The sequence below is a fragment of the Hyla sarda genome, chromosome 6 (genome assembly GCF_029499605.1).
Source record: "Hyla sarda isolate aHylSar1 chromosome 6, aHylSar1.hap1, whole genome shotgun sequence".
Classification (NCBI taxonomy): Eukaryota; Metazoa; Chordata; class Amphibia; order Anura; family Hylidae; genus Hyla; species Hyla sarda.
The window spans coordinates 57332211-57476389 of NC_079194.1; the positions used below are offsets into that span (position 1 = coordinate 57332211).

Consider the following 144179-nt stretch of genomic DNA (forward strand, 5'->3'; position numbering starts at 1 on the left):
TTGTTACACGCACTAGCAGCTCCATACAGAACACCACTGACTTTCTTAACAAACTGAGTGAGATTACAAACTTGCCTGCCAACTCCATATTGGTAACAATGGATGTAGAATCTCTATACAGTAACATCCCACACAGAGATGGAATTGAGGCCTGCTCACTGTTCCTCTCCTCCCAAACCCACAACCAGAAATACAGCCCTCAGATCATCACCAAACTTATAGAATTCATTCTCACACACAACTACTTCAGCTTCAACAGTGAAATCTACCTACAGATGATGGGAACTGCTATGGGGACCAGGATGGCACCACAATATGCCAATCTGTTCATGGCTGACCTTGAAGAGCGATTCCTGAATACCCAAATTCACAAACCCTACAGATACTACAGATACATTGAAGATATTTTCATTGTTTGGACTTAAGGAGAGGATAAAACAATTTCATGATGCCTTCAAGACATTTAATATATCCATCAAACTCAAAATGGACTTCTCTACAGAAAGTGTAAACTTTCTGGACACCACTGTAACTATAAACAAGGACACAATATAGACATCTGTATACAGAAAATCCACAGACCGATCCAGCTATCTACACAATTCAAGTTCCCATCCGTCCCACACCAAGAAAGGCATCATATACAGCCAAGCCATCAGGTACCACCGCATCTGCTCCAACCCTGATGACAGAGACAAATATCTACAAATGCTAGCTGAGAAATTTAAACAAAAAGGTTACAAACCAAGGACCATCCATAAGAAAATCCACTCTGCTCTTCAAACACCACGTGAACACCTGCTGAAATACAGAGAGAAACAAACCTCATCACGCATACCACTGGTAACCACATACAATCCCACCCTTGAGAAAATACGCAAAATCATCAAGGACCTGCAGCCAATACTAGCAGAAGATGAGGTGTTAAAGCAAATCTTTCCTGAACCACCCATCTTGGCCTTCAGACAACCACCCAACTTAAAACAAAAGCTGGTCAATAGGAAACTACCCACAGAATAAAAATTTTGTAATAAAATTGTCCTTTCTCCTCTGTCCAGTGTATTCACCGTTCTCACCTCTGCTCTCCAGCCCCCCTCATACTTATCTTTAGTCTATCGTCATATAGCTATACAATTTATGGCCCAACTTAATGTCCCTTCTCCATATATGTTGTAATAATAAAAAAGGTATTACAAGATACTGCAACTACCGATGATTTAGCTTTTTGCATCACTGGACTAATACGGCTACTCCTAACTACTCACTCTCTCTCTCTCTCTCTCTCTCTCTCTCTCTCTCTCTATGCACATAGGATATGTAATTTAACCCTTACCCACCCCCATTTGCTAGAATCAGGGTTTTTATTTAAAGTCCTATGCAAGTCTATGGGAAATATATGTTATTGCATAACTACCAAACAGCTGGAGATATTTCGATAATACTCAGTCACATGTTACTTATATGTCCACTAAAGCAAAACAACCCAAAAACATATGATGACTAAGGCCGCTGAGTGCGGCTGAAACGCGTCACCTTGTCATCACCCACTGTTACTGCTGAATAAAAACCGTATTGCTTGACATCCTGCGCTGGACAATTCCATTTCTTTCCATGATTACATGGACTGAGGTCCGGTCCTGTCCGTGAGCGGGAGGGGCGACCGAGTGAGCTGTGCCGCACTTGTTGCACCTATCTAACCCAAAAACATAATTGAACCTCTACCATATTTCACTGTAGGTACTGTCTTCTTTTCTTTGTAGGCCTCATTCCATTTTCGGTATACAGTAGAATGATGTATTTTACCAAAAAGCTCTATCTTGGTCTGTCCACAAGATGTTTTCCCAGAAGGATTTTGGCTTACTCAAGTTCATTTTGGCAAAATGTAGTCTTGCTTTTTTATGTCTCTGTGTCAGCAGTGGGGTCCTCCTGGGTCTCCTGCCTTAGCATTTCATTTTATTTAAATGTAGACGGATAGTTTGCGCCGACACTGATGCTACCTGAGCCTGCAGGACAACTTGAATATCTTTGGAACTTGTTTGGGGCTGCTTATCCACCATCTGGACTATCCTGCGTTGACACCTTTCCTCAATTTTTCTCTTCCGTCCAAGCCCAGGGAGATTAGCTACAGTGCCATGGGTTGCAAACTTCTCAATAATGTTGCACACTGTGTACAAAGGCAAATCTAGATCTCTGGAGATGGACTTGTAACCTTGAGATTGTTGACATTTTTCCACAATTTTGGTTATCAAGTCCTCAGACAGTTTTCTTCTTTTCTCCTCCTCTTTCTGTTGTCCATGCTTAGTGTGGCACACACAGACAAACAATGCAAAAACTAATTGAACTTCTCTCCTTTTTTATCTGCTTTCAGGTGTGATTTTTATATTGCCCACACCTGTTACTTGCCCCAGAGTTTAAAGGAGCATCACATGCTTGAAACAATCTTAATTTTCCACAATTTTGAAAGGGTGACAATAATTTTGTCCAGACCATTTTTGGAGTTTGATGTGACATTATGTCCAATTAGCTTTATTTCCTCCCTTTTTTCGTTTAGTTCCAATACACACAAAGGGGAAAAAACATGTGTATTGCAAAACATGTGTTACTGCAATCCTTTTCTGTGAGAAAAACTTAATTGTCTAGAAAAATTTCAGGGGTGCCAATATTTACGGCCATGACTGTATAGGACTACTGGTACCTTCCTCCACAAGCTCCACTCTGCATCTCCTGGTGAATGTGTCAGTCCAGCTGGCGGGCCACACCCTTCCCGCATTCCATGCCCCTTCTTGCAAAGACACGCTCACCCTTTAAGCCACACCCCTTTTGTTTTCAGCTTACAAATAACTTACATACCACAATGCAGCCCCACCTGAGGACGGGATATGAGGATTAGATATGGGGCTGGGATATGTGGATTAGATATGAGGATGGGATATGAGGGCGGGATATGAGTTCAGGAAATAAGGGCCGGGATATGAGGTTGGGATATGGGGACGGGAAATGGGGACGGGATATGGGATATGGGATACAAGGATAAGGTAGGAAAAACCAGGTACTCAGCTAGTATGTAATATATAGCACCAATAGCGTTCATAGGAATATTTGGCTGCATAACAATATACAATATATATCGTGTATTATTATGCAACCAAATATTCCTATGAATGAATATTGTTATGCTTATTGTCACCTACAACTTTCACTTTAATTACTATTATTATGTGTATTAATTGTCTATTCAGTTGTTATTCTCTTCCAGTGAATCAATAGTAACCATTATGTCTACCTAATACATGATATGATCATGCATCTCTCCTCGATGCAGAATACCCGCACAATAGCGTATATACCCAAAAAACAATGTTCTAAGTATTTGCGCAGCACTATAACCCTGTAACCAATGAGGTTTAATAGGTCCGTGAATTCTTCTAAGTGCTGGTGCAGTTGTCATCGCGCAGCACGTCATGCTGAGTTATCAACCTACCGGTATCTTTGTTATAATAGAGAGATCTGGTTTGACAGAATGCGGACATTTTGATAGGAGTATCTGAATGTCAATAATCTGAATGGGATGTGTATCGGATGAAGGATTGTGTATCCAATCTGAATGGAGCACTTCCTATCTCATGATGTCATCAAGGGAGGTTTTAAAACCCCTGGTTTGGCGTTTTGATCCTCAGTGCCCTGTGTCCTCTTGACAAACATACGTTCAGTAGCGGAACATGTTGAGGGGGGCTGAGAATAGATTTTAAGAAAGTGCTTACTCTGTCCATGCGGTCAGGGACGCCATCAGGGGGGTACAACCCATACACTTGTATAGGGCCCAGAACTTCAGGGGGGCCCAGCCATCCCTGGACCTTTTTTTTTTATAGTCAGTGAGTGGGCCCGCATCCACTCCTGACTGATAACTTACAGTCATCATAGGTCACAAACGCTGGCGCTGCAACGACAATGCTGTTTCTGCACATAGGATACCTCCGAGGCCAGCCTGTCTCTATAAATTTGCAGTACCCGGCGGGAGGTAGTAGTTACTCCCGCACGGGCGCTGCGCATTGATACAGCCGCCGCCTCATAGTAGCACTGTGGCGGAGGCTGAGCAGAGGAGAGTCTATATGTCTGCTGCTTGCTGAGAAAGTCAGGTGCGCCGCCCGCAGCTCTGCTCCACTGGCTCTGGCAGTAAGGTGACTAGGTGAGTGGTGGGGTAGCAGTCCTGAATAAGCGCAGCACCGACACCATAATAAATGTATATAAAAATATATGATCATTTGGGGCTGGGGGGGCCTGGAGGCGAGCAGTCGCATAGTGCAGCAGGTGGCACTGGCAGCTCAGCTGAGCTGTGGCCTGCTCCCAGTGCCTGGGCAAAAGATTTGATGAGGACCCGGAGGCATTCAGCCTCAGGAATAAACTAATGGGGGAAACAATTTGCAGCAAAAAATGGTTTTTGGGGGGCATGTCACATTTAGGAAGCCCCTATAGTGTCAGAACAGCAGACAACCCCCACATGGCATACCATTTTGGAAACTACACCCCTCAAGGCACGTAACAAGGGGTCCAGTGAGCTTTAACACCCCAAAATAATAATTTTTCACTAAAATGCAGTTTTTTCTCCAAATTTTACATTTTTACAAGGCATAATAGGAGAAAATTACCTCCAAAATTTGTAATCCCATCTCTTCTGAGTATGTAAACACCCCATGTTAGGATGTAAAATGCTCTGTGGGCGAACTACAATGCTTAGAAGAGAAGGAGTAACATTTGACTTTTTGAAAGCAAATTTTGCTGAAAGGGTTTTTGGGGGGGCATGTCGCATTTAGGAAGCCCCTATGGTGCCAGAAAAGCAAAAAAAAAAACAAAAAAAACACATGGCATACTATTTTGGAAACTACACCCATCAAGGAACATAACAAGGGGTACAGTGAGCCTTAACAGCTCACAGGTGTTTGATTACTTTTTGTTAAAGTTTTTGTTAAATTTTTCACTAAAATGCTGGTTTTTCCCCAAATTTCACATTTTTCCAAGGCATAATAGGAGAAAATTATCTCCAAAATTTGTAATCCCATGTGTGGATGTCAAGTGCTCTGCTGGCGCACTACAATGCTCAGAAGAGAAGGAGCGCCATTGAGCGAATGGAAAGAGAATTTGTTTTGAATGGAAGTGAGGGGCCATGTGCGTTTACAAAGCTACCCGTGGTGCCAGCACAATGGACCCCCCACATGTGACCCCATTTTGGAAATGACTCCCCTCACATAATTTAATAAGGGGTGCAGTGAGCATTTACACCCCACTGGCGTTTGACAGATCTTTGGAACAGTGGGCTGAGCAAATGAAAAATTACATTTTTCTTTTTCACGGACCACTGTTCCAAAAATCTGTCAGACACCTGTGGGGTGTAAATGATCACTGTACCCCTTATCACATTACGTGAGGGATGTAGTTTCCAAAATGGGGTCACATGTGGGGAGGGTCCATTGTTCTGGCACTATGGGGGCTTTGTAAACACACGTGGCCTTCAATTCCGGACACATTTTCTCTTCAAAAGCCCAATGGCGCTCCTTCTCTTCTGAGCATTGTAGTTCACCCGCAGAGCACTTTACATCCACCAGTGGCATAGCTATAGAGGTCGCAAAGGTCACCATTGCAACCGGGCCCCTTAGCACAGGGGTCCCGGGCCTGAAGGGGAGGCTTGTCGCCACGGACACTGCAGCAGCGGCGCTGCCAGTACCAGGCCCAGCGCTATCCTCAAACCCCCCGCCCCTCCCCTCCCCTGCCCTGCCGAGGTCCCGGGCCTGAAGGGGAGGCTTATGGCAGCGGCGCTGGCAGTACTAGGCCCGGCACTAGCCTCAAACCCCCCTTCTACCACAACTCCTAAAATGTTGCTGAGATTTACACCCCCCTCCTCCCCTCTCCGTATGCAGCACAGGCACTGCAGACATGCTCCTAATGCCTGCAGCAACGGCCTAGCAGTGAGCGCAGAGGAGGGACCGGATCCTCAGCAGGTCTCCTCGCTGAACATCATGGCGGCCGCAGGAGTGAGGAGGGGTTAATTTAATTTTGGGTCTGGAGGAGCGGCGGGGGGCTTAATTTGGGGTCCGGAGGAGCGGCAGGGGTTGCCAGGTGGTCGGGTTGCTGGGGCTTAATTTTGAGTCCGGAGGGGGGGGGGGGTTAATATCGGGTCCGGAGGGGCAGGTTATATTTGGGGTCCAGAGGCAGCGTGTGTATGTATGATGTGTGTGTATGTACTGTATGTATGGTGTATGTATGATGTGTGTATGTACTGTATGCATGGTGTGTGTATGATGTGTGTATGTACTGTATGTATGGTGTGTGTATGATGTGTGTATGTACTGTATGTATGGTGTATGTATGATGTGTGTGTATGTAATGTATGTATGATGTATGAATGATGTGTGTGTATGTACTGTATGTAAGATGTATGAATGATTTGCGTGTATGTACTGTACAAATGATGTATGATTGATGTAAGTGTATGTACTGATGATAGATTTGTGTAAGCAAGATGTATGTACAATGTTTGGAGATGTGTGTAAGCTAGAAGGGTGTATGTATGATGTGTGGAGATATATTATGCAGGGAGATCTGGAGGCGGCAGGTGTATGTATGATATGGGTTTATGTATAATGTATGTGTGTGCATGATATGAGTGTATATGTACCGTGTTTCTCCGAAAATAGGACCAGAACTTATATTACTTTTAGCCACAAAAAACACTCTAGGGCCTATTTTCAGGGTAGGGCTTATTTATTTACTTATTTATTTACAGTACGGTATGCACATTAAACAACATGGCGGTTCCACGGTATTTACACCCCCCCCCCATTATTATCATGTGATGGGCGCAGCTCTGAAGCCCAATGTCCCTCCCCCCCCCCCCCGGTTTATCAGCCCAGCACCCCACATCGGGGTAATAATCGTTTGTCACCCGCAAGCGCAGCTTCTCTCCCCCCAAATAATGATTGGCTGCTGCGCTGTATCTATTCCTGTTCCCGGGCTGCAAATAGGGTATTACAAAACAAACTTTATCTTACCGTACCTTCGTCCTCCGTTCCCCCGTTGCTAAGGCACCGGCCTCATGGTCCCTCCGCGGTTATCGTTGCTTCCTGGTGTTGGGACGTCACAGAGCCTTCAGCCTATCACCGGCCGTAGCGATGTCCCGCCTTGGCCGATGATAGGCTGAGCCGACTGTCATGTAAGAAGCAGGCCGGCTTCTTACATCACAGTTGGCTCAGCCTATCATCGGCAGAGACGGGACATCGCTGCGGCTGGTGATAGGCTGAAGGATCTGTGACGTCCCAACACCAGGAAGCAGCGATAACAGCGGAGGACAGTGAGGCCGGTTCCTTAGCAACGGGGGAACGGAGGACGAAGGTAAGTTTAAGTTTGTTTTTTAATATTTGCAGCCCGGGCATTGTCTAGGTCAGTGGTCTTCAACCTGCGGACCTGCAGCTGTTGCAAAACTACAACTCCCGCAGTTGCAATTGCAGGGGAAATACGGTATTTCGGGGAAGTACGGTATGTATTATGCATGTGTGTTAGTGTGTGTGTGTGTGTGTGTGAGGGGGGGGGGGGGGGGGTGGCGGAGGCACCGGGCATGTTTTTGTATTATCTGTGTATGTTTGATAGATGTGTTTAAGCTAGATGTGTGCGTGTATGTGTGGGTATTTATGATGTGTGTATGTATTATAGATGTGTGTAAGCTAGATGGATGTATCTATGATGTGTGGATGTATGATGTATGTGTATGTATGATGGATGTGTATATGATAGATGTACATATGAATGATAGGTGTGTGTATGTATGATAGATGGGTGTATGATGTGTATATGTATCATACATCTATCATACATACATCTATCATACATGCAAATATCATAACCATACATCTGCCATACATACACCAGTCTCATACACATCTGTTATACATAAATACATATACTGTTCATCAATGTGGGGGAACAGGAGGGGATTGGGTATGGGTCAGACTTTGGGGTCTGGAGAGTTTGGCAGGGGAGCCTAGAGCAGAATTCTGGGGTCTGGGGAGGGCGCAGAGGAGCCTGGAGAGGACTTAGTGGTCTAGGGAGGGGGGAAGAGAAGCACGTAGGAGGACTTATGGGTCTGGGGGGAAAGGGGGGTTGGAACAGAGGAGCCAGAAGGACGACAGAGGGGTCCGGAGGAGGACAGGTGTGATTCAGCTAAACTGAGAAGAAACAGTGTGTAACAGTATTAGTATTATTATTATGGAGGGATTGTTATATTTGGAAAGTAGTGTGTGGCAGGGTTATAAAAAGAGGGTACAGCTTATAGCATGGTTATTTTTGAGGGTTTATATTCAGGGGCTCAGTGTGTGGAAGTATTATGTTCAGGGGTACAGTGGTGGCAGTATGACGTTCATGGGCACCGTGTGGCAGTATTATATTCAGAGGGTAAGGTGTGTGGTAGTATTATATTCAGAAGGTAGGGTGTGTGGTAGTATTACATTCAGAGAGTACATTGTGTGGCAGGATTATATTCAGGGAGTACAGTGTGTGGCAGGATTGTATTCAAAGGGAACGGTATGTGGCAGTATTATATTCAGAGAGCACAGTGTGTGGCAGGATTATATTCAGGGGTAATAGTAGGTGGAAATATTATATTCAGGGGGAACAGGAGGTGGCAATTTTATATTCAGGGGCAACAGTAGGTGGCAGTATTATATTCAGGGGGTACAGGGGGTGGCAGTATTATATGCAGGAGGTAAAGTGTATGGTAGTTTTATATTCAGGGGATACAGTGTGTGGCAGTATTATATTCAGGGGGTACAGTAGGTGGCAGTATTATATTCAGGGGGTACAGTAGGTGGCAGTATTATATTCTGTGGGTACCGTAGATGGCAGTATTATATTCAGGGGGTGCAGTGGGTGCCAGTATTATATTCAAGGGGTACAGTTGATGGTAGTTTTATATTCAGGGGATAAAGTGTGTGGCAGTATTATATTCAGGGGGTACAGTATTTAGCAATAATAATGATTATTGTCTTCGTACAGAGGTTAAGGATCTACTGACAAAGTGAGAACCAATGATGTCTGGGCGTCAGACTCTGCAGAGAAGATGGAGCTGGAAGAAGTCCAGACATCTGGACCAGATGAAGAAGATAAGAAAAGACAACAGAGAAGATGTCACTCAGGTCACAGATATCATTGTGTATTCTCCTGACTGTCCCATCAGAGCTGTAGTCACTTGTTAGTTCTACAGTGATGATAGGTGATGCTGTAACCTAATCTGTGGCTCTCCATCTGTTGCAAAACTACAACTACAATAATGCCTGAGGCTCTCCGGGCCCTGTGGTTTCTAGCTACGCCCCTGACATCCACATATGGAGTATGTTCTTACTCAGAAGAAATGGGGCTACAAATTTTGGGGGTCTTTCTTCCTATTTTCCGTTGTGAAAATAAAAAAATGAGGGTAACAGCAGCCTTTTGGTGTATTTGAGGACTAAATCAGGGATTGCATAGGGGTGGACATAGGAGTATTCTACGCCAGTGATTCCCAAAGAGGGTGCCTCCAGCTGTTGCTAAACTCCCAGCATGCCTGGACAGTCAGTGGCCATCCGGAAATGCTGGGAGTTGTTGTTTTGCAACAGCTGGAGGCTCTGTATTGGAAACACTGCCATACAATATGTTTTTCATTTTTATTGGGGGGGGGGGGGGGGGGGACAGTGTAAGTATGTAGTGTTTTTCCTTTATTATGTGTTAGTGTAGTGTTTTTTGGGTACATTCGCACTGGCAGGTTACAGTGAGTTTCCCGCTAAGAGTTTGCACTGCGGCGAAAAACTTGCTGCAGCTCAAACTTCAAGCAGGAAACTTACTGTAAACTCGCCTGTGTGAATGTACCCTGTACATTCACATGGGGGGCAAACCGCCATCTGTTTCAAAACTACAACTCCCAGCATCTACTGACAGACAGTTGTAGTTTTGCAACATCTGGAGGGCTACAGTTTAGAGACCACTGTATAGTGGTCTCAAACTGTAGCCCTCCAGATTTTGCTAGGCAACTCACTGGCTTACGTAGGATCCAGGGAGCCGCATCGCCATCCTCTGCTGCCACCGATCCCCGTCGCTGATCCTCGCCTCCGCCGCGGTAAGTGGACTTCGGCGCCGGTTCCTGTCGGTTTCCCCGTTCTGCCCCACCTATTTTGTTTTAAATCAACTGGTTTGTAAATTACTTCTATTAAACAATCTTAATCCTGCCAGTACTTATTAGCTGCTGAATACTACAGGGGAAACTCTTTTCTTTTTGAAACACAGAGCTCTCTGCTGACATCAGTGAAGGAGTTTAAGCATGCATGGGATAAGCATAAGGCTATCCTTCATATAAGATAGGGCCAGGGACTATTGATAGGATTCAGATTATTGGGCAGACTAAATGGGCCAAATATTTCTTATCTGCTGACACATTCTATGTTTCTATCACAAGCACAGTGCTCTCTGCTGACATCTCTGTCCATTCTAAGAACTGTCCAGAGCAGGAGAAAATCCCCATAGCAAACATATGTTGCTCTGGACATTTCCTAAAATGTCAGCAGAGAGCACTGTGCTCGTGATGTCAGCAGAGAGCTCTGCGTTTCAAAAAGAAAATAATTTCTTCTGTAGTATTCAGCAGCTAATAAGTACTGGAAGGATTAAGATTTTTTTTAGAAGTAATATACAAATCTATTTCGCTTTCTGAAACCTTTTAAACAAAAAGTTTTCCACCGGAGTACCCCTTTAACCCCTTAAGGACTGAGCGATTTCACGTTTTTGCATTTTAGTTTTTTCCTCCTTGCCTTTAAAAAATCATAACCCTTTCAATTTTGCACCTAAACATCTGTATTATGGCTTATTTTTGGCACCACCAATTCTACTTTACAGTGACATTAGTCATTTTACTGAAAAATCCACGGCAAAACGGCAAAAAAATTAATTGTGCGACAAACTTGAAGAAAAAATGCCATTTTGTAAATTTTGGGGGCTTCCGTTTCTATGCAGTACGTTTTTCGATAAAACTGACACCTTATATTTATTCTGTAGGTTCATACGGTTAAAATGATACCCTATTTGTATAAGTTTGATTTTGTATTACTTCAGAAAAAAATCATAAATACATGCAGGAGAATGTATACGTTTAAAATTGTCATTTTCTGAGCCCTATAATTTTTTATTTTTCTGTGTTCAGAGCGCTATGAGGGCTATTTTTTTGCGCAGTGATCTGAAGTTTTTAGCGGTACCATTTTTGTTCTGATCAGACTTTATGATCACTTTTTATTCACTTTTTTGTGGTATAAAAAGTGATCAAAAATTTTTTTTGCGCGTACACCATTGAACGTGCGGTTTTAAAAGCAGAATATTTTTATAATTCTGACATTTCCGCACGCGGTGATACCACATATGTTTATTTTTATTTTTATTTACACTGTTTTATTTTGTTACTAGGAAATGCCGGGTTAACTTTTTTTTTTACACTTTTTTTTTTTTTGCGAGCTCATAGCTCTTATAGGGACCTATGAGCTTGCAATGGCTGATTGCATACACAGATTGTTGCCTTGGCAACAAACTGTGTAATCGGCGGTTGATTGCTCAAGCCTGTAACTAAGGCATGGAGCAATCAATCAGAGCCGGGATGCCAATGGAAGAAGGTAGGGACCTTCTTCTCTCCGGGTAGCTGATCGGGGCATCGCAATTTTATCATGATGACCCCGATCAGCCCGACTGAGCAGCCGGGAAGCATTTACTTTCACTTTCGATGCGGCGCTCAGCTTTGAGCGCCGCATCGGAAGGGTTAATAGCGCGTGGCCGAACGATCGCGGCCGCGCGCTATTAGCCGCGGGTCCCGGCTGTGAATATGCACCGCCAGGACCCTGCGTTATAGACAGGGACCGGACTTAGGACATACTCATACGTCCTATGTCCTTAAGGGGTGTCAGGAACCGGACTGGAAGCGGGTAGTGGATCCTCTGTGTTAGTGAGGTGATGGCGTGGGCTGTACCAGGGGACCGCTTCTAAGAAGTTACTGGTGTTCACCAGAGCCCGCCGCAAGGCTGGATGGACTTGCTGCGGCGGTAACTCCCAGGTCGTATCCCCCGATACGGATGTATTTGGCGGCAAGCCAGACTTTGTTACCAGGGAAAAAGATAGGAGGAATTCTTCTCTTTTTGACAGCATGTGTCTTCATGTGAGATGAGGCCAGTAGGAGCGATTTATGGGTCTCTTTCCAGATGGAGGAGAAGTCTTGAGTCAATTTGTCCACGGCAGGGACTCCAGAAGAAGTGGGAATGGGGAGGGGGGGGGGAAGAGGATGACGGCCGTACACCACAAAAATGGAGATTTGGAGGAAGATTTAGAATTTTTGAACTTGTACGAGAATTCAGCCCAGACAAAATGTCGAAGGTAGTCACCAAGGATCTGGTTTACTCTTTCCACTTGTCCATTGGATTGTGGATGATAGGAGGAAGAGAAATTTTATTTGATTTTTATTTGACTACAAAATGCTCTCCAAAATTTTGAAGCAAATTGAACCCCTCTATCAGACACAATATGCGTGGGAAGTCCGTGGAGACAAAAAATGTGGAGAAAAAATTGTTTAGCCAATTGAGGTGCAGAAGGAAAACCTTGAAGCGGGACAAAATGAGCCATTTTGGAAAAACGATCCACGACCACCCGAATGACAGTGTTGCCATGAGATACGGGAAGGTCAGTGATAAAGTCCATACCTATATGGGACCAGCTTCTGGCGTGGAGTTTTGTCACGTGCGCACACTGTACAGGCCCGTACGAAATCTGTCACATCTTTCTCCAGAGAGGGCCACCAATAATGTCTGGTAATTAACTGTATGGACTTTTTGATTCCAGCATGACCAGCCAGGTGGGAGGAATGACCCCATTTGAGAGTTTGGAGGCGAAGACGTGGAGGGACATACGTTTTTTCTGGAGGAATTGGCACTAGAGAAGCAGGAGCAGAGGTGATCAGACATTCTGGAGGTATGACGTGTTGAGGAAAGGCTTCAGATTCTGAGACATAGGTGGAACTTGATAGAGCATCTGCCCTGATATTTTTGTCCGCAGGGCGAAAATGAATCTGAAAATTGAAACGGGCAAAAAACAATGACCATCTAGCCTGGCGAGGATTTAACCGCTGGGCGGACTGGAGATAGGACAAGTTTTTATGGTCCGTGTAGATGATGATGGGATGAAGGGACCCTTCCAGAAGATGCCTCCATTCTTCGAGTGCCAACTTGATGGCCAATAATTCACGGTCTCCTATGGAATAGTTCTTTTCAGGAGGGGAAAAAGTTTTGAAGAAAAATCCGCAAGTGAAATTTTTTCCTTTAGCGTTTTTTTTTGTAGAAGAACAGCTCCGGCTCCAACTGAGGAGGCATCAACCTCAAGGAAGAAAGGTTTGAGAGGATCAGGCCTGGACAAGACTGGTGCAGAGGCAAAGGTGGCTTTGAGATGATTAAAGGCCTCCTCCGCCTGCGGTGGCCAGGATTTCGGATTAGCATTCTTCTTGGTTAATGCTACAATAGGAGCAACAATGGTGGAGAAGTGGGGAATGAATTGTCGGTTATAATTAGCAAATGCAAGAAATCGTGGGATAGCTCGTAGACCATTGGGGCGTGGCCAATCCATAACCGCAGATAGCTTGTCAGGGTCCATTTGAAGGCCTTGGCCGGACACTATGTAACCCAGGAAGGGTAGACTGCTGCGTTCGAAGAGAAATTTCTCAATCTTGGCATAAAGATGATTTTCGCGTAGGCGCTGAAGCACTTGCCGAACATGGAGGCGGTGTTCTTCTAGGTTGGGAGAAAAAATGAGGATGTTATACAGATAGACTACCACACAGGAATACAGCATGTCCCGAAAGATCTCATTGACAAAGTCCTGAAACACTGCAGGGGCGTTGCAAAGTCCAAAGGGCATGACAAGGTATTCAAAGTGACTATCTCTAGTATTGAAGGCGGTTTTCCATTCATCACCTTGTCGAATACGGATGAGGTTATATGCACCCCTTAGACCTAGTTTGGTGAAGATTTTTGCCCCACGCAGTCGGTCAAAGAGTTCGGAGATCAGAGGCAAAGGATAGCGATTTTTTACTGTGATTTTATTAAGACCGTGGTAATCTATACAAGGGCGTAGAGATTCGTCTTTTTTGGAAATAAAGAAGAATCCGGCTCCGGCTGGAGAGGAAGATTTTCGGATAAAGCCTCTTTTTAGGTTTTCCTGAATGTATTCAGACATGGCTTGCATTTCAGGAGCAGAGAGTGGGTATATCCTTCCACGGGGCGGAGTGGTACCAGGGAGCAAGTCGATAGGACAGTCATAGGGTCTGTGTGGTGGTAAGACCTCTGCTTGCTGTTTACAAAAAAACTTCTGAGTAGTCCTGATAGGCCTTAGGAAGACCAGACAATGGAGAAGCGATGGAGACTTGATTGATAGGAACCGACTTAAGACATTGCTTGTGGCAGGAAAGTCCCCAACTCTTAACGTCCCCAGTGGCCCAGTTGAGGATAGGTGCGTGACGCTGGAGCCAGGGCAAGCCAAGAAGAATTTCTGAAGTACAGTTGGGCAATACGAAAAATTAAATTTTTTCAAGATGGTGAACTCCAATGTTCATGAGAAGGGTTCCGTGCGGTAACGCACGGTGCAGACCAGTCTCTCTCCATTCCCCGAGGCAATGTAGAGAGATTTGACGAGACGAGTAACAGGAATATTGTACCTGTTGATGAGTGAGGCTTCAATGAAATTTCCTGCTGACCCAGAGTCCAGAAAGGCCTCAGCAGGGAAGGAAGACTTAGTGGGCAAGGAAATCCGTACTGAAATAGTAAGACGTGCAGAGGAAGAGTTCACACCTAGCATCGCCTCACCCACGTTCACTAGGTGCATGCATTCTCCCTGATGCGGAGCACAAAGAGGACAGTCCTTTAAGAAATGCTCAGAGCTCGCACATTACAAGCACAGGTTCTCGTTCCTACGGTGAGTCCTCTCTTGTTGGGTCAGACGAGACCGGTCCACTTGCATGGCCTCCTCGGCCGAAGGCACAGTAAAAGGTTGCAATGGATGCTGGAAGAGAGGAGGCAGGCGCGGATTACGCCTGGTGTGAACCAGATCCTTTTCCTGGCAAAGCTCCTGGCGTCTTTCAATGTAGCGCATATCAATGCGGGTAGCCAAGTGGATGAGTTCAGTCAGGGAGGAGGGTGTCTCTCGTGCGGCCAGACAATCCTTGATGTGGCTGGATAAACCTTTCTTGAAGGTCGCACAGAGAGCCTCATTATTCCAGGCCAACTCAGAGGCCAGAGAACGGAACTGTACGGCATATTCGCCCACTGTAGAGTCTCCTTGGACGAGGTTCAGCAAGGCAGTTTCAGCGGAAGAGGCACGGGCAGGTTCCTCAAAGACACTGTGTACCTCGACTGAATGGTAGCAGTGGAAGGATCGTTGCAGTCCCAAAGCGGTGTGGCCCAGGACAAGGCCTTTCCAGATAGCAGACTGACCACGAATGCCACCTTAGACCGTTCTGTGGGAAAGTGGTAAGACATGATCTCCAGATGCAGCGAACACTGGGTCAGGAATCCACGGCAGAGCTTAGAATCCCCATTAAACTTGTCAGGTAGAGATAGGCGGACTCTGGACGTGGAAGCGGCAGCTCGTTATGGAGGAGATGCTGGAGCTGGCGGAGGAGATAGAAGCTGCTGAAACATAGTTGGACGATCTGCTGGGACTGCTGGGCGATCACGGTGGTGACGCGAGGCTTGGCAGTGGTACCTCAGCGGGATCCATGGCCGGATCTACTGTCAGGAACCTGACTGGAAGCGGGTAGTGGATCCTCTGTGTTAGTGAGGTGATGGCGTGGGCCGTACCAGGGGACCGGTTCTAAGAAGTTACTGGTTTTCACCAGAGACCGCCGCAAGGCGGGATGGACTTGCTGTGGCGGTAACTCCCAGGTCATATCCCCCGATAGCTTGGGAACACACAGAACGCTTTCTCAGGGCACTAGGGCAACAAGATCCGGCAAGGACAGGAAGGGGGAGTGGGTTTAAATACTTTTCACAGTTATTAGAACAGATTGGGCCAGGCACCAATTAATGGTGCACTGGCCCTTTAAATCTGAGAGACCCGGCGTGCGCGCCCTAGAGAGCGGGACCCCACGCGCCGAAGCTGAGCAGACAGAGGACGGGGCAGGTAATCAGAACGGGATGCGACCCGTGGGCACGTCCCGCCGCGTGGATCGCATCCCTGTCGGAGGAATCGGAGCAGTGCTCCCGGTCAGCAAGTCTGCAGGGAAGAGATGAACGCCGCGAGCGCTCCGGAGGAGGAGAGGGACCCGGAGTGCTCGGCGTTACAAGGGGTTAATTATCTTTTATAAAAATAATTTTTACACTTTTTTATTTTTATTTATTTAAAAAACATGCAATCTTCTGATTGCATACACTGATCAATGCTATGCTATTGCGCTCTGCTATTCTAGCCTGCTGCACAGGCATGGAGCAGTAGAATCGCCGATCAGACAACGGAGAGGCAGGTGAGGACCCTCCCGTTGTCTGCTATATGGGAATTGTATGTAGTTTGTGTTAGTGTTAGTGTAAGGTCCTGCTCAAAAGAGTCTACCTTGTCGTGGTGGCAGGCTTCAAATTCTACTAATGAGGGTCTGTCTCACTTTTTACTGTCTTTGTAGTACTAAGAAGAAATAAAAAAAAAATTGGGTGTGGGTCGTAGGGGAGGTCTAGGGGTCTGGGGCCTATGGGCGGAGCTGGAGCGGGCAACTGCGCAGGGGAGGGGGGGGCAGGCCTTTAGCTGTGTAAGGAGCCCCAAAATTCCTGATGGCAGCCCTGCATGCGGTGATCATTGATTGATATATATATAGCTCAAGGAGGTCAGTGTGGCTCCTACTATATAAATGGTATAATAACTGGAGTAAAGCACTACATTTTGAAAGTTTTTCTTTTTTGTGATGTATTAATAAAGATAATGGGGGGACATTTATCAATGTTTGCTTATGTATTCCTTTTTTTTTTAAATGTTCTTACAATTTTTTTTGCTTATGTGCGACCTATTTATCAACTGGTTTTATCCTGTTGATAAATTTCTTTCACGTAAGCAATTATTATTATTATTATTTTTGCTTTGGTAGGGGCTTTTTCTGCTCCATGTCTGAGCTGGAGTAAATTTAGTAGGTTTTCTTATGCAAAAAAGTTGCACAAAAAAATAGAGTAATCACTTTTTTGTGACAATTTTAAGCAAAAAAAAAAAAAGCAACTAAATGCTTTGATAAATGTCCCCCAATAAGTTTTGTATAAATGAGAAATAGGTTTTTTTTGGATCTCCCTTTGGTGGTCTATTAGTTGGAAATTTGATATTACCCTCCATATATCGGTCTTTATCGATATAGAGGGGCATTTACTAATCTTTTACTATGTAGTCTGGTTTTTACCCTGTTTTTTTCTACTTCATTTTTGACTATGTGCGACAAATTTACTAAATTGTTGCACGGCATTAATAAATTTGGCACACATAGGCAAAAGTGGGAAATTTACTTCATGTAGTAGAAAAAATAGTCTGTTCCTTTTTCCTGCTGTCTGAATAGGTTTGGCTGCTGGTTTCCTTCTGGATCTTTTGTTTTTGAGTTTTTTTTTTAGCTTTTTCACCACATCTAAATAATTCAATAACTACAGTGGTCCCTCAAGTTACAATATTAATTGGTTCCAGGAAAACCATTGTAAGTTGAAACCATTGTATGTTGAGACCATAACTCTATGGAAACGTGGTAATTGGTTCTAAAGGCACCAAAATGTCATCCAAAATAGGAAAAAGTGACAAAGAAAAATAAGTAGATAACTAATATAGATAAAGCAAATCCTTACATATAAAAGTAATAAAGATCTGCTGGGAGCTGTAAATCACTGTCTATGTCAGTGTTTCCCAAGCAGGGAGCCTCCAGCTGTTGCAAAACTATAACTCCCAGCATGCCTGGACAGCCAAAGGCTGTCCGGGCATGCTGGGAGTTGTAGTTTTGCAAAAGATGGAGCCACCCTGCTTGGCAAACACTGGTCTATGTAGAGGACAGGAGCTTCTTCAGGGGTCCTGTACAGTACAGGCAATGTCCCAAACAAGTAATGGAGTCGCCCTCACCTGGTGTCCAAAAGAGCAGCTAACCCTGATACAGGTAAAGTGTACAGAACATGTAATACCAGACACCAGTCAGTGCATACACTTCAGTAATACAGGGGTTTTACCAGTGAATACCCATTTTGATTGGTTGGTTCTTCCAGCCATTGACACGTTTTACAGATCTGGACTGTCTGTAGCATTGTATGTTGAGTCTGGTTTCAACTTACGATGGTCCAGAAAAGACCATTGTATGTTGAAACTATTGTATGTTGAGGCCATTGTAAGTTGAGGGATCACTGTAAATTGTAGTCATGGCTCAGAAGTGGTAAACGGCGTTTAGTGTGTGTGTGTGTGTGTTTATTACATTTTTTTAACACAGTTTTTTTCTCCCTAAATGTACTTACACTTTTTTTTTTTTTTTGGTTACTTCTTCTACAGATCTGTGTATCCTGTGGACTCCTTCGGATTCGGTGGACTACTTCGATGACCAGCGTTTTTCTTTGCTTGATGTTAATAAAATGGTTAACGAGGGCTTGTGGGGGAGTGTTTTTTGTAATAAATTTTTTTTAAAACCTGTTGTGTTTTATTTTTATTTTACTTTACTAGACAGGCTTAGTAGTGGAAGCTGTCTTATAGACTGAGTCCATTACTAAGCCGGGCTTAGCGTTAGCCACAAAAACAGCTAGCGCTAACCCCCAATTATTACCCCGGTACCCAACACCACAGGGGTGCCGGGAAGAGCCGGTACCAACAGGCCCGGAGCGTCAAAAATGGCGCTCCTGGGCCTAGGCGGTAACAGGCTGGCGTTATTTAGGTTGGGGAGGGCCAGTAACAATGGTCCTCGCCCACCCTCGTAACGTCAGGCTGTTACTGTTTGGTTGGTATTTGGTTGAGAATAAAAATAGGGGGACCCTATGCGTTTTTTTAATATATTTAATTATTTATTTAAAAAAAAAAAACGCATAGGGTCCCCCCTATTTTCATTCTCAGCCAAATACCAACCAAACAGTAACAGCCTGACGTTCCCAGGGTGGGCGAGGACCATTGTTACTGGCCCTCCCCAGCCTAAATAACGCCAGCCTGTTACCGCCTAGGCCCAGGAGCGCCATTTTTGACGCTCCAGGCCTGTTGGTACCGGCTCTTCCCGGCACCCCTGTGGCGTTGGGTACCGGGGTAATAATAGGGGGTTAGCGCTAGCTGTTTTTGTGGCTAGCGCTAAGCCCAGGTTAGTAATGGACTCTGTCTATAAGACAGCTTCCACTACTAAGCCTGTCTAGTAAAGTAAGAAAAAAACACAACAGGTTTTAAAAATTTTTTATTACAAAAAACACTCCCCCACAAGCCCTCGTTAACCATTTTATTAAAATCAAACAAAGAAAAACGCTGGTCATCGAAGTAGTCCACCGAATCCGAAGGAGTCCACAGGATAAACGGATCTGAAATGAGAAGAAAACAAAAAAATGGGTTAGTACATTTATTATCACCTGCTCACACATCTCCCGCCCCGCATGACAACAACTGCCAGCATGCCCTTACAGTAAGGACATGCTGGGAGTTGTAGTTGTGTGGTGCAGGAGATGTGTGGGCAAGTGACAAGCTTGTCCCCTGCCCCCAGCTGCAGGACTACAACTCCCAGCATGCCCTTACAGTAAGGTGGGGCGGAGGCCGGGCACAGTGTTTCCCAACCTGGGACTTGTAGTTTTGCAACATCTGGAGGCACCCTGGTTGGGAAACACTGTTTTAGGCCAGTGTTTCCCAACCAGGGTGCCTCCAGATGTTGCAAAACTACAAGCCCCAGCATGCCTGGACAGTCAAAGGCTGTCTAGGCATGCTGGGAGTTGTAGTTTTGCAACATCTGGAGGCAACCTGGCTGGGTAACACTGGCCTAAACCAGTGTTTCACAACCAGGGTGCCTCCAGATGTTGCAAAACTACAAGCCCCAGCATGCCTGGACAGTCAAAGGCTGTCTAGGCATGCTGGGAGTTGTAGTTTTGCAACATCTGGAGGCAACCTGGCTGGGAAACACTGGCCTAAAACAGTGTTTCCCAACCAGGGTGCCTCCAGATGTTGCAAAACTACAAGCCCCAGCATGCCTGGACAGTCAAAGGCTGTCCAGGCATGCTGGGAGTTGTAGTCTTGCAACATCTGGAGGCACCCTGGTTGGGAAACACTGGCCTAAAACAGTGTTTCCCAACCAGGGTGACTGTTTTAGGCCAGTGTTTCCCAACTGTTTTAGGCCAGTGTTTCCCAACCAGGGTGCCTCCAGCTGTTGCTAAACTACAACTCCCAGCATGCCTGGACAGCCAAAGGCTGTCCAGGCATGCTGGGAGTTGTAGTCTTGCAACAACTGGAGGCACCCTGGTTGGGAAGCCTGCGCAACTTACCGGCTTCCGCAGGATCCAGCGCTGCACGACACTGCCGCGCGACACTGCCGCGCGACGATCTCCGACAGCAATCGTCGCTGGAGCCTCGGAAGGGTAAGTGAACTTCTTCGCCGGTCCCCTTCAGCTGTTTAGTTTTGCAACAGCTGGAGGACTACAGTTTACAGACCACAAACCAGTGGTCTGCAAACTGTGGCCCTCCAGCTGTTGCAAAACTACAACTCCCAGCATGCCTGGACAGCCAATGGCTGTCCAGGCATGCTGGGAGTTGTAGTCTTGCAACATCTGGAGGCACCCTGGTTGGGAAACACTGTTTTAGGCCAGTGTTTCCCAACAAGGGTGCCTCCAGCTGTTGCAAAACTACAACTCCCAGCATGCCCGGACAGCCAAAGGGTGTCCAGGCATGCTGGGAGTTGTAGTCTTGCAACATCTGGAGGCACCCTGGTTGGGAAACACTGTTTTAGGCCAGTGTTTCCCAACAAGGGTGCCTCCAGCTGTTGCAAAACTACAACTCCCAGCATGCCCGGACAGCCAAAGGGTGTCCAGGCATGCTGGGAGTTGTAGTCTTGCAACATCTGGAGGCACCCTGGTTGGGAAACACTGTTTTAGGCCAGTGTTTCCCAACAAGGGTGCCTCCAGCTGTTGCAAAACTACAACTCCCAGCATGCCCGGACAGCCAAAGGGTGTCCAGGCATGCTGGGAGTTGTAGTCTTGCAACATCTGGAGGCACCCTGGTTGGGAAACACTGTTTTAGGCCAGTGTTTCCCAACAAGGGTGCCTCCAGCTGTTGCAAAACTACAACTCCCAGCATGCCCGGACAGCCAAAGGGTGTCCAGGCATGCTGGGAGTTGTAGTCTTGCAACATTTGGAGGCACCCTGGTTGGGAAGCTTGCGCAACTTACCGGCTTCCGTAGGATCCAGCGCTGCACGACACTGCCGCGCGACAGTGCCGCGCGACGATCTCCGTCAGCGATCGTCGCTGGAGCCTCGGAAGGGTAAGTGAACTTCTTCGCCGGTCCCCTTCAGCTGTTTAGTTTTGCAACAGCTGGAGGACTACAGTTTACAGACCACACACCAGTGGTCTGCAAACTGTGGCCCTCCAGCTGTTGCAAAACTACAACACCCAGCATGCCCTGACAGCCAAAGCCTATGGCTCTCAGGGCAGGAGCCCGGGCTGACATTACAGTGCAGCCACCCGGGCTCCTCATACGGTCTCCCCGCTACCCTCCTTGTCTCCCGCCCGGGCTCCTCATACGGTCTCCCCGCTACCCCCCTTGTCTCCCGCCCGGGCTCCTCATATGGCCTCCCCGCTACCCCCCCCCCCCCTCCCCTTGTCTCCCGCCCGCGCCGCTCAGCTCCCGCTGCTACAAGACTACAACTCCCAGCATGTCTTCACTGTAAGGGCATGCTGGGACTTGTAGTCTTGCAACAGCAGACAGATGGGAGTTGTGTGGCGCTGGCAGGTGAGGGGGGGGATATAAATCACTGCAGTGTCCCGGTAGCGCAGTGAGGGTAGCGGGGAGAAAGTATGTCGGAGCCCGGGCGGCAGCAGCTTTTCCTGCTCCATGTTGGAGCTGGAGTAAATTTAGTCAATTTTTATGGCCGTTGCGACAGTTTATTGCGCAACTGCGACTGTCTCAGTTAATAAATTCCTGACCACTGCAAGTAAAAACTGAAAACTTGCGTAAATTAAGCGGGAATTTTTTTTTTGACTTTCTAGCTCTTGCTAGGGAAAGTCGCACAATTTATAGGGTAGGCGCAATTGCGACAATTTTGCGCCAAAAATAGTCAGAAAAAAATGACTAAACCCCTTAGTAAATGCCCCCCATAGTTGTCACTCTTGTGGTAGCAACCTTGTTTCATCCCTGCAGGTGAAAATGAGGGGAATATTTAGACTCCAATAAGAGGCCCAGCAGGTTCACACCCATTAGGGCGTTAGGCTAAGTTTCCACTTGGGTTTTTTCTGGCAGTTTTTAGATCAGATTTCAAGATCTGCCACTGCAGTTTTTGAGCCAAAGTCAGAAGTGGATCCATAAGGGAGAAGAAGTGTAAGTTATTCCCTTCTATGTCCTATTCCTTTTGAATACACGTATGGCTTTGGCTCAAAAACTGTAATGGCAGTATTCCAAAAACTGCCAGAAAAAAAAACCAAGTGGAAACGTATCCTTACACAGGACTTATCCTCCAGCACTGAACCAACCAGTCAAGACAGGGAGGGACAGGGAAAGAGGAATCATGCAAGCTGCAGCTCAGCACCATCCTATGCCACTTGAGCCTGGAGCACTATGTAAAGCTGACAGATTAAAGGGGTACTACTACTATCTAAAGGATAGGAGATAAGTTGCCTGATCACGCAGGATCCCGCCGCTGGGGACCCCCTGCGATCTTGCACGCAGCACCCCGCTCTCATCAGGCCCCGGAGCGAACATCTGCTGTCTCGTCCCCTGCCATAGACTTGCATTGACGGGCGGAGTGTGACATCACACGGGGGCGGAGCTGTGAGATCACGATCACTGGCCCCGTCATCAGACCCGGAGCGGATGTTCGACCTAGGGCCTGATGAGAGCGGGGTGCTGCGTGCGGTAGTACCCCTTTAACTCTAAAATTTTAATATATTTGCAATAAAGCACAACTGTTTTCTTCTACCAAGGAGATGTGAGGTTTTAACTTTTTTATTTTCTGAAACTTCTATATGGCAGGCCTGAAGATACATTTCATTAAACCGTTTAATCTTCAATAGTCGCATCTAACACCAATTCCTTGCTACTTTGCTTTTTACTTTTTGTCACAAAGTTACTTGCTACATAATATTGTAAGGACAAATCCCTTTTATGCCTTCTTTATTTTGTGCTATGTTACAAAAAGTTTGTTAGATCTGCATATATCTGATTTGTCAGTGCTTACACAGTGTAATGTGAGATGATATTTCTGTGTGCTGTCACTTTAAGGGAAATGAGGAATGCAGTGGCAGGCGTGTCCAGGGATTGTTGCTTTGTTTGCTCTATACAATAGAAGCTTTTTTATACTTTTCTTTCATACAGAGAGATCTGCTATACATATAAACATAGCAGGTTATGTGACTTAACACCTGTGGGTTCTGTCAGACATAGTAGAAAAGATGGTTGAGTTTCTCTCCTTGTTTTCCAATGTATTTTTATTGCTCATTTCTTTCATCGCTTTCCTTTTCCTCTTGGACTTTATGAAGAGCAGGAAGAATGGATCACAGTTTCCACCAGGTCCTAAAGGCATTCCCTTTCTTGGTAATATTCTGCAGGTCGACTTCAGAAATCCAACAGCAACATTGCACCAGGTGCGGTATGTGTACAGTGCATGTGTTATACCTGACCATAGTTCTGTGCATGCAGGGTTAAACATAATTTTGTGTGTCATAAGAAATGGTTAATTGTCCTTTGGCTGTCCTGGCATGCTGGGAGTTGTAGTTTTGCAACAGTTGGAGGCACCCTGGTTGGGAAACACTGCCATAGTTACGTAGTAAACAACATGCATACAAAGGGTCACTTGTGCATAATATATATATATATATATATATATATATATATATATATAAAATCATACAAAAAATCCTAATCTATGGGGGAGATTTATCAAAACCTGTCCAGAGGAAAAGTTGCTGAGTTGCCCATAGCAACCAATCAGATCGCTTCTTTCATTTACACAAAAAAAAAAAAAAAAAAAAAAAAAAAAAGCTTCTGAAAAATGAAAGAAGCGATCTGATTGGTTGCTATGGAAAACTCAGCAACTTTTCCTCTGGACGGGTTTTGATAAATCTCCCCCAATAAGTTTAATGAATATAAACACATTTTATGTATGTTTACACAGAAACGTCCTCTGTATACGATTTATATGTTATGTACAAGTGCTCCTTTGTATGCTCGTTATTTACTAAATAACTATGGTAACGAATTGAGGGGTGGAGTTACATCTGAACCATCAAGGGAAGGGGATGGGGGGTTATAGTAGCTTGCACTTGGCACTTTGCTTTTTAAAATGTATCACGTAAAATGTATCACGTTTCTTTTCTGATAGACGGCGTCTTCTTTCCTTTTCTTCTCAGTCCGGATCAGACCGCCATGTCAATCTCTTGACAATTGCAGGACAAACATGTTAGACATGTTAAGCTGGGTTCCCATCACGTTTTCTCCCATATGGGAGCGCATACGGCAGGGGAGAGCTAAAACCTCGTGCTCCCCTATGCCTTTCTATGCACTCCCGTATGTAATTTATTTCAATGAGCCGATCGCAGTGAAACGTTCGGTCCGGTCGGCTCATTTTTGCCACATATGCGCTTTTACAACCGGACCTAAAACCGTGGTCGACCATGGTTTTAGGTGCGGGGGAAAAGTGCATACAGGGCAACAATTAGCCGACCGGACTGAACGTTTTACTGCGGTCGGCTCATTGAAATGAATTACATACGGGAACGCAAGTTTTTAGCTCTCCCCTGCCGTATGCGCTCCTGTATGGGGGAAAACGTAATGGGAACCCAGCCTTAGACTGCATTTTTCCAGTGCCATCCCCACCTCTACACAATCTTACCATCTAGAGACTCACAAACTATAATAATGCCCTCCTTGGTGTCCTGCACAGTAAAAGGGCAAGTAGGTAGGTGTCACGATTCGGCAGGCTGGAGGTGGATCCTCTGTGCCAGAGAGGGATTGGCGTGGACCGTGTCAGTGGACCGGTTCTAAGTTGCTACTGGTATTCACCAGAGCCCGCCGCAAAGCGGGATGGTCTTGCAGCGGCGGTAGCAACCAGGTCGTATCCACTGGCAACGGCTCAACTTCTCTGACTGCTGAGATAAGCGCGGTACAAGGGAGTAGACAAGAGCAAGGTCAGACGTAGCAGAAGGTCGGGACAGGCGGCAAGGTTCGTAGTCAATGGTGGAATAGCAGGAGGTCTGGAACACAGTATGGGTAACACAGTAAAGCTTTCTCAAGGCACAAGGCAACAAGATCTGGCAAGGGAGTGCAGGGGAAGTGAGGTATAAGTAGGACAAGGAACAGGTGCAAGCTAATCAGGGTGATTGGGCCAGGCACCATCATTGGTGCACTGGCCCTTTAAAACTCAGAGCGCTGGCGCGCGCGCGCCCTAGAGAGCGGAGCCGCCCGGGCCAGAGCATGACAGCCAGGGACCGGGACAGGTAAGTGACCTGGGGTGCGATTCGCGGGCAGGCGCGTCCCGCTATGCGAATCGCATCCCCGCCGGCCATATCAGTGCAGCGCTCCCGGTCAGCGGGTCTGACCGGGGCGCTGCAGGGAGAGAAACGCCGCGAGCGCTTCGGGGAGGAGCAGGGACCCGGAGCGCTCGGCGTAACAGTACCCCCCCCCCCCCCTTAGGTCTCCCCCTCTTTTTGTCGGGATGTCGCTCCACAGAGGACGCGGACATCGGGAGCGATTGTAGAGTCTCCTTCTGGGGGACAGTGAAGTCCTGGGTTTTAACATGAATGGCAGACCGGACAGAAGGAGTGGGAATGGGGAGGGGGGGCAGAGGGTGAGACTTGGCACGGGGCAGAGTGTCACCAGGACGGGGACTATGAGGGGGCACGGCACAGTCCTGACAGGCCTTGGGGAGACAAGGCACAGGAGGAGACACTGAGGACCGACAGACGGGGCTGGGAGCAGACGTGAGGCACTCTTTGTGGCAAGCAGGACCCCAATTCTTGATCTCCCCGGTGGTCCAGTCAAGGGTGGGAGAATGGTGCTGGAGCCATGGCAGACCGAGGAGGATTTCAGAGGTACAGCCGGGCAAAACCAAAAATTCAATTTCCTCGAGATGTGGTCCAATGTTCATAAGCAGGGGCACTGTGCGATAACGCACAGTGCAGTGCAGCTTGACCCCGTTGACCGAAGAAATATAGAGCGGCTTGATGAGACGGGTCACCGGGATGCAGTACGTATCAAGCAAAGAGGCCAGAATAAAATTTCCAGAAGAACCAGAGTCCAAGACGGCCACAGCAGAGAAGGAGGAGTTGGCAGAAGGAGAAATCCGTACGGGCACAGAGAGAGATGGAGAAGCAGACTCCGTACCCAGAGACGCCAGGCCCACATGAGCAGGTTGCGTGCGTGCATTTTCCAGACGTGGAGGACGAATAGGGCAATTCACCAAGAAATGTTCGGTACTAGCGCAGTACAGACATAGATTTTTATCCCTACGGCGAGACCTCTCTTCAATAATCAGGCGAGACCGATCTACTTGCATAGGCTCCTCGGCGGGAGGCACAGGGATAGATTGCAAGGGATACCGAGAGAGAGGTGCCCAGGGATTAAGGTCTTTTTCCTGGCGGAGTTCCTGGTGTCTTTCCGAAAAACGCATGTCAATGCAGGTGGCCAAATGGATAAGTTCATGCAGGTTGGCAGGAATCTCTCGTGCGGCCAGCACATCTTTGATGTTACTGGATAGGCCTTTTTTAAAGGTCGCGCAGAGAGCCTCGTTGTTCCAAGATAATTCGGAAGCGAGAGTACGAAATCGGATGGCGTACTCGCCTACTGAAGAATTACCCTGGACCAGGTTCAGCAGGGCAGTCTCGGCAGAAGAAGCTCGGGCTGGTTCCTCGAAGACACTGCGAACCTCAGAGAAGAAGGAGTGTACAGAGGCGGTGACAGGGTCATCGCAGTCCCAGAGCGGTGTGGCCCAAGACAAAGCCTTCCCAGACAGGAGACTGACCACGAAAGCCACCTTCGACCGTTCTGTAGGAAATTGGTCCGACAACATCTCCAAATGAAGGGAACATTGTGACAGAAAACCACGGCAGAGTCTAGAGTCCCCATCAAATTTGTCCGGCAGGGACAAGCGGAGGTTAGGAGCGGCCACTCGCTGCGGAGGAGGTGCAGGAGCTGTTGGAGGAGATGGTAGCTGCTGTTGCAGATGCTGTAGCTGAGACTGAAGTTGCTGTACCATGGTGGACACTTCCGACAGCTGGTGACTTAGATGGGCGATCTGTCGGGATTGCTGGGCGACCACCGTGGTGAGGTCAGAGACAACTGGCAGGGGAACCTCAGCGGAATCCATGGCCGGATCTACTGTCAAGATTCGGCAGGCTGGAGGTGGATCCTCTGTGCCAGAGAGGGATTGGCGTGGACCGTGTCAGTGGACCGGTTCTAAGTTGCTACTGGTATTCACCAGAGCCCGCCGCAAAGCGGGATGGTCTTGCAGTGGCGGTAGCAACCAGGTCGTATCCACTGGCAACGGCTCAACCTCTCTGACTGCTGAGATAAGCGCGGTACAAGGGAGTAGACAAGAGCAAGGTCAGATGTAGCAGAAGGTCGGGACAGGCGGCAAGGTTCGTAGTCAATGGTGGAATAGCAGGAGGTCTGGAACACAGTATGGGTAACACAGTAAAGCTTTCTCAAGGCACAAGGCAACAAGATCCGGCAAGGGAGTGCAGGGGAAGTGAGGTATAAGTAGGGCAAGGAACAGGTGCAAGCTAATCAGGGTGATTGGGCCAGGCACCATCATTGGTGCACTGGCCCTTTAAATCTCAGAGCGCTGGCGCGCGCGCGCCCTAGAGAGCGGAGCCGCGCGCGCCAGAGCATGACAGCCGGGGACCGGGACAGGTAAGTGACCTGGGGTGCGATTCGCGAGCGGGCGCGTCCCGCTATGCGAATCGCATCCCCGCCGGCCATGTCAGTGCAGCGCTCCCGGTCAGCGGGTCTGACCGGGGCGCTGCAGGGAGAGAAACGCCGCGAGCGCTTCGGGGAGGAGCAGGGACCCGGAGCGCTCGGCGTAACAGTAGGTAGCCAGGTAGGTAGGTAACTACGTAGGCCAGATATGTAGGTAAGTGACTAGTCAGGTTGTAGGTAAGTAACAAGATATGTAGTTAGGTAGTTAGGCAGCCAGGTATGTAGGTAGCAGGATAGCCAGGTATGGAGGTAAGTAGTAAGGCCTCCTGGTATAAAGTTAGGTAGCCAGGTAGTTAGTCAAGTAGGTAGCCAGCACCCCCCTCCACCCAATGGCTGATCCTAGTCTCAGGAGGGGCACTATCATAGTAACATAGTTCATAAGGTTGAAAAAAGACCAGAGTCCATCACGTTCAACCTATTTCCCTACTGAGTCCCTACTGAGTTAATCCAGAGGAAGGCAAAAAACCCTCATACTAGAGGTAAAAAAAATTCCTTCCCGACTCCAAATATGAATAATCAGAATAAATCCCTGGATCAACGTTCTGTCCCTATAAATCTAATGTACATAATCAACAATGTTCTTACTCTCAAAAAATGCATCCAGACCCCTTTTGAATTCTTTTACAGAGTTCACCATGACCACCTCCTCCGGGAGAGAATTCCACAGTCTCACTGCTCTTACAGTAAAGAACCCCCATCTATGCTGGTGTAGAAACCTTCTTTCCTCTAAACGTAGAGGATGCCCCCTTGTTATAGATACAGTCCTGGGTATAAATAGACCATGGGAGAGATCTCTGTACGGTCCTCTGATACATTTATACATAGTTATTAGGTCTCCCCTAAACCTTCTTTTTTCAAAACAAAATAACCGTACTTCTGATAATCTTTCTGGGTACTGTAGTCCTCCCATTCCCCGTATTACCCTGGTTGCCTGTCTTTGATCCCTCTCCAGCTCCACTATATCTTTCTTGTACACTGGTGCCCAGTACTGTACACAGAATTCTATGTGTGGTCTGGCTAGTGATTTGTACAGCCGTAGAATTATTTCCTTGTCATGGGCATCTATGCCCCTATTGATGCCCCCCATGATTTTATTTGCCTTGGCAGCAGCTGCACGACACTGGTCACTACAGCTAAATTTACTGTTAACTAAAACTCCCAAGTCCTTTTCTACGTCAGTCGGCCCTAGTGTGCTCCCATTTAATACATAATCCCAGGCCGGATTTTTCCTCCCCATGTGCATTACCTTACATATCAAAGTTTTTTAAAAAATTTTTTTTTTGGGGGGGGGGGCAGCTATTTGGGGAATTTACCTACAGGGGACATGACTACCTACTAGGAGCCACAACCTCCAGATAGGTAGTGTTCTCAGGAGGTTGTGGCTTCTAGTAGGTAGTCATGTCCCCTGTAGGTAAATTCCCCAGATAGCTACCCCCTGCATGCAACCCCCTATGTAGTTAGCCTTCCTATTAGTTTGGTAGTTTGTCCCCATATTAGCTACGCAGGAACATAGCAGATAATCCCCTACATTATCTAGGCAGCAGAAGTCCCCCACATTCAGTAGACAACAGTTCCCCTACATTAGGTATAGGCAGCAGCAGTGTTCCCCCACATTAGCTATAGGCAGCAGTGTTCCCAACAGTAGGTATAGGTGGCAGCAGTGTTCTCCCACAGTAGGTATAGGTGGCAATAGGGTTCCCTGCCAGTAGGTATAAGTGGCAGCAGAGTTCCTCCACAGTAGGTATAGGCAGCAGAGTTCCCCCACTGTAGGTATAGGTGGCAGCAGAGTTCTCCCACAGTAGCTATAGGCAGCAGCAGAGTTCCCCCACAGTAGCTATAGGCGGGAGCAGAGTTTCCCCACAGTAGGTATAGGTGGCAGCAGAGTTTCCCCACAGTAGGTAGAGGCGGCAGCAGAGTTCCCCCCAGTCGGTATGGGCAGTATAATTCCCCCACAGTAGGTACAGGCAGCAGAATCCGGGACCAGGTGAAAGTGTAAGTTTAGCTTGCAAGCCACACCCCTGCTACAGGCTACCCCCTAGCCATGCCCCATTCTATTTCCGTATTGTATGACAAATGAGGGCCAGATATAAGGATGGGATAAGAGGACAACAATGTCTATTTAGCTTTTTCTCTCCCACAGGGTTTAGGTAACAAGACAGGGCAACACTCGAATAATATACAATATATCCCATATTATCAGTGTCTGTAAATATAATAGTAGAATAGTAGTATAATAGTAGTAATACAGTACTGGCAATGGTCCAAAGTGCAGATCGATTCCCCTGCTGTCGTCTCTCTTTGTGCTCTATGGGGTTATCCACGCTACAGCCGCTGTCAAGCAAACTTCTGGCTGATGTGACATATGAGGGAATGTATTAATAGTATGGGGTTCACTTTTCTCATCTTGTTTTGTTTGCTACTCAGTTAAACGCCTCACATTTATTAATGTGTCTCATGTTAGGCATACACGCCACTCAACGTACAACATTCACATCCCTGACTGTATAATCCCGCTCATCACATGATTTGTTTTGCCACAGATTCCCTTTAACCCCTTAAGGACCCAGAAAATTTTTATTGTAGGATCCGGCCATTTTTTGCACATCTGACCACTGTCACTTTAAGCATTAATAACTCTGGGATGCTTTTACCTTTCAATCTGATTCCGAGATTGGTTTTTTCGTGACATATTCTACTTTATGTTAGTGGTAAAATTTTGTCGACACTTGCATAATTTCTTCGTGAAAAATTCCAAAATTTGATGAAAAAATTTAAAATTTTGCATTTTTTTTTTACTTTGAAGCTCTCTGCTTATAAGGAAAATTAATAATACAAATAAATTATATATTGATTCACATATACAATATGTCTACTTTATGTTTGCATCGTAAAGTTGACATATTTTTACTTTTGGACATCAGATGGCTTCAAATTATAGCAGCAATTTCTCACAAAATTTTCTAAATCGAAATTTTTCAGGGACCAGTTCAGTTTTGAAGTGGATTTGAAGAGCCTTCATATTAGAAATACACCATAAATTACCCCATTATAAAAACTGCACCCCTCAAAGTATTCAAAGTGACATTCAAAAGGTTTGTTAACCCTTTAGGTGTATCACAGGAATAGCAGCAAATTGAAGGAGAAAATTCAAAATCTTAATTTTTTACACTCGCATGTTCTTGTAGACCCAATTTTTGAACTTTTACAAGGGGTAAAAGGAGAGAAAGTTTCCTACAATGTGTAACCCAATTTCTCTCGAGTAGGGAAATACCTCATATGTGTATGTCAAGTGTTCGGTAGGTGCACAAGTGGGCTCAGAAGGGAAGGAGCGACAGTGGGATTTTGGAGAGTGAGTTTTTCTGAAATGGTTTTTGAGGGGCATGTCACATTTAAGAAGCCCCTATGGTGCTAGAACAGCAAAAAAAAAAAAAAAACACCTGGCTTACTATTTTGGAAACTACACCCCTCAAGGAATGTAACAAGGGGTACAGTGAGCCTTAACACTCCACTGGTGTTTGACAACTTTTCATTAAATTTGGATGTGTAAATGATTTTTTTTTTCAGAACAGTGGACCCCCCCCCCCACATGTGACCCCATTTTGGAAACTACACCCCTCACAAAATGTTATAAGGGGTGCTGTGAGTATTTACACCCCACTGGGATTTGACAGATCTTTGGAACAATGGGCTGTGCAAATGAAAAATTCCATTTTTCATTTTCACAGACCAATGTTCCAAAAATCTGTGAGACACCTGTGGGGTGTAAATGCTCACTGTACCCCTTATTACATTACGTGAGGGTGTAGTTTCCAAAATGGGGTCACATGTGGGGGGTACCATTGTTCTGGCACTATGGGGGCTTTGTAAAAACACATGGCCTTCAATTCCGGCCAAATTTTCTCTTCAAAAGCCCAATGGCACTCCTTCTCTTCTGAGCATTGTAGTGTACCCACAGAGCACTTTACATCCACATATGGTGTATTTATATACTCATAAGAAATGGGGTTGCAAATTTTGAGTGGCCTTTTTCCTTTTTTCCCTTGAGAAAATGAAAAATTTAGGGTAACACCATCATTTTAGTGAAATTTTTTTATTTTTTTTCCATCCAACTTTGAAGAATTTTCATTAAACACCGGTGGGGTGTTAAGGCTCACTGTACTTCTTGTTCCGTTCCGTTAGGGGTGTAGTTCCAAAATGGGGTCACAGGTGGATATTTCTTTTTTTGCGTTTATGTCAGAACCGCTGTAAAATCAGCCACCCCTGTGCAAATCACCAATTTAGGCCTCAAATGTACATGTGCGCTCTCACCTCTGAGCCTTGTTGTGGGTCCGCAGAGCATTTAACGCCTACATATGAGGTATTTCCGTACTCAGGAGAAATTGCATTACAAATTTTGGGGGTCTTTTTTTCCTTTTGAAAATAAAAAGCATGGGGCAACACCAGCATGTTAGTGTAACATTTTTATCTTTTTTACACTAACATGCTGGTGCAGCCCCCAACTTTTCCTTTTCATAAGAGGTAAAAGGAGAAAAAGCCCCCCAAAATTTGTTGCGCAATTTCACCCGAGTACGGAAATACCCCATATGTGGCCTTTAAATGTTTCCTTGAAATACAACAGGGCTCTGAAGTGAGAGAGCGCCATGCGCATTTTAGGACTAAATTAGGGATTGCATAGGGGTAGACATAGGGGTATTCTACTCCAGTGATTCCCAAACAGGGTGCCTCCAGCTGTTGCTAAACTCCCAGCATGCCTGGACAGTCAGTGGCTGTCTGGAAAAGCTGGGAGTTGTTGTTTTGCAACAGCTGGAGGCTCCGTTTTGGAGACTCTGCCGTACAATGCGTTTTTCATTTTTATTGGGGGGGGGGCAGTGTAAGGGGCTGTATATGTAGTGATTTACCCTTTTTTATGTGTTTGTGTAGTGTAGTGTAGTGTTTTTAGGGTACATTCACACTGGCAGGTTACGGTGAGTTCCCGCTAGGAGTTTGCGCTGCGGCAAAAAACTTGCCGCAGCTCAAGCTTCAATCAGGAAACTTACTGTAAACTCGTCCGTGTGAATGTACCCTGTACATTCTCATGAGGGGGAAAACCTCCAGCTGTTTCAAAACTACAACTCCCAGCATGTACTGACAGACCATGCATGCTGGGAGTTGTAGTTTTGCAACAGCTGGAGGCACACTAGTTGGAAAACCTTCAGTTAGGTTCTGTTACCAAACTCAGTATTTTCCAACCAGTGTGCCTCCAGCTGGAGGTACACAACTACAACTCCCAGCATGCCAAGACAGCTGTTTGCTGTTTGGGCATGCTGGGATTTACAGTTTTGCAACATCTGGAGGGCAACAGTTTAGAGATCACTGTGCAGTGGTCTCTAAATTGTAGACCTCCAGCTGTTGCAAAACTACAAATCCCGGCATGCCCAAACAGCTGTCTGGGCATGCTGGGAGTTGTAGTTTTGCAACAGCTGGAGGGCTACAGTTTAGAGACGACCACTATATAGTGGTCTCAGACTGTAGCCCTCCAGATGTTGCTAGGCAACTCACCAGCTTCCGTAGGATCCAGGGAGCCAGCCGCACGATATTGACGCCCGCCGATATATGCAGCCGATCACCGCCCGTAGCTTCTGCCGATGGGTAAGTGGACTCCGGCGCCGGTCCCTGTCGGTTACCCCATTCTGTCCTGCCTATTGTGGGTGGACAGTACGGGGAAACCGAAAGCTAACGCCCCCGCCCTATATTTTTTTCAAAAAGCAAAAATATGTCCATTTTAAGATGCCAACATAAAGAAGACATATTGTATTTGTGAATAAAAGTTTAATTTATTGGGAATATACATTTTCCTTACAATTAGAGAGCTTCAAAGTTAGAAAAATGCTAAATTTTCGAAATTTTCATGAAATTTCGGGATTTTTCACCAAAAAAGGATGCAAGTAACGCCGGAAATTTACCACCAAAATAAAGTAGAATATGTCATGAAAAAAACTATCTCAGAATCAAAATATTCGGTAAAAGCATTTTCAAGTTATTAATTCGTAAAGCGACAGTAGTCACAATTGCGAAAAAGGGCTCAGTCCTTAAGATGAAAAAGGGCTGCGTCCTTAAGGGGTTAATTACCAGGGTGTCAGGACGTACCCATACGCCTTGGGTCCTGAACAGGTTAAGGTACTCACTTCAGAGCCTCTAGCCTAATTTTTTCTGAAACAATCCTTTGCAGCAATCCTAAAGTTTAGTTGATCTCATGGTGGTATATCTTAGGAGTCAAAAATTAGTTACCATAGTTATATATTTATAACTATGGTAACTAATTGAGGGGTAGATAACTTGAAAGAAGAGATCGCAGACGGCACTCACGGAAACAGCAAGAAGTTTTATTCGGGATCGCTGGTCCACGCAACAAGAACGCCAGGTAAGTCGACCGGTTTCGCGCTACGCAGAGCGCTTACACGTGACCTGAGTGAGGTCACGTGTAAGCGCTCTGCGTAGCGCGAAACCGGTCGACTTACCTGGCGTTCTTGTTGCGTGGACCAGCGATCCCGAATAAAACTTCTTGCTGTTTCCGTGAGTGCCGTCTGCGATCTCTTCTTTCAAGTTATCTACGCTTATGCCTATGGCGGACTGAGCACCGGATTTGTGGCATCTGGACCTGACGGTGCAGTGATCCAGTATACTCCAGCAGTATCGTGAGTGCAGCAGTGCCAACATTTTTCCTTCTCCATGTGTTCGATAATTGAGGGGTAGAGTTACTGGAGTTTCATCTGAATAATTGAGGGAAGGGAAGGTGCACTCGGCAGTATTGTTCAGCCGAAAAATTGTGTTGGTGGCGATACCCATTTTATATAGCTTTCTATGTTCTTTTTCTGAGCAAAATTATTTTTCTGCCACTCCTTTCCAACAGCCGTAACTTTTTGATCTTTCGTCCAACGCCATTGAGTAAGCGCTTATTTTTTGCGGGATGAGCTGTACTTTTTATTGGTTTCATTGCAATACGTGCTACCTTTTGATCTTTTTTTATTCCGCTATTTGTACCAAAATTGGTGAATTTTGCGCTGCTTTTGATGTTCACTGTGCGGGATAATTTACATTATAATTTTATAGTACACATCCTTACGGATGTGGCAATACCAATTATGTATAGGATTTGTGGTTTTGATCTTTTTTGGTGGTAATACAGGGCTTTTATTGAGAAATGGCAATTTTTTTATTTATTTTTACACTTCATACTTTTATCGAAGAACTTTTTATTTTTTACACTTTTTACAGGTTATATTATGCTGCAATACATTTGTACTGCAGCACAGTAGGACCTGATCAGCTGTACACAGCACAGCCTGTGCGATCCAGCCTATGGCTGGATCTCAAAGGCTTCCGTAGCAGGCAGACAGGAGGTCATGATCTGACCTCCTGCTGCCATAGCAACCAACGGTGACCCAGGATCGTTTAATGGCGCCGCCGTTGGTGAACGGTGGAGAGGATTGATCACGGCATCTACGGGGTTAATGCTGCCGGGACCAGCGCGGCTCCAGCAGCTGTGGCGGGACTCTGGCTGTGATTGACCAGCTGTGATTGCCTGTGGCAGTGCCGGAGATCGTTATGAAGAATGCATGCGTCGCACGAACGTGTTGGGTGCTTGGACACATGCATATGTCCTATAGCGGGAAGGGGTTAAAATATAGCAGCAATTTTCAATTTTTTTCACGAAAATTTCTAAATCTGAATTTTTCAGGGAAAAGTTCAGTTTTGAAGTAAATTTGAGGGTTTTTATGTTAGAAATCCCCCATAATATACCCTGTTATGAAAACTGAACCTGTCAAAGTATTCAAAATGACATTCAGAAAGTTTGTTATCCCTTTAGTTGTTCCACAGGAATAGCAGCAAAATGGAGGAGAAAATTCAAAAATTTTCTCCTTTTACCCCTAGTGAAAATGAAAAGTATGGGGTAGCACCAGCATGTTAGTGTAAAAAAATGTAATTTTTTTACAATAAAATGCTGGTGTAGTCCCCAACTTTTCCTTTTCATAAGGGATAAAAAGATAAAAAGACCCTCAAAATTTGTAACACAATTTCTCCCGAGTACTGAAATATCCCATATGTGGCCCTAAACTGTTGTCTTGAAATACGACCGGGCTCTGAAGTGAGGGAGCGCCATGCGCATTTGAGGCATAATTAGGGATTTGCATAGGGGCAGATCTGGATGCAAGCGCTCCAATTGTCTCCACCAAAAATACCCTATGGCAGTGATTCCCAAACAGTGCTCCTCCAGCTGTTGCAGAACTGCCAGCATGCCTGGACAATCAATGGCTGTCTGGCAATACTGGAAGTTGTTGTTTTGCAACAGCTGGAGGTTCTGTTTTGGAAACAGTGCTGTACGAGACGTTTTTAATTTTTATGGGGGTCGGGGGTGGAGGGGTAACTAGGTAAGGGTGTGTGTGTATATGTAGTTTTTTACCCTTTATTTTGTGTTCACCAAAAGAACATATTGCGGGGAAACAAAACCCTAACTCAAGGAATGTCAATATAGTAGTGTCAAAAACTAGAATTTATACCCCAAATAATGAAAACACTATTACTATGTTGTTTAGAGAAAATAGATTATTTTTATTATAAACATCATATACATTGTTAAAAAAAAATAAAGGGAACACTTAAACAACACAATGTAACTCCAAGTCAATGACACTTCTGTGAAATCACACTGTCCACTCAGGAAGCAACACCGATTGACAATCAATTTCACATGCTTTTGTTCAAATGGAACAGACAACAGGTGCAAATTATAGGCAATTAGCAAGACACCCCCAATAAAGGAGTGGTTCTGCAGGTGGTGACCAAAGACCACTTCTCAGTTCCTATGCTTCCTGGCTGATGTTTTGCCCACTTTTGAATGCTGGCGGTGCTTTCACTCTAGTGGTAGCATGAGACAGAGTCTACAAGCCGCACAAGTGGCTCAGGTAGTGCAGCTCATCCAGGATGGCACATCAATGCGAGCTGTGGCAAGAAGGTTTGCTGTGTCTGTCAGCGTAGTGTGCAGAGCATGGAGGCGCTACCAGGAAACAGGCCAGTACATCAGGAGACATGGAGAAGAATGTAGGAGGGCAACAACTCAGCAGCAGGATCGCTACCTCCGCCTTTGTGCAAGGAGGAGCAGGAGGAGCTCTGCCAGAGCCCTGCAAAATGACCTCCAGCAGGCCACAAATGTGCATGTGTCCACTCAAAGAGTCACAAACAGACTCCACGAGGGTGGTATGAGGGCCCGACATCCACAGGTGGGGGTTGTGCTTACAGCTCAACACCGTGCAGGATGTTTGGCATTTGCCAGAGAACACTAAGATTGGCAAATTTGCCACTGGCACCCTGTGCTCTTAACAGATGAAAGCAGGTTCACATTGAGCACATGTGACAGACGTGACATGTGTCTGGAGACGCCATGGAGAACGTTCTGATGCCTGCAACATCCTCCAGCATGACCGGTTTGGTGGTGGGTCAGTAATGATGTGGGGTGGTATTTCTTTGGGGGGCTGCACAGCCCTCCATGTGCTTGCCAGAAGTAGCCTGACTGCCATTAGATACCGAGATGAGATCCTCAGACCCCTTGTGAGACCATATGCGGTTGCGGTTGGCCCTGGGTTCCTCCTAATGCAAGACAATGCTAGACCTCATGTGGCTGGAGTGTGTCAGCAGCTGCAAGAGAAAGGCATTGATGCTATGGACTGGCCCTCCCGTTCCCCAGACCTGAATCCAATTGAGTTAATCTGGGACATCATGTCTCGCTCTATCCACCAACGCCACAGTGTGGTAAGGCTTCTCATGTGATTTTTACTGGGATGATTTGTGTACCTTGTTTCCCCCTCCTGTGAATTATGCTTACTTAGACTTTATTTGTTGATATGTTACAACCTTAGCATCAGGAAGTGGGTGATATCTACTTACCATGTATTGATTGCCTTGCATGGTCTGTGTTATACTACAGGGATTTATTGTGCTGTTGATGATATGTTCTTTTAAATATATAATGTTTGTAATGAAGATAATCTATTTTTTCTAAACAATATAGTGATAGTGTTTTCATTATTTGGGGTGTATACCTTTTATTTTGTGTAGTGTAGTGTTTTTAGGGTACATTCACATGAGTGAGGGTTCACAGTGAGTTAGCCGCGGGGAGTTTGAGCTGTGATGAAAAATTTGCTGCAGCTCAAACTTGAAGCAGGAAACTCGCTGTAAACCCCTGCCCGTGTAAATGTACCTGTAAGGGTCACAGCAGGTGGTGGATCCTCTGGACCTGTGTGGATGATGACGTGAGCTGTGCAAGTGAGTGGAGTTTAAGGTGCCGCTGTTTTTCAACAGAGCCCGCCACAAAGTGGGATGGTCCCGCTGCGGCAGGCGGCACCCAGGTTGCTACCCCTGGCACGACTCGTCCACACAGGTAGCTGGGATAAGCGTGGTACAGATGGACAAGGACAAGACAAATTCAGAATAGCTGAAGGTCAGGGCAGGTGGCACAGTAGCAGGTCATGGAACAAGGATCAGGTACACGGATAGACAGGAACACAGAAAACACAGTAACATTCTCTCAGGCACTAGGGCAACAAAGATCCGGCCCAGGGCAGGGGGAGATGCACACACTTATAGGGAAGGAACAGGTGAAGACATTAATTAGGGCATACTGGCCCTTTAAATTGCAGGACTCCGGCTTTCACGCATGCCCAAAGAGGCGGGGGCATGTGTGCCGGGACTGAGAACATAGAAGACCAGGGAGGTGAGTGACGGGCGCAAACCTCCAGTTGTTGCAAACCGTGCATGCTGGGAGTTGTAGTTTTGCCACAGCTGGAGGCACACTGGTGAGGAAACGGCTGTCTGGGCATGCTGAGTGTTGTAGTTTTGCAAGATCTGGAGGGCCACAGTTTAGAAAACACTGCATAGTAGTCTCCAAATTGTGGCCCTGCAGATGTTGCTAGGCAGCCACTCAACAGGGATCCCTCTGCCGCTGCATCAACAGCAGGATCACCGCCCGCCGCTGATCGCCTTCTGCCATCGGTAAGCTACCTCCACAGCCGCTCCTGTCCCAGTTCCCCCGCTCTGCCAGGACTACCACGATTGGTCTGTTGGTCTTCTTTATCTACTGGAGTCACTTTTTGCTGTTATTCGGCACAGATTACTTTCCAGCAGCTTCCGCTTTGTTTAAGGCCTAGTTGCCAGACTGAAAACTGCAAGATTTCAGGATTATTTTATGCTAAATATTGTAAAATGGAAAACTTGAAAAAAAACACCAACAATTCTGAAAAAAAATATATTCAACACCTCCTATTACTTTGGATAGGGGATGAGATGTCTAGGGGCAGAGTATCCTTTCAGACTAGGATGGAGAATTATCTTTCAGCAGAACAATGGGGGGGGGGGGGGTATTTATCAATTTTGTCTGTTGACAGTTTCTTTTTTTTTTCACTTTGGTTTTCGTGGACATGCACCAAATTTATGCAAGTTGCAAGTTGTTAGTAATTTTGGCTTAAATGTTGAAATCAGCTGTTTACAGCGCCTTTTTCACAGAACTTACCACCACAGAGGATGCGTATTTTACCCTGTAGAGCAGCCATTTCGGAGTCCCTCCTGCAGTATATCAGCAAGCGACCGGAGTTATTTTCTTTTGTGGGGTTTATAGTCACCATGTGAAATGGATTTTATTTTCAACTTGAGTATTTATTTTTTTTTTTTTTTGTTACTTTAGTGCAGTGGTCTTCAACCTGCAGACCTCCAGATGTTGCAAAACTACAATTCACAGCATGCCCGGACAGCCAACGGCTGTCCGGGCATGCTGGGAGTTGTAGTTTTGCAACATCTGGAGGTCCGCAGGTTGGAGACCACTGCTTTAGTGCTTACCTTTCCTGACCCTGTGTGGCCATGTCCAATGCTGGCTGAACGGAGGGTGAAGGTTCCGCAGAGACAACTATGTCGCAGGATAGTATTGAGCAGCCCCAAAGGCGTCGCTGCTTTCACAAAAAAAATGTTTTAATGTATTTTGACTCCTTTGCATTTTCTGACATTGCTAAGTGTGTTTTCCATGTGCAAAATTTCTTGGAGGGGATTTGCGACCAAAAAACGGGATTTGTGCCAAAATTGCGCCAAAGATCGACTGGCGCAAATTATGAATTACTGACTAAAGCTAAAACCACACACAGGACCGTGTGATTTTGAGAAAGTTGTAAAAATGACAGTGGAGAAGATGCGCCAAACTTTGGCGCAAAAAGACACTGCGCCAAAGTATTGCGCAAAAGTTACGTGAAAAAAAAACACATAAATCCTTTGATAAATACCCCCCAATGACCCTAAACATCCAGCCAGCGCTACAGTAGAACGATTTGGCTCAAAGCATGTTAATGTCCATAAATGGCCCAGTCAAAACCCAGACCTAAATCCAATAAAATCACGAGTTCTCATACGGAATAACACGATAGCTTGAGACTGTTTATTTAACTAACTAGTAAACGACCAATGCCCTCAAAATGGAACCTATACCGTTATCTGTTATCTCCCCTGTTATAGTGATGCATGGATAGTGCCTATACTGTTCTTCTTCAGTTCCATATGCAGAAGTCATGGACATCATCATACAGCCTCTGCAATGTTTGCATAGAGTTGTACTTAATGGGTACCTAAAGTTTTTAAGAACTTCTGAAATGTTATAGTAACATGTCAGATGTTTTGATCAAGGATTTTAGAGAAAACTCCCACGCTCACTAAAACAGGTAGAAAGTGATTTTTCCTCCTCTTTGCTCTGCTTGGAGCCATACACTGATTCACAGAGTCTGCATGAAGCCAAGTTTAAGGGGTATTCCAGGATTTTTTTTTATTTGACTATGCTACAGGGGCTATAAAGTTAGTGTAGTTCATAATATAATGTCTGTACCTGTGTGTTACGGTTTTCTCACAATTCTGTGATTTTCACCCAATATTTATTTTTATCAGCATACAAAATGACTGTTGTCTCAGATTTTTCCCAGGTTGCAATGTGGCCGAGACCTGACTCACTAGTTAGCTGATGACACGGAGCCTGTCTGCTTCAATGGGTGGAGGGATCGCTTGGTGGGAGAGAGATCAATCTGCAACTAACGCAACAGCTGTAGGCACCCCGAGTGAAAACCACAGGTCTTTTGAAGGGATGCAGCTCATTTATGTTTCAATGGGTGGGGTGGCTGATGTGTGGGAGGGAGGAAAATGGAATTTGTAGTAAAAAAAAAAAGAAAACTGAAACTGGGACAGCTCTCAGCTAAACACTTCTACCAACTCATTTTAGCGTTCGGTGGAGGTCTCAGCACCCGGACCCCCTATGACATGTCTCTATGACATGTTGGAGGTCTTTAAATTTCAGGTTCTCTTTAATAGGGTGACACATGTAAAGACTATGACTTCAACAGGACAGGCATCCTGCTACAAATGATAAATAGTAATAACATTGAAGCTTATAGGGGATGTCAAGCAAAAGAAACATGTTTGGTTTTTAATAGTATATTAAAACTACTTACTAATATAATGTTAATAGCTATCTGGCTTGTAGCTGTGACATTACTTCACATGCAGAGCTCCAGTCCCTGCTCCCCTGTCCCCTCCTTTCTGCTCAGGGTGAGACCATTGATGTGAAGAGGGAAGCTCATATTACTGCTCATTAGATTTTAGGACAGCAGGAAGCTTTTCTCAGTCGCAGTAGTTTCTGTCAGAACAGGCTCACTGCTATCTTATTTAAGAAAAGCTTTCTTAAAATCTAATGAGCAGTAATATGAGCTCTCCCTCTTCACATAAAGGGTCTCACTCTAAGCAGACAGGAGGGGAAGGTGGAGCAGGGACAGAAGCTCTGCATGTGAAGGGACGGTACAGCTACAAGGAAGAGAGCAGAGCTGGAGAGATGGAAAGATCTGTGAACTATGGCTTATAAAATTATATTAGTAAGTGGATTTAATATAGTTGTGACACCATTCACGGGTTGTTTATTTTGCTGGACAACCCATTTTAAACCATCAGTAAATCAGATATGTTATTAAAATGAACAAGTAGCAAATACAATCTTGTATGTAACACTAGTTCTGTGATTGTTAATATTTATTAAAATATTTAAATAACCCGTTTTTTTTTATTTCTTTAATGATTTATTTTGTTAAAAACATTAGTTTTTTTCTTCTTCTTTTAAATACATATATATCTGTTCTTTACAGCTGAGAAAAGAGTTTGGGGATGTATATAGTTTGCAGTACTTCTGGACAAAAGTGGTGGTGCTGAATGGATTTGATGTGATGAAGGAAACGCTGATCAACAGGTCGGAAGACATCGCAGATCGGCCTCGATTTCCTATCTATGAAAACATGGAATATATTGGAGATGCCAGAGGTGCTGTCAGAATAATTTCATAGAAAGTTTATTAAGCTCTTCCAAGACAGGTCAGTGGCTTGGAGTAAAACCCTAAATATATTTTAAAGAAGTGCAGTCTTAAAAGGGCAGTCTTAAAGTGTTACTGTCATGATGGTAGCCTCACATTGTCATGATAGTAGCCTCACACTGTCATGATAGTAGCCTGAGACTTGCTTCAAGACTAACGTGATCAGATGAATTTATTGAAGCCCCATGCTGAAAATCCCTTAGACTTGCATGGGACTTCTGGCAATACATCTAATTTCGTAATTTGGAAGTTTAAACCTATCCTGCCACCAGACCATCATGATAGTAGCACTTTAACGTAGAACATAGATGGACATTTATCAACGGGTTTAGTCAGGTTTTCTTAACTATAATTGTCGCAAAATTGTCACAACTGCGACTATGTGTGTTTTCGTGCGGCAATTTGCATGAAGAACAAGAAAAGCAAGAAAATTCAAACTTGCTTACGTAGTAAATTTTTCAAAATGGATTTGCTTTAGTCGGGTATTTATCAACTGCGACAGTCGCAACTGCGCAAAAAAAGTCGCAACAAGGTTAAAAATGGACAAAATTTACTCCAGCTCAAACATGGAGCAGAAAAAGCTACTACCAAAGTAAAAAAGGAAAAATTGCTTACGTGAAAGAAAATTATCAACAGGCTGAAACCAGTTGATAAATAAGTCACACATAAGCAAAAAAACATGTAAGGAAAAAATTACTTAAAAAAAAGAATACATAAGCAAACATTGATAAATGTCCCTCATAGAGTACACTTTAGTCTCTCAGGTGCACACAGTGTCAGGCTCTGGCCTGACACCCCTTTAACCTTGTACTTTTATAGTATGTTCACATACCAGGCTGAAAATTCCACCTTAAAATTTTGAAGTGGAACCGTGGAAGCCCATCAGTGTGGCAATTCTGATATGTGCTGTTCCCAGAGTAGCAGTGGTCTGCCACCACCCTGCTCTTCTCTCCTGTGGTGCTCCCACTGTATCATAGCTCAAGGACTCCAACTCTCCTCACTCCCGGCTGCTGGACTTGCTTCCAAAATATTGGGTATTAACAAAGCCCCCTAATAGGTGGAGTAGACAGTATGATTGACCAGATTTTAAAGCTGGAGCAATTTTAGACTGCCAATTCTTCCCCATTGTCTGTTATCAGTGTGAGAAGGAGATATCCTTTATCCTTTGTGGGGTGGGGGTCAGCCTGTCAGCGCCCAGACCATATGCCGCACACTGCATCAAACTGGTCTGTATGTCATCCAAGAAGATGAAGCTCAAGAAAGACTGCAGGTTTTTTATGACAAGCAGACTCTGACATCGACAGAGAGAGAGCATGAATAGTAATGAACCCGGACGGGCTCAACGGGAGAGAGATGCTGCCATAAGCTTTGCTAAAAGAACAATGCCCCATTGCTACTTTCTGTGAATTAGCGTATTTAGATTCTCCTTCATATCTCTGCATGCCACATGGAATAGGGTGATTAATACATAATTGGAAAGACAGTCACCCGCACCATAAGTCTGTATATTGAGATTAGTGACGGTGACCCTTAGAGATGTGGTAGCAGCCTTGGGGTGTAGTGTAATTGGGGTGTTGCTTCGGTATATGAGGGGTTAATTTAACCCCTGTTACTCGTGACGCCAGGGTGAGGGTCTCTTCTCTAACACCCCCCCCACAACCACCACAGTCCAGAACCAAGCCCACCCATAGAAGCTTCAAACATCTCAACATCGACACACTCTTACACTCTCTTCTACCATTCTCCACCATTAGTGTTGAGCGTGAATATTCCAATAGCGAATTTATATCGCGAATATCGTCACTTTACGATTTTGCAAATATTTAGAATATAGAGAAAAATATTCGTTCTGACGAATAGTCTTTTTTTTTTTCACAGTACACATCACAATGATGTGTATTGTGTAAATAAAGAGTGATCATTCTTCCCTGCTTCCAGATGTGGTTGAAAGAAGGTGAATATGCGAAAATTCGTGAATATCGGCACTTCCAGAGGACACTGATTCCTCCCTTCTTTTGGCTTGTGGGCCAATGAGAAGGATGCAAATACTGCTGTCAGAGGTTAGCAACATCTCTAGCAACCAATAGGAAAGTAGTTAATTGAAAGATATCGCGCATTTTGCAAATAACACCAGTCACCTCAGCCCTCTACTCAGATTTCCCCCTCCCACACACAACAGACCATGACTTATCAATAGACAGCTTGGCACGCTAATGTGACAAATAGTGATGAGCGTCAGGGGCCATATTCGAATTTTAGATATTTTGCGAATATAAGTAGGAATGTAATAGAATCACTATGTTCGTTCCCTTTTTCTCCCCATGTGAAAATTCGCAACAAAATTTGCATAGTGCGCATGTGCGGTTATATCTTTCACCTAAAAGAAGGGAGGGATCAGCGTCCTCTGGAAGTGCCGATATTCGCAAATATTAGCATATTCGCATGAACAAAATATTCACACTCCACACACAGTAAATAATATTGGAGCCTTCTTTGGACCACAAGCTGGAAGCAGGGAGGGATGATCACTTTTTTTTTTTTTTTACACAGTACAAATCATTGTTGGGATGTTTACTGTGAAGAAAAAAAACCAATATTCGTCATTACGAATATATATTGCTATATTCTAAATATTCGCAAAATCACAAAGTGCCAATATTTGCCGTAAAAATTTGCATTTTGAATATTTGCACTCCACACTAGTGACAAAACAAGTGAGGCAAGCCTCTAGGACTGCAAAGCAGTTCTAGACGAAAACCCACTTCACAAAAGACTGACTTCACAACATACCAAGATGCACTACTCACCTTCAAGTCTACACTCACTTCTCCCAAACAAGACTTCACTACTATCATATCTTTTCAGTCCCACAACTCCAGGTAACTCATAAACGCATCTCTAATCTCAGCATACAACATCACTGCATACTTTAAACACCACAAGATCAATGCCATGAGAGAAAGTGTTAACTTGCACAACCCACAATCCATATTCACACTCGTCCAGTGCTCTTCCCCAATAACTCATTTCTGCACAGTTATTGGAGACAAGCTATCCAAACTGCTTTCCACTTTGCACCTCACCACCTGTACACTTAACCCACTCCTATCCCACTTCATCAACAACTCTTCAATCTATCCCTAAACACCAGCACTTTTCCTTCATCATCTAAACAGACAACTATCACATCCATTCTCCAAAAAAACATTTCTTGGCCCATCCTTTTAATCTAGCTGCAGCCCCATCTCGCACTGCATGCGCAGCGAAATGCGTTGCATGTCTGTCAATAAACTCACTTACCTTTATCACTGTTGATGTCCTGCTCCCGGTTGAATTGAATATTCCTTAGTTTTAAAGTTCTTCTGGTAGATTGTGCAGGAAGGCTGCAGACTGGATCCCTTCCAACACTTACACACAATCCATTGTTGAGCATGTGTTTACACAGCCCAGTCTGGTAAGTGGTTTTAATCATTCCTCTTACCGCTGTATGGTGTTAACCTTCACATTCCAGCGCCTCTCTTTCCCCTTTAGGGAGTTAATCTTGTAATACCTTGGATGAATGGGAAAAAAAGAATGATTTCTGCAAATACATTAAGGCTGTGTTCACACAATACCACAACTAATCACTGCATGCATTTTGCTGTAAATAGGAAAAATCTTTGTTACATAATTAGCATAATTTACCCCGAATTTGGCCATTCATGGCAAAAATTCATGCAGTAATTAGTTGTGGTACTGAAACATGTGAACGCAGTCTTACACAGTGCCTGCAAAAAGAAGCCTTTGCCGACATTATCGAAAAAGAATGTACATCGAAGAGGATATTAACCTGTAAATAATGTACATTTCTCTTACTGGAATAAATCACATTGGTTAACACATAAATAAAAGAAAACAAGAAACAGGAAAAATTGGGAGCCTACTGTCCATTCCAATATGGGTGTGTTTACAATTTTAGTATCATAGAGGAAATAAAAACAATAAAAACATAAACTGTGTACATTTGCCCATAGCAGCCAATAACAGCTCAGATTCCAAATCTTAACAAGCTGACAGGTCTTACGTACCCACTACTATACTCCTGGACACTAGCCACACCTTAAACTGCCGAGCTTCTGACTCAAAAACTGGTCTCAGGGGTAACGTTCCACAGCGAGTGACCTTCTTTGTCATCGTGCCTCTAGCCGAGACCGTCACTTGTGTACCCCTCGTACCTGTAGGTCTTTCCGAGAACAAGGTCTTTCATAACCATCGTGCCTGTAGATGCAACAGGACTTGCATAACCATCATTAATTTATTTATTTTTTGCCGCCACCTATATGTAATAAAACTATTTCCCTGAAAGCATGTCAGTAACAAACACTATGCAGTGCATCCTACTGCAGGTGCGGCAGGTATGAAGGGAATATTCTGTTGCTCTGAAAACGTGTCAGTAACAACAGACTATGCATTGTATCCCTCTGCAGTCGTGGCAGGTATGCTGGGTATACAACCGCCTATGTGTTGTAATGTTGTTCTGCAGACGTGTTAGTAACAACAACTATGCAATGAAGCCCCCTGCAGTCATGGCAGGTTTGAGGGGTATCCAACCGCCTATATGTTGTTGCTCTGAAGACGTGTCAGTAACAACAACTGCGCAGTGTATCCCTCTGCAGACGTAGCAGGTACAAAGGATATGCAACCGCCTGTGCAGCGTGATGCTGTTGCTCTGAAGAGGTGTCAGTAACAACAGATTATGCCGTGTATCCCCCTGCAGTCGTGGCAGGTACAACGGGTATACAACCACCTATGTGTCGTAAATCTTGTCGCTCTGAAGACGTGTCAGTAACAACAACTATGCAATGTATCCCCCTGCAGTTGTGGCAGATATGAAGGGTATAGAACCACCTACATGTTGTGACAACAAGTATGCAATTTATCCCCAGCAGACGTGGTAGGTATGGCGGGTATACAACCACCTACGTAACATGATATTATCTATCTGAAAACGTTTCAGTAACATCAACTACGTAGTGCATCCCCCTGCTAACGTGGTAGGTATGGTGGGAAAAACAACCGCAATACTATGAGAGTATAAGACTGTATAAATGCCATGCACAGTAAAAATGCCCTGAACTCCTGAACCCTAACGCAGGGGCGCATGCTCAGCCCAAAATGCCAAGAGTACACGTGTAGCATGAATGCTATGAATGTATGAACAACAAAAGGATATGAACAGTGTGAATACCATGATCAGATTAACAGTATGACTAGCATTACATGAACAGTATAAATGCCATGAGTGTTTGACCAGTATAGATGCTAAGTGTGTATGAACAGTATAGATGCCACAAGCGTGTGAACAATATAGATGCCATGAGCGTAAGACAGTATGAGTGCTGTGAGCGTATGGTCAGTATAATTGCCATGAGCATAAGGACATTGCAAATGCCACAAGCGCATGGACAGTGAAAATCCCTAAGTGTATAAACACTATGGATACTATGAACATCTGAACTGCATAGTATCAAGAGTGTATGACTCATGTAACTAACATAAATGCATCAACAATATGAATGCCATGAGCGTACAAACAGTATCAATCCCCCGAGCATATGTTCACAAATACCATGAGCTTGTGAACAGCATCAATACTGTGGGCCACTAAACAGCATGAATGCCATGAGCGTATAAGAAGAATAAATGTCATGAGCGAATGAAAGTATAGATGCCATGAGCCTATGAAAAGTATAAACCACCACTAACATGCGAACAGTATATAGGCCACGAGCAATAGATGCCCTGAGAATAAGACAGTATGAGTGCCGTGATCATATGGTCAGTATAACTGCCATGAGCATAAGGACAGTATGAACGCCACAAGCGTATGGACAGTGGCATAGTATGGATACTATGAACATATGAACTGCATAGTATCATAAGCATATGTACCGCATAGTATCATGAGCGTAAGAACCGTGTAACCCACGAGCATATGATTACAAATGCCATGAGTGTGTGAACAGCATAAATACTATGGGCTAATTAACAGTATAAATGCCATGAGTGTATACGAAGAATAAATGCCATGAGCGAATGACAGTATAACTGCCTTGAGCCTATAAAAAGTACAAACCACCACAAGCGCACAAACAGTACAGAGTCCACGAGTGAATGAATAGTATGAATACTATGAGTGTATGAACAGTATGTGTTATGAACGTATGAATAGTATAAAAGGTTTACAAGGTTTAGAACTAAATTACTCTAATGGACCAAATAACTTATCTGATAATGAACATTTTGTATGTTTGTGTTAGGTGTAATAATGGCCCGATATGGAAGCTCATGGAAAGAGAATAGAAGGTTTACACTTTCAACACTTAGAGACTTTGGGATGGACAAGAGATCTCTTGAGGAAAGAGTGACAGAAGAAGCTCAGTGCCTGTGTTCTGCATTTAAAGCCCAGAAAGGTGGGTGTCAGATGTTTGTGTAAAGACTTGTTGTATAGATAAAAATACTTTTAACTCAATTCAAATCTAGCCACCTAGCTGCTATTAAGACAATGCTGTCCCTGAGGCTTTTTCATACCTGGTGGGCCTGCTCTAGGATCCAGTACCTATGATTCCAAATCTATCAAATGAACCATTACTGGTGTTCATCTTAGAAGAAACCCTTCAAATTATTTCTATCTACCAAGCATCTGCCCCATATAATACTAAGCCTCCCTTATATTATTATGTACCCATACTGCTCCATATTAAACAAGGCCCTCATATTGCCCCATATACTGCCCCTCCATATAGTAGTAGGCCCTCATCTTGCTCTATGAATTATTATGCCCCACACGGCTTAATATAGTTGTTAGGCCCCCTATCTTATTAGGCCCTCACACTTACACATATAACAGTTAGGCCTATAAAAACAAACAAAAAAATCACTATCCTGTCCATTGGTTCCCGAAAGGCACCTCCTCTCAGAGCTTCCTGTGCAGACATCATCATTCAGAGACAGTGCCCCCACTGGAAGCTACTGTCTGAGTTGACAAATCCCCTGACCGGGCTTCCGCATCCCATCCATCCCCTTGGCAGTGTTGTACCCTGCCTCCATAGTAGATACAATAGCATGAAAATAAATATTAACATTGATTAACATTAACATAAATTATCTAATTCTTTATCTCAATAAGTGATTTTATTAAAACACGTAGAGACATATCGCTACCAGACATGAGCGAATTTGTAAGAATTCTCTTTGCTGACAGGTGACTTTTCTATTATAGACTCATATGTCACGCATAAAATACAGTACCATGGAGGTTGGACTATGTATCTGTAGTAAAGCACTATGGCATCAATTGTTTTACAGTATATTCTTTAAAAATTGTTCCATAATACTAAGTATGCCCACAGGCTAAAGAAACTCAAAGGGGTACTTTGCCCCTAGACACCATATCCCCTATCCTTTCCCCTTCCAAAGGATAGGGGATAACATATCTGATCGAGGGGACCGGCCTCTCGGAACCCCTGAGATCTCAGGTCCGGCACACAGGTAATCCTCTGCACAGAACGTACTCCGCTCCATGCCGGATTACAAGCGACCACAGCTGTCACGCATCCTCCCATAGACATTAATGGAGTGGGGCGTGATGACCATGGCTGCCCGAAGCCAAAGCACAGCTGGCATCCGGGTAGCTGGGCCAGAGATCATGGGATGTCCAGTCACTGGGGCCCCCGCGATCAAACATCTTATCTCCTAACCTTTGTATAGGGGATAAGATGTCTAGGGATGGAGTACCCCATTAAGCAAATTCACTCATCTTAAATCACCTAACAACTAAATCCAATTTGACAGGCAGGAGCAAATCAGTGCAGGTCTACAGAATAAAATCTTCTACAAACTGCCTGAATAAACTTCACACCAAAAAAATGCTGCTTAAAAAAATGCCCTCTCTGTTATGAATTTCATATATCCCTTTTGACTCTCAGCTATAATCAGGTGAAATAAAATACTAGTACAAACATTTTTTCTTGAAAACTCCTTTGGTTGGTTTCACCCATAGCACTTTTTTGGGAAAAATAAACTACGGCATCTGATGCCATTTCTGACCCAAAGCCAGAATTGGATCTAGTAAGATGGAAAAAAAAGTCCTTTTCTATTTTCCATTACTTTTGAATACACTATTAGCTTCTGTATAAAACATTAAAACTACAAAGGTGTTTTATTAAAAGACACTCTGTGTAACCCCCCCCCACCCTATAAAAATCTGCGAACTTATAGTTCCCAGTACTTTTAACAAATAGTCATCAGTATGATATTACAATACTATAAAAACCTTTTTACATAAATGTCATTCAGATATTTATTTATTCATTCATTCACTCATCTGCATTATTATTGAGTTTTCTGCAGATCAATTCAACCCACATTTCCTTATAAACAATGCTGTTGCCAATGTAATCTGCTCCATTGCATTCGGAGATCGGTTTGACTATGATGATGTAAAATTTCGAAGGCTTTTACATCTCCTTGAGGAGGCCTTTAAGGCTGAATTTGGACTCTTGGCCCAGGTACGTTAAGGGTATTCCAGGATTTTTTTAATTTGATTTATGGTGGTCCCATAATTCTTCTGTGATTTTTGCCCCAATGTTTATTTATAACAGCATACAAAATTTGTGTCGTCTCAGGTATTCCCAGGTTGTAGTGCAGCTCGAGACATTACATCACTAGTCAGGTGATCAGAGGGAGCCTGTCTTTGCTTCAATGGGTGGAGTGATTGCTGGGTGAGAGATCATTTTGCAAGAATTTGCAACAGCTGGAGGCACCCTGGTCAGAAAACACTGGTCTATTGCATTGAAGGGAGCACAGGTGTACTTTAATGGGTGGGGTGGCTGATGTGTTGGAAGAAGAAAAATGACCTCACACTTGAACATATGGAACTATGGGATTTGTAGTTTGAGAGAATGAACTCCAACAGGAAATTGCCAATTCACAAAAATATAGCAACAGCATTAATCTCAAACTTTATAGCCATTTAACCCCAAGACAAGCGCAGATCCTTCCTAAGCATGTCCATTACTGTCTGGCAGGTACGTACTAGAATCACCTTATGGTGGATAACCCCTTTAAAAGCTGCATAGCAATATGATACTGATATCCATTCACTGTAAAACAACATGACGTAATCATATATATCATATATTGTTATTACAACTTACAAGAAATAAACAGGTGGTGTTTAGAGGACAGATAATTCTCTTTGTATGTTGTCATTGGATATAATGTATAATGTATTGTATAGTGCATAATGTATATTCTGCCAGCAATGATATGTACTGTGCATATATCCCTTAATAATCCTTCTTTTCATGCACTCTCTCTAGATAACACCCTAATTGTTTTTATAACATCTTTGTACTTTATTTTTATCTACTGTCAGCATTCATGGAGGCTGCTCATTACTTACCAAGTGCCTTATCTGGTGTATGCACTCCATATAATAGTACAAGATGGCATCTCTAAGTGCCTTATGGTGATTTACTAGCATCTATGCAGTGCGCAGATATGAAAGTGTTCTGCTAGAGCAAATCTCAAAAAGAAATAGACAATCCGCATGGCTGCAGTCCACACTGACTAATGTTAGGTGCACATTAACTCTCTACGCCTACTATCAAGCCATAAATCATCTCTATATGCACTGCTCAAAAAAATAAAGGGAACACTAAGATAACACATCCTAGATCTGAATGAATGAACTAATCGTATGAATTACTTTAATCTTTATAGTTGAATGTGCTGACAACAAAATCACACAAAAATTATCAATGGAAATCAAATTTATCAACCCATGGAGGTCTGCATATGGAGTCACACTCACAATCAAAGGGGAAACCCCACTACAGGCTGATCCAACTTTGATGTAATGACCTTAAAACAAGTTACAATGTGGCTCAGTAGTGTGTGTGGCCTCCACGTGCCTGTATGAACTCCCTACAACCCCTGGGCATGCTCCTGAGGAGGTGGCGGATGGTCTCCTGAGGGATGTCCTCCCAGACCTGGACTAAAGCATTCACCAACTCCTGGACAGTCTGTGGTGCAACGTGGCGTTAGTGGATGGAACAAGGCATTATGTCCCAGATGTGCTCAATTGGATTCAGGTCTGGGGAATGGGCGGGCCAGTCCATAATACCAATGCTTTCCTCTTGCAGGGACTGCTGACACACTACAGCCACATGAGGTCTAGCATTGTCTTGCATTAGGAGGAACCCAGGGCCAACCGCACCAGCATATGGTCTCACAAGGGGTCTGAGGATTTCAACTCGGTACCTAATGGCAGTCAGGCTACCTGCGGGCCCCAAAGAAATGCCAGCCCACACGATTACTGACCCACCACCAAACCGGTCATGCTGGAGGATGTTGCTGGCAGCAGAACGTTCTCCACGGCATCTCCAGACTCTGTCACGTCTGTCACATGTGCTCAGTGTGAACCTGCTTTCATCTGTGAAGAGCACAGGGTGCCAGTGGCGAATTTGCCAATCTCGGTGTTCTTGGGAAAATGCCAAACATCCTGCACAGTGTTGGGCTGTAAGCACAACCCCCCACCTGTGGACATCAGGCCCTCATACCACCCTCAAGGAGTCTGTTTCTGACTGTTTGAGTGGACACATGCACATTTGTGGCCTGCTGGAGGTCATTTTGCAGGGCTCTGGCAGTGCTCCTCCTGCTCCTCCTTGCACAAAGGCGGAGGTAGCGATCCTGCTGCTGGGTTGTTGCCCTCCTACGGCCTCCTCCGCATCTCCCTTTGTACTGGCCGGTCTCCTGGTAGCGTCTCCATGCTCTGGACACTATGCTGACAGACACAGCAAACCTTCTTGCCACAGCTCGCATTGATGTGCCATCCTGGATAAGCTGCACAAAAACATCAGCCATAAAGCATAGGAACTGAGAAGTAGTCTGTGGTCACCACATGCAGAACCACTCTTTTACCTATAATTCCCACCTGTTGTCTGTTCCATTTGCACAACAACATGTGAAATTGATTGTCAATCAGTGTTGCTTCCTGAGTGGACAGTGTAAGTGTTCGCTTTATTTTTTTGAGCAGTGTATATACCGTATTTATCGGGGTATACCACGCACCGGCCTATAACACGCACCCTCATTTTACCAAGGATATTTGGGTAAAAAAAGTTTTTTACCAAAATATCCATGGTAAAATGAGGGTGCGTGTGTGCGCGTGTATACCCCGATACACCCCCAGGAAAGGCAGGGGGAGAGAGGCCGTCGTTGCCCGCTTCTCTCCCCCTGCCTTTCCTGGGGTCTAGAGCCCTGCTGCCGGCCCTTCTCTCCCCCTGGCTATCGGCGCCGCTGCCCGTTCTGTCCCCCTTACTATCGGTGCCGGCGCCCCACTGCCGGCGCCGATAGCCAGGGGGAGAGAAGTGGCGCCGACAGCCAGGGGGAGAGAAGGGGCAGCGGCACCCATTGCCAATTATAATTATGCCACCGGGGATGGGGGGAGGCAACGGGGCAGCGGCGCCGGCAATGGGTGCCGCTGACCCTTCTCTCCCCCTGGCTATCGGCGCCGGCACCGATAGTCAGGGGGACAGAACGGGCAGCGGCGCCGATAGCTAGGGGGAGAGAAGGGCCGGCAGCAGAGCTATAGACCCCAGGAAAGGCAGGGGGAGAGAATCGGGCAGCGACGGCCTCTCTCCCCCTGCCTTTCCTGGGAGTGTATCGGCGTATAACACGCACATAGACTTCAGGCTAAAATTTTTAGCCTAAAAAGTGCGTGTTATACGCCGATAAATACGGTAAATGTGTACATGTTCCTGCATAACTTCCAAACGACTAAAGATATTTTCATGACTCTTGGTAAACATGTTACTAAAATGCCAACTAAAAACATAGGATAGGTAAATTAACCTTTACCCACCTCCATTTGTGAATGTAGTTTTTTTTTTTTTTTCAGAATCCCATACAAGTCTATGGGAAATATGTGTTACCGCATAACTTCCAAACAGCTGGAGATATTTCGATAATACTTGGTCACGTTATTTATAAGTCCACTAAAAATATAGGATAGTTAATTTAACCCTAACCTACCCTCATTTGCGAGGGTCAGGGTTTTTGTTTAAAGTCCCGTGCAAGTCTATGGGAAATGTAAGTTCCAGCATAACTTCCGTACGGCTGGAGATATTTCGATAATACTTAGTACACATATTACTTGTATGTCAAATAAAAATATTAGATAGTTAAATTAACCCTAACCTATTCCCTTACGTAAAGGATGGGGTTTTTGTTTCAAGTCCCATACAAGTATATGGGACTTCCAGTACCTTACTACACAGCTCCGCTCTGCATCTCCTGGTGAGTGCGTGGGTCCCGCTTGAAAGCCACACCCTCCCCACATGCCACTCCCATTGCACAAAGTCATGCCCACCACTTAAGCCACACCCCTTTTCTGCCCTTTTGTGCATCTGTCTGGCTGGCAAATCACACCCGCTCCCACAAAGCCATGCCCCCTTTTATTTTCGGCTTACAATATCTTCATCACAACTCAGCTCCATCTGAGGACGGGATATGAGTATGGCATATGAGGATGATACATGAGGACAGGATATGGGGACAGGATATAATGACAGGATGAAAGCTTGGGATATGAGTACGGCATATGAGGATGATACATGAGGACAGGATATGAGGATGGGATATAAGGACAGGATATGAGGTCAATATATGAGGTCAGGATATGAGGTTGGGATAAAAGGACGGATAAGAGGTTGGGATATGAGGTCGGGACATGAGGATGGGATGTGAGGTGGGGATGTGAAGTCGGGATGTGAGGACAAGATATGAGGTGGGAATATGAGGACGAGATATGAGGTTGGGATGTGAGGACGGTATATGAGGAGGAAAACTTCCTCCTTTGTTGCTTTTCCTCCCCCCACAAGGATTTGGTAGCAAAAAACGGGAAACGCCGGGTACTCGGCTAGTCCATAAATGAAGAATACTGTTTAAAATCAAACAAGTGTTGGCACCTTCTGGGGATCTAACACATACTGATTCAGACTAGAGATAAGCAAACAGTTTTTTTTCACGAAAAAAATTTGACCCAAAATTTTCAAAATGTTTGGAATTCTATGAATCTGCGCATTTTTAGATTTTTTTCTGGGAGAAATGCTCCCAGTGGTGGCTGCAGTAGACATACATTACAGCACATGGCAATTCTGCTGATGATAAATCACCCAATCTCAGGTATTGGCCAGCTGGAATAATGCTTTGCAGTCACATTTATCTTTCTTTCATCCAATCATGAGGGACAATAAGGGTGAGTGAAAGCCTCTCATTAATGACATACCGTCATGGAAAATGTATAAGAATAGAAGCTATTTTCAGACAAAGAGAGGTTGAGAGCTCTTAGACATCGTACAGGTATCAACATAACAGTTTTATCTCCCTAAGAAGTCATAAGGGACTGAATAGATTTGTCCTTATTTATAAATGTATATTTAAGAATTCATTGTAATATCATGCAATTCTTGATTTTGCTTTTTAGATCCTAAATGAAATTCCTGTTCTAGTGAACGTCCCCTGGCTCCTCAATCGTGTGATGCAGCCAGGGCGTGAAGTTCTTGAATTAGTAAAGGAAATAGTTTCAGAGCATCAGAAGACTTGGAATCCAAACAACATTCGTGATTTTATTGATGCCTACCTGGTGGAGATGGAAAAAGTAAGAAGCCTTTTATATTCTTATATCATAAGGTATGGACATGCAGAAAGTGTTAAAAATTGTGCTCTGAAATCAAAAATAATATATGAAGGACGTGTATCATGGCACGAGTGCTATGATATTGTAATGTGGTACTCAAGGGGAGGATATGAGTGGTAGTCAGGCTTAGCTGGGGAAAGTAGTTTCTTGGTATATATGGTAATGTTAGGTAGCAGGGTGGTCTGCCTAACCTGATAGTTCTTTTGTCAAATATGTTTTACCCATAATGTCAAGTGAAGAAATAAGAAATCTAAAGACTTTTGTAGCTTGCAAACAGTGTAAAACTTTACTGAATGTTCTATGCAAATCCGTCCAAAATACAGTCTCTGTGTCACAGAGATGTAGGTAACAGGTATTAAGCAGACGAGTGAAAATGTGGTCATTATCATATTAGCAGTTGCTGCAATAGCAAATATACTTCCTAAAAAGTCTATAGTGGTCTGATAGCAGCCAGTACTCGCCGGATATGAGGCAAGCTCAGCTCCTAAGCACACTTCATATTCCCTGACTACATCTGCACCGTATATATATATATAGATATAGAGAGGAAAAAAGGAAGCAGCTGCAGCACACCGGAGTATCCAAAATTGGAAAAAGGTGTTTTATTCCAGCGGGTGAAGGAAGTGACCAATAGTATGGTGGATCCCTTAGTCACGGGACCCGGCCTCCCAAGTCTTGCGTGATCCACTCCGGTCACATGACCGGGGCCACCGTGTACAAGGGATCCCCCCTTAGTGATGATATAGACGGCGGGCTCGGAGTGTCAAGCGGGCATACGTCATCAGGACACGTGATCGGGACCGCCGGACCCTGGTGTAATAGAGATGGTGCTAGTTTCTGCGCGCAAGCGCAGAGTTGTAAAATGAAGGGGGCGAACCCTTGTACACGGTGGCCCCGGTCACATGACCAGAGTGGATCACGCGAGACTTGGGAGGTCAGGTCCCGTGACTAAGGGATCCACCATACTATCGGTCACTTCCTTCACCCGCCCACATACACGGAAGTAATGCTCTCTCTTTATACTACAGGAGCCCGACATGGCGTGGGCTTTGTTTACTATATATATATATAGAAATAGCCATAGACTGGGAATTGCACTTAAAAAGTTCTTTATCTCCAAATTCATCCATGTACAAAACAGTAAAGAGATATACAGAACATAATCACCCGGTGCTCAATAGACTGCTCAGAGATAATTCCACTCGCTGTCTTCAGAACCTTCCATCCCAGACTTGCTGCTTGCTGGACGGTGTGTTCCTGGCCATGTGGACGCTAATTCTGAGGGGGGGTGAAAATGCTCGCTGGCATGCGAGCTGCTGGACGTTTCAGGAGTCTCCTCCCTTTCTCAACATGTCCCTTTCTCAACTAACACAGGCTGGCCAGCCCTGACGCCGTGGTTCTTCCCCGCCCTGTAAATTAATTATGCATTATTATCAGCTGCTATAATTATGTATATTTGTTGATTTTAATAATTTTGTACTGCAAAGGGACATTTTATCCACCTATGTAACACATTGTCACTTTGTAACACTGTTAAGATTTGTTCTATTTTCACTATGAAATGTAATATATCTTTTAGATTCTATATATTTGTATTAATTACTTTGTAATTGAATTGATGCTTGTATCACATGTTTATGTCTATTTAAACAACTGTTATTGACTTGCACTATGGCTTGAGAAAGGTGGTGTGAGACCACAGAAACGTTGTCTTATGTTTTAGCTGGAATAAAACATATTTTTTTTTAATTTTGGATACTTCGGTGTGCTGCAGCTGCTTCCATTTTTCCTCTGCGCATTTTGGACCCAGGACTGGGGTCCCTGAGTTTTCCTGCACCCACAGATTAGTTTTGCTTGAGAGTGCTGCTTCACTTCTTTATATATATATATATATATATATATATACATATACTGTTTTTGGTATGGTATTTTTTTAACTGGTGCAAGAAAGTTAAAAAGATTTTTAAATTACTTACGGTAATCCTTCCAATACTTATCAACTGCTATATGCTCCACAGGAAGTTCTTTTCTTTTTGAATTTATTTTCTGTCTGAACCAGTGCTCTCTGCTGACACCTCTGTCCTGTCATGAACTGTGCAGAGAAGGAGGAAATTCCCATAGCAAACCTATCCTGCTCTTGACAGTTCCTGACCCGGACAGAGGTGTCAGCAGAGAGCACTGTGGTCAGACAGAAAAGAAATTCAAAAGTAAAGGAACTTCCTCTGGAGCATACACCAGCTAAGTACTGGAAGGATCAAGATTTTTAAATATAAGTAACTTACAAATCTGTTTAACTTTCTGGCACCAGTGGATAAAAAAAAAATGTTTTCCACCAGAGTACCCCTTTAAAGGATTTATTATCTGCATGAAATTAATTATACTTCCGAAATAACAGGGAGATGGAAGGAGAGTGTTGGGAGAAATCTTTTTTCTCCTTCTCCCAGATAACCTCCTGTACATTCTCCTGCTATATTTAGTACCACATTTCTAATGCTCATTTCTCCTAGGTGAAGGACGATAGTTCCAGTAATATTAATGAGAGAAACCTGCTTGTGACAACATTTGATCTCTTTAGTGCTGGGACAGAAACTACAAGTACCACCCTGAGGTGGGCTCTGTTGTATATGATCCTCTACCCAGATGTCCAATGTGAGTAACAACACATTACATTTTACATTTATAAACTTTGAATACTTTGCCACTTAAAAGTCAGGCCAAAGTTATTTTGAATAAGCCAGAGAAGAATAATAATTTAAATATGGTAATTTAAAGGTTATAGACACCTTTACACAGATTATTTTATATTATTGTCATTTGTCTTCCTGAATAAAAAACTTTAAGGGAGTCTACCTCCAGTTTGGACGATATTAACCCCTTAAGGACCAATACAAATAAACCTGTACGCCCCTGAAAGACCAGGCCTGTTTTTTCAAATCGGGGATGTCTGTCTTTATTAGAGAATAACTCTGGTAACGTTTTGCCAATCACGATAATTCTGACATTGTTTTTTTGTCACAAGTTGTCCTTCATGTACATAGTAAAAGTAAGCCGATATCATTTGTAGTTTTTTTTTATAATGCAAAAAATCATGACATTTTTACAAAAAATTAAGATTTTTTGCTATTTTAACACTAATAGGTTGCATATATTTATACATACTGACCAAATAGTTTATGAAACTTATACTTTCAGATGTCTACTTTATTTTGACGTCATTTTTTTTGTTTTTAATTAACATTTTAAATTAGTAGCCTAACATTAGAAGCCTAACAATTTCACTTGAAATTTAGAAAATTTTGAAAATTTGAAAAGTACATATTTTTTTGTGTGCTATGCAAGGTTTGCAGAAATTAAAAGGTAGTAGAACATAGGAACACCCCCCCAAATGACCCCATTTTAAAAACTAGACCCCTTAAGGTATTCGCTAGGGGGTACAGTGAGTATTTTAACACCATAGTTTTTTGGCAGGAATTATTACAAAGTCAGTGTTAAAAATTCGAAATTTGCAATTTTTCACAAATGCATCATTTGGGGGGCATATTTTTTGTACATCACTTCTGATATTGAAAGAAATGCACCCTATATTTTATTTAGCTGCTTGTCCCATGTTCGGAAATACCCCCGCTTTAACCATATATGGTTCCTTGGCCGCGTGGTAGGACTCAGAAGGAGAGGAGCGCCATTTGGCTTTCAGGGCAGAACAGTACCCTCACCCCCACAAGTGACCCCATTTATATACCGCACCCCTACAAGTTATTGGCTGGACCAGGGACCTCTCTGATTAGTCCTTGGTCGGCTGGCAGTATAACGCTTCTGTCTGTGACAGTTAAGGCTCCTGATGGCTATATCCGCCATGTTGTGGGAATAAGCACCCGCTCATGGCGAATATATCCATCACTGTTGCGGCTGGGTAGCTCAGTGTGTCCGCTCATGACTGCTGGCGGGAAATTCGCCGCTATGAGTGGACACACAAAGCTACCCAGCCGCAGCAGGGAGCTCATTACCGTGACTGCTGCATAATGTGTAGGATCACATGGTGGACATCCGCAACATATTACATGCTGCGGATGTCCGCCAATGCGATCCTACACATTATGCATTTTTTTTAATTAGATTCATTTAATAAATGTATTTTTAATATATATATATATATATATATATATATATATATATATATATATATATTTATTTATTTTTTACACTTTTATTACATTTTTATTTATTTTTACACTTTTATTTATTTATTTATTTTTACACATTTTAATGCTTTCGGATACTTAGTATTCCAAAGCATTGCAGTTATATGCTGCCTGCCAGTTTTCACTAGCAGGCAGCATATTAGGACGTGCCTCTGGCACGTCCTTTCAGGCAATACCCAGGGCAGACCTGGGGGTCTTTGTAGGACCCCCGGCTGCCCAGGTATGCAGCAGCACCCCGCGATCGCGCTGCGGGGTGCTGCAGAGGAGACAGAGGGAGCCCCCTCCCTCTGTCAGAACTCCTTACAGCGCGTGGTCACTTCTGACCGTGGCTGTAAGGGTTAAACTGCCGGGAGTGAAGTGAACTTCACTCCCGGCAGTGCGGCAGGTCCCGGCCAGCCGCGGACGCACACAGCACCCCGCGATCGCGATGCGGGGTGCTGCAGGAGTGACAGAGGGAGCTCCCTCCCTCTGTCATAACACTTACAGCCCGCGGTCACTTCCGACCGCGGCTGTAAGGGTTAAAACTGCCGGGACCGAAGTTTACTTGGGTCCTGGCAGTGCAGCAGGGTCCCGGCTGTGTGATACAGCCGAGTCCCTGCCGCGATCTCGTGGGTGCACTGGGCAGCACCCACGAGAATAATGGACGAGTATAGACGTCCAGGTGCGGGAACGGCCACCAACCTGGACGTCTATACTCGTCCGTGGTCGTTATCGGGTTAAAGGAGTACTCCAGTGAAAAAATTGGTGCCAAAAAGTTTAACAGATTTGTAAATGACTTCTATTAAAACATCTTAACCCTTCCAGTACTTATCAGCTGCTGATATGGACAGAGGTGTCAGCAAAGAGCACTGTGGTCAGACAGAAAATACATTTAAAAAGAAAATAACTTCCCGTGGAGCATACAGCAGCTGTTAAGTACTGGAAGGGTTAATATTTGTTTTAATATAACCTTTCCAGTACTTATCAGCTGTTATATACTACAGAAAAAGTTATTTTCTTTTTGAATTTCTTTCCAGTCTGACTCCAGTGCTCTCTGCTGACACCTCTGTCCATTTCAGGAACTATCCAGAGTAGGAGCAAATCCCCATAGCAAACCTCTCCTGCTCTGGACAGTTCCTGACATGGGCAGAGGTGTCAGCAGAGAGCACTGTGGACAGACAGAAATTATATTTAACCCCTTAAGGACGCAGGACGTAAATGTACGTCCTGGTGAAGTGGTACTTAACGCACCAGGACGTACATTTACGTCCTGTGCATAACAGCGGGCATCAGAGCGATGCCCGTGTCATGCGCGGCTGATCCCGGCTGCTGATCGCAGCCAGGGACCCGCCGGCAATGGCCGCCGCCCGCGATCTCGCGGGCGTCCGCCATTAACCCCTCAGGTGCTGGGATCAATACAGATCCCGGCATCTGCGGCAGTGCGCGATTTGAATGAATGATCGGATCGCCCGCAGCGCTGCTGCGGGGATCCGATCATTCATAACGCCGCACGGAGGTCCCCTCTCCTTCCTCCGTCCGGCTCCCGGCGTCTCCTGCTCTGGTCTGTGATCGAGCAGACCAGAGCAGAAGATGACCGATAATACTGATCTGTTCTATGACCTATACATAGAACAGATCAGTATTAGCAATCATGGTATTGCTATGAATAGTCCCCTATGGGGACTATTCAAGTGTAAAAAAAAATGTAAAAAAATGTAAAAGTAAAAAAAAAGTGAAAAATCCTCTCCCCCAATAAAAAAGTAAAACGTCCGTTTTTTCCTATTTTACCCCCAAAAAGCGTAAAAAACATTTTTTATAGACATATTTGGTATCGCCGCGTGCGTAAATGTCCGAAATATTAAAATAAAATGTTAATGATCCCGTACGGTGAACGGCGTGAACGGAAAAAAAAAAAGTCCAAAATTCCTACTTTTTTAATACATTTTATTAAAAAAAATTATAAAAATGTATTAAAAGTTTTTTATATGTAAATGTAGTATCGAAAAAAAGTACAGATCATGGCGCAAAAAATGAGCCCCCATACCGCCGCTTATACGGAAAAATAAAAAAGTTAGAGGTCATCAAAATAAAGGGATTATAAACGTACTAATTTGGTTAAAAAGTTTGTGATTTTTTTTAAGAGCAACAATAATATAAAAGTATATAATAATGGGTATCATTTTAATCTTATTGACCCTCAGAATAAATAACACATGTCATTTTTACCATAAATTGTACGACGTGAAAACGAAACCTTCCAAAATTAGCAAAATTGCGTTTTTCGTTTAAATTTCCCCACAAAAATAGTGTTTTTTGGTTGCGCCATACATTTTATGATATAATGAGTGATGTCATTACAAAGGACAACTGGTCACGCAAGAAACAAGCCCTCATACTAGTCTGTGGATGAAAATATAAAAGAGTTATGATTTTGAGAAGGCGAGGAGGAAAAAATGAAAACGTAAAAATTAAATCCTTAAGGCCAAAATGGGCTGAGTCCTTAAGGGGTTAAAGGAGTACTCCGGTGGAAAACTTTTTTTTTTATCAACTGGTGCTAGAAAGTTAAACATATTTGTAAATGACTTCTATTAGAAAATCTTAATCCTTTCAGTACTTATTAGCTGCTGAATACTACAGTGGAAATTGCTACAGATCAGCTCTCTGCTGACATCATGACCACAGTGCTCTCTGCTGACATCTCTGTCCATTTTAAGAACTGTCCAGAGTAGGAGAAAATCCCCATAGAAAATATATGCTGCTCTGGACAGTTCCTAAAATGGACAGAGATGTCAGCAGAGAGCACTGTGGTCATGATGTCAGCAGAGAGCACTGTGTTTCAAAAAGAAAATAATGTCCTCTGTACTGTAGTATTCAGCAGCTAATAAGTACCCGAAGGATTAACATTTTTTGATAGAAGTAATTTACAAGTCTGTTTAACTTTTTGGCACCAGTTGATTAAAAAAAATAAAGTTTTCCACCAGAGTACCCATTTAAAAAGAAAAAACTTCCTCTGGAAAATACAGAAGCTGATAAGTACTGGAAGGATTAAGATTTCTAAATAGAAGTAATTTACAAATCTGTTTAAATTTCTGGCAGCAGTTGATTTTAAAAAATAATTGTTTTTCACTGGAGTACCCATTTAAACCACTGAGCATTAATGTGTACCGAACCCTGCCTTTAGTATCTTGATTCGCTGCATTGTTCTCTGGAAATACATATTTGTATTCAATATACAAATGAGCCTTTATAGCAATGCCTGATGATGAAGGCTGAGCCACCCCTCATCTATGACATAATGAAGAGGCTGATGTAAAAGCTACACTTGCGCAGTAACATGACACAACTGAAGATTTTGCACTGGCTCAGTCTAAGCGCCGGCTAGAGGAGGAGATTGGAAGGGTCCTAGTGGCCATACTGTTGCACCTAGTGGCAAAGTAAAAAACACACACAAAAAAACAACAGATTTGATCAGTGGTATACAACTACTAAACCTCAAACATGAAAAAAAAAAAAAAAAAAAATTTGGTTATGACCTTCCCCTAAAACTATATATTTTTTTCCACCAGTAATAAAATTAATGGAATTTCCTATGGTGCAGGAATGTATATATATCAATGACTACGTTCCCAACTGAAATAGTACAAATTAAATGTATCTTCAGTATGTTTGTTGTAACACACTGCTGGGATCACTCTAAAGAACACTTTAAAGTGTACCTGTCGTTTGCAAAACCTTTTTACATAATGTAGATAATAACATAGAAGGTATATTTGTAATATACATTTGTTAAAATTTTTTTTATTTTGGGTGAAAAAATGCTATTCCTGCAGCTATTGCTTGTGTCTCTCTGTGCAGAGGCAAAATACATGAAGTAAGGCAGGACAAGAAGGGCTCTCTACAGGCTCCTGGCTTGTCAATCAGCCTGCTGTGTAAGCCGGGGACATGTCATAGAGCCTCTGTGCACAGAGCCCTGCTTGTCCTCAATGTACAGAGCCCTGCTTGTCTTCAGTGTAGAGAGCCCTGCTTGTCCTCAGTGTACAGAGCCCTGCTTATCCTCTGGTTTAGGCAGCAGGGTCCCTCACAGTAGGTGTAGGCAGCAGTGTTTTTCCTCCTCCCCCTCAGTAGGTTTAGACAGCAGAGTTTTCCCCCCCTCCCCCCCCAGTAGGTGCAGTAGGTGTAGGCAGCAGAGATCCCCCCCCCCCCAGTAGGTGTAGGCAGCAGAGCTCCCCCTCCCCAATAGGTGTAGGCAGCAAAGTTCCCAATCCCCCCAGTAGGTGTAGGCAGCAGAGTTCCCCCCAGTAGATCAAGGCAGCAGAGTCCCCCCCCCCCCCAAGTAGGTGTAGGCAGCAGAGTTTTGGAATGGGGGGGATAAGATGTCAATGGCTGGAATGCCCCTTTAACTTTGTTTGAAATATTAAAATGTAATTCTTGTTTGAAGTCCGAGAGCATAAAATAGTTATCAGGTTACCAATGTAGCAGATGTACTGCATAAATTGAATGAGTGTGACAGTTAATTCTACTACATCTGCATGATCGGCAATGAGTTTGGCTAATTCCCAAAAAAATTTAATCTACAAAAGAAAAAATCAGTTAAATAGAAAATATCTATGTAAATGTAGGAATGTCTTCACGTCTTATTATGTCTCTATATATAGTACACTTGCAGTAAAGTATTGTATGTATAAGCATTTATGTAGTAATGAATAGTGTCATTCAGCCAAAGTACAAAAAGAAATTGATGAAGTAATTGGAAGAGAGCGGACACCGACAATGGGGGATGTGCTACAAATGCCATATACTTATGCTGTGATCCATGAAGTACAACGATGTGGAGATATTGCTCCCTTGGGTTTGCCTCATATGACTTACAGAGACATAGAAGTAAAAGGTTACATTATACCAAAGGTAAAAACTATGGAATTTGTCTTGTATTATCATACCTCTAAGGGGAAATCTGATGTCCACACGGATGACTTTGTCATTTTTTACATTATTTCTATTAACAGGATGAACAATAAACCATTCTGCTAATAAAAATATGGGAAATACTTGTCCTTCCCCAATGTACAAAATTTGTACTACAATGATAAAGGTTAAAGGGGTATTCCAGGCAAAACCTTTTTTATATATATATATATATATCTCAACTGGCTCCGGAAAGTTAAACAGATTTGTAAATTACTTCCAATAGTTATTAGCTCCTGAAGTTTTCTGTCTAACTGCACAATGATGATGTCACGTCCCGGGAGCTGTGCATGATGGGAGAATATCCCCATAGGAACTGCACAGCTCTTATGAGTCATCAGAGAGCAGTTAGACAGAAAACAACAATTCAACTTCAGAAGCTAATAACTATTGGAAGGATTAAGATGTTTTAATAGAAGTAATTTACAAATCTGTTTAACTTTACAGAGCCAGTTGATATATATAAAAAAGTTTTGGCCTGGAATACCCCTTTAAATAATAGTCCAGTAGTTATACATACAAATGTTGTATGTGTCTGTTAACAGCCGCTGTAACTATTAACTATAGAAAATCCTGCCCATGCCACCGAGCCCTAGAAAAATATGAAATGCCATTCAGTAAACTTCTACAGCTTTACATCGGGAACCGGTTAGTTTTTCTATTTTGTTTTATGGTCACAATTGTTCTTTATAGTTTTATTTTTTATTCTTTATTTTTTAAAGGGCACGACTGTCATCACCAACCTGTCCTCTGTGCTCAAGGATCAGCGAGTATGGGAGAAACCTTTCCAGTTTTACCCAAAGCACTTCCTGGATGAGAACGGAAAGTTTGTAAAACGAGAAGCATTTATGCCATTTTCTGCAGGTGAGCCTGAAAAGTCTTATTGCTGTTAACTATCATACTTTATACACAAGGGGTCATGAACTCATTTGGGCAATGAATGCAGGGGTGTCGTTTAAAAAAATTTAGTCTTTTAGGGGGTGATTCTTACGTTTCTTCATCATAATGCCTCTGCAAACGTGAAATTGTGCCTGCAAAATAACCTAAGAAAAAGGTTTTGTCTAAATTCATGAGATTCTCCATCCTGTGTGTAAGGTAGCACACAAGGGTGACATATGAAACATTTCGAAAAGCTGAAGAATTCGGATAATACATGTTGAATACAATTATTCTGTTAATACTTACTGCTATGTTACAGAAAAAATGAATTAAAATAAAACATTTGCAAAAAAATTACAATTTTAAAATGTTACCTTAGCTTTGCTTTAATTTTAATTTAAGAGTTAATACACGCAAACGGTTCAGTTGTTAAAATAGGGTGATTTCTGTGGGTTTCTAGCATACAGGCCTCTCAAACACACTTCAATGGTCCCTAAAACATCTGATTTTGATGTCTTCAGGACATAGGGCGTATGGATACGCCCTGCATTCCGAGTCCATAAGGACCGAGGGCGTATCCACCGCTAGCCGTTCAGCAGGCATATCGCCCAGGGGGGTCATCATGGCCCCCCATGTCGGCGATCGCAGCACATCGCTTATCAATTCAGATGAGCGATGTGCTGCGATTCCATTCCCCGCCGCTCACCGGGCGGGGATCGGAGCCAGATGTCTGCTGATTTCAATCAGCAGACATCCCGGCAGTGTGTCGGAGGAGGGCCGGAGGACCTCCTATACCGGCGATCGCTGCAGGACGCCGGTAACTACTTACCTGCGTTCTCCAGCGGTTCCGCGTCATCATGGTCATGTGTGACCCTGTGACCCGGATATAGATAGTGACTGGTGGTGTAGTATACACCACCAATCACCATCCGTGCTGTACTGGGGGCTGGCATTGTGGCCACCCCCCTCAGTACAGTTGTGATTGGGTGGTCAAAGTGGCCACACCAATCAAATAGTAATGGGAGGGGATGGTGGGGGCTAGGAGCATGTTGCTCTGTTCTGCCCGCCATTTCACAGAGATCTGGCGAGCAGGACAGAGCCCCGTGCTGCCCACCATCCCCTCACTGTAAAAAAAAGTGCCCCTTGCCCCCTTTCTGTGGCTCCTTGTCTGTAGGGTTAAAAAAAAAAAGTTTTTCGCCGTACCTCAGTGGGTGTCCGTGGGTCTGTAGCACCTTTAGCTGCGTGACCCCGGCCCTGCTGGGTCGCTGCGGTCTGCCGACAGCCGTTTTTTTGGGGTGCGGGTCTTTTTTTTTTTTCCCCTAAGCGTATGTGCGGACCCTCTTAGTTATAAAAGAGCGGTCCGCCACCATTTTTTAAAGCCCACCCGCTGCTGATCAGTCCCATAGTACTGATCAGCGTTTTTTTTTGTAATGCCGGCGCTTTTTTTCGGGTTTTCTAGCGCTTTTTTGCACCCATAGGCGGTCCGTGACACCAGTAGCAGGCGTGTACTGTGTGGCCGGACCTTACCTGTGTGTGCGTTGTGCCTCACCGCTGTCAGTGATTTATCACTGATCAGCGTTTTTTTTTGTGGTAAAGACACTTTTTTCGGTTAACGCATATTTTTTTTTGCACCCATAGGCGGTCCGTGCCACCAGTAGCAGGCTTGTACTGTGTGGACGGACCGTACCTGTGTGTGCAGCCTGTCCCACTGCTGTCAGTGATTTATCACTGATCAGCGTTTTTTTTGGGGGGTTCAGACGGGTGCATTTTTTTGGGGTTAAGCGTTTTTTTTATTTTATTTTTTGGTTTTTTTGTGTGGGGGTCTGTGTACAAGCCACCAGCCACTGTTCTGGGCTGAGTGGCCGGACCCCCCACTGACTTCTGCGCCCCCTGCCGCCACAAGCGCTAATCAGTGCGCACACCACTGATTAGATAAACGCTTTTTTTTTGGCGCAGGGCTATTTTGCGCTAGAAGTCCCTTTTTTTTTTAAAGTCCCCTTTTTATTTTTTTTCTGTTAGGGCGGGTTAGTTTAGTTAGGTTAGGGCGGGTTAGGGAGGTAGTATCGCACCACACCACACACAGCACATATACCAATAAAGTCCCCCCCCCCCACACATACACACACACACGTATCCCCATTAGAGTAGGGAAATGGCCTGCAGAGCGTTTTTGGCGGAGGAGGCATATGCCATAATTGCCTCCGACACCGAGAGCGGCTCAGAGGACGATGAAGACCCCACTTTCCTTATTTCATCGTCCTCCTCATCATCTAGTTCTGAGACGCCGCCGTGTGGTGCCGCAAACCTCCTCTGTCCTTGACCCTGTGCCCCATGCTAGTATGAGTCCCCCTGGCGCTCATACTATTGAAGCCCCCCTGCCAAGGTCACTGGTACCCCGTACTGGAGAACTTGTCTGGGCTGAGCCAGCGGACCACGAGCATGTGATTCCTGAGTTTGTTGGCGACTCAGGAATCAAGATTAACATTGCCGGGTTCACTGAAAAGGACTTTTTCGGTCATTTTTTCAGTGACGACTTTGTTAATCTAATGGTTACACAGACGAATCTGTATGCCCAACAGTTCGTCGCCGCTAACCCGGGCTCACTTTTAGCTAGACCCGGCGGCTGGACTCCAGTCGATGCAGCCGAAATGAGGACCTTTTGGGGCCTTGCGCTGCATATGGGTCTAGTTAAAAAAAAACAGTGTTAGGCAATATTGGAGTGGGGACGTCTTTTACCAGACACCCCTCTACAGTATGGCCATGGCACGTTCCCGCTTCGAGACCATTCGGAGATGTTTGCATTATGCTGATAATGCGGCATGTCCCCCCCGAACTGATCCCGCGTATGACCGCCTGTAGAAAATCAGGCCGGTCATCAATCACTTCGGGGCCAGATTTTGGGAGGCCTATGTCCCTGGAAGGGAGGTCGCTATTGATAAGTCTCTCATCAGCTTTAAGGGGAGACTCAGCTTCCGGCAATACATCTCTACCAAGCGGGCGCGGTATGGCGTGAAGATGTATAAACTTTGCAAGAGTACCTCCGGGTACACTTGCAAGTTTATGGTGCATGAGGGACGAGATTCCCACATTGAACCCCCAGATTGTTCCCCCACTCTGGGTGTTAGCGGGAAAATTGTTTGGGGCCTTTTGCACCCATTGCTAGATAAAGGTTACCACCTTTACGTGGATAACTTTTATACTAGTATCCCTCTCTTCCCATCTCTCGCTGCCAGAACCACGGTCGCTTGTGGGACAGTCCGGAAGAATCAAAGAGGCCTTCCTTCCTATCCCCTGCAGACTCCTATCCCCCGGGGTGAGTCCCGTGCCTTTTCCCATGAGAACCTGTTGTTGGTCCGGTATAAGGACAAGAGGGATGTCCTTATGCTCACCACTATTCATGGGAATGGCAGCACCCCTGTCCCTGTGCGAGGTACCGTGGGACCGGTCCTCAAGCCCAATTGTATTCTGGACTACAATCGGTATATGGGGGGAGTTGATCTTTCTGATCAAGTCCTCAAGCCATATAATGCCATGCAGAACACAAAGGTATAGTACAAAAAAGTTGCGGTCTACATGGTACAGGTTGCCATGTACAACTCTTTTGTACTGTACAAGTACGCTGGCAACACAGGGACATACCTGGAGTTCCAAGAGGAAGTTCTAAAGGCCCTCATCTATGGTTACCGCCAAAGAGCGTGTCAGAGCACCTCTGGAACTTCAGGTCCCCGGCCAACACTTTCCAGGTGTGATCCCCCATACTGGAAAGAAGGGACGATCTCAGAAGAAATGCAGAGTGTGTCGCAAGAGGGGGATTCGGAAGGACACCACCACTCAATGCGACACTTGCCCAGATAATCCGGGCCTCTGCATAGGCCACTTCAGGGAGTATCACACTTCCATGGAGTGCAAAATTTTCCATCCTTTGCCCTAATTTTCATTCCCCAAAATTTGACTCCAATGTACCAGTCCAGCGTACATTGTCTTCCAAATTTTATACCAAACCCCCCTACAAAAAAAAAAAAACCCCCAAAAAAAACAAAACATTTTTCCCAATACCCCCAATATCTTTTTTATTTCTTCCCCCTAAAAAATGGGTCATGGGACACAGAGTCAACAGCATTGGAGGTTTGCAGTTGCCTCAAATGCGCAACGCTCTCTCTCCCCACCTGAGCGGGGTGCGCATTTGAGGTAACAGAATAGGGACGGACCCTCACATCCCCTTCCCAGAATGATGATTCAGAGTATAGGGTTTGGGGCGGGCATCAGTTTTACTTTTGGCTGTACTCTGGGTCATCATTCTGGGAAAATAATTGGCATATCAGTACTAAAATTGCAATTTTCTTTCCCCCCCATAGTACACTTCATCCATTCCTGGAAAATAAATGAAGGGAACACCCGTCTATTCCAAATCTCCACTTCACCCTATACACCTTCCCTAGGGGGTGTAGTTTGTAATAGGTTCACATGTGGGTGCTTCTTTCTTGTATTTTCCTCCGAATGTATGTCACTGTTAGGTCCGTAACAAACATCCGCCTCAAATGCGGAGTTCTCGCTGAGCTCTGTCGTATTTCCAGGCGACAATTCGGAGTCACATGTTAGTTGTTCCCAGAAAGATGAAGCAGAGCATAGGTTGAAAATTGCAATTTTCAAAAGCTATCCTTCATCCATTCCTGGAAAATAAATTTAGGAAACACCCGTGCATTCAAAATGTCCTTAGGGTGGGTACTTTCTGTAATGGTGTCACATGTGGGTGTTTCATTTTTGTATTTTCCTCGGAATGTATGTAACCGTCAGCTATGTAACCGTAACCTATATGCCATAGGCCACAAATACAAACTGACCTCTATGACTTCTGAGCCTTGTTGTGCGCCCGCCCAACACGTTACCCCATATGTGGATGTATTTTCATAGTCAGGGGAAAAAGCCCTCCAAAATTTGAAACCCAATTCCTCATATTACCCCTTGTGAAAATGTTAAAAATTGGGTAACCCCAGCATTTTATTGTAAAAAATAAAATTTTTCAAATTATGGCCCACTTTCATTCATTGAGGGGTGTAGTTTCTAAAATGGTGTCACATGTGTTTATTTTTTTTTTTTTTTTTTTGCTGTTGGGGGCTTTATAAATGCACATGACCCCTGACTTCAATTTCAACAAAATTTTCACTCCTTCTATTCTTAGCATTGCAGTGCGTCCACAGAGCGATTTACATCCACATATGGGGTATTTTTTTTCTCAGACAAAATTGTTCTACAAATTTTGGAGGCCTTTTGCCCTTTTATCCAATGTGAAAATGAAACATTTGGGGTAACACTATCAATATAGTGCAAAAAAAAAATCCAATTTTTCACTTTTATGGCCCACTGTTCAAAAAATCTGAGGTGTGTAAGTACTCACTGTAACACTGTTACGTTCCCCGAGGGGTCTAGTTTCCAAAATGTAATGCCATGTGTTTTTTTTTTTTTCGCTGTCCTGGCACCATAGGGGCTTCCTAAATGCGGCATGCCCCCAGAGCAAAATTTGCTTCCAAAAAGCCAAAATGTGACTCCTTCTCTTCTGAGACCTGTAGTGCACCAGCAGAGCCCTTTTCACCTCCATATGGAGTGTTTTCTCAATCGGGAGAAATTGGGCTTCAAATTTTGGGGGGTATTTTCTGCTTTAACCCTTTGTAAAAATGTAAAATTTTTGGGAAACCAAGCATTTTAGGTAAAATTATTATTATTATTTTTTACATATGCAAAAGTCGTGAAACCCCTGTGAGGTATTAAGATTCACTTTACCCCTTGTTACATTCCAGAAGGGGTCTAGTTTCCAAAATGGTATGCCATGTGTTTTTTTTTTTTTTTGCTGTCCTGGCACCATAGGGGCTTCCTAAATGCAGCATGCCCCGAGAGCAAAATTTGCTTCCAAAAAGCCAAAATGTGACTCCTTCTCTTCTGAGACCTGTAGTGCGCCAGCAGAGCCCTTTTCACCCCCATATGGGATGTTTTCTGAATCGAGAGAAATTGGGCTTCAAATTTTGGGGGGTATTTTCTGCTTTAACCCTTTTTAAAAATGTAAAATTTTGGGGAAATCAAGCATTTTAGGTAAAATTATTATTCTTTTTTTTTACATATGCAAAAGTCGTGAAACCCCTGTGGGGTATTAAGGTTCATTTTACCCCTTGTTACGTTCCCCTAGGGGTCTAGTTTCCAAAATATAATGCCATGTGGTTTTTTTTTTTTGCTGTCCTGCCACGATAGGGGCTTCCTAAATGTGGCATGCCCCCAGAGCAAAATTTGCTTCCAAAACGCCAAATGTGACTACTTCTCTTCTGATACCTGTAGTGCGCCAGCAGAGCACTTTTCACCCCCATATGGGGTGTTTTCTGAATCGGGAGAAATTGGGCTTCAAATTTTGGGGGGTATTTTCTGCTTGAACCCTTTGTAAAAATGTAACATTTTTGAGAAACCAAGCATTTTAGGTAAAAATATATATATTTTTTTTACATATGCAAAAGTCGTGAAACCCCTTTGGTATATTTAGGTTCACTTTACCCCTTGTTACGTTCCCCAAAGGGTCTAGTTTCCAAAATAGTATGCCTTGTGCTTTTTTTTTGCTGTCCTGGCACCATAGGGGCTTCCTAAATGCGGCATGCCCCCAGAGCAAAATTTGCTTCCAAAAAGCCAAATGTGACTCCTTCTCTTCTGAGACCTGTAGTGCACCAGCAGAGCACTTTTCACCCCCATATGGGGTGTTTTCTAAATCGGGAGAAATTTGGCTTCAAATTTTGGGGGGTATTTTCTGCTATTATCTTTTTTAAAAATGGTACATTTAGATTTTTTTTTTTTTACATTTGCAAAAGTCATGAAACCCCTGTGGGGTATTAAGGTTCACTTTACCCCTTGTTACATTCCTCAAGGGGTCTAGTTTCCAAAATAGTATGCGTTGTGTTTTTTTTTTTCTGTTTTGACACCCTAGGGGCTTCCTAAAGGTGACATGCCCCCCAAAAACCATTTCAGAAAAATTTTCTCTCCAAAATCCCCTTGTCGCTCCTTCCCTTCTGAGCCCTCTACTGCGCCTGCCGAAGACTTTACATAGACATATGAGGTATGCGCTTACTCAAGAGAAATTGGGCTACAAATACAAGTAAAAATTTTCTCCTTTTACCCCTTGCAAAAATTCAAAAATTGGGTCTACAAGAACATGCGAGTGTAAAAAATGAAGATTTTGAATTTTCTCCTTCACTTTGCTGCTATTCCTGTGAAACACCTAAAGGGTTAAAACACTGACTGAATGTCATTTTGAATACTTTGGGGGGTGTAGTTTTTATAATGGGGTAATTTGTGGGGTATTTCTAATATGAAGACCCTTCAAATCCACTTCAAACCTGAACTGGTCCCTGAAAAATAGTTTGTGTTTGAAAATTTTGTGGAAAATTGCTGCTGAACTTTGAAGCCCTCTGATGTCTTCCAAAAGTAAAAACTCATCAATTTTATGATACAAACATAAAGTGGACATATTGTATATGTGAATAATAAAAAAAAATTGGAATAACCATTTTCCTTACAAGCAGAGAGCTTCAAAGTTTGAAAAATGCTAAATTTTCAATTTTTTCATGAAATTTTGGGATTTTTCACCAAGAAAGGATGCAAGTTACAACAAAATGTTACCACTATGTTAAAGTATAATATGTCACGAAAAAACATTCTCGGAATCAGAATGATAACTAAAAGCATTCCAGAGTTATTAATGTTTAAAGTGACAGTGGTCAGATGTTTAAAAAACGCTGTTGTATTTATCCCCCGCCGAGCAACGCTTCCTTCCGTACATGCGCATTGAGTTGCACATGTCGGGAGCGCAGCGCTGTCCATGTGCGGCGTGGTGCGCATGCGCACAGCGGTAGTTTATGTAAGTGACTGGGAGCATGTGTTTGTGCATGCGTGCCCGTGTTAGTTGTAAATAAAGGAGCGTGTGTTGCGCTGGGTGACACGGTGGAGACGGGTGTGTTCTCCTGTCAGTGATATCAGACAGAGGGCCCACTCTATGGCTTTGATTGGTCAGGGGGGCGGTGGGAGAACTAGATAGGAATGGTGGTTATATCATGGTATTGGAGGAAATAAGGGCAAGGTGGGGAGGAAGGGGAAGAGGGGGATTAGAGGGAATAGTGGGGAGGGGGAAGGAAAAGTAGAGGGATGGACATAGATGAGTAATGGATGGTTGATGGATTTAGAGGTATCGTAAATCCTTTATATCAAATTGTGAATGATACATTGTTGTGGATGGAATGTGAATGAATAGGGGAGAGGAGTGGAAGATGGTGGTCTGGAGGGGCAAATGGGAATAATGGATGAAATTAAATAAAAGTGCATACACTACTCTCTTGTACATATCTCCAACATGATTCCTTTACTGGTTTCGGATTTACTACGGATCATAAACTAATAATTGTCCGTTCCACCATCCTGTTAAATTTATTTTATTTAATTTCATCCATTATTCCCATTTTCCCCTCCAGACCAACAATATATCATTTACAATTTGATATAAAGGATTTACGATACTTCTAAATCCATCAACCATCCATTACTCCTCTATGTCCATCCCTCTACTTTTCCTTTCCCCCCCTTCCCACTATTCCCTCTAATCCCGCTCTTCCCCTTCCTCCCCACCTTGCCCTTATTTCCGCCAATACCATGACATAACCACCATTCCTATCTAGTTCTCCCACCGCCCCCCCAACCAATGAAAGCCATGGAGTGGGCCCCCTGTCTGATATCACTGACAGAACACACCCGCGCTCCTTTATTTACAACTAACACGGGCACGTATGCGCAAACACATGCTCCCCATCACTTAAATAAACTATAGCTGTGCGCATGCGCTCCCGACATGTGCAACTCAATGCGCATGTAAGGAAGGAAGCATTGCTTGGGGGGGGATAAATACAACAGCACGCTGATCCCTCCACATGCCGCCAGCTACACAGGAATCCTCACACAGGACGCCACAATAGTAAGTGCAACTCCTCGATATTTTTATATCCAATTTTTTACTTGCCTGCCGATATCACTATGGGAGGCTGAAACGATGGTGGTATCCACATATGAGACACATAGTTTCTCCAGATAATATGAAGTATTATACTTATTATGGTCATCTTGGGCGATTCCTTCACTGCCCACATAGCGTACTCTCCTGCCCCTAGAAATATTTCAGCTAATGGTCAAAATGTCATTCCTTTCTACTGACACCGGAACTCCCTGTGTCAGTCTCCTCCCCTTACACTCTATTATATTTTTAACATTTAAATGTAGAAACCTCCATATGGGTTCTTTTGTGTTTAAACAAACAACAAAAAACGTGGTCTCAAATGGCTGGAGGTGCTCAACCCCAAATGCAGTTGTGCATTTATACTGGGGGAGCAGATCCTGCCCTTGTAGTCCGTTGCTAAGGGCGATCCCCAGCATAAAATGCATACAATGGAGGATGCCTGCAGCGGACTAAAAGTGCCACAATGGAATCCTACACCAGATAAACGGTGTGGATGTGTAACAATTAGAATACAATACAGGAATATGGGTGCACTACTGTGGTAGATGTATACAATGACATTGGCTATCCCTCAACACTGATGTTAAAATTGAGACATTCGCCAGTGTATCCTTATATGAAGGACACACCAGAGCCCGCACACCAACGCCAAGGTTTCTCAAGATGGTGCGAGACCTAACGCTAATCCTACCTGTGCTTGATAAGCAAAACAGGGGCCAGTGGGCAATTATGGCAGCATTCGGTCGACTCACAACTTCCTCCCAGATACCCTCCAGCGTGACTGAGCACACATGCAATGGGAGGAGGGAGGCAAGCTGCAAGCCCCACCTGAGTTGGCTAATATGGGTGCCTGGCCTCACAGGTGCTACCTTAATGCTGCCTTGAAGGTATTCAAGGCGCATTAATTTTGGAGTTTACACACCTCCAAGTATAAAATTTAAACAAACAACAAAAAACGTGTTTACCTCACCTGTTTACCTATTGGCATATCGACTATAATTTTCAGTAGCGCTTGGGAGACAGAACCCCCGTATTTTCTGTACTTCCTTCCCTATATATCTCTTTCCGTTACCCAGCCCTGGGTAAAACGGACAAGGGGGTACCAAGCAGCAAACTGTAATAGTCCACCCCACACCAATCCAGAGCTGCGCCATTAAAAAGCTGCAATACTCTTAGAGGTCAGTATGACTGCATAGGTGGGGTGGTCGGTCCTCTATATCTCTCTTCTTTCAACCAAGAAGTAAAAAGGCTACTACGCCAGAGAGCGCCCCACAATTTTCTTCGTTTTTTCCTCCCTCTTTAGGTTTTAAAAATGGGGCTTCCTACTCCGGTGGAAAACAAAAAATTGTAATCACCTGGCGGCAGAAAGTTAAACAGATTTGTAAATTACTTCTACTTAAAAATCGTAATCTTTCCTGCACTTATCAGCTGCTGTATGCTCCAGAGGAAGTTGTGTAGTTATTTTCTGTCTGACCACAGTGATAATGAACTGTTTCCTTGTTGATATGGTGCATAGTGCTTAGCCCAGCATGAAACAACTTTTGACATGTCAATCAGACATCACACACGACTAGTGCATGAGCTTTCAAGTGTGGCTGATTGTACCGATGTTACTATTACTATCCTCACCTAGTGTTAACCAATAGTGTGTGACTTTAGTGTATGATCATTGTCCAGTGAGCGTCACGTGGCACTGGAATTGTAACCTTATCTTCTATTTGGGTTTTTGTTTTTCTACTTATACCTATTAAAGGTTACATTTTAATAAAACAGAATTGTCTATCTTCTTGTGACCACTGAGGTATTGGTCCCTTTGCTCTGCTTTGGTAGAATTGTTGTGTAAATTTAATTAGGTCCTGCCAGTTGTCTAAAGCTCTATTGGGGGAATTAATCAAAACCTGTGCAGAGGAAAAGTTGACCAGTTGCCCATATCAACCAATCAGATTGCTTCTTTTATTTTTCAAAGACCTTGTTAGAAATGAAAGAAGCAATATGATTGGTTACTATGGGCAACTTTTTTTGTAAATTCCCCCATATGTCTTGAATGCTAACTTCATATCCCTGTAATTTATATAGCTCACACAGATTCCACAGTGCTGTAAACTGAAATTGACCCCTATCCCCATTGGGGCTCACAATCTAAATTCACCTATCAGTATGTTTTGAAGTGTGGTCGGAGTAAAGCCACGCAAACATGGGGAGAAGATATAAACTTGTTGCAGATGGTTTCTTGGTGTGATTCGAACCTAGGACCCCGACACTGTACCACAACAGTGCTAACAACTGAGCCACTGTGCTGCCCTTGCATTGCCTTTGAGGTGCAAAATAGAGCCCTAATAACACAAGTTTTTGAATATTCCCCTCAATATGTTTTCTCTTGTAGGTCGGAGGTCTTGCTTGGGAGAACAACTTGCCAGAATGGAACTCTTCCTGTTTTTTACTATGTTATTACAGCAACTTACATTTGAGATACCAAATGACCAACCTCGTCCAAGAGAAGATCCTCTGTATGCGTTAACTTTAAGTCCACATCCCTACAATATTGGCGTTGTACCTAGGGAATAACATTTCAAACATAGGGAGATCTGAACCTGCTGCTTTAGTTCTCTGTAGACATAAAATGGAATGTCATATACCTCATATACAGTATATAATTCTAGAAATCATTGCTGGTTATCAAGAGTTATTTACAGAAGACTCATCATTCTTATAATAAAGTAATAAAGCCTATCTGCAGAATTAAACCTACAGTAAACGTTTATAACCTTATGTAATGAAAAAGTATAATGAGTTATTCAACAATAGGCAATAAATTATAATAACGTGTTTGTTAGCAGCACTGTTTTAAAATACTGTATATGTAGTTATATAGCCATGTTGGGCATGCATGTGGTGTTGCTAAGATATCCATGAGCTCTTGGATCTTGTAATGGATACACAGCAATGCTTCTCTACTTGTCAGAAGAGATTCTGGGCAAGTGCAATGACATTCTTCTCCTCTGACAAGCAGAGATGAAGCTGCACTGGTGCTGTCATGCAACGCACTTAAAATATATTATTTGTTTGTTAGTTATTATTCCTTTTGACTGAGCACTTGAACCCAACTTATTATACAAAATCTTCCTGTTAAGGTCTTATCACTGGTGTACACTAGATTCTGGTGTGCTGAGGACAAGGCTTAGAACAGAATTGAAAACATCTGGTATATATCATCCTCTTAGGCCCAGTTGAGACTACGTTGCTAGAACCGTGCGGACTGCATTGTTGTTCCCATAGATGACAATGCATTTCTGAACAGATCCTCCACCCTTGGGATCTCCAGCATGAATTCTGGCTGGAGATTTTGTGTGGTCAAGCCAGTCTTAGTTTATTTAGAGGGCAGTGTAATGGATAGAGCACAATTTATACAGCCAATTAACTATTTTATTATCAGTTTGGGGGCAAGATGACAGTATTGCTATATGTGACATTTGGTAGAGGAATCGGAAATTAGACTAGACTTGAAAATATTGATAGAGATAGGAAGCATAATTTGACACGGTGCAGCATCCAACTCAGTCTAGATAATGTATACTTCAGAAAAATAAATAAATCTATTTGAAACCTTTTTTATTGTTTATTTGCATTCAGATGACTTAATATACAGTATGTATGGTTGTATTTTATAATATAACACGCATTGTGGAATAACTACTTTAATTAAAGGGGTATTCCGGGCAAAAACATCTTATCCCTATCCAAAGTATAGGGGATAAGATGTCTGATCGCGGGGGGCCTGCCACTGGGACCCCCGCGATCTCCCTGCAGCAGCCCGCATTCTATGCGTAGCTGCATCTGCAGTTTTGGAAACCGCCGGGCTTCCGAGATGGGGATGTGATGTCACGCCACGCCCCCTCCATTAATTTCATTCAATTAATCGTCCCCGCCCGGAGGCTTCCGAAACTGCAGATGCAGCTACGCATAGAATGCGGGCTGCTGCAGGGAGATCGTGGGTGGGTCTCAGCGGTGGGCCCCCCGGGATCAGACATCTTATCCCCTATCTTTTGGATAGGGGATAAGATGTTTTTGCCCGGAATACCACTTAAAATCTAGTAGGTGGTCTTATTCAAAGATTGACAATCATTTCCGTGTGAGCAAGGCTGGAATAAAGGGGTATTCCTGCAACAAAATCCATATCCTTTATTCACAGGATAGGGGATAAGTGTAAGATCATGGGGTCTGGACTCTGGACTCTCCACAGCCTTTGGCTGTCTGGGAATGATGGGAGTTGTGGTGAAGCAACTGCTGGAGGTTCGCTGTTGCTTTACTACAACTTAAATCCTTCCCAGACCGCCAAAGGGTGGCCTCCAGCTAGAGGATAGACCCATACTTATCAACCTTCTTCTTGGCACTGGGCTAATCTCCTGTAGCTCCGCCTCTAAAATCATCATCATTAAAAGGAGGGGCTACAGAGAAAGAGCACCGGGCTAAGAAAAAGGTTGGTAAGTAGATCTCCTTCTGTATACAGTATACAGAAAAGGCTGTTTACCGTATATACCCCCCCAAAAAAGTAGGTTAGCGCTCTGCAGCACTAACTAACTCTTTCCTTGTTGAGCTGGCGCATAGTGGTCATCGAAGCAAGAAACAAATTGTGACGTGTCAATCAGACATGTACCACTATATTGCTAACTGATTGGTTGTTTCACAACACACGACTAGTGTATGCGCTTTTAAGTGTGACTTCTTGTCTTTTACTATCCTCATCTAGTGTTAACCAATAGTGTGTGACTTTAGTGTATGATTATTGTCCAGTGAGCATCACATAGCACTGGAATTGTAACCTTACGATCCATTTGGGTTTTTGTTTTTCTGCTAATACCTTAAAGGTTACATTTTAATAACACAGCAGTTTTTATCTTCTGGTGACCACTGAGGTGTTGGTCCCTTTGCTCTGCTTTGGTAGAATCCTTGTGAATAAATTTCATTAGGACCTGCCAGTAGTCTAAATCTCTATTGGGGGAATTTATCAAAACCTGTGCTGAGTAAAAGTTGACCAGTTGCCCATAGCAACCAATCAGATTGCTTCTTTTATTTTTTAGAGGCCTTGTTGAAAATGAAAGCAATCTGATTGGTTACTATGGGCAACTTTTTTTGTAAATCCCCCCCTAATTCCTGAGGTTTGAATGCTAACTTAACTTAATCCTAACTCTTTATATTGCTCACTCAAATTCCACAGTGCTGTACACTGAAATTAACCCCTGTCCCCATTGGGGCTCACAATCTAAAGTCACCTATCAGTATGTTTTGAAGTGTGGTAGGAGTAAACCCACACAAACATGGGGAGAAGATACAAACTTGTTGCAGATGTTGTCCTTGGTGGGATTTGAACCTAGGACCCCGACACTGTACAAAAACAGTGCTAACCACTGAGCCACTGTGCTTCCCTTTCATCCCTTCAATAAAAGTGTTGTAGCTAGGATATAACCTTTCTAAAGATCTGAATTGATATAACTAGGGATGAGCGAATCGAATCTGATGAATCTGAATTCGTTACAAATGTCAGGAAAAATTCGATTTGCAACGAATGCGAATATCGCTGCGATTCGATTGCGCAAATTGTTTCATTAGTGCAGTCCAGGCTCCAGGGCATATACAATTGCGGATCCACATGTGAGGACATGGGGAAAGGAATCCATGGAAGGTGGGAAAAAGGGTAGGTGGGATGACCCTTAATCACATGCAGCATGTAGCCTATCAGCAGCTAGTCACCCCTGTGATGTCACAGCCCTATATAATCGACAGCCATCTTGCGGCCAGTCACTTCAGCCTTTTATTGGAGAGAGAGAGAGAGAGAGAGAGAGGGACAGACCGCAGTGTGTTGCACAGAAAGCATTTTTACACCAGCAATTCACCTCCCAGTCACATCAGCATTCTGTTGCAGAGAGAGAGGGACAGAGAGCAGTGGATTGCACAGAAAAGATTTTTTACAGCAGCGATTCACCTCAAGCCCAAATCCAGCCTAGAAGCACTGATAGGGAAGGGAGTGAGATTGAGAGAGAGAGTGCAATTTTGGGTGTAGTACACAGCGACTGTGTGGTGCAGCACTGGTGTGTACAACAACTGAAAAGCTAATAGTAGCCAGACAGTTAGGGTGAGCAGAGCACTAAAAGCACATTGTCCTTTATTAAGTGTAACCTGGTGTACCATTTTGTTCCTGTTAAAGTTACAAGAGCCTAGATACTGTGAAAGGCCATCCAAAAGTACACACCTGCTGGTGTTGTAGACAAATAATATTTTATTATTTGTTTCTCCGGTCTCTGCCACGCGCCAGGCAGAGATCGGAAGTGGATCCCTGCTGAAATCCTTCAGCAGGGATCCAGGGCAAACGCCGAGGGGGGCCATGTCGGCCCCCCATGTCGGCGATTGCCGCAAATGGCCGGCGAAATCGCACCAGCAATTTGCGGCGATACCGGGCTGATCGGGTCTCTGGGACCTGACCGCCCGGTAATTTTGCATGATCCCGGTTGTCCCAGACAGCCAGGACCATGCTGGAGTATAGGAGCGAGGTGGCAGTCTATCCCCTGCGATCCGTCGGTTAGCTAATCGACCAATCACGGGCGGAGGGGGCAGTTACTTCCTCCTGTCCTGCCCGGCCCCTGGAAGTCCGGAGAGAACGGGAGGAAGACCGGAGGACGCGGCGGGTGACGGGGGAGTGCTGGGGCCCGGCCCCGGTACTTACCTTGTCCCTGAAGACCCGGATCCCGGCAACGAAGACGGCGGCGGCGACAGGTGAGTTCTTCTTCAGTCGTGGTCGGGCCCTTTACAGCAATGCACGTCGCCGTAAAGCGACATGCATTGCTGTAATAGGACCCTGTATACTACAACTCCCAGCATGCCCAGACAGCCCCTGGCATCTGGGCATGCTGGGAGTTGCAATTTTGCAACATCTGGAGGTCCACAGTTTAGAGACCACTGTGCCCTTCCAGATGTTGCAAAACTACACATCCTCAGCATGCCCTTACTGTCGAGGCATGCTGGGAGTTGTAGTTCTGTAACATCTGGCCCTTCAGATGTTGCAGAAATACAACTCCCAGCATGCCTGGACAGTTTTGGCATACTGGGAGTTGTAGTTTTGCAACATCTGGAGGGCTACAGCTTGGACACCACTAAACAGTGGTCCCCAAACTGTTCTCCTCCAGCTGTTGCGTAACCACTACTCCCAATATGCCCTTCGGCTGTCTGGGCATGCTGGGAGTTGTGGTTTTGCAACAACTGGAGGCACACTGGTTGGGAAACATTGTCTGTTTCCTAACTCAGTGTTTCCCAACTCGAGTGCCTCCAGTTGTTGCAAAACTATAACTACCAGCATGCACTGATAGACCGTGCATGCTGGGAGTTGTAGTTTTGCAACAGCTGGAGGTCCCGTCCCCCCCTGTGAATGTACAGGGTACATTCACATGGACAGGGGGCTTACAGTGAGTATCAGGCTGCAAGTTTGAGATGCAGCAAATTTTGCGCAGCAGCTCAAACTCGCAGCGGGAAACTCGCTGTAATCCCCCGCCCGTGTGACTGTACCCTAAAAACACTACACTACACTAACACAAAATAAAATTAAAAGCAAAAAACATTACATATACACATACCCCTACACAGCCCCCCTCCCCTCCCCAATAAAAATGAAAAACGTCTGGTACGCCACTGTTTCCAAAATGGAGCCTCCAGCTGTTGCAAAACAACAACTCCCAGTATTGCCGGACAGCCGTTGACTGTCCAAGCATGCTGGGAGTTTTGCAACAGCTGGAGGCACCCTGTTTGGGAATCCAAACAAAATACCCCTATGTCCACCCCTATACAAATCCCTAATTCAGGCCTCAAATGCACATGGCGCTCTCACTTTAGAGCCCTGTCGTATTTCAAGGCAACAGTTTAGGGCCACGTATTGGGTATCGCCGTACTCAGGAGAAATTGCCTTACAAATTTTGGGGGGCTTTTTCTCCTTTCACCCTTTATGAAAAGGTGAAGTTGAGGTCTACATCAGCATGTTAGTGTAAAAAAATAAAAAATTTACACTAGCATGCTGGTGTTGCCCTGTACTTTTCATTTTGATAAGAGGTAAAAGGGAAAAAAGCCCCACAAAATTTGTAATGCAATTTCTCCTGAGTACGGAGATACCCCATATGTGGGCGCAAAGTGCTCTGCGGGCACACAACAAGGCCCAGAAGGGAGAGTGCACGATGTACATTTGAGGTGACTTGCACAGGGGTGGCTGATTGTTACAGCGGTTTTGACAAACGCAAAAAAAAAAAAAAAAAAACATATGTGACCCCATTTCAGAAACTACACCCCTCACGGAATGTAAAGAGGGGTGCAGTGTGAATTTACACCCATTTGGTGTCTGACAGATCTTTGGAACAGTGGGCTCTACAAAATTTTTTAGTTTGCACAGCCCACTGTTCCAAAGATCTGACAGACACCAGTGGGGGATAAATGCTCACTGTACCCCTTGTTACATTCCTCAAGGGGTCTAGTTTCCAAAATGGCATGCCATGTGGGGGTTATATTGCTGTCCTGGCACCATAGGGGCTTCCTAAATGCGACATGTCCCCCCCATTTCAGCAAAGTTTGCAAATGTGACTCCTTCTCTTCTGAGCATTGTGGCGCCCCTGCAGTGCACTTGACGTCCACTTATGGGGTACCTCCATACTCAGAAGAGATGGGGTTACAAATTTTGGGGGGTCTTTTCTGCTATTATTCCTTGCAAAAATTTGAAATTTGGGGGAAACACACATTTTAGTGAAAAAATTTTTTTTCTACAAATGCCAAAGTCGTAAAACCCCTGTGGGGTATTAAGGTTCACTTTACCCCTTGTTTCGTTCCCCAAGGGGTCTAGTTTCCAAAATGTGATGCCATGTTTTTTGTTTTTTTTTGCTGTCCTGGCACCATAGGGGCTTCCTAAATGCGGCATGCCCCCAGAGCAAAATTTGCTTCCAAAAAGCCTAAATGTGACTCCTTCTCTTCTGAGACCTGTAGTGCGCCAGCAGAGCACTTTTCACCCCCATATGGGGTGTTTTCTGAATCGGCAGAAATTGGGCAGAAATTTAAATAGACATATGAGGTATGTGCTTACTCGAGAGAAATTGAGCTACAAATATAAGTAAACATTTTCTCCTTTTACCCCTTGTAAAAATAAAAAAAATTGGGTCTACAAGAACATGTGAGTGTAAAAAAATGAAGATTGTGAATTTTCTCCTTCACTTTGCTGCTATTCCTGTGAAACACTTAAAGGGTTAAAACGCTGACTGAATGTAATTGTGAATACTTTGGGGGTTCAGTTTTGATAATGGGGTCATTTGTGGGGTATTTCTAATATAAAGACCCTTCAAATCCACTTCAAACCTGAACTGGTCCCTGAAAAATAGTTTGAGTTTGAAAATTTTGAGAAAAATTGGAAATTTGCTGCTGAACTTTGAAGCCCTCTGGTGTCTTCCAAAAGTAAAAACACGTCAATTTTATGATGCAAACATAAAGTAGACATATTGTATTTGTGATCCCAAATTTTTTTTATTTTGAATATCCATTTTTCTTACAAGCAGAGAGCTTCAAAGTTAGAAAAAAAAATTTCATCAAATTTTGGGATTTTTCACCATGAAAGGATGCAAGTTGCCACAAAATTTTACCACTATGTTAAAGTAGAATATGTCACGAAAAAACTATCTCGGAATCAGAATGATAACTTAAAGCATTCCAGAGTTATTAATGTTTAAAGTGACAGTGGTCAGATGTTCAAAAAACGCTCTGGTCCTAAGGTGTAAAATGGCCTGGTCCTTAAGCGGTTTAACATAATGGAGTGCATTTTCCTCCCCTCATACGTGCATACCACACATGTACATCTAAGTGGTGTACTATTTTGTTCCTGTTAAAGTCTTAAGGGTCTAGATACTGTGAAAGGCGAGCCAAAAGTACACACCCGCCGCTGTTGTAGACAAATACTTTTTTAAGCGTACTGGAGCGCATTGTCCTACCCTCATAAGTGCATACCACATACATACATCTGAGTGGTGTACCATTTTGTTCCTGTTAAAGTCTTAAGGGCCTAGATACTGTGAAAGGCCAGCCAAAAGTACACACCTGCTGGTGTTGTAGACAAATACTGTTTAAAGCGTAGTGGAGTGCATTGTCCTCCCCTCATAAGTGCATACCACATATGTACATCTAAGTGGTGTACTATTTTGTTCCTGTTCAAGTCTTAAGGGCCTAGATACTGTGAAAGGTCAACCAAAAGTACACACCGACCCAAAAGTACACACCTGCTGGTGTTGTAGATAAATACTTTTTTAAGCATACTGGAGAGCATTGTACTCCCCTCATAAGTGCATACCACATACGTACATCTGAGTGGTTTACCATTTTGTTCCTGTTAAAGTCTTAAGGGCCTAGATACTGTACAAGGCCATCCAAAAGTACACACCTGCTGGTGTTGTAGACAAATACTATTTTAAGCGTAGGGGAGCGTATTGTAATCCCCTCATATACGTACTATGTTAGGCAGAGAAGTGCCAGGATGTGCACAGAGGAGTGGCAGAGGTCTAAATTCATCAGACAGAGGTCGCAGCAGACTAGGGGCAAGTGGCAGCAGGAGTTGCAGCTAGAGGCCTGAGCTCCCGGTATCAGCTAGCGGTCATGTCTCGACCAGCAACCCATCTGCCGTCATTGATTGGTTTACACGGTCATTTACTTCATCAAAAGTGACATCTGACACCCCCAGTCAACAGTCGGTGGGTTCCTCAGACACAACCCTCGGTTGGCATGGCCCGGGAGCAGTCCCTGTCCTCCCATTGCTTCTGTACTATGCTGTTCCCTTCCCCACAGAAGTATCTTATGCGGTGGGTTCAGCTCCACTATTTAGTAAGGACGATTTACTAGAGAACAGTCAGCAGCTACTGCCCAGCCAAGAAGTGGAGGAGACATCTGCCACTTCCTCCGCTAGGCAGGCAAGTAGTGTTGAGGAAAGTGGCATAGGAGGTGGTGTTGCGAGCATTCAGGCTCCTGAAGCAGACACTTTTGAGGAACCTAAGAAGGACATCAGTGACTTGCCGACACAACTTGATGATGATGCCGATCGCACTTGGGAGCCAGGTGCAGAAGAGGCTTCATCATCATCATCTGGAAAGGAGGGTTGCAGGTTGCACGTGAGGCAGCAGCTGAGCCAGCAAGGTGGTAGCACAGTTGGCAGTCAGCATGGTGACAGAAGTGGAAAGTCTGGAGCAAAACGTGCTCGAGGTAGAACACCTGCTTTGTGGCAGCCAACCTTCCCGGGAGGTAGTGGAACAGGGTTTCCTGAAGTTGGTGGCAGTAGCAGTCAATCAGTGCGGACTGTTGGTGGGAAAATCAGCTACTTGGCAGTGTGGCAGTTTTTCATCAAGCATACGGAGGATATTAACCTGGCCACATGCAAGATGTGTCGGCAGAAGGTGAAGCGTGGCCAGCTTCCTTATGTTGGCACCACGGCCTTGCTTCAACATATGCAGCGTCACCATAAAATGGCCTGGGAGAACCGTGGCTATGATGTGGTGGTCCAGCCTGCTGCATCACCCAGTGACATGCCGCTCCCTGTTTCAGCCAACAAAAGCTCCACCACCTCAGCCGAAGGGAGCTGTGTTTCCTACCCATCTTCTGTCGCTCCAGAGGCTCCTGCTCCTCCTACTTAGAGTCAATCATTCCGCCAGCAATCCATTGGCAAAGCCATGTCCAAGAGACAACAGTATGCGCCCACTCATCCAGCAGCACAGAAGCTGAATGGGATCCTGTCCAAGTTGCTGGTGCTGCAGTCCCTCCCTTTTCAAGTGGTGGACTCTGCACCTTTCAGAGAACTGATGGCTTGTACCGAGCCAAGGTGGAGAGTCCCAAGCCATAATTTCTTTGCGAAGAAGGCAGTACCAGTCCTGCACAATTTTGTGGAACAGAAGGTGGGCCTGTCGGTGTGTACCAAAGTGCACGGCAGTGCCAACGTGTGGAGCTGTAACTACGGTCAGGGACAATACATGTCCTTTACAGCCCACTGGGTTAATGTGGTTCCTGCACAGCCACAACAGCAACTTGGACAGGTCACGTCGCTTCCTCCTCCATGCTCCCAGGCCATTGGTCCTGCAACAGTGTGCGACTCCGCCTCCTCATTCTCCGTGTCCTCAGCCTCCACTGTAAAGACAAGTCTCAGTGGCCCTTCAGCATACCATGTGTGCAGGGCATGGCGGTGTCACGCTGTTCTTCACATGGTTTGCCTTGGCGAACGGAGTCACAAAGGGGAAGAACTGCTAAAAGTCATTCGGAGCATGGCTTACTCCATGAAAACTGGAAATGGGAACCATGGTGACTGACAACGGGAAGAACACCTTGCATTCACTGCAACCGGAAAGGCTGAGCCATGCACCCTGCATGGCGCACGTGTTCAATATGGTCGTGAAGCAGTTCATGAAGTGTTTCCCCCATTTGCAAGACATCCTAACAATGGGAAGGAAACTGTGCATGCACTTCAGCCACTAGAACACTGCAAAGCACACCCTCCTTGAGCTGCAGCGTCAGAACGGTATTCTCCAACATATCTCCATCTGATTAGTGACGTTGCCACACGTTGGAATTCCAACCTCCATATGTTGGACCGACTGTAGAAAAGCCATCACCGATCCAAGCGGATAGGGGTACTTGACTGTGTAACTTCAATGTGAACCAGTGGCAGCTTATACGTGACACCTGCACCTGCACCTGCACAGGTCCTTTGAGGAAGCCACATTATCAGTAAGTCACCAAGATTACGGGATGAATGACGTCATTTCACTGCTTTATTTCTTTCAACACATGTTGGAAACGATGGCTGGTCAGGGCAATGGAGACGTGGCGCCTACATCTCACGGCCAGATGAGCCCTGTGGAGGCTGAACTGGAGGAGGGGGAGCACAGTATAGGTTTTGCAAAAAGGGGCAGTTTTTCTAGTTATTTGACAGGAGAGGAGGAGCAGGAGCAGCCAGAGGAGCTAGAGGGTTATAAGGAAGGCGTGACAGAGGACCCAGACACACCATGGCAGTAAGCAGTGGAGATGGAGGCGGGTAAGCCTCTGAGTCACTTGCATTGAATTGTTACCATTTGGCTGCAGGATGACTTCTGGATCTCCCCCTTATTGGACCCTCGCTTCCACCACAAAATAGGTGCCTTTTTTATACCCAATGAGAGGGAGGACAAAGTGACCTACTACAGAGGAATCCTATGTAGTCAGTTGGCCGATGCCTATCGGCACCATCGTTCATCCTCTCGCAGGTCTGAATCGAGGGGCCCCCTGCGCTCACCTTCAACTGTTATGGCTGCTGGGGAGGGGTGGCAGGAGGAGTAGAAAGCTCCAGCAGCAGCAGCAGCCTGAGTCTACAGTAGCTGATGAGTAGCTTTCTTCACCCGCATAGTGAAGCAACTCATTACCAGCAGGCACACCTGGAGCAGGACCTGAATCAGCAGGTGGTGGCATACCTTGACATGTCCATGCCAACACAACTTGAAGATCTGCTGGACTTCTGGGCAGTCAAACTTGATTTGTAGCTGCAACTAGCAGAGTTTGCCCTGGAAAAGCTGTCCTGCCTGTCCAGTAGTGTGCCATCAGAGCGGGTGTTTAGTGTGGAGGGGGCCATAGTCACACCAAGGAGACTGTCCATGAAAAATGTGGAGAGAATGACCTTTGTGAAGAGGAATCAGTTATGGATCAGCCAGGTTTTCCTCCCACCAATGCCTGATGCGAGTAGATTGACCATGGTGCCACACCAACACTTCACAAATATGTATAGTGCCAAACAGATTTAAGGCGCTGCTCCCCAGTTACAAACATTCCTCCACATCAGACCTTTTTTCACCCACCTTTGTCACCGGGTACTGGTATTGCCACCCACCACACCACTCTGTCACCGGGTAACTTTCAGGACTCTTGATGCTGCTGCTGCCACCTCCAGGCTGTCTCATTCAGGCACTATATGGTCTCTTCTCATGCTTCAGCCAACTCCAGGCTGTGTCATTCAGCCACTATATGGTCTCTTCATGCTGTCACAAACTCCAGGCTGTGTCATTCAGCCACTATGTGGTCTCCTCATGCTGCCGCCAACTCCATGCTGTGTCATTCAGCCACTATATGGTCTCTTCATGCTGTCACAAACTCCAGGCTGTGTCATTCAGCCACTATGTGGTCTCCTCATGCTGCCGCCAACTCCATGCTGTGTCATTCAGCCACTATATGGTCTCCTCATGCTTTCGCCACCTCCAGGCTGTGTCATTCAGCCACTATATGGTCTCCTCATGCTGCCGCCTCATGTGTCATTCAGGCACTACATGGTCTTCTCATGCTGCCACCAACTCCAGGCTGTGTCATTCAGCCACTATATGCTGCCTTCAACTCTAGGTTGTGTCATTCAGCCACTATATGGTCTCCACATGCTACTGCCTCCTCCAGGCTGTGTCATTCAGCCACTATATGTTCTCCTCATGCTGCTGCAAACCCTAGGCTGTGTCATTCAGCCACTATATGCTGCTGTCAACTCCAGGCTGTGTCATTCAGCCACTATATGTTCTCCTCATGCTGCTGCAAACCCTAGGCTGTGTCATTCAGCCACTATATGCTGCTGTCAACTCCAGGCTGTGTCATTCAGCCACTATGTGGTCTCCTCATGCTGCCACCAACTCCACACTGTGTCATTCAGCCACTAAAAGGTCTCCTCATGCTTCCGCCACCTCCAGGCTGTCATTCAGCTACTATATGTTCTCCTCATGCTGCCGCAAACTCCAGGCTGTGTCATTCAGCCACTATATGCTGCCACCAACTCCTGGCTGTGTCATTCAGCAACTATGTGGTCTCCTCATGCTGTCGCCAACTCCAGGTTGTGTCATTCAGCCACTATATGGTCGCTCATTCGGCCGCCACGCTGTGTCATTCAGCCACTATATGGTCTCCCCATGCTGCCGCCACCTCGGCGATGTGTCATTCAGCCACTATATGGTCTCCTCATACTGATGCCACCTCCAGGCTCTGTCATTGTGCAGCTTTGCTACAGTCATTCTAATAGCGACACCTCTGATCTGCATGTCATACTGAATAACAGTATTATTACACTAACCCAGCACACACCCTATGCATGTTACAGCAAGACAAAGTGTTCTACACCCCTATTAAAGCTCTCTGTAGGCCAGAAATAGCAATTTTTAATAGCGATTCGCTGCGAATAAATTCGGACCAAAACTATTTTTTGGGGAAAATTCTGCAAATCGGCCAAATCGAATTTTTCAAAAATGTGCTTAACTCTAAGCATGATCTTATTAAATTTACCTACCTGTATGCATTCTAAATGATATGAAATAATTTATCATCATTTATTATTTAATAAATGATAATAAATAATTTAACAGCAAGATGATATTGACAGCTATTGTATGGTTGTTGAAAACAACCTTCTTCATATTCCTATGATCCATATGATTTCCTATAATCGGCCCCAACTTCTTTAATATAGACCTGTATTGTCCTAAATACTAATAATGTCTACCATAGACCATTATTCTATCTCATGCATGTACATTATTAGAAGGCTGTGTGAAAGTTGATAGTTACTAAATATATCATGTATTAACAGGTGAAATAACGGCAAGACTATTTGTACTCAAATAAACGCAGAGAAGATGAAACCTTCGTTCAGTCCCAGAGGACTCATTGGGGGAGATTTATCAAAGCAGTCTATGTCCCGCATCAATATAGACCAAACTACAGAGCGTTAGGCCGGTCTATTTTGCGCCTAATTTATCAAAAGTTGCATGGCTCTTGATAAATTCGGCACACAGACTTCGGGATCTATGCTTTAGACTGTATTTAAACCTGCTCCAGCATGGTCTGACATTTCAGTGTACTTTCAGCCAATGCGACTTGGCGCTGGAACAAAATAAAATCCTAGACCGTCTGGTCCCTGACTACACATATAAGCATGCCCTGACTATTAACTGGTGAGCTACCCTCGGCCAGTTAAACATGTGACTCCTGCAACCTGCTACTCACAGTTTACACCACTTCCTAGACCACTCACATCTCCGGCTCTATATTTCCTCAACAGGGCCCATGTCTTTCCCCTACACTAGCTTGCTGTTACCTAGGGAGAGCCTCGATTACACTGAATTCGGTCTCCTCCCAGCCTGGCAGGAGTTCGGTCTCCTCCCAGCCTGGCAGGAGTCTGAAATCAGGAAGTGCTTCTCTGCTCAGAGCTTGTCAGCTGCGCAGAAAGTGAAAGCTCCACAGATTCTCACTGAAAGCCACACAGACTGACAGCTGAAGGAGAACCTCACTGAAATCTGCACAGACTGAAACATGCACTAAGCTATCACAAGATCTTCGCCAACAACCTCTTTCCTCAGTAAGAGCATTGAAGGGTTTTCCAGCATGACAACAACCTGAAAAACACACACCAGGGCAACTAAGGAGTGGCTCTGTAAGAAGTATATCAAGGTCCTGGAGTGATTGCCCAGTGCCCAGCGACAGCCCCGAAATCTTACAGGGGTACTCTGGTAGACAACTTTTTTTTTTTTTTTCACCAACTGGTGCCAGAAAGTTAAACAGATTTGTAAATTATCAAGGTAGAGGTGCAGGGAGAGCACACATGGGGAACAATAGCACCTAATGGCGTCTGCAGCGGTGACCTCCGATACCAGTTTCCTGCGGGGTGCACACGTACAAGATATGAAGTATCAACTAGAACAACAATAGGAGACATAGGTGCACTCACCGCAAAGTTAAGACTGTTGCATCTCGGTGTCCGGTGTCGGGTAGCCGGGTTACAGCATTTGGCGCTGGTATCTTGTGGCGCTCAGTGGCTACGCCGGCAGTTTCGCACTTACGTGCGTGCTTCTTCCGGCCTCTGAGGCCCGGCTACCCGACACCGGACACTGAGATGCGACAGTCTTAACTTTGCGGTGAGTGCACCTACGTCTCCTATTGTTCTAGATTTGTAAATGACTTCTATTAAAAAAGTCTTAATCCTTCCAGTACTTATTAGCTGCTGAATACTACATAGGAAATTATTTTCTTTTTGGAACACAGAGCTCTCTGCTGACATCACGAGCACAGTGCTCTCTGCTGACATCTCTGTCCATTTTAGGAACTGTCCAGAGTAGGAAAAAATCCCCATAGAAAACATATGCTGGCCCTACAGCACGCCCGGTTTCCGGTGCTCCCTCTACCTAAACAGCCCATTTTTCACAAATAGCCACCATGCCTCGTTGCTTTGCCATGTTGTTCTGAAGCACTCCTGACCCGCTGGGTAAGTCTTACAACCTCTTTCTTACGAACCTAGTAGTCTTCCTCGTTCCCATTCCCTTCTGTCCCTTTGGAACCCTTTCCTGTCTCTTCTTCCTCCTTCTTTCTGTCCTCATCTCCTCTTCTTCTCATATGTTGCTTACACCAACCACATTGTTGTTGATTGTACCTACCCTGATCGCATAGAAGCTCGGACCATGTACCTTGAGTTGACTAATTGATGTTTGAATTGTCATGTCTTTAACTATTCACTTTAATGTATTTAACATCCTGTCTTGTTACTGAATACCTGACTTTATATAGTGATGGTACGCATCATATGTGTGTACCCTATCGACAACCGCGTTTCATACGATGCCTGTTTATTGATGGTGTTTTTGTACTTTACTTGAATTTTGTACTTTGAATAAAATTAATAAAACGTTAATATAAAAAGAAAACATATGCTGCTCTGGACAGTTCCTAAAATGGACAGAGATGTCAGCAGAGAGCACTGTGATCATGATGTCAGCAGAGAGGACTGTGTTCCAAAAAGAAAATAATTTCCTCTGTAGTATTCAGCAGCTAATAAGTACTGGAAGGATTAATATTTTTTAATAGAAGTAATTTACAAATCTGTTTAACTTTCTGGCACCAGTTGATAAAAAAAAAATTCCACTGAAGTACCCCTTTAAAGATCTGGAGAAGATCTGCATAGAGGAGTGAGTCAAAATCCCTGTTGCAGTATGCGCAAACCTGGTCAAGAACTACAGGAAACGTTTGATCTCTGTAATTGCAAACAAAGGTTTCTGTACCAAATATTATGTTATGCTTTTCTGATGTATCAAATACTTATGTCATGCAATAAAATGCATATCAATTTTTAAAAAATCATAGAATGCGATTTTCTGGATTTTTAGATTCAGTCTCTCACAGTTGAAGAGAACCTATGATGAAAATTACAGACCTCTACATGCTTTGTAAGTAGGAAAACCTGCACAATCGTCAGTGTATCAAATACTTGTTCTCCCCACTGTATGCTTCACCAGACAGATAATCTCTTCAGTACACTGGAAAGGCTAGGGGAGTACTGTGAGCCGTGCACTGTGTACTGTCTGCCACCCAACTTTCCTGGAGCCCCAGAAATGATAGGCTGATCATGCTCCCTAAACTCCAGCTACCATGCTCTCTTTCTCTCAGCCTACAAAAAAAGTTATATACACACATATGTTAAATTTGGACATTCCTAAACTGAATTATATTTTTATTAAGACATTTAAGAAACGTGTGTTTAATGGAAATATGTACATACATATGTTGAATATATATATGTGGGAAGCCTAATTAGGCTGAATTTGTAGGAGTGGCGAGGGCTTTAAATACCTCCCTCTTTCTCTCCTAGGGGCGTATGGTGCATTTGGCGGTGTTTGTTTTGAACGCCGCTGTGAGCTCATACGTCCCCGGGAGTCAGGAGTGGTGGTTCGTGAGTTTCGGTTCCAGTTACAGGGCGGTATCGCGGAAAGCAGGTAAGCCCGGGTTATCCTGGTTTTTAGCACTCTCACCTCCTCATGCTCCCCTCACCCGAGCGCCTCAAGCGCCACACTCCAGGTGTCAGCCAGGGAACCTTGCCGTTCCTCCTCGGGCCCCGGTCGGCATCCAGTAGCGCCGCGGCCCGGTCGATTCCCGTAGACGGGGCACCATAATGGTGTCACGTGGTGGGTCAGTCACGTGCCGCTATACTGTTCGGGCCTCCGCCGGTCTCCCGTTCACTCCCGTGGTGTGGTTCCGGGGTCACGTGGTGAACACAAGTAGGTGCAGGACAGCGCAGACTGGTGCAGGCTGGTGTGGCGTGGTACTGACGGCTGTCGCTTGTCAGCAGACAGGACAGGGGTGGTATCCTCATTAGTGGGGCCTGTCTGTGCCCTGCTCAGGGTGTAAGGAGGGGGTCGTGCGGCTCCTTGGCATGCCGGGGTCACCCAAGGGTTACCTTCTCTTGTTCCTGGGGTACTCCTTTCCTCCAGGTCCAGAAAAAAAAAAAAGACATGTGTATATATATGTGTGTATAGGGATGTATATTATGCTTGAAGGTTAGGTAGTGGCGGGTGTTTTTGTATAAGGGGGGGGGGAGGATGCAGTAGAAGGGTTCACCGCCGGCGAGGCGCTTATAGCACCCCTTGCACAACGTTGATGCTTTGTTTAAGGCGAATAACTTTGCACTGGTTGATTCTGCAATCCTATTTAATCCTTACAGGTGTGTTTCTATTCCATTTACTGTCTTCTTCCAAGTCAATTCAGGCGCTAGTTTCTTAGGTAATTGTGGTTGGTTATGTCTTACGATTGCTACAGCCTGTAGCTGTGACTACTTACTCTTCTTCAGAGGACTTTATAGTTACAATATGTTCATGTGTACGGCATGCACGGTCGTCTGCGGGCGGGCGGGTGCGCGCCATGGTCGGTCGGTAGAGCGCACGCACATCCGCAGGCGTCTGTCAGTCCCAGTGCTGGCAAACACGAACATGTTACAGTAAGGTTAACCAGTTATCTGACTCTTCTCCAGTTGGGGCCTACTGCATTTATTGTTACTGACTCATCTTCAGAACAATGCTACGGTTTGTGAGTTGCATAAGGCCACCACCGTGTCTGACTCATCTTCAGATGGTGCCTATTTGCGTGTGTTGTTCTGACTCGTCTTCAGCGCAACAACACACGTTGGCTGACCCTTGTCTCGACTTGGGACAAATAACCACAATTTGTGTCTACACACGGGTTGATCAAGTGTAGTTAGTCACTGTTAAGGAGTATGGCTGTTTTTGCGTTTTTAGGTGCCTTCAGTTTCCACCATTGTCTTACAGGTTACAAGCTGCATTTATTTCAGCAGACGTTTGTTGTTCCACTCCAAGTTATAGGTTTATGTCTGTCACAGGTCAGTAGCGTCATCCTAGGCTAGGTCCCGCAGGCTTTCCTGATATTCATGTTTATTTAAATCTTCCCACCGGCACCCGTTTTGGCCCGGACAGGTCCGGATAATATGTCCAATCCGTCCGATATCGAGGAGACGCTTTCGGTCCCGGATACCCCAGCAAGGGCTTCCGACCGGGGAAGCCTACCTTCATATCGGTCTTGGACCATCCCCAAGTTGATGGAGGAGCTGAGGAGGAAAGGAATTCCCTTCCCTGCGTCTGCCAGAAAAAGGGAGCTGTATAGTCTCCTGAACTCCGATGTGTCCCAGGTGGCAGTCAGGATGCACCTTCCTTGCAGACCATGAACACTTCCCTGACCCAACGGCATTCAATGATGAACACTATGATGACCTCCATGACAGCATTCGGCTCCAGATTGGATGAGGTGGAACGTGACAGGGTCACTACGCCCCCTGCCACCCCTGCTCCTCCCATGCCGCCTACAGTACAGGCTGGCAACTCAGGCACGTCACTGCGTCCTCCCAACGTCACACCAGCAAACTTCATCCCTGCTGCCATCAAAAAGGACATCTTGGAGGGGAAAGATGTGAACTTGGCCTCATTGTTGATCGCGACTAACGATCTCAATGAGACTAAGACCGTGGCTTGTGGCGAACTCTCGGTGGTGTTTAAAAGTAAAGATGCATGACTCAACAGGAAATTGAGCATCGTGGAGTTCGTCATAGCTTTTGGATTGTACAGGGATGTGGTGTGTTCGGCAAAACCTGAGCGCAGGGAGGAGCTTGATTCATACCTGCACAAGATTTCACAGTTGGCATACAAATATGGGGGCACAACTTTCTATGAGTATCAGTATAGAAGTCCTTCGCTGCTAAAGCGGCAGCAGCTTACGCCCAGTTCAACTATGTCACGAATTGGGGGGCAGTGGACACAGAGTTGTTTTGTGACCATTTCGCTGGGCTAAAATCCAGTCCTGCAGCCTTTGCAATGCTAATACGCACATGGTTGCGTGGTGCTTTCAGATAAACGAGCAGAGCGAGGCTAGCACTAGCAAAGCCCCTACCATTGCCGGTGCACCAATGCAGAAATCCTCTTCTGCGGTAGACAGATTGGGCCGTCCAGTAAGATACCTGGGTAAGACACAGATTTGTAACAATTTCAACCTAGCATCTTGTACGTACAGTAACTGTCGTCTGCTCCACGTGTGTTTTAATTGTTATAGGGCTCATCCCAGCACGATTTGTACTCTGAGGGGCAATCAGGCATGACTAGTCGGGTGCAGGTTCAGGCCCTCGCTCAGGTTCTAGCTGGTCATCCTGACCCCACATGGGTCAATTGGCTGGTGACGGGTTTCTGTAGCGGTTTTCACAAGGGCATGGTTGCAGTACCTCAGTTCACTGTTGAGTGCAGGAACCTCATGTCTGCACTCAGGGAGCCAGAGATCGTGTCTTCCCTGTTACAGGTAGAAGTGGGGAAGGGCTTTGTTATAGGCCCTTTCGCCAGCTCTCCCTATGAGGTTTGGAGAGTCAGCCCACTGGGCTTAGCCAAGGGCAAGTTCAGTAATAAAAGAAGATTGATTTACAACCTCTCTGCACCTTATTCCACATCAGTCCCCAGTATCAATTCGCTAACCCCATCCGATGAATCCTCCATGAGGTATGCCTCTATAGACCAGGCCATTCAAGTAATTTTGCAGTTGGGTAGGGGTACCTGGCTCTCTAAGGCAGACATCACGGACGCCTTCAAGTTGTTGCCGATCCGGGAAGACCTCTGGAAGTGGTACGGGGTAAAATGGTTAGAGCAGTATTACTTTGCGGTGAGGTTAACTTTTGGGGCCAAAAGTAGCCCGTGGTTATTTAACCAGCTTGCCACAGCACTACACTGGGTCTTACAGAATGTGGCAAATTGTGAATTCACAATTCACTACTTAGATGACTTTCTCCTGTTGGAACATCCGGCTTCCAGCCCAACCAACCTCAAGTCGTTACGAAGTCTATTCCAGGAGTTAGGGGTCCCGGTTTCCCCTCATAAAACAGAGGGTCCCATCAAGCGACTCACGTTCTTGGGCATCACACTGGACTCAGCCAGTATGCAGGCCAGCTTGCCTTCAGAGAAACTGGCGAGGATACAAGAGTCGAACTGCAGAGCTTGTTAGGCATGTTGGCTTTCGCGATGCGGATTATCCCTCAGGTCGTTCATTTATTTCCAGGCTATTAGCGCTGCTACCTGCGGTGTCAGGGCAACGAGACTCAGTTCGCATGGAGGAGGAGGCCATGGCAGACCTAGCAATGTGGGACTTGTTTCTGTCTAAATGGAACGGAATCTCGTTTTTCGTGCCATCAGTGTCAGATCAGTCTCCGTTGGTAGTAACTGACTCCTCGGCTGTGGGCTTTGCAGCGTTGCATGGTCACCATTGGTTGGCCAGCACATGGCCTTCAGAGGTATTGGGTGTCCCCGAGTTCAACAGGACCTCAGCCCTGTTCGAGATTTACCCAGTAGTGGCTGCTGCTTTCGTTTGGGGTGACACATGGGCGCATAACACTGTCAGGTTCCTGTGTGACAACGCCTCTACAGTTGACATCCTAAACAAGGGGCGTTTTAGCTTGGCACATATCATGAGGTTTGTTAGACGCTTCACGTGGCTCTCACTTCATCACAAATTTCACTTTTCGTTCCAACACATAGAGGGGTCAAGAACTTGGCAGCAGATGCGCTTTCCAGAGCTAAATTTAACATGTTCTTTCAGGTGTGACCTAGTCATGGACTTAACACCTATACAGAAGTGACCAACTCTTTGATCAGGCTATCACTAGCCCCTAGCACCATTCAAGCCTACGACTCAGCCATCACCTTGTTCACGTCTTTCATGCACAACGTAGAGTTGCCACCTGTCATCTCTGTTCACAATGCTCTGGCTTTTGTTGGTTTTTGCCATTCCTCACTACACTTATCATTTAACACTATCAAGCTTTACCTCTCCGGGTTGCAACATTTCCATTCTCTTTCTCACCCTGAAGCACTCTCTCTACACTCATTGCACGCAGTCAAGGCAGCACTCAAAGGAGTTCAGGTACTGGCGGCACCTAGGCCTCCTTCACGCTTGCCCGTCACGGGTGAATTGTTGCACGGCATGTCTTCTCTTCTGGACACGTATCCCTTCGGTTATCAGGTCAGCACGATGATTAAAGCAGCCATCTTTCTAGCATTTTATGGGTTTCTCAGGCCAGGGGAGTTCACCCGCTTTCACAATAGCTCACCGGGTCTATCTCTGGGTCAGCTCTTACCTTGTAGTCATGGCTTCACACTCAGCTTGTTATCCACTAAGACCAACAGGCACGGTGCAGTTGTCAAGTACTTCCAGAAGGCACAACAGTGGTGTCCGGTGGCAGTGTTTTCACATCTCATTTCTATGTTAGAAGGCAAATCAGCTAACAGTCCACTTCTGCCTATCGTTTCATCCGCACACACGACCGTGCAATTCCTGAGTCATGTCCGTACGTTAGTCAAAACGCTGGGCCATGATCTGCGTCGCATCACGGGCCACTCATTTCGAATTGGTTCCTGCCCACATCATTAAAAAGTTGGGCAGGTGGAATTCGAGCTGTTTTGATAGGTATATACCTGATCCTGCTTGTGAAATGGCCAGTGTGTTCAAAGTGCTGGCCTTTAATTAAATAAAATCTTATCTACACCTTATATCATATGTATTGTCTTTTTGCCCTCTATAGGCTTTCCCTCTGTACGCGGTTTTGGGCACACATCAACCGTATTTGTTTGTTGTTCTTAATTATTTATTTTAGGTGCTTGTGTATAGCTCCAGGTAGGCTGAATTTGTGGGAGTGGCGAGGGCTTTAAATACCTCCCTCTTTCTCTCCTAGGGGCGTATGGTGCATTTGGCGTCACCCACCCAAAACCCCACCTCAATCTCATTTTTCACATATTCAAATACAGGGCATGCCCTCTATAGGCTTTCCCTTCGTACGCGGTTTTGGGCACACATCAACCGTATTTGTTTGTTGTTCTTCATTATTTATTTTAGGTGCTTGTGTACAGCTCCAGGTATCCAGAGGTGTAAGTATGAATAATTATGATGTTTGTTAGGTTACAGGTCAAATGGCTCTTCAAGTAAGGACCACAAATAAATATATATATATATATATATATATATATATATATATATATATATTTATATATATATATATATATATATATATATATATATATATGTATATGTATATATATATATATATTCTGAACAATGAATACTGTAAAATACTGTAAAAAAAAATTAATTGTTAATTTTGTTGTTAATTTTTCTCACAACAAAGATGGAATACAAATATCTCTCCATAAAAAGTAAAATAAATAAATAAAAAGTTATGGGTGTATTCTAGGTGAGTAAACCTAGTACTGAGGGAGATTTATCAAAATCTGTGCTAAGGAAAAGTTGCCCAGTTGCCCATAGCAACCAATCAGATCGCTTCTTTCATTTTGCACAGGCCCTTTTAAGAAATTAAAGAAGTGATCTGATTGGTTGCTATGGGCAACTGGGCAACTTTTCCTCTGCACCGGTATTGATAAATGTCCCCCAGAGATTTTACCTATCTGCTTGATCCACTAGCACATTTTTACTGTGGTCGCCAGTAGATGGCAGCAGAAGGTAATTCAGACATATACACTGTAGATATATATATATATATATATATATATATATATATATATATATATATAGACATGGCCGTAAATGTTGACACCCCTGAAATTATTCAAAAAAATGAAGTATTTCTCACAGAAAAGGATTACAGTAACACGTGCTTTGCTATACACATGTTTATTCCCTTTGTGTGTATTGGAGCTAAACTAAAAAAGGGAGGGAAAAAAGCAAATTGGTCATAATGTCACACAAAACTCCAAAAATGGGCTGGACAAAATTATTGGCACCCTTAACTTAATATTTGGTTGCCCACCCTTTGGAATAAATAACTGAAATCAGTCGCTTCCTATAACCATCAATAAGCTTCTTACACCTCTCAGCCGGAATGTTGGACCATTCTTCCTTTGCAAACTGCTCCAGGTCTCTCTTATTGGAAGGCACCTTTTCCCAACAGCAATTTTAAGATCTCTTCACAGGTGTTGAATGGGATTTAGACCTGCACTCATTGCTGCCACTTCAGAATTCTCCAGTGCTTTGCCATCCATTTCTGGGTGTTTTTTGACATATGTTTGGGGTCATTGTCCTGCTGGAAGAACCAAGATCTCGGACACAAACCCAGCTTTCTGACACTGGGCTGTACAGTGCGACCCAAAATCCGTTGGTAATCCTCAGATTTCATGATGCCTTGCACCCATTCAAGGCACCCAGTGCCAGAGGCAGCAAAACAACCCCAAAACATCATTGAACCTCCACCATATTTCACTGTAGGTACTGTGTTCTTTTCTTTGTAGGCCTCATTCCGTTTTTGGTAAGCAGTAGAATCATGTGCTTTCCAAAAAGCTCTATCTTGGTCTCATCTGTACACAAGACGTTTTCCCAGAAGGATTTTGGCTTACTCAAGTTCATTTTTGCAAAATATAGTCTTGCTTTTTTATGTCTCTGTGTCAGCAGTGGGGTCCTCCTGGGTCTCCTGCCATAGCGTTTCATTTCATTTAAATGTCGACGGATAGTTCGCGATAACTCTAATGCTCCCTGAGCCTGCAGGACAGCTTGAATATCTTTGGAACTTGTTTGGGGCTGCTTATCCACCATCTGGACTATCCTGCATTGACACCTTTCATCAATTTTTCTCTTCCATCCACGCCCAATGAGATTAGCTACAGTGCCATAGGTTGCAAACTTCTTGATAATGTTGCGCACTGTGGACAAAGGCAAATCTAGATCTCTGGAGATGGACTTGTAACCTTGAGACTGTTGATATGTTTCCACAATTTTGGTTCTCAAGTCCTCAGACAGTTGTCTTCTCCTCTTTCTGTTGTCCATGCTTAGTGTGGCATACACAGACACACAATGCAAAGACTAAGTGAACTTCCCTCCTTTTATCTGCTTTCAGTGTGATTTTTATATTGCCCACACCTGTTACTAGCCCCAGGTGATTTTAAAAGAGCATCACATGCCTGAAAGAATCTTATTTTTCCACAATTTTGAAAGGGTGCCAATAATTTTGTCCAGACCATTTTTAGAGTTTGGTGTGGCATTATGTCCAATTTGCTTTTTTCCTCCCTTTTTTGGTTTAGTTCCAATACACACAAAGGGAATAAACATGTGTATAGCAAAACATGTGTTACTGCAATCCTTTTCTGTGAGAAATACTTCATTTTCGTGAAAAATTCAAAGGGTGTCAACATTTACAGCCATGAGTGTATATACAGCAGGGCTTTTGTCTGGGCCACTGAAGGAAAACCCCTCATGTGCTGTCTTGGCTGTGTGCTTATGGCCATTGGGGGAGATTTATCAAAACTTGTGTAGAGGAAGAGCAGTGCTGGTGCCCATAACAACTAATTAGATTGCCACCCTTATTCTTCTGCACAGGTTTTGGTAAATTTCCCCCATTGTCTTGTTGGAAGATGAACATTTGGTCCAGTCTGTGGTCCAGAGTGCTCTAGATTACGTTTTCATTAAGAATATCTCTGTACTTTGCTCCATTCAGTTTTCCCTCAATCTTGACTATTCTCACTATTCCAGCCACTGAAAAACATCTCCACAGCATGATGCTGCCCCCACAACCTACTACTGTAGCGATGGTTGGGCAGGTGATGAGCAGGGCCTAGTTTCCTTTTTATCACACCAGACAATCTTGTTTCTCACAGTCTAAGGCTACGTTCACACGGTGAAATTTCTGTGCAGAATTCCACCAGAAAATTCCACCGGAATTTACTGCACATTAGTTTCAATGGGATTCCGCTGTCCCATTCAGACAGCGGAATTTCTGTGGCTGAAATTCTGCATTCCGCAAAAATATAATTCCAGTCTTATCATTTTGCGGAATTGTAGATGGAATACCATTGAATCCAATAGGCTTGAATTTTGGCAGAATTCTGTGTTTAGAGAAAGCAGAATTCCACCCGTATCCCGCCACAATTCTGAGGGAATTCCGCAATTTCATAATTCCATTCAGCAAACTTTGCTAAACTGAATTTTTGCAGAATTGCTGTGTGAACATAGCCTTAGCTATAGCCTTTGGGTGCTTTTTTACCTGTCTCACCTGTCTCGACCTTGGGGGAATCAGAGATTTGTTTAGACTGTCTCAGTTGCAAGGCAATTCTAGACAATATTGTGTTGTTCCCATATTTACCATAAGAGGTCTCTATTGATTCACATGTGTATGTCATTAGAGGATACAATTTAGCTATAAGGAAGGCAGAAGATGAAGCTATCTATGTATATAAGAAGGCCTTTGGTAGGAATTGGGCTACTATATTCACAGTTTGAGGACAGGGCTAATGAACCCTCTATGTACTCATCAGGTTCACTATAAAAGAAGAGATGAGGTAGTTCTCGCCAATGATATAGGCTTTGCTCACTGACAATTGGCCAAATTTCTCTGCGTAGTGATCCATCCCTTTTACAGTTTATTAACAGTATATTTAATGATAGGTGGCAAGCTTATTGCCTGCATGAAAATACTGTTACTGGTCACCGAGCCACCTGTGACTGTGCTCATCATCTTAGCAACCTTATAAGTAAGATGGTGCCATGCACTACACATCTGCATTTTCCTTTCATTTTCATCTGTGTAAGTCTAAGGATATCTTGTGACTGAGGAGTGCCTCTCCCAGTGTTTAAATCATTATCTGGGTATCATGAGTCTCACATGTACGGTTTAAATTGTCATTTTGTCTATTATACTGCTAATGATGTATTGCTCTCTACTGCCACCACTGGTGGATCTTATGTAACGGATACATGGAACTTAGTCTCATGCCCTTCCCTTAGACTAGCTTCTGCTAAAAACTTCTAAGAGGTTCTGAGAAGGAGATTCCCAAGTCCAACCTTCTCTCCCCACAGTGCTAGAACCAGTGTAAACTAATTAGTCCAAGGCGTGAGTATCTAGTCATAATGTGTCCTGCTAGGCCACTTGAGAAAAAAAAAATTAAGGCCTAATTTAGTTTCTCCTTCCAGCTAAGCCAGCAGTGAAGCAACTTAGCCTAGCACTGGCTCTGCCAGTGAATCCACATCCAGTTCTATTTGCTAAAGTGTAATTTGCATCGGTTGTGGCGACCACGGCACCACTTTACCCACCAACTGTCTCTAGTTCACATGAGAGAGAATTAAGAGATGGATTCATCTAGCCAAAAGAGAGAATAGCTATGCAAGGACTCTCCTGCCAACACTAAAATCTTTCTGAGCTTCCAGCCAGAGTTAGTGCTAAATGGCTCATACAACAAAATTGTCTTTGCCAAGGACCTCCTACAGTTTTACAGACCCCCATTTACAAAAGTTGCAAGAGTTTCAAACCGTCTGTGACCACAGAAAAGGCTTTGCCATAGGTACTTCTTACCCCAACTCCACCTATCCTCTTTGTGGGTTGTTACGGATGACCTCTTAAAATACTATTCTTAAAGGGGTACTCTGGTGGAAAAAAAATTTAAATCAACTGGCTCCAGAAAGTTAACCCCTTAAGGACTCAGCGTTTTTCCGTTTTTGCATTAAAATGTTTTCCTCATCACCTTCTAAAAATCATAACGCTTTCAATTTTGCACATAAAATTCCATATGATGGCTTATTATTTGCGCCACCAATTCTACTTTGCAGTCACATTAGTAATTTTACCCAAAAATCCACGGCGAAACGGAAAAAAAAATCATTGTGCGACAAAATTGAAGAAAAAATTTCATTTTGTAAATTTTGGGGGCTTCCGTTTCTACGCAGTGCATTTTTCGGTAAAAATTACACCTTATCTTTATTCTGTAGGTGCATACGGTTAAAATAATACCCTACTTATATAGGTTGGATATTGTCGTACTTCGGAAAAAAATCATAACTACATGCAGGAAAATTTATATGTTAAAAATTCTCATATTCTAACCCCTATAACTTCTTTATTTTTCCGCGTACGGGCCGGTATGAAGGCACATTTGCACCGTGTTCTGAAGTTTTTATTGGTACCGTTTTTGTATTGATCGGACTTTTTGATCACTTTTTATTCATTTTTTCATGATATAAAAAGTGACCAAAAATACACTATTTTGGACTTTGGAATTTTTTTGCGCGCATGCCATTGACCGTGCAATTTAATTAATAATATATTTTTATAGTTTGGACATTTTCGCAAGCGGCGATACCACATACGTTTATTTTTATTTACACAGTTTTTTTTATGGGAAAAGGGGGGTGATTCAAACTTTTAATCGTTAACTTTTTTTTTCACTTTTTTTTTGCAGTGTTATAGCTCCCATAGGTACCTATAACACTGCACACACTGATCTCCTATGCTGATCCCTGCAAAGCCATAGCTTTGCACGGATCAGTCAGATAGGCGGTCGATTGCTCAAACCTGTAGCTCAGGCTTGGAGCAATCAATCAACGATCGGACACCGCGGAGAGAGGTAATGAGTCCTCCGCCTGCGTCCCAGCTGATCGGAACATTGCGATTTTATCACGATGTCCCGATCAGCCTGACTGAGCTGCCGGGAACCATTTACTTTTGTTTTCAGACGCGGCGGTCAAATTTGATCGCCGCATCTGAAGGGTTGACAACGCATGCTGTTATCCCAGGGTCCCGGCTATCGTTAGCAGCCAGGACCGACCCGGCGTGACCCCGTTTTTCACACCAGGACCAGGCTTAGGGCATACAGGTGTAGCGATCAGAGGAGTAGGGGACCGCAGTGCACGATTCAAGTACGGTACAGCAGACAATGAGGCTGAAGCAGAAACCGGTTTTATTAACCAACTGAGGATAATGGCCGGAGAATGATGTTAACAGAAATAACAGTTTACATAGATTTACAGCAAAGTTAACTGCAACGTGATACATAAAAGGGTGCTCCCGCCAACGTACACACAGAAATAAAGGCTACTCTGCTATATGATCCTATCTGGTTCCTGACATGGACAGAGGTGTCAGCAGAGAGCACTTTGGTCAAACAGAAAAGAACTATACAACTTCCTGTGGAGCATACAGCAGCTGATAAGTACTGGAAGAATTAAGACTTTTAAATAGAAGGAATTTACAAATCTGTTTAACTTTCTGGCACCAGTTGATAAACAAAAATGCTTTCCACTGAGTACTCCTTTAAAGGGAGACTAATGGTGCTCATTATAGGTGGTTTGGAGGCTGAAGGAAATGTAAATGAGGGAGTAAAGGTCGTAAGATGCAGAAGAGCTTTAAATGTGCATATCTCTTTTGCCGGCACCACAGTAGTTTAACTTTAAAAAAAACACTCTATTAATTTGGTATCAGAAAATAATGTTATAATGTTATATTTTCCACATGGTAAATGGCATGAATATAAACAGAAAAAAATACAAAATAGCTTTTCCCCCATTACCTTCTAAAAAAAACTGTTCAATGGAATTTGTCAGCTGCAATTCACATTCTACACTGCTGACACTGTTCGATAGCTGTTAGGGCAAGGAGGCACATGGTATCTTTCACATATAAGACAGAAAATTGTTGTCATTCTCTGCTAAGTGGCAAAGACGCATTCCTAAGACCTTGAATAGCTGAGCAACTGAATGCCTCTTCACTCCCATCCCATTCCTGCCCCTGCTTGATTGAAGCTGAGCCCTGTTTCCAAATGTCATTACCGCACCGTGCATACAAATCGAGCACAGGTGCAATATTTGGAAACAGAGCTCGGCTTCCAGGTGACTGTCAATCAAGCAGGAACAGGGATGGGAAAATGAGGGTTTCCAGCCGGCAGCACTTCAGAGGTTTGCAAACGTCTCTTTGACACTTGGCACCAGAGAATGAAAAAAATTATCAGCTACATTATGGAAGCGCAGACAAATATATGAAAGGTGCCCTTTGTCTCCTCCTCCTAACAGCTCTCTAAGGTTATGTGGACACGGCAGAAATATTCAGAGCGGAATTTCCTATTGCATTGCAGAGTCTCATTGCACTGCTGCACTTTGCGGAATTTCAACTGCAGATGTTTCTGCCAGGTAAATCCTGATTTCCGTGTCTGCAGAAAGAGTAGTCATATCTTTTCTTTCTGTGGATTCCACTTGGAAATGCATTGCCATCATTTCCAAGCGGCCCACCGGATCATTCAAATGTACAGAATATCCGCACGTGTTTTCTTAATTGAACCTTAACATGCTGCCATTAAAAGAAAACTGTCACCAAGTTCACCCACACTAAACCCATTACACTGGGTTATAGTGTGGGGGAACATGAGTCCATATATGGGTCACTTACTTTTTTATGTTTTCTTGTTGCCAAGTTGTCGTCCGCTAAAGTTCCGGTGTTTGCCCTTCACTTGCGCTCTGAGGGCGGGTCCCCCGCCAGCAGCCTTGCTTTGGGTCCCGGAGGAAGGGGCCTTAGCCCGCCCCCCTTGTTCGCATATTAATTTTCCCCCTGAGCGCAGTGCGTCGGGAGAGTGCTCTGCACAGTGTAACTGCGCATGCGCCGGTCCCTCGCTATGCCCGGAAGTGCCTCTTTCTGAAGTCTTGCTATTCTTGACATCCGTGTGTAGCAAGGGACCGGTGCATGCGCAGTTACACTGCATAGAGCACTCTCCCGACGCGCTGTGCTCAGGAGGGAAATTAATATGCGAACAAAGGGGGCAGGCTAAAGCCCCTTAATCCGGGACCCAAAGCAATCCTGCCGGCGGGGGACCCGCCGTCAGAGCACAAGTGAAGGGCAAACAGCGGAACTTTAGCGGACGACAATTTGGCGACAAGAAAACATAAAAAAGTAAGTGACTCATGTATGGACTCCTGTTCACCCACACTATAACCCAGTGTATTGGATTTAGTGTGGGTGAATTTGCTGACAGTTTTCCTTTAAGAAGTTAAATCTGTCCTTCAGAAAACAAGCTCTCATATTTTTATGTCGAAGGAAAAATAAAAGAAAATTACAACTCTTAGAATGCAAAAATGAAAAAGAATGAATACGCAATTTTGAGATCTTATCTCGAATGGTCGAAAGCCAAAAATAAAATTAGAATTCCTACATAATTTTAAAGATGAGGGTGGAATGGCATTGCCCAATCCATAGTTATATTTTTTGGCATCCCAATCACAGCATTTATTAGATTGGGCAAGGAATAAATGTATTACTCCAGGTGATAGAATCATTCAGATTTATTTATCTTGTGAACGGCTTATGATTCCACTGGAAAGTGTATGTTTTTTTTTAAAGAAACCTCAGTTGGCAACAATTAAATTAATATATAAAGTGTGGAATAAAGTTTAACAGATTAGTGGGTGAATTAAATGTCTGTACTCCTCTATGGGATAATGGTGCCTTAAAAGAGATTGAGAGACTATCTGAGTTTGGAAGTCAGGAAAGAGAGGGGATTCGATGGCTTGGGAACCTATTCGTGGAAGGGATCTTTAAAGGGGTACTCCGCCCCTAGACATCTTATCCCCTATCCCCGATCTCGGCTGCGGCACCCCAGACATCCGGTGCACGGAGCGAACTTCGCTCCGTAACGGATGACTGGTGATGCGGGTCGTTGGCATGGTCACGCCCCGCTCGTGATGTCATGGTCACACCCCACACAATCACGCCCCACTCGTGTCGTCCCGGCCATGCCGCCTCTATGCAAGTCTATGGGAGGGAGCGTGATGGCCGTGACATCACGAGCAGGGCGCGGCCGTGACGTCAAAAGCCTCCGGAGCTGCAGCCAACGCTCTAAACGAACGTCAGGGGCAGCAGGGAGATCACGTTTTTATTATTTATTTTATTTGCAAAATGGCAAAGGGAATTAGATATAAATGATCATCAATTAGAATATATCCTAAGATCTGTCCCTGAACAGTCTATGGGAGAGAGTGGGAAATTATATATTTTGTATAGAACTTATCAAACTCCTGTATTATTATATAGAATTGGTCTTAGATCAAACTCCATCTGTCCCAGATGTCTGGTAGAGGATGCCAATCTGTTACATATGTTTTGTAGTTGTCCTAATATAGAAAAGTTTTAGTCTTCTGTTATCAGAGCTATTAAACAGACCTTTAACCCCTTAACGACCAAGGACGTAAATGTACGTCCTGGTGCGGCGGTACTTCGTGCACCAGGACGTACATTTACGGCCTGTACATGACCTCAAGGATCGGAGTGATGATTGTGTCATGTGCAGCAGGTCCCAGCTGCTGGTAGCAGCCAGGGACCCGCCGGTAATGGCAGACATCCGCGATCGTGCGGATGTCTGATATTAACCCCTCAGATGCCGTGATTAATACAGATCACAGCATCTGCGGCAGTGCGGCTACATTTTATACTGATCTGATCGCCCGCGACACAGCCACAGGGATCAGATCATATAACATGGCGGACGGAGGTCCCCTCACCTGCCTCCACCGCCTTCTTGGTGTCTTCTGCTCTGGTCTGGGATTGAGCAGACCAGAGCAGAAGTTAGCCAATAACACTGATCAGTGCTATGCCCTAAACATAGCACTGAACAGTAGTAGCAATCAAATGATTGCTATAAATAGTCCCCTATGGGGACATAAAAAGTGTAAAAAAAAAAAAAAGTTAAAAAATTTGAAAAATCCCCTCCCCCAATAAAAATTTAAAATGTCCCTTCTTCCCATTTTACCCCCAAAAAGTGTAGAAAAAAGAACATATTTTGTATCGCCGCATGTGTAAATGTCTGAACTATTAAAATATAATGTTAATGATCCCGTTCGGTGAATGGCGTGAACGTTAAATAAAAAAAGTCCAAAATCGCTGTGCTTTTTTGTCATATTTTATTTTAAAAAAAAATTATAAAAAAATTATGAAAAGTTTTATATACACAAATGTGGTATCAATAAGAAGTACACATCACAGCGCAAAAAATTAGCCCTCATACCGCCGCTTATACGGAAAAATTAAAAAGTTATAGGTCATCAAAATAGAGGGATTTTAACCTCTTAAGGACCCAGGACGTACGGGGACGTCATGGCACCCTGGGCTTTAAGGACCCAGGACGTCCCCGTACGTCCTGGCGTTTTCCGGTCTCTGCCGCTCGCCGGGCAGAGATCGGAACCAGATGCCTGCTGAAATCCTTCAGCAGGCATCCAGGGCAAATGCCAAGGGGGGCCATGTAGGCCCCCCATGTCGGCGATCGCCGCAAATCGCAAGGGAAATCGCCCTTGCGATCTGCGGCGATACCGGGCTGATCGGGTCTCTGGGATCCGACCGCCCGGTAATTTCGCATGATCCCGGCTGTCACAGACAGCCAGGACCATGCTAAAGAATAGGAGCGAGGTGGCAAGCCTGCCACCTCCTCCTATTCCCTGCGATCCGTCGGTTAGTTAACCGACCAATTGCAGGAGGGGGGGCGGTTACTTCCTCCCGTCCTGCCCGGCCCCTTGAAGTCCGGAGAGGACGGAAGGAAGACCGGAGGACGCGGCGGGGGATGGGGGAGTGCTGGGGACCGGCCCCGGTACTTACCTCGTCCCTGAAGACCCGGATCCAGACGATGAAGACGACGGCGACGGCGACAGGTGAGTGGATCTTCAGCCGCGGTCGGGAACTTTACAGCAATGCACGTCGCCGTAAAGCGACATGCATTGCTGTAATAGGACCCTGTAAACTACAACTCCCAGCATGCCCAGACAGCCCTTGGCGTCTGGGCATGCTGGGAGTTGCAGTTTTGCAACTTCTGGAGGTCCACAGTTTTGGGACCACTGTGCCCTTCCAGATGTTGCAAAACTACACATCCTCAGCATGTCCTTACTGTCCAGGCATGCTGGGAGTTGTAGTTCTGTAACATCTGGCCCTTCAGATGTTGCAGAACTACAACTCCCAGCATGCCTGGACAGTTTTGGCATACTGGGAGTTGTAGTTTTGCAACATCTGGAAGGGCACAGATTGGGAACCACTGTATTAGTGGTCTGCAAACTGTAGTCCTCCAGATGTTGCAAATCTACAACTCCAAGCATGCTGGGAGTTGTAGTTCGGCAACATCTGGCTCTAAAGATGTTGCCGAACTACTACTCCCAGCATGCCTGAGAATGTTTGGGAGTTGTGGTTTTGCAACAGCTGGAGGCACACTGGTTGGGAAACATTGTTTCCTAACTCAGTGTTTCCCAACCTGTGTGCCTCCAGCTGTTGCAAAACCACAACTCCCAAACATTCTCAGGCATGCTGGGAGTAGTAGTTTTGCAACAGCTGGAGGTCAAACTCGCAGCGGGAAACTCGCTGTAATCCCCGGCCCGTGTGACTGTACCCTAAAAACACTACACTACACTACCACAAAATAAAAAGTAAAAAACACTACATATACACATACCCCTACACAGCCCCCCTCCCTCCCCAATAAAAATGAAAAACGCCTGGTACGCCACTCTTTCCAAAATGGAGCCTCCAGCTGTTGCAAAACAACAACTCCCAGTATTGCCGGACAGCCGTTGACTGTCCAAGCATGCTGGGAGTTTTGCAACAGCTGGAGGCACCCTGTTTGGGAATCACTGGCGTAGAATACCCCTATGTCCACCCCTATGAAAATCCCTAATTCAGGCCTCAAATGCACATGGCGCTCTCAATTCGGAGCCCTGTCGTATTTCAAGGCAACAGCTTAGGGCCACATATGGGGTATCTCCGTACTCGGGAGAAATTGACTAACAAATCTTGGGGGGCTTTTTCTCCTTTCACCCCTTATGAAAAGGTGAAGTTGGGGTCTACACCAGCATGTTAGTGCAAAAAAATAAACTTTTTACACTAACATGCTGGTGTTGCCCTATACTTTTCATTTTGACAAGAGGTAAAGGGGAAAAAAGCCCCCCAAAATTTGTAATGCAATTTCTCCCGAGTACGGAGATACCACATATGTGGGCGTAAAGTGCTCTGGGGGCGCACAACAAGGCCCAGAAGGGAGAGTGCGCCATGTACATTTGAGGTGATTTGCACAGGGGTGGCTGATTGTTACAGCGGTTTTGACAAACGCAAAAAAAAAAAAAAAACACATGTGACCCCATTTCGGAAACTACACCCCTCACGGAATGTAATGAGGGGTGCAGTGAGAATTTGCACCCCACAGGTGTCTGGCAGATCTTTGGAAGAGTGGGCTGCGCAAATTAAAAATGTTGTACAGCCCACTGTTCCAAAGATATGACAGACACCAGTGGGGGGTAAATGCTCACTTTACGCCTTGTTACGTTCCTCAAGGGGTCTAGTTTCCAAAATGGTGTGCCATGTGGGGGTTATTTTGCTGTCCTGGCACCATAGGGGCTTCCTAAATGCGACATGCCCGCCAAGCAAAATTTGCTCTCAAAATGCCAAATATGACTCCTTCTCTTCAGAGCATTGTAGTTCGCCCGTAGTGCACTTCAGGTCAACTTATGGGGTACCTCCATACTCAGAAGAGATGTGGTTACAAATTTTGGGGGGTATTTTCTGCTATTAACCCTTGCAAAAATGTGAAATTTGGGGGGGACCATACCTGGTATAGACCAGTATATGGAGGGTAACATTTGTTTATTTAATTCCCTATAGATTCCCTTTTGGGAATCCAAAAATAACCCTTGTTTCCCATATACTACTTAACTTGTTAAAATTCCATATACTTTATTAGGTTCTACACACTATTTAAAAACAAATAGCACTGTTTCCTTTATTTGCTATTTTGATGAGATAATTTGCTTGCGCAGATGTCTCTGCTGGTGATGATATGTTTGTATTAAAGCAACCCTGTGTGCCTGCAGGTCACACTCACTAGATTGCAAGGAACAGCAGTGCTAGGATTGTTAAAAACTCCATTCTGCCCCCCTCAACATGTTTCGCTACGACGTAGCGTTATCAAGAGGTAGCGGGCAACTGAGCGTGGATGCGATGTCAGTCATTCTTATAGCCTCTGTTTGTAGCGTCACTAATTAATTACAGGATGTTATCTTAGCCAATAGGGTGCGCCTGCCAAGAGAAGCTCCACACATTGGACATGCCATTTTGATTGATGGGTACTTGCTCAAATCGGAGTCCCACCCAGATGGCCTCCCGGCCAATCGTGCTCTTGTCTAGCGCATTGGCCAATCCCTTCCTTTGTTTACCTACTATGTCTGCATGTGACGTAGGCTGCGTGATCTCCACTGCGCGAACACTCTGTCTGGATCCTCTATCACTTTTTGCATTATCTCGTATGCGCATTCTCGCGTGCGCGAGCTGTTTATTTCTGACAGGTAGATGCGCAGAACTGTATGCGCGAGCTCTTAGGTTTATTTAGGGAGTAGACTCATGTATTGTTACATACCTACTTTGGGTCCCATTAAATGGATATATGTATTAATCTATTATTGATTCTTAGATTAGATAAAATTTAAATCCATTGGGGCCTATATTGGTATATAGATACCTATGTTAAATGGCTATAAGTTTGATTTTGACTCGACATATGCTCACTGTGTAGATAGTTGTAACTTCTATTTGAGTGTTTTTGATAATCATAATATACTCTTGAATGATAGGCAGGCTTCTTTAGAGAAAGGCCGAAAAGGTAAACCCTTCATTCAGTCCCTGTGGGCTAAGGGTTTTTAATCTATATATCCATGTTGCCTCCTCTCTCAACAGTTTTTTTTATCTAGGTTTCCTCCTCTTGGACCCAGGCGGGGTTTAAGAAAACCCCAAAACTTTAAATTTGACATATCTCCCCTGTGTGTTTCACGAATGTGTCTTGCTAGAGGGGTATCTACACCTGTTCTAATTGTGCTGAGGTGTTGGGATATTCTCCTCCTTAGCTGTTGTGTGGTCTTGCCCACATACATCTTTGGGCACCCACATTCTGCAATATAGATTACTCCGGTGGTCTGACAATTTATGAATTCTCGAATTTCATATTTACGTCCATCTGTGATGTTAACAAATTCTTTTTTCTTTGGCATAAACCTGCAGAAATTACATCCTCCACATGGATGGGATCCTTTTACCTTTGATTTTAACCACATTGTGTCTGTTTTCTCTTCTTTATAGTGACTATGCACCAGACACTCTCTGACATTTCTACCTCTGCGATAGGTCACACTTGGTCTTTCGGTAAGTACTTCTTTAAGGTCACTATCCCCCAAAAGGATCGGCCAGTACTTTTTTAGGATCTCTAGAACCTGCTTGTTGCACTGGTCAAAGGTTCCTATGCATCTCACCAGGCGTGGTTGTTCATTAATTTTTTTCTCTCTCAGTAGTTCTGTCCCTAGCTCTCGCAAAAGCACGGTGTAGAGTCTTTTTCGGATAACCTCTGGCTAAAAAGCGATGATATAGGAGTTTACTCTCCTCCAGAAAAGTAGCTTCATTTGAACAGTTACGTTTGGCTCTGAGATATTGGCCTATAGGTATGCCATTTTTGAGAGGTCTCGGATGGAAGCTTTTCCAATTGAGAAAGCTATTAGTAGATGTGGTTTTTCTAAATACTTTGGTCTGTATGCTGCCTCCAGGCTCGAAAGAGATCTCTAAATCCAGAAAGGATAAGGAGTTGGACTTAATTTCTGATGTGAAGTGCATTCCAATTTTATTGTTGTTCAGGCTATTTACAAACTTATTAAATAGAGTGATGGTGCTATCCCAAAACAAAATGACATCATCTATATATCGCCCCCAAAATAATATGTGCTTCGTGAATTCCTCGTGCTCATCTGAAAATACTATTGTGTCCTCCCACCACCCTAAAAATAAATTTGCAAAATTCGGTGCACATACTGCGCCCATTGCTGTGCCTTTGTGCTGTAAATAAAAGTGACCATCAAATGTGAAGTAATTATGTGTCAGTAGAAAGTAAAGAAGAGTAGTGACAAATTTGTTGTGCTCTGTGAATTGTGTGCCTCTAGTGTTGAGAAAGTGCTCTACTGCCTTTATTCCCAAATTATGTTCAATATTAGTGTACAAGGCCTCTACATCAAGGCTCGCAACAAATGTGCCCAGTGGGAATGTGATCTCTTCGAGCCGGGAGACAGCATCTCTGGTATCTTTTATGTATGAGGGCAAGGAAGCCACAAAGGGTGATAGGATTTGATCTACATATGAACTGATTCCTTGTGTTAGGTTGTCATTTCCCGATACTATCGGGCGTCCTGGAATTGGGTCCTTTTGTTTGTGAATTTTGGGCAACGCATAAAACGTTGCCATAGTGGGTTTTAAATTCAACATTGCCTTATATTCCTCTTCTGTAATCATGCCCTTCGATTTCCCATCCAGCAGGATGTTTTTCAGTTCTGTGACATACTTGTTTGTGGGGTTTAGATCTAGTCTCTTATAGGTGCTTTGGTCTTCCAGCAATCTTAACACCATATTTTTATAATCGTCTCTCATCATGATTACTATGTTGCCCCCCTTATCGGAGGGCTTGATGACTATTTGATCATTTTTTTCAAATTCTTGAAGAGCTTGGTTTTCATTTTTGGTGAGATTATTATTATGTCTACTAGGTGTTACTTTTTCGATTTCTGAACACACCATTTTGACGAAGGTGTCTATGTTATTAAATTGACTAAATGTTGGTGTTGTTTTACACTTGGGTTTTAGGGTGGAGAAAGGTGGAAGCTCCACAGATCTGACTCCCGTCTCATTCTCCTCCAGAAGATCCGTCAGGTCAGTAATCACTTGTTCATCTCTCCTTCTATTTTGTCCCCAATTACTAGAATTATTTTTATGTACTTTATGCAAGGCGAGCTTTCTCGCAAAGAGATTAATATCTTTGGCCCATATAAAAGGGTTAAATTTGGGGGTCGGGGTGAAGGATAACCCCTTACGTAAGATTGACTCCTGGTCTGATGTTAACTGTATCTTGGAGAGGTTACATATCTGCATTTGTCCATCAGTCCCTAAGTGGGTCTGGGGTGTAGTGGGTTATGTAAGTATCCCCACTTCTCCCTGTCTCTGAGTTGGATGCCTCCTCCTAAAAAATGGGGTTGTTGTTGATTTGTTCCCCCTCCAGGTTGTGTATGTGGATGGGCCACCGCCACTGATTGTTGAGTTTGAGGTATTAGTTGCGGTACAGAGGAGTAGGATGCCAAGGATGTATCCTGCAAATTTCCAGTATTTTGTGCTATTGTATGAGATCCTGGATTTTGTGTCCATATCTGCTGTTGTTGATAATTAGGATTCGTATAGTTATACTGATTCGAAGTGCTTCTCTGTTGGTTATATAGGTTATGTTGTTGAGCTCCAGCACCTTGGCCTCTATTTGTCTAACTCCTATTTGGCCTTCTGTACCCGTATTTCCGTTTGTTTTTTGCCTTATATCTCTCAGTGTTGGGGTGGGCACCCTTACTGCCTGACTGATCGTCTGATTCAGATATTTCTGATTCAGATATGTCAGTATATTTATTGTACTGATTGTAGATGTTTTCTGTACCTCTTTTTATGTATATCAATCCTGTCTCAAAATCTTTTTTGTCTCTTACGTATTTCCGATGTTTACGTTCTTTAAGCTCAGATTGAAAGCTCTCGATATGTTTTTGTAATTGTTGTTCTAGATTGTTGAATTCAGTTTGTGATTTGAAGACCTTTATCTCTTCTATCTGTTCCTCCAATTGCTTGGTAACCTCACCAAAGATCTTTTTTTCATATGTGACCAAATAGTCAAGCATACGAAGTGAGTTTTCTGTCAGGAGCTGTTGCCAGCCTTTAATAAACTCTAGATCCTCTTGATGTGAGTTAGGAGTGATATTTATCCTCAGTCCCCTATATACTATTTTTTGTTGCAGGTACGTCTCTAAACTAGCAATCTCCCACCATGAGCGTAGATACTTCTTGTATGTTTTTTGTAGATTGCGACAGGCGGAGTTTATGCTCATTTGCAGAGAAAACGTTCTGCGCCTGGGTAATAAATGATTCTGGATTTAGTTTTCCAGATATAAAACCTGCCATCACTTATGTTGGCTATTTCGCCTGGTCTGTTAACATGAGGGGATTAACCTCTATTCACATTCACCATAACTGGTATAGACCAGTATATGGAGGGTAACATTTGTTTATTTAATTCCCTATAGATTCCCTTTTGGGAATCCAAAAATAACCCTTGTTTCCCATATAATTCTTAACTTGTTAAAATTCCATATACTTTATTAGGTTCTACACACTATTTAAAAACAAATAGCACTGTTTCCTTTATTTGCTATTTTGATGAGATAATTTGCTTGCGCAGATGTCTCTGCTGGTGATGATATGTTTGTATTAAAGCAACCCCGTGTGCCTGCAGGTCACACTCAGTAGATTGCAAGGAACAGCAGTGCTAGGATTGTTAAAAACTCCGTTCTGCCCCCCTCAACATGTTTCGCTACGACATAGCGTTATCAAGAGGTAGCGGGCAACTGAGCGTGGATGCGATGTCAGTCATTCTTATAGCCTCTGTTTGTAGCGTCACTAATTAATTACAGGATGTTATCTTAGCCAATAGGGTGCGCCTGCCAAGAGAAGCTCCACACATTGGACATGCCATTTTGATTGATGGGTACTTGCTCAAATCGGAGTCCCACCCAGATGGCCTCCCGGCCAATCGCGCTCTTGTCTAGCGCATTGGCCAATCCCTTCCTTTGTTTACCTACTACGTCTGCATGTGACGTAGGCTGCGCGATCTCCGCTGCGTGAACACTCTGTCTGGATTCTCTATCACTTTGTGCATTATCTCGTATGCGCATTCTCGCGTGCGCGAGCTGTTTATTTCTGACAGGTAGATGCGCAGAACTGTATGCGCGAGCTCTTAGGTTTATTTAGGGAGTAGACTCATGTATTGTTACATACCTACTTTGGGTCCCATTAAATGGATATATGTATTAATCTATTATTGATTCTTAGATTAGATAAAATTTAAATCCATTGGGGCCTATATTGGTATATAGATACCTATGTTAAATGGCTATAAGTTTGATTTTGACTCGACATATGCTCACTGTGTAGATAGTTGTAACTTCTATTTGAGTGTTTTTGATAATCATAATATACTCTTGAATGATAGGCAGGCTTCTTTAGAGAAAGGCCGAAAAGGTAAACCCTTCATTCAGTCCCTGTGGGCTAAGGGTTTTTAATCTATATATCCATGTTGCCTCCTCTCTCAACAGTTTTTTTATCTAGGTTTCCTCCTCTTGGACCCAGGCGGGGTTTAAGAAAACCCCAAAACTTTAAATTTGACATATCTCCCCTGTGTGTTTCACGAATGTGTCTTGCTAGAGGGGTATCTACACCTGTTCTAATTGTGCTGAGGTGTTGGGATATTCTCCTCCTTAGCTGTTGTGTGGTCTTGCCCACATACATCTTTGGGCACCCACATTCTGCAATATAGATTACTCCGGTGGTCTGACAATTTATGAATTCTCGAATTTCATATTTACGTCCATCTGTGATGTTATCAAATTCTTTTTTCTTTGGCATAAACCTGCAGAAATTACATCCTCCACATGGATGGGATCCTTTTACCTTTGATTTTAACCACATTGTGTCTGTTTTCTCTTCTTTATAGTGACTATGCACCAGACACTCTCTGACATTTCTACCTCTGCGATAGGTCACACTTGGTCTTTCGGTAAGTACTTCTTTAAGGTCACTGTCACGATGCCGGCTGGCAGGTAGTGGATCCTCTGTGCCAGAGAGGGATTGGCGTGGACCGTGCTAGTGGATCGGTTCTAAGTCACTACTGGTTTTCCCCAGAGCCCGCCGCAAAGCGGGATGGACTTGCTGCGGCGGTAGTGACCAGGTCGTATCCACTAGCAACGGCTCAACCTCTCTGACTGCTGAAGATAGGCGCGGTACAAGGGAGTAGACAGAAGCAAGGTCGGACGTAGCAGAAGGTCGGGGCAGGCAGCAAGGATCGTAGTCAGGGGCAACGGCAGGAGGTCTGGAACACAGGCTAGGAACACACAAGGAAACGCTTTCACTGGCACGATGGCAACAAGATCCGGCAAGGGAGTGCAGGGGAAGTGAGGTGATATAGGGAGGTGCACAGGTGAACACACTAATTGGAACCACTGCGCCAATCAGCGGCGCAGTGGCCCTTTAAATCGCAGAGACCCGGCGCGCGCGCGCCCTAGGGAGCGGGGCCGCGCGCGCCGGGACAGGACAGACGGAGAGCGAGTCAGGTACGGGAGCCGGGGTGCGCATCGCGAGCGGGCGCTACCCGCATCGCGAATCGCATCCTGGCTGGAAGCGTAATCGCAGCGCCCCGGGTCAGTGGATCTGACCGGAGCGCTGCAGTGGGGAGAGTGTAGCGAGCGCTCCGGGGAGGAGCGGGGACCCGGAGCGCTCGGCGTAACAGTACCCCCCCCCCCTTGGGTCTCCCCCTCTTCTTAGAGCCTGAGAACCTGAGGAGCAGACTTTTGTCTAGGATGTTGTCCTCAGGTTCCCAGGATCTCTCTTCTGGACCACAACCCTCCCAATCCACTAAAAAAAAGGTTTTCCCTCTGACCTTCTTAGATGCTAGAATCTCTTTGACAGAGAAGATGTCCGAGGAGCCGGAAACAGGAGTGGGAGGAACAGATTTAGGAGAGAAACGGTTGATGATGAGTGGTTTAAGAAGAGAAACGTGAAAGGCATTAGGAATACGAAGAGAAGGAGGAAGAAGAAGTTTGTAAGAGACAGGATTAATCTGACACAAAATTTTGAAAGGACCAAGATAGCGTGGTCCCAACTTGTAGCTAGGGACACGGAAGCGGACATATTTAGCGGAGAGCCATACCTTGTCTCCAGGGGAAAAAATGGGAGGAGCTCTTCTTTTCTTATCCGCGAACTTCTTCATGCGTGATGACGCCTGTAAGAGAGAATTTTGGGTCTCTCTCCATATGATGGAAAGGTCACGAGAAATTTCATCCACAGCGGGCAGACCAGAGGGCAAGGGGGTAGGGAGGGGGGGAAGAGGGTGACGGCCGTACACCACGAAAAATGGGGATTTGGAGGAAGATTCAGAGACTCGGAAGTTATACGAGAATTCGGCCCATGGAAGGAGATCTGCCCAGTCATCCTGGCGGGAGGAAACAAAATGTCGTAAATAATCACCCAAGACCTGGTTAATTCTTTCTACTTGTCCATTGGATTGGGGATGATATGCAGAAGAAAAATTTAATTTAATCTTGAGTTGTTTACAGAGAGCCCTCCAGAATTTAGACACGAATTGGACGCCTCTATCCGAGACTATCTGTGTGGGCAACCCGTGAAGACGAAAAATGTGTACAAAAAATTGTTTAGCCAACTGAGGCGCTGAAGGAAGACCAGGAAGAGGGATGAAATGTGCCATTTTGGAGAATCGATCAACGACCACCCAAATAACAGTGTTGCCACGGGAAGGGGGTAAATCAGTAATAAAATCCATACCAATCAGAGACCAAGGCTGTTCGGGGACAGGCAGGGGATGAAGAAAACCAGCGGGCTTCTGGCGAGGAGTCTTATCCCGGGCACAGATAGTGCAGGCTCGTACAAAGTCCACAACATCCGTCTCCAGAGTCGGCCACCAATAGAAGCGGGAGATGAGTTGCACAGATTTCTTGATGCCCACATGACCTGCGAGATGGGAGGAGTGACCCCATTTGAGGATTCCGAGGCGTTGGCGTGGAGAAACAAAGGTCTTTCCTGGAGGAGTTTGCCTGATGGAGGCTGGAGAAGTGGAAATCAGGCAGTCAGGAGGAATGATGTGTTGCGGAGAGAGTTCAACCTCCGAGGCATCCGAGGAACGAGAGAGAGCATCGGCCCTAATGTTCTTATCGGCAGGCCGAAAGTGAATTTCAAAATTAAATCGGGCAAAGAACAGAGACCACCGGGCCTGGCGAGGATTCAGCCGTTGGGCAGACTGGAGGTAGGAGAGGTTCTTGTGATCGGTGTAAATAATAACTGGAAATCTTGATCCCTCCAGCAGATGCCTCCATTCCTCAAGTGCTAATTTTATGGCTAGAAGCTCTCGATCCCCGATGGAGTAGTTCCTCTCCGCCGGAGAGAAGGTCCTAGAAAAAAAACCACAAGTGACAGCATGCCCGGAAGAATTTTTTTGTAGAAGAACAGCTCCAGCTCCCACTGAGGAGGCATCAACCTCCAATAGGAAGGGTTTGGAAGGGTCAGGTCTGGAGAGCACGGGAGCCGAAGAAAAGGCAGACTTGAGTCGTTTAAAGGCGTCTTCCGCTTGAGGAGGCCAAGACTTGGGATCGGCATTTTTTTTGGTTAAAGCCACGATAGGAGCCACAACGGTAGAAAAATGTGGAATAAATTGCCTGTAATAATTGGCGAACCCCAAAAAGCGTTGGATGGCACGGAGTCCGGAGGGGCGTGGCCAATCTAAGACGGCAGAGAGTTTGTCTGGATCCATTTGTAGTCCCTGGCCAGAGACCAAGTATCCTAGAAAAGGAAGAGATTGGCATTCAAACAGACATTTCTCAATTTTGGCATAGAGTTGATTGTCACGAAGTCTCTGAAGAACCATACGGACATGCTGGCGGTGTTCTTCTAGATTGGCAGAAAAAATTAGGATATCGTCCAGATATACAACAACACAGGAGTATAAAAGATCACGAAAAATTTCATTAACAAAGTCTTGGAAGACGGCAGGGGCGTTGCACAGGCCAAAGGGCATGACCAGATACTCAAAGTGTCCATCTCTGGTGTTAAATGCCGTTTTCCATTCATCCCCCTCTCTGATGCGGATGAGATTATAAGCACCTCTTAAGTCCAGTTTAGTAAAGATGTGGGCACCTTGGAGGCGATCAAAGAGTTCAGAGATGAGGGGTAGGGGGTAGCGGTTCTTAACCGTGATTTTATTAAGACCGCGGTAGTCAATGCAAGGACGTAGGGAGCCATCTTTTTTGGACACAAAGAAAAATCCGGCTCCGGCAGGAGAGGAGGATTTACGGATAAAGCCCTTTTTTAAATTTTCCTGGACGTATTCAGACATGGCAAGAGTCTCTGGGGCGGACAGAGGATAAATTCTGCCCCGGGGTGGAGTAGTGCCCGGGAGGAGGTCAATAGGACAATCATAAGGCCTGTGAGGAGGTAGAGTCCCAGCTTGTTTTTTGCAGAAAACATCCGCAAAGTCCATATAGGCCTTAGGGAGACCGGTTACTGGAGGAACCACAGAGTCACGGCAAGGGTTACTGGGAACCGGTTTTAGACAGTCCTTGGAACAAGAGGGCCCCCAACTCTTGATCTCCCCAGTGGACCAATCCAGGGTTGGGGAATGAAGTTGAAGCCAGGGAAGTCCAAGGAGAATTTCAGAAGTGCAATTGGGGAGGACCAAAAGTTCAATCCTCTCGTGATGAGATCCGATACACATTAGAAGGGGCTCCGTGCGGAAACGTATGGTACAGTCCAATCTTTCATTGTTTACACAATTGATGTAAAGGGGTCTGGCGAGACTGGTCACTGGGATGTTGAACCTGTTGACGAGAGAGGCCAAAATAAAATTCCCTGCAGATCCAGAGTCCAAGAAGGCCATAGTAGAGAAGGAGAAGGCAGAGGCAGACATCCGCACAGGCACAGTAAGACGTGGAGAAGCAGAGTAGACATCAAGGACTGTCTCACCTTTGTGCGGAGTCAGCGTACGTTTTTCCAGGCGGGGAGGACGGATAGGACAATCCCTCAGGAAGTGTTCGGTACTAGCACAGTACAGGCAGAGATTCTCCATGCGGCGTCGTGTCCTCTCTTGAGGTGTCAGGCGAGACCGGTCGACCTGCATAGCCTCCACGGCGGGAGGCACAGGAACGGATTGCAGGGGACCAGGGGAGAGAGGAGCCGAGGAGAAGAAACGCCTCGTGCGAACAGAGTCCATATCTTGGCGGAGCTCCTGACGCCTTTCGGAAAAACGCATGTCAATGCGAGTGGCTAGATGAATGAGTTCATGTAGATTAGCAGGGATTTCTCGTGCGGCCAGAACATCTTTAATGTTGCTGGATAGGCCTTTTTTAAAGGTCGCGCAGAGGGCCTCATTATTCCAGGATAATTCTGAAGCAAGAGTACGGAATTGTACGGCATACTCGCCAACGGAAAAATTACCCTGGACCAGGTTCAACAGGGCAGTCTCAGCAGAAGAGGCTCGGGCAGGTTCCTCAAAGACACTTCGGATTTCCGAGAAGAAGGAGTGTACAGAGGCAGTGACGGGGTCATTGCGGTCCCAGAGCGGTGTGGCCCAAGACAGGGCTTTTCCAGACAGAAGGCTGACTACGAAAGCCACCTTAGACCTTTCAGTGGGAAACTGGTCCGACATCATCTCCAGATGCAGGGAACATTGGGAAAGAAAGCCACGGCAAAACTTAGAGTCCCCATCAAATTTATCCGGCAAGGATAGGCGTAGACCAGGAGCGGCCACTCGCTGCGGAGGAGGTGCAGGAGCTGGCGGAGGAGATGACTGCTGAAGCTGTGGTAGTAACTGCTGTAGCATAACGGTCAGTTGAGACAGCTGTTGGCCTTGTTGCGCTATCTGTTGTGACTGCTGGGCGACCACCGTGGTGAGGTCAGCGACAACTGGCAGAGGAACTTCAGCGGGATCCATGGCCGGATCTACTGTCACGATGCCGGCTGGCAGGTAGTGGATCCTCTGTGCCAGAGAGGGATTGGCGTGGACCGTGCTAGTGGATCGGTTCTAAGTCACTACTGGTTTTCACCAGAGCCCGCCGCAAAGCGGGATGGACTTGCTGCGGCGGTAGTGACCAGGTCGTATCCACTAGCAACGGCTCAACCTCTCTGACTGCTGAAGATAGGCGCGGTACAAGGGAGTAGACAGAAGCAAGGTCGGACGTAGCAGAAGGTCGGGGCAGGCAGCAAGGATCGTAGTCAGGGGCAACGGCAGGAGGTCTGGAACACAGGCTAGGAACACACAAGGAAACGCTTTCACTGGCACAATGGCAACAAGATCCGGCAAGGGAGTGCAGGGGAAGTGAGGTGATATAGGGAGGTGCACAGGTGAACACACTAATTGGAACCACTGCGCCAATCAGCGGCGCAGTGGCCCTTTAAATCGCAGAGACCCGGCGCACGCGCGCCCTAGGGAGCGGGGCCGCGCGCGCCGGGACAGGACAGACGGAGAGCGAGTCAGGTACGGGAGCCGGGGTGCGCATCGCGAGCAGGCGCTACCCGCATCGCGAATCGCATCCCGGCTGGAAGCGTAATCGCAGCGCCCCGGGTCAGTGGATCTGACCGGAGCGCTGCAGTGGGGAGAGTGTAGCGAGCGCTCCGGGGAGGAGCGGGGACCCGGAGCGCTCGGCGTAACAGTCACTATCCTCCAAAAGGATCGGCCAGTACTTTTTTAGGATCTCTAGAACCTGCTTGTTGCACTGGTCAAAGGTTCCTATGCATCTCACCAGGCGTGGTTGTTCATCAATTTTTTTCTCTCTCAGTAGTTCTCCCCTTGGGGTGTCCCTAGCTCTCGCAAAAGCATGGTGTAGAGTCTTTTTCGGATAACCTCTGGCTAAAAAGCGATGATATAGGAGTTTACTCTCCTCCAGAAAAGTAGCTTCATTTGAACAGTTACGTTTGGCTCTGAGATATTGGCCTATAGGTATGCCATTTTTGAGAGGTCTCGGATGGAAGCTTTTCCAATTGAGAAAGCTATTAGTAGATGTGGTTTTTCTAAATACTTTGGTCTGTATGCTGCCTCCAGGCTCGAAAGAGATCTCTAAATCCAGAAAGGATAAGGAGTTGGGGGGGAAACACACCTTTTAGTGTTTTTTTTTTTTTTTTACGTATGCAAAAGTCGTGAAACCCCTGTGGGGTATTAAGGCTCACTTTATTTCTTGTTACATTCCACAAGGGGTCTAGTTTCCAAAATGGTATGCCATGTGGTTTTTTTTTGCTGTCCTCGCACCATAGTGGCTTCTTAAATGCGACATGCCCCCGAGCAAAATTTGCTCTCAAAAAGCCAAATATGACTCCTTCTCTTCTTCTCTTCTGAGCATTGTAGTTCACCCATAGTACACCTCAGGTCAACTTATGGGGTACCTTCATACTCAGAAGAGATGGGGTTACAATGTTTGGGGGATATTTTCTGCTATTAACCCTTGCAAAAATGTGAAATTTGGGGGGAAACACACATTTTAGTGAAATTTTATTTTTTTACATATGCAAAAGTCGTGAAACCCCTGTGGGGTATTAAGGCTCACTTTATTCCTTGTTACGTACCTCAAGGGGTCTAGTTTCCAAAATGGTGTGCCATGTGGGGGATTTTTGCTGTTCTGGCACCATAGGGGCTTCCTAAATGCAACATGCCCCCCAAAAACCATTTCAAAAAAACATACTCTCCAAAATCCCCTTGTCGCTCCTTCGCTTCTGAGCCCTCTACTGCGCCCGCCGAACACTTTACATAGACATATGAGGTATGTGCTTACTCGAGAGAAATTGGGCTACAAATATAAATATACATTTTCTAATTTTTCCCCTTGAAAAAATTCAAAAATTGGATCTACAAGAACATGCGAGTGTAAAAAATGGAGATTGCTGTTATTCCTGTGAAACACCTAAAGGGTTAAAACGCGGACTGAATGTCATTTTGAATACTTTGGGGGGTGCAGTTTTTATAATGGGGTCATTTGTGGGGTATTTCTAATATGAAGACCCTTCAAATTCACGTCAAACCTGAACTGGTCCATGAAAAATTGTGAGTTTGGAAATTTGGTGAAAAATTGGAAAATTGCTGCTGAACTTTGAAGCCCTCTGGTGTCTTCCAAAAGTAAAAACACGTAAATTTTATGATGCAAACATAAAATAGACATATTGTATATGTGAATAAAAAAAAATTATTTGGAATATCCATTTTCCTTACAAGCAGAGAGATTCAAAGTTAGAAAAATGCAAAATTTTCAAATTTTTCATCAAATTTTGGGATTTTTCACCAAGAAAGGATGCAAGATACCACAAAATTTTACCACTATGTTAAAGTAGAATATGTCACGAAAAAACAATCTCGGAATCAGAATGATAACTAAAAGCATTCCAGAGTTATTAATGTTTAAAGTGACAGTGGTCAGATGTGCAAAAAATGGCCGGGTCCTGAGGTGTAAAATGGCCTGGTCCTGGTACTAATTTGGTAAAAAAAAATTCAAATTTTTTTTAAGCGCAACAGTAATAGGAAAGTATATTATCATGGGTATCATTTTAATCGTATTGACACACAGAATAAAGAACACATGTAATTTTTACCGTAAATTGTACGGTGTGAAAACAAAACCTTCCAAAATAGCTGTTTTCTTTTTAATTTCCCCAGGCAAATAGTATTTTTTTGGTTGCACCATACATTTTATGATAAAATTTGTGATGTCATTACAAAGGACAACTGATGGCACAAAAAACAAACCCTCATACTAGTCTGTGGATGAAATGATAAAAGAGTTACGATATTTAGAGGGCGAGGAGGAAAAAACGAAAATGCAAAAATAAAATTGGCCTGGTCCTTAAGGTCAAAATGGGCTTGGTCCTTAAGGGGTTAAAATAGATATTTCTATTGACCCCAAAATTTATACAAAAAAATCTTAGCTTGGAAAAAAATCTGAAAATTGCGGTATCACATTTTTTATATATAGCTCAAGAGTAGAAAACGGACAAACCGCCCACATTCCAGCAATTTACTGGAAAGGTTGATAACTTTATAGGTTCGGAAAAAAAGGAATTACCGTATTTTTCGCCATATAAGACGCACTTTTTCTTCCCCAAAACTGGGGGGGAAAAGTTGGTGCGTCTTATACGGCGAATACACCCCTATTGCGGCGGTCCCTGCGGCCATCAACGGCCGGGACCCGCGGCTAATACAGGACATCACCGATCGCGGTGATGCCCTGTATTAACCCTTCAGACGCGGCGATCAAAGCTGACCGCCGCGTCTGAAGGGAAAGTGACACTAACCCGGCTGTTCAGTCGGGCTGTTCGGGACCGCCGCGATTTCACCGCAGCGGTCCCGAACAGCCCGACTGAATAGCCGGGTTAGTGCTTACAGGACACCGGGAGGGACCTTACCTGCCTCCTCGGTGTCTTCTCCGTTCAGGGATCCCCTGTATGGCCGACACTCTCCTTCCTCGTCATCACGTCGTCGCGTACATGCGTCGGCGTGCGTAACGATGTGATGGCGGAGACGGAGAGCAAGGAAACCCAGCAGGCAGCAGAGACGTTCCGGAGCGACGGGGACATGGCGACAGCGATGGAGCGACATCCAGGGCAGCGGTGACGGGTCCGGAGCGGCGGGGACACGTGAGTATTACCTCCTATGCAGTGGTCTTCAATCTGCGGACCTCCAGATGTTGCAAAACTACAACTCCCAGCATGCCCGGACAGCCAACGGCTGTCCGGGCTTGCTGGGAGTTGTAGTTTTGCAACATCTGGAGGTCCGCAGGTTGAAGACCACTATTGGGTTCAAAATCTTAATTTTTTTAGATTTTGCGCCTATAAATTGGGTGCGTCTTATACGCCGGTGCGTCCTATAGGGCGAAAAATGTGGTAATATTGGTCACACTGGGTAGATAAATTAATAAATAAATATCTTATAATTGCTGCGCTTAGGGTGGGAAGGGGTATAAAATTACATCAGAAAAAATAAAGTAATACTGTGATGGAACATGTATAAGAAGTTAGATTGATTAAATATATGGAAATGATAATTGTAATGTAAAAATGTATGTCGTATACTGTTTGATAAAAGAATTAATAAATGTAAAAAAAAAATGAAGGAAATAAAATGTAGGAATTAAAAACTGTTAAACCAGAAGCTAAAAGTTTATATGAAAAATGATTTTTTGAACAGACTGAGAGTGCATTGTAGTGAGGGTGCCATGGTTTGGGCATACAAAATAGCTGATAAGTACTCTTTTTAGGATATTGAGCAGTGTGTGCATCATATTTTTAGTAATTAGCAAAAATTCATTATGATTTTATATTGGCAGAAAAAAACCTCAACTCGGCAGGTAATTATCCCCTTAAGGACCAATACAAATAAACCTGTACGCCCCTGAAAGACCAGGCCTGTTTTTTCAAATCGGAGATGTCTGTCTTTATTAGAGAATAACTCTTGTAACGTTTTGCCAATCACGATAATTCTGACATAGTTTTTTTGTCACAAGTTGTCCTTCACGTACATAGTAAAAGTAAGCCGATATCATTTGTAGGTTTTTTTTACAATGCAAAAAATCATGAAATTTTTACAAAAAATTAAGATTTTCTGCTATTTTAACACAAATAGGTTGCATATATTTATACTTACTGACCAAATAGTTTATGAAACTTATACTTTCAGATGTCTACTTTATTTTGACGTCATTTTTTTGTTTTTAATTAGCATTTTAAATTAGTTAGAAGCCTAACAATTTAACTTTAAATTTTGAAAATTTTGAAAATTTGAAAAGTACATCTTTTTTTGTGTGCTATGCAAGGTTTGCAGAAATTAAAAGGTAGTAGAACATAGGAATCACCCCCCCAAATGACCCCATTTTAAAAACTAGACCCCTTAAGGTATTCGCTAGGGGGTACAGTGAGTATTTTAACACCATAGTTTTTTGGCAGGAATTATTACAAAGTCAGTGTTAAAAATTCGAAATTTGCAATTTTTCACAAATGCATCATTTGGGGGGCATATTTTTGTACATCACTTCTGATATTGAAAGAAATGCACCCTATATTTTATTTAGCTGCTTGTCCCATGTTCGTAAATACCCCCGCTTAGGCCATATATGGTTCCTTGGCCGCGTGGTAGGACTCAGAAGGAGAGGAGCGCCATTTGGCTTTCAGGGCAGAACAGTACCCCCACCCCCACAAGTGACCCCATTTATATACCGCACCCCTACAAGTTATTGGCTGGACCAGGGACCTCTCTGATTGGTCCTTGGTCGGCTGGCAGTATAACGCGTCTGTTTGTGACAGTTAAGGCTCCTGATGGATATATCCGCCATGTTGTGGGAATAAGCACCCGCTCATGGCGAATATATCCATCACTGCTGCGGCTGGGTAGCTCAGTGTGTCCGCTCATGACTGCCGGTGGGAAATCCGCCGCTATGAGTGGACACACAAAGCTACCCAGCCGCAGCAGGGAGCTCATTACCGTGACTGCTGCATAATGTGTAGGATCACATGGTGGACATCCGCAGCATATTACATGCTGCGGATGTCCGCCAATGCGATCCTACACATTATGCATTTTTTTTTAATTAGATTCATTTAATAAATGTATTTTTTATATATATATATATATATATATATATATTTTTTTTTTTTTATAAATTTTTTTTTTTTTACACTTTTATTACATTTTTATTTATTTTTACACTTTTATTTTATTTCTTTATTTATTTTTACATTTTTTAATGCTTTGGAATACTTAGTATTCCAAAGCATTGCAGTTATATGCTGCCTGCCAGTTTTCACTAGCAGGCAGCATATTAGGACGTGCCTCTGGCACGTCCTTTCAGGCAGTACCCAGGGCAGACCTGGGGGTCTTTGTAGGACCCCCGGCTGCCCAGGTATGCAGCAGCACCCCGCGATGCTCCGGGGTGCTGCAGGAGAGACAGAGGGAGCCCCCTCCCTCTGTCTGAACTCCTTACAGCGCGCGGTCACTTCTGACCGCGGCCGTAAGGGTTAAACTGTCGGGAGTGAAGTGAACTTCACTCCCGGCAGTGCGGCAGGTCCCGGCCAGCCGCGGCCACACACAGCACCCCGCGATCGCGATGCGGGGTGATGCAGGAGTGACAGAGGGAGCTCCCTCCCTCTGTCATAACACTTACAGCCCGCGGTCACTTCCGACCGCGGCTGTAAGGGTTAAAACTGCTGGGATCGAAGTTTACTTCAGTCCTGGCAGTGCAGCAGGGTCCCGGCTGTGTGATACAGCTGAGTGCCTGCTGCGATCTCGTGGGTGCACTGGGCAGCACCCGCGAGAATAATGGATGAGTATAGACGTCCAGGTGCGGGAACTGCCGCCAACCTGGACGTCTATACTCGTCGGTGGTCGTTATCGGGTTAAATAGAGTAAGACTAGGTTCAGACTACGGAATTTCCGCCTGCAATTCCTCTCTGAAATTGCAGCCGGAAATTCCGCTTGCTAAAATGTATAGTGTAGTGAATGGGTTTCCGTTCACAAATTCACACTTTGGAATTTGTGAAGCGGAATTTGTGAACGGAAAATCCGCTTGGAAATTTCCGCCTGAAGAAAGGGGTTGCTCTTTCTTCAGGCGGAAATCTGCGCGGAACACATTGCAGTCTATGGGAGTCCTAGCGCCAACTGATTCAGTCAGCACCGGCCGCACTCGGACTCTCCGGGCGGAAATTTTCTGCCCGGAGATTCCATAGTCTGAATCTAGCCTAAAAGTAGGGCTATTTAAAATCCCTATTTATTGTTCCTTTTAAACAGGAAGAATAGAACAGCTTGTTTTGTGATAACTAATATTTTTACTTAGGGTATGTTCACACATTCAAGTTTTTAGAGGGGTATTCCAGCTTTATACATCTTATATGTATGATCGTTGGGGTCTCGCCGCTGGGTCCCCACGATCTCGGTGCAGCCCCCGGCATTCCGTGCTCGGCGCTGCCTCCGAGACAGTGATGTGACATCACGGCCATGCACATAGTGATGCCACGCCCCCTCCATTCATGTCTATGGGAGGGGGCGTGACGGCCGTCACTCCCCCTCCCATAGACATGAATGGAGGGGGGCTGCACCGAGATCATGCAGCCCTGCACCGAGATCATATATCTTATCCCCTATCGTTTGGATAGGGGATAAGATGTATAAAGCCAGAATACCCCTTTAATTGCAGTTATTGAATTAAAAGCAAGGACCAGATCATACATGGAGGAAATGTATTAGGAAAGATTGAGACACCTTCTTATTTTAAAACCATTCTTGGCTTTGTTTTCCGTAATCACAATGAAAATCATGTGAACATGCCCTTAGGGAGGCTGATTCATTTATGGCAATGGACCAATGTGATCTTAAAGTGTCCAACTATTGTTGTAATAAAGATAAATTGATATAATTATTTGTTTGAAGGAAGTCATATATATTAGATACTAGTTTTTCAATAGCATCAACAATTTAATATTATGGTTATATTACTTTTGTCTTACACAATTTCTGGAGTACATATTATTGACTTAGTATGTTATACATAATGTGCACCAAAAGCTGGTTTACATGACTTACACCATATTAATTATATGTTTTAGACATTTTTAGATACTTCCAGGCCTTTACTAGCAAATGTGGCTGGTAAATCCTCAGTAAGTAAATTGAAACATCTCTAAAAAAAATAAAACATACATCTATCCTAAGATAAAAAATAAAAATTAAAATAATGTAAAAATAAAAAAAAACATACATCTATTCTAAGATAATAAATAAAAATGAAAATAATCTAAAAAATAAAATAAAAGAGCAGACTAGATGGATCAAGTCATTTTTTTTTTCTGGCAACAGTCTTCTATGTTTCTATGCTCTACCACAGGCATAAGCAGATGTTTTGGACTACATCTCCCATTTTGCTTTGGCCACATTTTGGCTCTAAGAGCATCATGGGAAATGTAGTCCACAACTTCTGCTGTGCCAAAGGTTGCCTTCCCCTGCTCTACCACTTAGAATGTGTTGCGGATGCATTGGAGCAGATTTAACTAATACTGTTTAAAGGAGTTTTCCATAATTTTTATTTTTTTTTGACTATGCTACAGGGGCTGTAAAGTTAGTGTAGTTCACAATATCGTGTCTGTACCTGTGTGTGACGTTTTTCTCACAATTCTTCTGTGATTTTCACTCCAATATTTATTTTTACAAGCATACAAAATGACAGTTGCCTCAGACTTTTCCCAGCTTGCTATGCGGCCGAGACCTGACATCACTAGTCAGTTGACGACAGGGAGCCTGCCTGCTTCAACGCTTGGTGGGAGAGAGATCAATCTGCAACAGCTGTAGGCACCCTGATTGAAAACCACACTGATTTGAATGGATGCAGCTCATTTATGTTTCAATGGGTGGGGTGGCTGATGTGTGGGAGGGAGGAAAATGTGGGATTTGTAGTCAAAAAAGAAAAGTCAAACAGGAAATACCAGTTCCCAAAAAGCTAGCCACAGTATTATGGTAATCTCACAACATAACCATTTAGACCCAAGACAAGCACAGATCCTTCCTAAGTATGTCCATTACTGTCTGCCAGGTACGTACTAAAATCACCTTATGGTGGAGAACCCCTTTAATTCTAAGACAATACAAACTTAGCCCAAAATGTTACGCCACAATTGTGGCATAATGAGGCTTGGAAGTTTGTTCTAAGCTTCTACTACTCTGATAAAAAAAATGCATTCTGGTGATTTTGTGTAAGGTTTTATAACTCACGATACAGGGCCGTGTCTGATAACTCGATACCTTGATACTCGATAACTTGATACATCTTCTCTCCTATCCTTTCAATAGGGGATAAAATGTCTAGGGGCGGAGCACCCCTTTTAGTGTGTTATAGCACCTATTCACACACAGCGAGCATATGTTCACACGTCAGAATTTCCGTGCGGAATTTCCCATTGGAATTCCGCACAGAGATTCCGCAGTAGCAGAGTCCCATTGGATTCAATGAGATTCTGCTGCACTGTGCACACGGCGGAATTTCCAAGACAGATGTTTCTGGCACGAAAATTCCGATTTCTGTGTCCACAGAAAGAATGAACCCGTCCATTCTTTCTGTGGAATTCGCACGGAATGCATAGACATCTATAAAACAGCGCATTCCTGCACGTCCTTAGTGCTGGCATATTATTCCGGCACCCACAGTCTTTGAAATGTCCGTACAGAGATTTTCTGTGCGGACATTCTGAGGTGTGAACATAGCCTAAGAATGTATATTTATTTCTGTCTATGGGTTAGTCAGACCTCTATAATGATTACTATATAATAAGAACCAGTTATATATAAACTGAGGTGGCTTAGACCAAAATTAGTTTAATGTCATTGTCAACCCTTAAATATGTTTTTCTCTTGCATTACAGGTCACTTACAGTACTTGTTAGGGTACAAAAAATATATGTTCTCTGTAGTTCAATTATTATCCAGTTCAGGAGCAGATGATTGGAAATACAATCGCCTTTGTAACTATTTTTGTTTCGTGTATATGATGCTGGTGACCTCCAGAGGTATTGCAGATATATGTGTGACTAAATGGTTTCTCTGCTTTATAAAGCTGTTACATTGATATGTTTTCCTTATAGTGTATATAGAGTCCTGGCTCAGGGTCTCTTGTTCTAGCTGCACCTGGAAAAATTACCATTCTGCTCTCATGTGCCTGTTATACTGCCTTCTGCTGTCACTGACTTGTTATACTGCCCTCTGAGGTCATTTACTTGTTATACTGCCCTCTGCTGTCACTTACCTGTTATACGGCCCTCTGCTGTCACTCACCTGTTATACTGTCCCCTGCTGTCATTTACCTGTTATACTGCCCTCTGCTCTCATGTGCCTGTTATACTGCCCTCTGCTGTCATTTACCTGTTATACTGCCATCGGATGTCACTTACCTGTTGAACTGCCCTTTGCTGTCATTTACCTGTTATCCTGCCCTCTGCTGTCAATTACCTGTTGTACTGCCCCCTGCTGTCACTTACCTGTTATACTGCCCTCTGCTCTCATGTGCCTGTTATACTGCCCTCTGCTGTCACTTACCTGTTATACTGCCCTCTGCTGTCACTTACCTGTTATACTGCCCTCTGCTGTCACTTACCTGTTATACTGCCCTCTGCTGTCACTTACCTGTTATACTGCCCTCTGCTCTCATGTGCCTGTTATACTGCCCTCTGCTCTCATGTGCCTGTTATACTGCCCTCTGCTATCACTTACCTGTTATACTGCCCTCTGCTGTCACTTACCTGTTATACTGCCCTCTGCTCTCATGTGCCTGTTATACTGCCCTCTGCTCTCATGTGCCTGTTATACTGCCCTCTGCTGTCACTTACCTGTTATACTGCCCTCTGCTGTCATTTACCTGTTATACTGCCCTCTGCTGTCATTCACCTGTTATACTGCCCTCTGCTCTCATGTGCATGTTATACTGCCCTCTGCTCTCATGTGCCTGTTATACTGCCCTCTGCTGTTGTTTACCTGTTATACTGCCCTTGGATGTCACTTACCTGTTATACTGCCCTTTGCTGTCATTTACCTGTTATCCTGCCCTCTGCTGTCATTTACCTGTTATACTGCCCTCTGCTGTCACTTACCTGTTATACTGCCCTCTGCTCTCATGTACCTGTTATACTGCCCTCTGCTGTCACTTACCTGTTATACTGCCCTCTGCTGTCACTTACCTGTTATACTGCCCTCTGATGTGACTTACCTGTTATACTGCCCTCTGATGTGACTTACCTGTTATAATGGCCTCTGATGTCACTTGCCTGTTATACTGCCCTCTGCTTTCACTTACCTGTTGTACTGCCCTCTGCTGTCACTTACCTGTTATACTGCCCTCTACTGTCATTTACCTGTTATACTGCCCTCTGATGTCACTTACCTGTTATACTGCCCTCTGATGTCACTTGCCTGTTATACTGCCCTCTACTGTCACTTACCTGTTGTACTGCAATCTGCTGTCACTTACCTGGTATACTGCCCTCTGCCTTCACTTACCTGTTATACTGCCCTCTGCTGTCACTTACCTGTTATACCCCTCCCTGAGAGATCTAGGACTGACAGCTGGCAATAAATCAAAGCTAAGTAGTAGGTATCTAGTTTCAAACCCCAATGGGTGACCAAAAACCAGCACAGTAAATACGCTGTAACTCTCTTCTCTGGTGGTTCTGCTGTAGCATGATATCATCTAATATGTGTTTCTTTTATAGACATCAGGCCTTTCCAGCATAACCTCTGTGGGAGAACACAGACGTCTGTCATGGTAATATTGGGTTATGATCCCTAAAATCATGTTTCTCACCTTATTGTTTGTTTGATTTAATATATTAAAGGGGTACTACCGTGGAAAACTTTTTTTTTCAATCAACTAAATCAACTGGTGCCAGAAAGTTAAACAGATTTGTAAATTACTTCTATTAAAAAATCTTAATCCTTTCAGTACTTATTAGCTACTGAATACTACAGATGAAATTGTTTTCTTTTTGGAACACAGAGCTCTCTGCTGACATCATGACCACAGTGCTCTCTGCTGACATTTTAGAAACTGTCCAGAGCAGCATATGTTTGCTATGGGGATTTTCTCCTACTCTGGACAGTTCTTAAAATGGACAGAGATGTCAACAGAGAGCACTGTGGTCATGATGTCAGCAAAGAGCTCTGTGTTCCAAAAAGAAAACCATTTCCTTTGTAGTATTCAGCAGCTAATAAGTACTGGAAGGATTAAGATTTTTTAATAGAAGTAATTTACAAATCTGTTTAACTTTCTGGCACCAGTTGATTTAACCCCTTAAAGACCAGGCCATTTTACACCTTAGGGACCAGAGCGTTTTTTGCACCTGACCACCGTCACTTTAAGCATTAATAACTCAAAAATGCTTTTATTCTGATTCTGAGATAGTTTTTTCGTGACATATTCTACTTTATTTTGGTGGTACATTTTCGGCGTTACTTGCATCCTTTTTTTGTGAAAAATTCCAAAATTTAATGAAAATTTTGAAAATTTCGCATTTTTCTAACTTTGAAGCTCTCTGCTTGTAAGGAAAATGGATATTCCAAATAAATGTAATTTTTTTTTTCAAAAATACAATATGTCCTTTTTGTTGGCATCATAAAATGGACATATTTTAACTTTTTGAAAAAAATTAGAGGGCTTCAAAGTAGAGCAGCAATTTTCAAAAATTTCATGAAAATTGCAAAATCTGAAGGGACAGATGTTACAGAACTACAACTCCCAGCATGCCTGGGCAGTCTTGGCTGTCTGGGCATGCTGGGAGTTGCAGTTTGGCCTTCCTAGTGGTTGCCACAGTAAAAATGACTTTACTTTCAGTTTCATTTCTCCCCCCCCCCCCGTCGATTCCCTACCTGAGCCGGGATCTCCGGTGAATATCTGCGATGATTGCCGGGCCCCACGAGTCTTCTCCTCCAGGTACTGGCCTCCATGTTCTTCCCCCGTTCTGCCTGACATCCAGGGCAAAATGGGGGGTTTCCATGGCAACCCACCGTCCTGCTCTGCCATTGGTCAGAATCGGTTCTGACCAATGGCAGGGGATGGGAGGAGATCGCAGCATTGCGACCTCACTCCTGCACTGCAGGATGCTGGGGCCTGTCACTCACAGGTCCGAGCATCCCTATTTTCCGAGTGATCGGGTCACCAGAGACCCGATCAGCCCGGAATAGGAGAAAATCGCATGTCTGAATTGACATGTGATTTTCTGCGATCGCCGACATGCGGGGGTCCCGGGACCCCCCTAGGCATTTGCGCAGTATGCCTGCTGAACGTTTTCAGAAGGCATGCCGTTCCGATCTCTGCCCAGCGAGCGGCAGGGGCAGGAAAACGCCATGACGTTGTGGGACGTCATTGATCCTTAAAGCCCAGGGTGCCATGATGTTCCGTAACGTCATTGGTCCTTAAGAGGTTAAAGAAAAAAAAGTTTTCCATGGGAGTACCCCTTTAAATAGTTTTGAGTGCGGATATTCGAAATGCTAGTTTTTTACCGCGAATATCAGTATTTTGCGGATATTTAGAATATAGCTATATCTATTGGCAATGATGAATATTAGTTTTTTTTTCTTCACAGTACACATCACAACAATGTCATCATCCCTCCCTGCTTCGAGCTTGTGGTCCAAAGAAGGCTCCTAAATTATTTACTGTGTGAGTCAGTGTGGAGTGCGAATATTTCATATATGCAAATATTAGCAAATATCGGCACTTCCAGAGGACATGGATCCCTCCCTTCTTTTAGGTGAAAGATATAATTGCTCATGTGCACTATGTGAATTTCAGTGAGAGTTTTCACATGGAAAAAAAATGGAACAAACATAGGGAATATGCAAATTTTGCCAACATAGGACGAATATTCGTCCATATATCCGCAAAATATTGCGAATCCAAATATGGCCCCTGCTGCTCATCACTAATATTAAAGGGGTACTCCCCTGGAGAACATTTTTTTTTTTTTTTTTAAATCAACTAGTGCCAGAAAGTTAAATAGATTTGTGAATTGCGTCTATTTAAAACATCTTAATCCTTCCAGTACTTATCAGCTATCAGCTGTTGTATGCTCCACAGGAAATTCTTTTTATTTTTGAATTTCCTTTCTGTCTGACCACAGTGCTCTCTGCTGATCGGGTAGCGGGTGTTCGGGTAGAGGGGTTCAGGGGAGGGGTAGCGGGGTTTGGGTTGCGCCGCGGCCATGTATTGTTTTTAACACAGGGTGCCTCCAGTTTTTCCCCACTACAACTCCCAGCATGCCCTGACAGCCAATAGATGTCAGGGCAAGCAGAGAGTTGTAGTGGTGAAACAGCTGGAGGCACCCTGTGTAGATGAACTAAGGGCGGAAGTCAGCCCCAGCATGCATCAGTGACGTGGTGCCTGCTGGGGAAGTCTGCCTGGTAGTGAGCACGCTACCAGGCAGACAAAACTGCCTTTTTTATATAGTAAAAAAAAAATTAGGCAGGGAGGAGGTTAGGGATAGATGGGAAATAGGCAGGGACAGAGAGGGAAAAAAAGGGATGGTAGGAGCTACCCTTTAAGTACTGGAAGGATTAAGATTTTTCAATAGAAGTAATTTACAAATTTGTTTACCTTTCTGGCACCAGTTGATTTAAAAAATATATATATTTTCCAGGGAAGTACCCCTTTAACCCCTTTTTGGGGGGGAAATTAAAACGGAAAACGCAATTTTGCTAATTTTGGAAGGTTTCGTTTTCACGCGGTACAATTTATGGTAAAAATGACATGTGTTCTTTATTCTGAGGGTCAATACGATTAAAATGATACCCATTATTACATACTTTTATATTATTGTTGCGCTTAAAAAAAATCACAAACTTTTAAACCAAATTAGTACGTTTATAATCCCTTTATTTTGATGACTTCTAACTTTTTTCTTCTTTCTTTTTTCCGTATAAGCGGCGGTATGGGGGCTCATTTTTTGCGCCGTGATCTGAACTCTTTTTTTATTCTACATTTGCATATAAAAAACTTGTAATACATTTTTTATAATTTTTTTTTTAGTATTAAAGTATTAAAAAAGTAGGAATTTTGGACTTTTTTTTTTTGTTCACGCCGTTCACCGTACAGGATCATTAAGATTTTATTTTAATAGTTCGGACATTTACGCACGCGGCGATACCAAATATGTCTATAAAAAAAAATTATGCTTTTTGGGGGAAAAATAGGAAAAAACAGACGTTTTATTTTTATTGGGGGAGGGGATTTTTACTTTTACTTTTAAATTTTTTAACATTTTTTTTTACTCTTGAATAGTCCCCATAGGGGACTATTCATAGCAATACCATGATTGCTAATACTGATCTGTTCTATGTATAGGACATAGAACAGATCAGTGTTTTCGGTGATCTTCTGCTCTGGTCTGCTCGATCACAGACCAGAGCAGGAGACGCCGGGAGCCAGATGGAGGAAGGAGAGGGGACCTCCGTGCGGCGTTATGAATGATCGGATCCCCGCAGCAGCGCTGCGGGCGATCCTATCATTCATTCAAATCACGCACTGCCGCAGATGCCGGGATCTGTATTGATCCCGGCACCTGAGGGGTTAATGGCGGACGCCCGCGAGATCGTGGGCGTCGGCCATTGCCGGCGGGTCCCTGGCTGCGATAAGCATGACACGGGCATTGCTCCGATGCCCGCGGTTATGCACAGGGCGTAAATGTACATCCTGGTGCGTTAAGTACCACCTCACCAGGACGTACATTTATGTCCTGCGTCCTTAAGGGGTTAAGGACCAAGGGCGTACAGGTACGCCCTTGGTCCTGCTCTCCTGATATAACGCAGTAACACAGTAACCCCGCGTCATATCACGGCGGGCCCGGTGTCATAGTGAAGCCGGGACCCACCTCTAATAGCGTGAGGCACCTCTAATCGCGGCATCCCGAACAGCTGACAGGACAGCGGGAGGGCCCCTACCTGCCTCCTTGCTGTCCGATCGCCGAATGACTGCTCAGTGCCTGAGATCCAGGCATGAGCAGTCATGCGGCAGAATCGTTGATCACTGGTTTCTTATGAGAAACCAGTAATCAATGATGAAGATCAGTGTGTGCAGTGTTATAGGGACCTATAACACTGCAAAAAAAAGTGAATAAAGATCATTTAACACCTCCCCTATTAAAAGTTTGAATCACCCCCCTTTTCCAATAAAAAAAAACACAGTGTAAATAAAAATTAAAATAAACATATATGGTATCACCGCGTGCGGAAATGTTCGAATTATAAAAATATATCATTAATTAAACCGCTCAGTCAATGGCGTGCGCGCAAAAAAATTCCAAAGTCCAAAATAGTGCATTTTTGGTCACTTTTTAAATCATTTAAAAATGAATAAAAAGCGATCAATAAGTACTATAAATGCAAAAATGGTACCGTAAAAAACTTCAGATCACGGCGCAAAAAATGAGACCTGATACCGCCCCATACACGGAAAAATAAAAAAATTATAGGGGTCAGAATATGACAATTTTAAACGTATTAATTTTCCTGCATGTAGTTATGATTTTTTCCAGAAGTCCGACAAAATCAAATCTATATAAGTAGGGTATCATTTTAATCGTATGGACCGACAGAATAAAGATAAGGTGTCATTTCTACCTAAAAATGTACTACGTAGAAAAGGAAGCCCCCGAAAGTTACAAAACTACGTTTTTTTTTTCAATTTTGTCGCACAATGATTTTTTTTTCCGTTTCACCGTAGATTTTTGGGCAAAATGACTGACGTCATTACAAAGTAGAATTGGTGGTGCAAAAAATAAGCCATCATATGGATTTTTAGGTGCAAAATTGAAAGAGTTATGATTTTTTAAACGCAAGGAGCAAAAAACGAAAATGCAAAAACGAAAAAAAACCCGGTCCTTAAGGGGTTAAATACCTTTGTGTAGGATGAGAGAACATCTGGCTGGAAAGACAGCAGAAAACATGGCTCCTTGGTATGTGTAAGGCAGTTTTCCCCAACCAGGGTGCCTCCAGCTGTTGCAAAACTACAACTCCCAGCATGCCCAGACAGCCAAAGGCTGTCCGGGCATACTGGGAGTTGTAGTTTTGCAACAGCTGGAGGCCCTCTGGTTGGGAAACACTGGTGTAAGGTCTGAACAACCTCTCAGTATAAGCTACAATTATAATAAAAGCCTTTATACATTTCATTTGGTGGAGCGATGCCTTTGAGGCATTACTTCCTATCAGCATTGCCTATACCATATGACCCATGCATATACAAATTAGTGATGTCAACATAGTGATGTCATGCAATTTGGCAGACATCTACATTCCTTGAATTTTCAAAGGGTAAGCTAGATTTTGTCCAGTATTAGGGCTTAGTTTTTTTTTTACTAAGGGAATACTCCGGTGGAAACCTTTTTTTTTTTTAACCCCTTAAAGACCCAGGGTTTTTCCGTTTTTGCATTTTCGTTTTTTCCTAGTTATCTTAAAAAAATCATAACTCTTTCAATTTTGCACCTAAAAATCCATATGATGGCTTATTTTTTGTGCCACCAATTCTACTTTGTAATGACATCAGTCCTTTTACAAAAAAAATCTACGGCGAAACGAAAAAAAAAAGATTTGTTGGTGATTTGGCCTTACACTGGAAAATCTAAACAAACTTTTTAAAACATGGATTCCAATAGAAAATTGTAGACGCATGGAAATAAATCAAATCTTCCAAGGGTATGAATTTGATGACGTAGACAGACTGACAATGCTCTGTACATGCATCAATAATGAGATTCCAACTATTGATATTTTAAGTTCCCTTAAAATCGGCAGAAATGAATGTGATTTCAAATACATGTGCAGTTTTGTAAGGACTTTCCAAAATCACAAAATATGATAGCAACATTTATAAAAAGTTTAAAGGGGTACTTCGGTGAAAATTTTTTTTTTTAAATCAACTGGTGCCAGAAAGTTAAACAGATTTTTAAATTACTTCTATTAAAAAATCTTAATCCTTCCTGTACTTATTAGCTGCTGAATACTACAGTGGAAATTCTTTTCTTTTTGAAACACAGAGCTGTCTGCTGACATCTCTGTCCATTTTAGGAACTGCCAGAGTAAAAGGAAATCCCCATAGCAAACATATGCTGTTCTGGGAAGTTCCTAAAATGGACAGAGATGTCAGTGAAAGAAATTTATCAACAGGCTGAAAGCAGTTGATAAATACGTCGCACATAAGCAAAAAAATTGTAAGAAAAAAATAAAAAGAAAAAAATAAATAAAAGAAAAAAGGAATACATAAGCAAACATTGATGTCCCCGCTCCTCCCCGGAGCGCTCGCTACACTCTCGCTCCCGCAGCGCCCCGGTCAGATCCACTGACCGGGTGCGCTGCGATACCGCCTCCAGCCGGGATGCGATTCGCGATGCGGGTGGCGCCCGCTCGCGATGCGCACCCCGGCTCCCGTACCTGACTCGCTCTCCGTCGGTCCTGTCCCGGCGCGTGCGGCCCCGCTCCCTAGGGCGCGCGCGCGCCGGGTCTCTGCGATTTAAAGGGCCACTGCGCCGCTGATTGGCGCAGTGGTTCTAATCAGTGTGTTCACCTGTGCACTCCCTATGTATACCTCACTTCCCCTGCACTCCCTCGCCGGATCTTGTTGCCATCGTGCCTAGTGAAAGCGTTCCCTTGTGTGTTCCTAGCCTGTGTTCCAGACCTCCTGCCGTTGCCCCTGACTACGATCCTTGCTGCCTGCCCCGACCTTCTGCTACGTCCGACCTTGCTTTTGTCTACTCCCTTGTACCGCGCCTATCTTCAGCAGTCAGAGAGGTTGAGCCGTTGCTAGTGGATACGACCTGGTCACTACCGCCGCAGCAAGACCATCCCGCTTTGCGGCGGGCTCTGGTGAACACCAGTAGTGACTTAGAACCGGTCCACTAGCACGGTCCACGCCAATCCCTCTCTGGCACAGAGGATCCACCTCCTGCCAGCCGGCATCGTGACAGTAGATCCGGCCATGGATCCCGCTGAAGTTCCTCTGCCAGTTGTCGCCGACCTCACCACGGTGGTCGCCCAGCAGTCACAACAGATAGCGCAACAAGGCCACCAGCTGTCTCAACTGACCGTGATGCTACAGCAGCTACTACCACAGCTTCAGCAATCATCTCCTCCGCCAGCTCCTGCACCTCCTCCGCAGCGAGTGGCCGCCTCAGGCCTACGACTATCCTTGCCGGATAAATTTGATGGGGACTCTAAGTTTTGCCGTGGCTTTCTTTCACAATGTTCCCTGCACTTGGAGATGATGTCGGACCAGTTTCCTACTGAAAGGTCTAAGGTGGCTTTCGTAGTCAGCCTTCTGTCTGGAAAAGCTCTGTCATGGGCCACACCGCTCTGGAACCGCAATGACCCCGTCACTGCCTCTGTACACTCCTTCTTCTCGGAAATTCGAAGTGTCTTTGAGGAACCTGCCCGAGCCTCTTCTGCTGAGACTGCCCTGCTGAACCTGGTCCAGGGTAATTCTTCCGTTGGCGAGTACGCCGTGCAATTCCGTACTCTTGCTTCAGAACTATCCTGGAATAATGAGGCCCTCTGCGCGACCTTTAAAAAAGGCCTATCCAGCAACATTAAAGATGTTCTGGCCGCACGAGAAATTCCTGCTAACCTACATGAACTCATTCATCTAGCCACTCGCATTGACATGCGTTTTTCCGAAAGGCGTCAGGAGCTCCGCCAGGATATGGACTTTGTTCGCACGAGTCGTTTTTTCTCCCCAGCTCCTCTCTCCTCTGGTCCTCTGCAATCCGTTCCTGTGCCTCCCGCCGTGGAGGCTATGCAAGTTGACCGGTCTCGCCTGACACCTCAAGAGAGGACACGACGCCGCATGGAGAATCTCTGCCTGTACTGTGCCGGTACCGAACACTTCCTGAAGGATTGTCCTATCCGTCCTCCCCGCCTGGAAAGACGTACGCTGACTCCGCACAAAGGTGAAACAGTCCTTGATGTCAACTCTGCTTCTCCACGTCTTACTGTGCCTGTGCGGATATCTGCCTCTACCTTCTCCTTCTCCACTAAGGCCTTCTTGGATTCCGGATCTGCAGGAAACTTTATTTTGGCCTCTCTCATCAACAGGTTCAACATCCCAGTGACCAGTCTCGCCAGACCTCTCTACATCAATTGCGTTAACAATGAAAGATTGGACTGTGCCGTGCGTTACCGCACGGAACCCCTGCTAATGTGCATCGGACCTCATCACGAAAAAATTGAGTTTTTGGTCCTCTCCAATTGCACTTCCGAAATTCTCCTTGGACTACCCTGGCTTCAACACCATTCCCCAACCCTGGATTGGTCCACAGGGGAGATCAAGAGTTGGGGTACCTCTTGTTTCAAGGACTGCCTTAAACCGGTTACCAGTACTCCCTGCCGTGACCCTGTGGTTCCCCCTGTAACCGGTCTCCCTAAGGCCTATATGGACTTTGCTGATGTGTTTTGCAAAAAACAAGCTGAGACTCTTCCTCCTCACAGGCCTTATGACTGTCCTATTGACCTCCTCCCGGGCACTACTCCACCCCGGGGCAGAATTTATCCTCTGTCCGCCCCAGAGACTCTTGCTATGTCTGAGTACATCCAGGAAAATTTAAAAAAAGGCTTTATCCGCAAATCCTCCTCTCCTGCCGGAGCTGGATTTTTCTTTGTGTCCAAAAAAGATGGCTCCCTACGTCCTTGCATTGACTACCGCAGTCTTAATAAAATCACGGTAAAGAACCGCTACCCTCTACCTCTTATCTCTGAACTCTTTGATCGCCTCCAAGGTGCCCACATCTTTACCAAACTGGACTTAAGAGGTGCTTATAATCTCATCCGCATCAGGGAGGGGGATGAATGGAAAACGGCATTTAACACTAGAGATGGACACTTTGAGTATCTGGTCATGCCCTTTGGCCTGTGCAACGCCCCTGCCGTCTTCCAAGACTTTGTTAATGAAATTTTTCGTGATCTCTTATATTCCTGTGTTGTTGTGTATCTGGACGATATTCTGATTTTTTCTGCCAACCTAGAAGAACACCGCCAGCATGTCCGCATGGTTCTTCAGAGACTTCGTGACAATCAACTTTATGCCAAAATGGAGAAATGTCTGTTTGAATGTCAATCTCTTCCTTTCCTGGGATACTTGGTCTCTGGCCAGGGACTACAAATGGATCCAGACAAACTCTCTGCCGTCTTAGATTGGCCACGCCCCTCCGGACTCCGTGCTATCCAACGTTTTTTGGGGTTCGCCAATTATTACAGACAATTTATTCCACATTTTTCCACCATTGTGGCTCCTATCGTGGCTTTAACCAAGAAGAATGCCAATCCTAAGTCATGGCCTCCTCAAGCGGAAGACGCCTTTAAACGGCTCAAGTCTGCCTTTTCTTCTGCTCCCGTGCTCTCCAGACCTGACCCATCTAAACCCTTCCTATTGGAGGTTGATGCCTCCTCAGTAGGAGCTGGAGCGGTCCTTCTACAAAAAAATTCTTCCGGGCATGCTGTTACTTGTGTTTTTTTTTCTAGGACCTTCTCTCCGGC

General features: G+C 44.5%; 1 protein-coding gene across 5 annotated transcripts; it reads left to right on the forward strand.

Annotated features, from left to right (window-relative positions):
- Positions 1–11639: 11639 nt before the first annotated feature.
- Positions 11640–78964, forward strand: LOC130275625 (cytochrome P450 2D17-like). 5 transcript variants are annotated; one of them, XM_056523820.1, is made up of 9 exons: positions 11640–11666; positions 42346–42517; positions 48866–49018; positions 50958–51115; positions 56098–56271; positions 58818–58959; positions 65206–65393; positions 66176–66317; positions 77747–78964. In XM_056523820.1, exons 2-9 carry the CDS (start codon positions 42424–42426, stop codon positions 77926–77928), a joined length of 1233 nt encoding a protein of 410 aa, XP_056379795.1. In that variant the 5' UTR covers positions 11640–11666; positions 42346–42423; the 3' UTR covers positions 77929–78964. The 5 variants fall into 5 exon arrangements, with proteins under 5 accessions (XP_056379795.1, XP_056379793.1, XP_056379794.1 ...); XM_056523818.1 differs by lacking the exon at positions 11640–11666 and adding an exon at positions 23467–23823; XM_056523819.1 differs by lacking the exon at positions 11640–11666 and adding an exon at positions 23689–23828.
- Positions 78965–144179: the final 65215 nt, after the last annotated feature.

Bases quoted from the DNA above. Each gene is read 5' to 3' on its own strand.
- LOC130275625 (XM_056523818.1), top strand. From the start codon at position 23,632: ATGGTTGAGTTTCTCTCCTTGTTTTCCAATGTATTTTTATTGCTCATT. The intron at 51,116-56,097 runs GTACGTTAAGGG...TTTGCTTTTTAG, and splicing joins AATTTGGACTCTTGGCCCAG to ATCCTAAATGAAATTCCTGT. The intron at 58,960-65,205 runs GTGAGTAACAAC...AGTGTCATTCAG, and splicing joins CCTCTACCCAGATGTCCAAT to CCAAAGTACAAAAAGAAATT.